The sequence below is a fragment of the Bombus affinis genome, chromosome 9 (genome assembly GCF_024516045.1).
Source record: "Bombus affinis isolate iyBomAffi1 chromosome 9, iyBomAffi1.2, whole genome shotgun sequence".
Taxonomy (NCBI): Eukaryota; Metazoa; Arthropoda; class Insecta; order Hymenoptera; family Apidae; genus Bombus; species Bombus affinis.
Window position 1 is genome coordinate 2,663,985 of NC_066352.1, and position 121,896 is coordinate 2,785,880.

Sequence of the window (121,896 nt, forward strand, 5' to 3'; positions counted from 1 at the left end):
ACGTAATACTATATAACGTTATACGTTATAACGTAATACTATATAACGTTATACGTTATAACATAATACTATATAACGTTTTACGTTATATCGTAATACTATATACCTTTATGCGTTATAACGTAATAGTATATAACGCTATACGTTATAACGTAATACTTTATAACATTACACGTTGTATTGTAATAGTATATAACGCTATACGTTATAACGTAATACTATATAACGTTATACGTTATAACGTAATACTATATAACCTTATACGTTATAACGTAATACTATATAACGTTACACGTTGTATAGTTATAGTATATAACGATATAGCTTATATCCTAATAGTATATAACGTTACACGTTATAACGTAATACTATATAACGTTATACGTTATAACGTAATACTATATAACATTACACGTTGTATTGTAATAGTATATAACGTGGTAGGCTATAACGTAATACTGTTTAACGTTATACGTTATAACGTAATACTATACAACGTTATACGTTATAACGTAATTCTTTATAACGTTACACGTTATATCGTAATAGAATATAACGCTATACGTTATAACGTAATACTATATAACGTTTTACGTTGTATAGTAATACTATATAACGTTACACGTTATAACGTAATACTATATAGCGTTATACGTTATATCGTAATAGTATATAACGCTATACGTTATAACGTAATACTATATAACGTTTTACGTTGTATAGTAATACTATATAACGTTACACGTTATAACGTAATACTATATAACGTTATACGTTATAACGTAATACTATATAACGTTTTACGTTGTGTTGTAATACTATATAACGTTATACGTTATATCGTAATACTATATAACGTTATACGTTATAACGTAATACTATATAACGTTATACGTTATAACGTATTACTATATAACATTACACGTTGTATTGGAATACTATATAACGTTACACGTTATAACGTAATACTATATAACGTTTTACGCTATATCGTAATACTACATACCTTTATTCGTTATAACGTAATACTATGTAACGTTATACGTTATAACGTAATACTATATAACGTTTTATGTTATATCGTAATACTATATACCTTTATTCGTTATAACGCAATACTATATAAAGTTTTACGTTATATCGTAATACTACATAACGTTATACGTTATAACGTAATACTATATAACATTATGCGTTATAACGTAATACTATATAACATTGTACGTTATAGCGTAATACTATATAACGTTATACGTTATAACGTAATACTATATAACGTTACACGTTGTATAGTTATAGTATATAACGTTATACGTTTTATCGTAATAGTATATAACGCTATACGTTATAACGTAATACTACATAACGTTATACGTTATATCGTAATAGTATATAACGCTATACGTTATAACGTAATACTATATAACGTTATACGTTGTATAGTTATAATATATAACTATATAGCTTATATCGTAATAGTATATAACGTTACACGTTATAACGTAATACTATATAACGTTATACGTTATAACATATTACTATATAGCACTACACGTTGTATTGCAATACTATATAACGTTACAAGTTATAACGTAATACTATATAACGTTATACGTTATAACGTAATATTATATAACGTTATACGTTATAACGTAATACTATATAACGTTACACGTTGTATAGTTATAGTATATAACGTTATAGCTTGTATCGTAATAGTATATAACGTTGTACGTTATAACGTAATACTATATAACGTTATACGTTATAACGTAATACTATATAACGTTTTACGTTATATCGTAATACTATATATCTTTATTCGTTATAACGCAATACTATATAACGTTTTACGTTGTATAGTAATAGTATATAACGTTACACGTTATAACGTAATACTATATAACGTTATAAGTTATGGCGTAATACTATATAACGTTATACGTTATAACGTAATACTATATAACGTTATACGTTATAACATAATACTATATAACGTTGTACGTTATAACATAATACTATATAACGTTTTACGTTATATCGTAATACTATATAACGTTATACGTTATAACGTAATACTATATAACGTTATACGTTATAACATAATACTATATAACGTTGTACGTTATAACATAATACTATATAACGTTATACGTTATAACGTAATACTATATAACGTTACACGTTGTATAGTTATAGTATATAACGTTATACGTTATATCGTAATAGTATATAGCGCTATACGTTATAACGTAATACTACATAACGTTATACGTTATATCGTAATAGTATATAACGCTATACGTTATAACGTAATACTATATAACGTTATACGTTATAACATAATACTATATAGCACTACACGTTGTATTGCAATACTATATAACGTTACACGTTGTATAGTTATAGTATCTAACGTTATAGCTTATATCGTAATATTATATAACGTTGTACGTTATAACGTAATGCTATATAACTTTATACGTTGTGTTGTAATACTATATAACGTTATACGTTATAACGTATTACTATATAACGTTATACGTTATAACATATTACTATATAGCACTACACGTTGTATTGCAATACTATATAACGTTACACGTTGTATAGTTATAGTATCTAACGTTATAGCTTATATCGTAATATTATATAACGTTGTACGTTATAACGTAATGCTATATAACTTTATACGTTGTGTTGTAATACTATATAACGTTATACGTTATAACGTATTACTATTTAACATTACACGTTGTATTGCAATACTATATAACGTTACACGTTATAACGTAATACTATATAACGTTATACGTTATAACGTAATACTATATAACGTTACACGTTGTATAGTTATAGTATATAACGTTATAGCTTGTATCGTAATAGTATATAACGTTGTACGTTATAACGTAATACTATATAACGTTATACGTTATAACGTAATACTATATAACGTTTTACGTTATATCGTAATACTATATACCTTTATTCGTTATAACGCAATACTATATAACGTTTTACGTTGTATAGTAATAGTATATAACGTTACACGTTATAACGTAATACTATATAACGTTATACGTTATAACGTAATACTATATAACATTATGCGTTCTAACGTAATACTATATAACGTTGTACGTTATAGCGTAATACTATATAACGTTTTACGTTATATCGTATTACTATATAACTTTATTCGTTATAACGTAATACTATATAACGTTATACGTGTTATGGTAACAGTATATAACGTTACACGTTATTACGTAATACTATATAACGTTACACGTTGTATAGTAATAGTATATAACGCTAAACGTTATAACGTAATACTATATGACGTTATACGTTATAACGTTATACTATATAACGTTATACGTTGTGTTGTAATACTATATAACGTTATACGTTATAACGTAATACTAAATAACGTTACACGTTGTATAGTAATTGTATATAACGTTATACGTTATAGCGTAATACTATATATCGTTATACGTTATAACGTAATACTATATAACCTTATACGTTATAACGTAATACTATAAAACGTTACACGTTGTATAGTTATAGTATATAACGATATAGCTTATATCCTAGTAGCATATAACGTTACACGTTATAACGTAATACTATATAACGTTATACATTATAACATAATACTATATAACGTTACACGTTGTATAGTTATAGTATATAACGTTATACGTTATATCGTAAGAGTATATAACGCTATACGTTATAACGTAATACTACATAACGTATTACGTTATATCGTAATAGTATATAACGCTATACGTTATAACGTAATACTATATAACGTTATACGTTGTATAGTTATAATATATAACTATATAGCTTATATCGTAATAGTATATAACGTTACACGTTATAACGTAATACTATATAACGTTATACGTTATAACATATTACTATATAGCACTACACGTTGTATTGCAATACTATATAACGTTACAAGTTATAACGTAATACTATATAACGTTACACGTTGTATAGTTATAGTATCTAACGTTATAGCTTATATCGTAATAGTATATAACGTTGTACGTTATAACGTAATGCTATATAACTTTATACGTTGTGTTGTAATACTATATAACGTTATACGTTATAACGTATTACTATTTAACATTACACGTTGTATTGCAATACTATATAACGTTACACGTTATAACGTAATACTATATAACGTTATACGTTATAACGTAATACTATATAACGTTACACGTTGTATAGTTATAGTATATAACGTTATAGCTTGTATCGTAATAGTATATAACGTTGTACGTTATAACGTAATACTATATAACGTTATACGTTATAACGTAATACTATATAACGTTTTACGTTATATCGTAATACTATATACCTTTATTCGTTATAACGCAATACTATATAAAGTTTTACGTTGTATAGTAATAGTATATAACGTTACACGTTATAACGTAATACTATATAACGTTATACGTTATAACGTAATACTATATAACATTATGCGTTCTTACGTAATACTATATAACGTTGTACGTTATAGCGTAATACTATATAACGTTTTACGTTATATCGTAATACTATATAACTTTATTCGTTATAACGTAATACTATATAACGTTATACGTGTTATGGTAACAGTATATAACGTTACACGTTATTACGTAATACTATATAACGTTACACGTTGTATAGTAATAGTATATAACGCTATACGTTATAACGTAATACTATATGACGTTATACGTTATAACGTAATACTATATAACGTTATACGTTGTGTTGTAATACTATATAACGTTATACGTTATAACGTAATACTAAATAACGTTACACGTTGTATAGTAATTGTTTATAACGTTATACGTTATAGCGTAATACTATATATCGTTATACGTTATAACGTAATACTATATAACCTTATACGTTATAACGTAATACTATAAAACGTTACACGTTGTATAGTTATAGTATATAACGATATAGCTTATATCCTAGTAGCATATAACGTTACACGTTATAACGTAATACTATATAACGTTATACATTATAACATAATACTATATAACGTTTTACGTTATATCGTAATACTATATACCTTTATTCGTTATAACGTAATACTATATAACGTTATACGTTGTATGGTAACAGTATATAACGTTACACGTTATAACGTAATACTATATAACGTTATACGTTGTATAGTAATAGTATATCACGTTACACGTTGTATAGTTATAGTATATAACGATATAGCTTATATCCTAGTAGCATATAACGTTACACGTTATAACGTAATACTATATAACGTTATACATTATAACATAATACTATATAACGTTTTACGTTATATCGTAATACTATATACCTTTATTCGTTATAACGTAATACTATATAACGTTATACGTTGTATGGTAATAGTATATAACGTTACACGTTATAACGTAATACTATATAACGTTATACGTTATAACATATTACTATATAGCACTACACGTTGTATTGCAATACTATATAACGTTACAAGTTATAACGTAATACTATATAACGTTACACGTTGTATAGTTATAGTATCTAACGTTATAGCTTATATCGTAATAGTATATAACGTTGTACGTTATAACGTAATGCTATATAACTTTATACGTTGTGTTGTAATACTATATAACGTTATACGTTATAACATAATACTATATAACGTTACACGTTGTATAGTAATAGTATATAACGCTATACGTTATAATGTAATACTATATAACGTTATACGTTATATCGTAATAGTATATAACCCTATACGTTATAACGTAATAGTATATAACGCTATACGTTATAACGTGATACTATATAACGTTATACGTTATATCGTAATAGTATATAACGATATACGTTATAACGTAATACTATATAACGTTATACGTTATAACGTAATACTATATAACGTTATACGTTATAACGTAATACTATATAACGTTATACGTTATAACGTAATACTATATAACATTATGCGTTATAACGTAATACTATATAACGTTGTACGTTATAGCGTAATACTATATAACATTATGCGTTCTAACGTAATACTATATAACGTTGTACGTTATAGCGTAATACTATATAACGTTATACGTTATAACGTAATACTATATAACGTTACACGTTGTATAGTTATAGTATATAACGTTATACGTTATATCGTAAGAGTATATAACGCTATACGTTATAACGTAATACTACATAACGTTATACGTTATATCGTAATAGTATATAACGCTATACGTTATAACGTAATACTATATAACGTTATACGTTGTATAGTTATAATATATAACTATATAGCTTATATCGTAATAGTATATAACGTTACACGTTATAACGTAATACTATATAACGTTATACGTTATAACATATTACTATATAGCACTACACGTTGTATTGCAATACTATATAACGTTACAAGTTATAACGTAATACTATATAACGTTACACGTTGTATAGTTATAGTATCTAACGTTATAGCTTATATCGTAATAGTATATAACGTTGTACGTTATAACGTAATGCTATATAACTTTATACGTTGTGTTGTAATACTATATAACGTTATACGTTATAACGTATTACTATTTAACATTACACGTTGTATTGCAATACTATATAACGTTACACGTTATAACGTAATACTATATAACGTTATACGTTATAACGTAATACTATATAACGTTACACGTTGTATAGTTATAGTATATAACGTTATAGCTTGTATCGTAATAGTATATAACGTTGTACGTTATAACGTAATACTATATAACGTTATACGTTATAACGTAATACTATATAACGTTTTACGTTATATCGTAATACTATATACCTTTATTCGTTATAACGCAATACTATATAACGTTTTACGTTGTATAGTAATAGTATATAACGTTACACGTTATAACGTAATACTATATAACGTTATACGTTATAACGTAATACTATATAACATTATGCGTTCTTACGTAATACTATATAACGTTGTACGTTATAGCGCAATACTATATAACGTTTTACGTTGTATAGTAATAGTATATAACGTTACACGTTATAACGTAATACTATATAACGTTATAAGTTATGGCGTAATACTATATAACGTTATACGTTATAACGTAATACTATATAACGTTATACGTTATAACATAATACTATATAACGTTGTACGTTATAACATAATACTATATAACGTTTTACGTTATATCGTAATACTATATAACGTTATACGTTATAACGTAATACTATATAACGTTATACGTTATAACATAATACTATATAACGTTGTACGTTATAACATAATACTATATAACGTTATACGTTATAACGTAATACTATATAACGTTACACGTTGTATAGTTATAGTATATAACGTTATACGTTATATCGTAATAGTATATAGCGCTATACGTTATAACGTAATACTACATAACGTTATACGTTATATCGTAATAGTATATAACGCTATACGTTATAACGTAATACTATATAACGTTATACGTTATAACATAATACTATATAGCACTACACGTTGTATTGCAATACTATATAACGTTACACGTTGTATAGTTATAGTATCTAACGTTATAGCTTATATCGTAATATTATATAACGTTGTACGTTATAACGTAATGCTATATAACTTTATACGTTGTGTTGTAATACTATATAACGTTATACGTTATAACGTATTACTATATAACGTTATACGTTATAACATATTACTATATAGCACTACACGTTGTATTGCAATACTATATAACGTTACACGTTGTATAGTTATAGTATCTAACGTTATAGCTTATATCGTAATATTATATAACGTTGTACGTTATAACGTAATGCTATATAACTTTATACGTTGTGTTGTAATACTATATAACGTTATACGTTATAACGTATTACTATTTAACATTACACGTTGTATTGCAATACTATATAACGTTACACGTTATAACGTAATACTATATAACGTTATACGTTATAACGTAATACTATATAACGTTACACGTTGTATAGTTATAGTATATAACGTTATAGCTTGTATCGTAATAGTATATAACGTTGTACGTTATAACGTAATACTATATAACGTTATACGTTATAACGTAATACTATATAACGTTTTACGTTATATCGTAATACTATATACCTTTATTCGTTATAACGCAATACTATATAACGTTTTACGTTGTATAGTAATAGTATATAACGTTACACGTTATAACGTAATACTATATAACGTTATACGTTATAACGTAATACTATATAACATTATGCGTTCTAACGTAATACTATATAACGTTGTACGTTATAGCGTAATACTATATAACGTTTTACGTTATATCGTAATACTATATAACTTTATTCGTTATAACGTAATACTATATAACGTTATACGTGTTATGGTAACAGTATATAACGTTACACGTTATTACGTAATACTATATAACGTTACACGTTGTATAGTAATAGTATATAACGCTAAACGTTATAACGTAATACTATATGACGTTATACGTTATAACGTTATACTATATAACGTTATACGTTGTGTTGTAATACTATATAACGTTATACGTTATAACGTAATACTAAATAACGTTACACGTTGTATAGTAATTGTATATAACGTTATACGTTATAGCGTAATACTATATATCGTTATACGTTATAACGTAATACTATATAACCTTATACGTTATAACGTAATACTATAAAACGTTACACGTTGTATAGTTATAGTATATAACGATATAGCTTATATCCTAGTAGCATATAACGTTACACGTTATAACGTAATACTATATAACGTTATACATTATAACATAATACTATATAACGTTACACGTTGTATAGTTATAGTATATAACGTTATACGTTATATCGTAAGAGTATATAACGCTATACGTTATAACGTAATACTACATAACGTATTACGTTATATCGTAATAGTATATAACGCTATACGTTATAACGTAATACTATATAACGTTATACGTTGTATAGTTATAATATATAACTATATAGCTTATATCGTAATAGTATATAACGTTACACGTTATAACGTAATACTATATAACGTTATACGTTATAACATATTACTATATAGCACTACACGTTGTATTGCAATACTATATAACGTTACAAGTTATAACGTAATACTATATAACGTTACACGTTGTATAGTTATAGTATCTAACGTTATAGCTTATATCGTAATAGTATATAACGTTGTACGTTATAACGTAATGCTATATAACTTTATACGTTGTGTTGTAATACTATATAACGTTATACGTTATAACGTATTACTATTTAACATTACACGTTGTATTGCAATACTATATAACGTTACACGTTATAACGTAATACTATATAACGTTATACGTTATAACGTAATACTATATAACGTTACACGTTGTATAGTTATAGTATATAACGTTATAGCTTGTATCGTAATAGTATATAACGTTGTACGTTATAACGTAATACTATATAACGTTATACGTTATAACGTAATACTATATAACGTTTTACGTTATATCGTAATACTATATACCTTTATTCGTTATAACGCAATACTATATAAAGTTTTACGTTGTATAGTAATAGTATATAACGTTACACGTTATAACGTAATACTATATAACGTTATACGTTATAACGTAATACTATATAACATTATGCGTTCTTACGTAATACTATATAACGTTGTACGTTATAGCGTAATACTATATAACGTTTTACGTTATATCGTAATACTATATAACTTTATTCGTTATAACGTAATACTATATAACGTTATACGTGTTATGGTAACAGTATATAACGTTACACGTTATTACGTAATACTATATAACGTTACACGTTGTATAGTAATAGTATATAACGCTATACGTTATAACGTAATACTATATGACGTTATACGTTATAACGTAATACTATATAACGTTATACGTTGTGTTGTAATACTATATAACGTTATACGTTATAACGTAATACTAAATAACGTTACACGTTGTATAGTAATTGTTTATAACGTTATACGTTATAGCGTAATACTATATATCGTTATACGTTATAACGTAATACTATATAACCTTATACGTTATAACGTAATACTATAAAACGTTACACGTTGTATAGTTATAGTATATAACGATATAGCTTATATCCTAGTAGCATATAACGTTACACGTTATAACGTAATACTATATAACGTTATACATTATAACATAATACTATATAACGTTTTACGTTATATCGTAATACTATATACCTTTATTCGTTATAACGTAATACTATATAACGTTATACGTTGTATGGTAACAGTATATAACGTTACACGTTATAACGTAATACTATATAACGTTATACGTTGTATAGTAATAGTATATCACGTTACACGTTGTATAGTTATAGTATATAACGATATAGCTTATATCCTAGTAGCATATAACGTTACACGTTATAACGTAATACTATATAACGTTATACATTATAACATAATACTATATAACGTTTTACGTTATATCGTAATACTATATACCTTTATTCGTTATAACGTAATACTATATAACGTTATACGTTGTATGGTAATAGTATATAACGTTACACGTTATAACGTAATACTATATAACGTTATACGTTATAACATATTACTATATAGCACTACACGTTGTATTGCAATACTATATAACGTTACAAGTTATAACGTAATACTATATAACGTTACACGTTGTATAGTTATAGTATCTAACGTTATAGCTTATATCGTAATAGTATATAACGTTGTACGTTATAACGTAATGCTATATAACTTTATACGTTGTGTTGTAATACTATATAACGTTATACGTTATAACATAATACTATATAACGTTACACGTTGTATAGTAATAGTATATAACGCTATACGTTATAATGTAATACTATATAACGTTATACGTTATATCGTAATAGTATATAACCCTATACGTTATAACGTAATAGTATATAACGCTATACGTTATAACGTGATACTATATAACGTTATACGTTATATCGTAATAGTATATAACGATATACGTTATAACGTAATACTATATAACGTTATACGTTATAACGTAATACTATATAACGTTATACGTTATAACGTAATACTATATAACGTTATACGTTATAACGTAATACTATATAACATTATGCGTTATAACGTAATACTATATAACGTTGTACGTTATAGCGTAATACTATATAACATTATGCGTTCTAACGTAATACTATATAACGTTGTACGTTATAGCGTAATACTATATAACGTTATACGTTATAACGTAATACTATATAACGTTACACGTTGTATAGTTATAGTATATAACGTTATACGTTATATCGTAAGAGTATATAACGCTATACGTTATAACGTAATACTACATAACGTTATACGTTATATCGTAATAGTATATAACGCTATACGTTATAACGTAATACTATATAACGTTATACGTTGTATAGTTATAATATATAACTATATAGCTTATATCGTAATAGTATATAACGTTACACGTTATAACGTAATACTATATAACGTTATACGTTATAACATATTACTATATAGCACTACACGTTGTATTGCAATACTATATAACGTTACAAGTTATAACGTAATACTATATAACGTTACACGTTGTATAGTTATAGTATCTAACGTTATAGCTTATATCGTAATAGTATATAACGTTGTACGTTATAACGTAATGCTATATAACTTTATACGTTGTGTTGTAATACTATATAACGTTATACGTTATAACGTATTACTATTTAACATTACACGTTGTATTGCAATACTATATAACGTTACACGTTATAACGTAATACTATATAACGTTATACGTTATAACGTAATACTATATAACGTTACACGTTGTATAGTTATAGTATATAACGTTATAGCTTGTATCGTAATAGTATATAACGTTGTACGTTATAACGTAATACTATATAACGTTATACGTTATAACGTAATACTATATAACGTTTTACGTTATATCGTAATACTATATACCTTTATTCGTTATAACGCAATACTATATAACGTTTTACGTTGTATAGTAATAGTATATAACGTTACACGTTATAACGTAATACTATATAACGTTATACGTTATAACGTAATACTATATAACATTATGCGTTCTTACGTAATACTATATAACGTTGTACGTTATAGCGTAATACTATATAACGTTTTACGTTATATCGTAATACTATATAACTTTATTCGTTACAACGTAATACTATATAACGTTATACGTGTTATGGTAACAGTATATAACGTTACACGTTATTACGTAATACTATATAACGTTACACGTTGTATAGTAATAGTATATAACGCTATACGTTATAACGTAATACTATATGACGTTATACGTTATAACGTAATACTATATAACGTTATACGTTGTGTTGTAATACTATATAACGTTATACGTTATAACGTAATACTAAATAACGTTACACGTTGTATAGTAATTGTATATAACGTTATACGTTATAGCGTAATACTATATATCGTTATACGTTATAACGTAATACTATATAACCTTATACGTTATAACGTAATACTATAAAACGTTACACGTTGTATAGTTATAGTATATAACGATATAGCTTATATCCTAGTAGCATATAACGTTACACGTTATAACGTAATACTATATAACGTTATACATTATAACATAATACTATATAACGTTTTACGTTATATCGTAATACTATATACCTTTATTCGTTATAACGTAATACTATATAACGTTATACGTTGTATGGTAACAGTATATAACGTTACACGTTATAACGTAATACTATATAACGTTATACGTTGTATAGTAATAGTATATAACGTTACACGTTCTAACGTAACACTATATAACGTTATACGTTATAACATAATACTATATAACGTTACACGTTGTATAGTAATAGTATATAACGCTATACGTTATAATGTAATACTATATAACGTTATACGTTATATCGTAATAGTATATAACCCTATACGTTATAACGTAATAGTATATAACGCTATACGTTATAACGTAATACTATATAACGTTATACGTTATATCGTAATAGTATATAACGATATACGTTATAACGTAATACTATATAACGTTATACGTTATAACGTAATACTATATAACATTATGCGTTATAACGTAATACTATATAACGTTGTACGTTATAGCGTAATACTATATAACATTATGCGTTATAACGTAATACTATATAACGTTGTACGTTATAGCGTAATACTATATAACATTATGCGTTCTAACGTAATACTATATAACGTTGTACGTTATAGCGTAATACTATATAACGTTATACGTTATAACGTAATACTATATAACGTTACACGTTGTATAGTTATAGTATATAACGTTATACGTTATATCGTAATAGTATATAACGCTATACGTTATAACGTAATACTACATAACGTTATACGTTATATCGTAATAGTATATAACGCTATACGTTATAACGTAATACTATATAACGTTATACATTGTATAGTTATAGTATATAACTATATAGCTTATATCGTCATAGTATATAACGATACACGTTATAACGTAATACTATATAACGTTATACGTTTTAACCTAATTCTTTATAACGTTACACGTTATAACGTAATACTATATAACGTTATACGTTATAACATATTACTATATAGCACTACACGTTGTATTGCAATACTATATAACGTTACAAGTTATAACGTAATACTATATAACGTTACACGTTGTATAGTTATAGTATCTAACGTTATAGCTTATATCGTAATAGTATATAACGTTGTACGTTATAACGTAATGCTATATAACTTTATACGTTGTGTTGTAATACTATATAACGTTATACGTTATAACATAATACTATATAACGTTACACGTTGTATAGTAATAGTATATAACGCTATACGTTATAATGTAATACTATATAACGTTATACGTTATATCGTAATAGTATATAACCCTATACGTTATAACGTAATAGTATATAACGCTATACGTTATAACGTAATACTATATAACGTTATACGTTATATCGTAATAGTATATAACGATATACGTTATAACGTAATACTATATAACGTTATACGTTATAACGTAATACTATATAACGTTATACGTTATAACGTAATACTATGTAACGTTATACGTTATAACGTAATACTATATAACATTATGCGTTATAACGTAATACTATATAACGTTGTACGTTATAGCGTAATACTATATAACATTATGCGTTCTAACGTAATACTATATAACGTTGTACGTTATAGCGTAATACTATATAACGTTATACGTTATAACGTAATACTATATAACGTTACACGTTGTATAGTTATAGTATATAACGTTATACGTTATATCGTAATAGTATATAACGCTATACGTTATAACGTAATACTACATAACGTTATACGTTATATCGTAATAGTATATAACGCTATACGTTATAACGTAATACTATATAACGTTATACATTGTATAGTTATAGTATATAACTATATAGCTTACATCGTCATAGTATATAACGATACACGTTATAACGTAATACTATATAACGTTATACGTTTTAACCTAATTCTTTAGAACGTTACACGTTATAACGTAATACTATATAACGTTATACGTTATAACGTAATACTATATAACGTTATACGTTATAACGTATTACTATATAACATTACACGTTGTATTGGAATACTGTATAACGTTACACGTTATAACGTAATACTATATAACGTTTTACGCTATATCGTAATACTACATAGCTTTATTCGTTATAACGTAATACTATATAACGTTTTATAGTATTACTATATAGTTATAGTATATAACGTTATAGCTTATATCGTAATAGTATATAACGTTGTACGTTATAACGTAATACCATATAACGTTATACGTTATAACGTAATACTATATAACGTTTTACGTTATATCGTAATACTATATTCCTTTATTCGTTATAACGCAATACTATATAACGTTTTACGTTGTATAGTAATAGTATATAACGTTACACGCTATAACGTAATACTATATAACGTTATAAGTTATGGCGTAATACTATATAACGTTATACGTTGTATAGTAATTGTATATAACGTTACACGTTCTAACGTAACACTATATAACGTTATACGTTATAACATAATACTATATAACGTTACACGTTGTATAGTAATAGTATATAACGCTATACGTTATAATGTAATACTATATAACGTTATACGTTATATCGTAATAGTATATAACCCTATACGTTATAACGTAATAGTATATAACGCTATACGTTATAACGTAATACTATATAACGTTATACGTTATATCGTAATAGTACATAACGATATACGTTATAACGTAATACTATATAACGTTATACGTTATAACGTAATACTATATAACGTTATACGTTATAACGTAATACTATATAACGTTATACGTTATAACGTAATACTATATAACATTATGCGTTATAACGTAATACTATATAACGTTGTACGTTATAGCGTAATACTATATAACATTATGCGTTCTAACGTAATACTATATAACGTTGTACGTTATAGCGTAATACTATATAACGTTATACGTTATAACGTAATACTATATAACGTTACACGTTGTATAGTTATAGTATATAACGTTATACGTTATATCGTAAGAGTATATAACGCTATACGTTATAACGTAATACTACATAACGTTATACGTTATATCGTAATAGTATATAACGCTATACGTTATAACGTAATACTATATAACGTTATACGATGTATAGTTATAATATATAACTATATAGCTTATATCGTAATAGTATATAACGTTACACGTTATAACGTAATACTATATAACGTTATACGTTATAACATATTACTATATAGCACTACACGTTGTATTGCAATACTATATAACGTTACAAGTTATAACGTAATACTATATAACGTTATACGTTATAACGTAATACTATATAACGTTTTACGTTATATCGTAATACTATATACCTTTATTCGTTATAACGCAATACTATATAACGTTTTACGTTGTATAGTAATAGTATATAACGTTACACGTTATAACGTAATACTATATAACATTATGCGTTCTTACGTAATACTATATAACGTTGTACGTTATAGCGTAATACTATATAACGTTTTACGTTATAACGTAATACTAAATAACGTTACACGTTGTATAGTAATTGTATATAACGTTATACGTTATAGCGTAATACTATATATCGTTATACGTTATAACGTAATACTATATAACCTTATACGTTATAACGTAATACTATATAACGTTATACGTTGTGTTGTAATACTTTATAACGTTATACGTTATAACGTAATACTAAATAACGTTACACGTTGTATAGTAATTGTATATAACGTTATACGTTATAGCGTAATACTATATATCGTTATACGTTATAACGTAATACTATATAACCTTATACGTTATAACGTAATACTATAAAACGTTACACGTTGTATAGTTATAGTATATAACGATATAGCTTATATCCTAGTAGCATATAACGTTACACGTTATAACGTAATACTATATAACGTTATACATTATAACATAATACTATATAACGTTTTACGTTATATCGTAATACTATATACCTTTATTCGTTATAACGTAATACTATATAACGTTATACGTTGTATGGTAACAGTATATAACGTTACACGTTATAACGTAATACTATATAACGTTATACGTTGTATAGTAATAGTATATAACGTTACACGTTCTAACGTAACACTATATAACGTTATACGTAATAACATAATACTATATAACGTTACACGTTGTATAGTAATAGTATATAACGCTATACGTTATAATGTAATACTATATAACGTTATACGTTATATCGTAATAGTATATAACCCTATACGTTATAACGTAATAGTATATAACGCTATACGTTATAACGTAATACTATATAACGTTATACGTTATATCGTAATAGTATATAACGATATACGTTATAACGTAATACTATATAACGTTATACGTTATATCGTAATACTATATAACGTTATACGTTATAACGTAATACTATATAACGTTATACGTTATAACGTAATACTATATAACATTATGCGTTATAACGTAATACTATATAACGTTGTACGTTATAGCGTAATACTATATAACATTATGCGTTCTAACGTAATACTATATAACGTTGTACGTTATAGCGTAATACTATATAACGTTATACGTTATAACGTAATACTATATAACGTTACACGTTGTATAGTTATAGTATATAACGTTATACGTTATATCGTAATAGTATATAACGCTATACGTTATAACGTAATACTACATAACGTTATACGTTATATCGTAATAGTATATAACGCTATACGTTATAACGTAATACTATATAACGTTATACATTGTATAGTTATAGTATATAACTATATAGCTTATATCGTCATAGTATATAACGATACACGTTATAACGTAATACTATATAACGTTATACGTTTTAACCTAATTCTTTATAACGTTACACGTTATAACGTAATACTATATAACGTTATACGTTATAACGTAATACTATATAACGTTATACGTTATAACGTATTACTATATAACATTACACGTTGTATTGGAATACTGTATAACGTTACACGTTATAACGTAATACTATATAACGTTTTACGCTATATCGTAATACTACATAGCTTTATTCGTTATAACGTAATACTATATAACGTTTTATAGTATTACTATATAGTTATAGTATATAACGTTATAGCTTATATCGTAATAGTATATAACGTTGTACGTTATAACGTAATACCATATAACGTTATACGTTATAACGTAATACTATATAACGTTTTACGTTATATCGTAATACTATATTCCTTTATTCGTTATAACGCAATACTATATAACGTTTTACGTTGTATAGTAATAGTATATAACGTTACACGTTATAACGTAATACTATATAACGTTATAAGTTATGGCGTAATACTATATAACGTTATACGTTATAACGTAATACTATATAACGTTATACGTTATAACATAATACTATATAACGTTTTACGTTATATCGTAATACTATATAACTTTATTCGTTATAACGTAATACTATATAACGTTATACGTGGTATGGTAACAGTATATAACGTTACACGTTATTACGTAATACTATATAACGTTACACGTTGTATAGTAATAGTATATAACGCTATACGTTATAACGTAATACTATATAACGTTATACGTTATAACGTAATACTATATAACGTTATACGTTGTGTTGTAATACTATATAACGTTATACGTTATAACACAATACTATATAACGTTACACGTTGTATAGTAATTGTATATAACGTTATACGTTATAGCGTAATACTATATATCGTTATACGTTATAACGTAATACTATATAACCTTATACGTTATAACGTAATACTATATAACGTTACACGTTGTATAGTTATAGTATATAACGATATAGCTTATATCCTAGTAGCATATAACGTTACACGTTATAACGTAACACTATATAACGTTATACATTATAACATAATACTATATAACGTTTTACGTTATATCGTAATACTATATACCTTTATTCGTTATAACGTAATACTATATAACGTTACACGTTGTATGGTAACAGTATATAACGCTACACGTTATAACGTAATACTATATAACGTTATACGTTGTATAGTAATAGTATATAACGTTACAAGTTCTAACGTAACACTATATAACGTTATACGTTATAACATAATACTATATAACGTTACACGTTGTATAGTAATAGTATATAACGCTATACGTTATAATGTAATACTATATAACGTTATACGGTATCGTAATAGTATATAACCCTATACGTTATAACGTAATAGTATATAACGCTATACGTTACAACGTAATACTATATAACGTTATACGTTATAACGTAATACTATATAACGTTACACGTTGTATAGTTATAGTATATAACGTTATAGCTTATATCGTAATAGTATATAACGTTGTACGTTATAACGTAATACTATATAACGTTATACGTTGTGTTGTAATACTATATAACGTTATACGTTATAACGTAATACTATATAACGTTACACGTTGTATAGTTATAGTATATAACGTTATACGTTACATCGTAACAGTATATAACGCTATACGTTATAACGTAATACTACATAACGTTATACGTTATATCGTAATAGTATATAACGCTATACGTTATAACGTAATACTATATAACGTTATACGTTGTATAGTTATAATATATAACTATATAGCTTATATCGTAATAGTATATAACGTTACACGTTATAACGTAATACTATATAACGTTATACGTTTTAACCTAATTCTTTATAACGTTACACGTTATAACGTAATACTATATAACGTTATACGTTATAACATATTACTATATAGCACTACACGTTGTATTGCAATACTATATAACGTTACAAGTTATAACGTAATACTATATAACGTTATACGTTATAACGTAATATTATATAACGTTATACGTTATAACGTAATATTATATAACGTTATACGTTATAACGTAATACTATATAACGTTACACGTTGTATAGTTATAGTATCTAACGTTATAACTTATATCGTAATAGTATATAACGTTGTACGTTATAACGTAATGCTATATAACGTTATACGTTGTGTTGTAATACTATATAACGTTATACGTTATAACGTATTACTATATAACATTACACGTTGTATTGCAATACTATATAACGTTACACGTTATAACGTAATACTATATAACGTTATACGTTATAACGTAATACTATATAACGTTACACGTTGTATAGTTATAGTATATAACGTTATAGCTTATATCGTAACAGTATATAACGTTGTACGTTATAACGTAATACTATATAACGTTATACGTTATAACGTAATACTATATAACGTTTTATGTTATATCGTAATACTATATACCTTTATTCGTTATAACGCAATACTATATAACGTTTTACGTTGTATAGTAATAGTATATAACGTTACACGTTATAACGTAATACTATATAACGTTATAAGTTATGGCGTAATACTATATAACGTTTTACGTTATATCGTAATACTATATAACTTTATTCGTTATAACGTAATACTATATAACGTTATACGTTGTATGGTAACAGTATATAACGTTACACGTTATTACGTAATACTATATAACGTTACACGTTGTATAGTAATAGTATATAACGTTATACGTTATATCGTAATAGTATATAACGCGATGCGTTATAACGTAATACTATATAACGTTATACGTTGTGTTGTAATACTATATAACGTTATACGTTATAACGTATTACTATATAACGTTACACGTTGTATAGTAATTGTATATAACGTTATACGTTATATCGTAATAGTATATAACGCTATACGTTATAACGTAATACTATATAACGTTATACGTTATATCGTAATAGAATATAACGCTATACGTTATAACGGAATACTATATAACGTTATACGTTATAACGTAATACTATATAACGTTATACGTTATAACGTAATACTATATAACGTTGTACGTTATAACGTAATACTATATAACGTTATACGTTATAACGTATTACTATATAACATTACACGTTGTATTGGAATACTGTATAACGTTACACGTTATAACGTAATACTATATAACATTACACGTTGTATTGTAATAGTATATAACGTGGTAGGCTATAACGTAATACTGTTTAACGTTATGCGTTATAACGTAATACTATACAACGTTATACGTTATAACGTAATTCTTTATAACGTTACACGTTATATCGTAATAGAATATAACGCTATACGTTATAACGTAATACTATATAACGTTATACGTTATAACGTAACACTATATAACGTTATACGTTATAACGTAATACTATATAACATTATGCGTTCTAACGTAATACTATATAACGTTGTACGTTATAGCGTAATACTATATAACATTATACGTTATAACGTAATACTATATAACGTTACACGTTGTATAGTTATAGTATATAACGTTATACGTTATATCGTAATAGTATATAACGCTATACGTTATAACGTAATACTACATAACGTTATACGTTATATCGTAATAGTATATAACGCTATACGTTATAACGTAATACTATATAACGTTATACGTTTTAACCTAATTCTTTATAACGTTGCACTTTATAACGTAATACTATATAACGTTATACGTTATAACGTATTACTATATAACATTACACGTTGTATTGGAATACTGTATAACGTTACACGTTATAACGTAATACTATATAACGTTTTACGCTATATCGTAATACCATATACCTTTATTCGTTATAACGTAATACTATATAACGTTTTACGTTGTATAGTAGTGGTATATAACGTTACACGTTATAACGTAATACTATATAACGTTATACGTTATAACGTAATACTATATAACGTTATAGGTTATAACGTAATACTATATAACGTTTTACGTTATATCGTAATACTATATACCTTTATTCGTTATAACGTTACACTATATAACGTTTTACGTTGTATAGTAGTAGTATATAACGTTACACGTTATAACGTAATACTATATAACGTTATACGTTATAACGTAATACTATATAACGTTATACGTTATAACGTAATACTATATAACGTTATACGTTATAACATAATACTATATAACGTTTTACGTTATATCGTAATACTATATACCTTTATACGTTATAACGTAATACTATATACCGTTTTACGTTATATCGTAATACTATATAACGTTTTACGTTGTATAGTAATAGTATATATCGTTACACGTTATAACGTAATACTATACAACGTTATACGTTATAACGTAATACTATATAACGTTACACGTTGTATAGTTATAGTATATAACGTTATAGCTTATATCGTAATAGTATATAACGTTGTACGTTATAACGTAATACTATATAACGTTATACGTTATAACGTAATACTATATACCGTTTTACGTTATATCGTAATACTATATAACGTTTTACGTTGTATAGTAATAGTATATATCGTTACACGTTATAACGTAATACTATATAACGTTATACGTTATAACGTAATACTATATAACGTTATACGTTATAACGTAATACTATATAACGTTATACGTTATAACGTAATACTATATAACGTTATACGTTGTGTTGTAATACTATATAACGTTATACGTTATAACGTATTACTATATAACATTACACGTTGTATTGCAATACTATATAACGTTACACGTTATAACGTAATACTATATAACTTTATACGTTATAACGTAATACTATATAACGTTATACGTTATAACGTAATACTATATAACGTTTTACGTTATATCGTAATACTATATACCTCTATTCGTTATAACGTAATACTATATACCTCTATTCGTTATAACGTAATACTATATAACGTTTTACGTTGTATGGTAATAGTATATAACGTTACACGTTATAACGTAATACAATATAACGTTATACGTTATAACGTAACACTATGTAACGTTATACGTTATAACGTAATACTATATACCTCTATTCGTTATAACGTAATACTATATACCTTTATTCGTTATAGCGTAATACTATATAACGTTATACGTTGTATGGTAACAGTATATAACTTTACACGTTATAACGTAATACTATATAACGTTACACGTTGTATAGTAATAGTATATAACGTTATACGTTATATCGTAATAGTATATAACGCTATGCGTTATAACGTAATACTATATAACGTTATACGTTATAACGTAATACTATATAACCTTATACGTTATAACGCAATACTATATAACGTTACACGTTGTATAGTTATAGTATATAACGATATAGCTTATATCCTAATAGTATATAACGTTACACGTTATAACGTAATACTATATAACATTATGCGTTATAACGTAATACCATATAACGTTGTACGTTATAGCGTAACACTATATAACGTTACACGTTATAACGTAATACTATGTAACGTTACACGTTGTATAGTTATAGTATATAACGTTTTACGTTATATAGTAATAGTATATAACGTTATACGTTATAACGTAATACTATATAACATTACACGTTGTATTGTAATAGTATATAACGTGGTAGGCTATAACGTAATACTGTTTAACGTTATACGTTATAACGTAATACTATACAACGTTATACGTTATAACGTAATTCTTTATAACGTTACACGTTATATCGTAATAGAATATAACGCTATACGTTATAACGTAATACTATATAACGTTATACGTTATGACGTAATACTATATAACGTTATACGTTATAACGTAATACTATATAACGTTATACGTTATAACGTAATACTATATAACGTTGTACGTTATAACGTAATACTATATAACATTATGCGTTATAACGTAATACCATATAACGTTGTACGTTATAGCGTAACACTATATAACGTTATACGTTATAACGTAATACTATGTAACGTTACACGTTGTATAGTTATAGTATATAACGTTTTACGTTATATCGTAATAGTATATAACGCTATACGTTATAACGTAATACTGCATAACGTTATACGTTATATCGTAATTGTATATAACGCTATACGTTATAACGTAATACTATACAACGTTATACGTTGTATGGTTATAGTATATAACTATATTGCTTATATCGTAATAGTATATAACGTTACACGTTATGACGTAATACTATATAACGTTTTACGTTATATCGTAATACTACATATCTTTATTCGTTATAATGTAATACTATATAACGTTTTACGTTGTATAGTAATAGCATATAACGTTACACGTTATAACGTAATACTATATAACGTTACACGTTGTATCGTTATAGTATATAACGTTATACGTTATATCGTAATAGTATATAACGCTATACGTTATAACGTAATACTATATAACTTTATACGTTATAACGTAATACTATATAACGTTATACGTTATAACGTAATACTATATAACGTTTTACGTTATATCGTAATACTATATACCTCTATTCGTTATAACGTAATACTATATAACGTTTTACGTTGTATAGTAATAGTATATAACGTTACACGTTATAACGTAATACTATATAACGTTACACGTTATAACGTAATACTATATAACGTTATACGTTATAACGTAATTCTATATAACATTATACGTTATAACGTAATACTATATAACGTTATACGTTATAACATAATACTGTATAACGTTTTACGTTTTATCGTAATACTATATACCTTTATTCGTTATAGCGTAATACTATATAACGTTATACGTTGTATGGTAACAGTATATAACGTTACACGTTATAACGTAATACTATATAACGTTACACATTGTATAGTTATAGTATATAACGTTACACGTTATAACGTAATACTATATAACGTTATACGTTATAACGTAATTCTATATAACATTATACGTTATAACGTAATACTATATAACGTTATACGTTATAACATAATACTATATAACGTTACACGTTCTATAGTTATAGTATATAACGATATAGCTTATATCCTAATAGTATATAACGTTACACGTTATAACGTAATACTATATAACATTATGCGTTATAACGTAATACCATATAACGTTGTACGTTATAGCGTAACACTATATAACGTTATACGTTATAACGTAATACTATGTAACGTTACACGTTGTATAGTTATAGTATATAACGTTTTACGTTATATAGTAATAGTATATAACGTTATACGTTATAACGTAATACTATATAACATTACACGTTGTATTGTAATAGTATATAACGTGGTAGGCTATAACGTAATACTGTTTAACGTTATACGTTATAACGTAATACTATACAACGTTATACGTTATAACATAATTCTTTATAACGTTACACGTTATATCGTAATAGAATATAACGCTATACGTTATAACGTAATACTATATAACGTTATACGTTATGACGTAATACTATATAACGTTATACGTTATAACGTAATACTATATAACGTTATACGTTATAACGTAATACTATATAACGTTGTACGTTATAACGTAATACTATATAACATTATGCGTTATAACGTAATACCATATAACGTTGTACGTTATAGCGTAACACTATATAACGTTATACGTTATAACGTAATACTATGTAACGTTACACGTTGTATAGTTATAGTATATAACGTTTTACGTTATATCGTAATAGTATATAACGCTATACGTTATAACGTAATACTACATAACGTTATACGTTATATCGTAATTGTATATAACGCTATACGTTATAACGTAATACTATATAACGTTATACGTTGTATGGTTATAGTATATAACTATATTGCTTATATCGTAATAGTATATAACGTTACACGTTATGACGTAATACTATATAACGTTTTACGTTATATCGTAATACTACATATCTTTATTCGTTATAATGTAATACTATATAACGTTTTACGTTGTATAGTAATAGTATATAACGTTACACGTTATAACGTAATACTATATAACGTTACACGTTGTATCGTTATAGTATATAACGTTATACGTTATATCGTAATAGTATATAACGCTATACGTTATAACGTAATACTATATAACTTTATACGTTATAACGTAATACTATATAACGTTATACGTTATAACGTAATACTATATAACGTTTTACGTTATATCGTAATACTATATACCTCTATTCGTTATAACGTAATACTATATAACGTTTTACGTTGTATGGTAACAGTATATAACGTTATACGTTATTACGTAATACTATATAACATTACACGTTGTATTGTAATAGTATATAACGTGGTAGGCTATAACGTAATACTGTTTAACGTTATGCGTTATAACGTAATACTATACAACGTTATACGTTATAACGTAATTCTTTATAACGTTACACGTTATATCGTAATAGAATATAACGCTATACGTTATAACGTAATACTATATAACGTTATACGTTATAACGTAATACTATATAACGTTATACGTTATAACGTAATACTATATAACATTATGCGTTCTAACGTAATACTATATAACGTTGTACGTTATAGCGTAATACTATATAACGTTACACGTTGTATAGTAATAGTATATAACGTTATACGTTATATCGTAATAGTATATAACGCTATGCGTTATAACGCAATACTATATAACGTTATACGTTGTGTTGTAATACTATATAACGCTATACGTTATAACGTAATTCTATATAACGTTATACATTGTATAGTTATAGTATATAACTATATAGCTTATATCGTAATAGTATATAACGTTACACGTTATAACGTAATACTATATAACGTTATACGTTTTAACCTAATTCTTTATAACGTTACACGTTATAACGTAATACTATATAACGTTGTACGTTATAACGTAATACTATATAACGTTATACGTTATAACGTATTACTATATAACATTACACGTTGTATTGGAATACTGTATAACGTTACACGTTATAACGTAATACTATATAACGTTTTACGCTATATCGTAATAATACATACCTTTATTCGTTATAACGTAATACTATATAACGTTATACGTTGTATGGTAACAGTATATAACGTTACACGTTATTACGTAATACTATATAACGTTACACGTTGTATAGTAATAGTACATAACGTTATACGTTATATCGTAATAGTATATAACGCTATGCGTTATAACGTAATACTATATAACTTTATTCGTTATAACGTAATACTATATAACGTTATACGTTATAACGTAATACTATATAACGTTATAGGTTATAACGTAATACTATATAACGTTTTACGTTATATCGTAATACTATATACCTTTAATCGTTATAACGTAACACTATATAATACCTATATATCGTAATACTATATATCGTTATACGTTATAACGTAATACTATATAACGTAACACGTTATAACGTAATACTATATAACTTTATACGTTATAACGTAATACTATATAACGTTTTACGTTATATCGTAATACTATATACCTTTAATCGTTATAACGTAACACTATATAATACCTATATATCGTAATACTATATATCGTTATACGTTATAACGTAATACTATATAACGTAACACGTTATAACGTAATACTATATAACTTTATACGTTATAACGTAATACTATATAACGTAACACGTTATAACGTAATACTATATAACTTTATACGTTATAACGTAATACTATATAACGTTATACGTTATAACGTAATACTATATAACGTTATAGGTTATAACGTAATACTATATAACGTTTTACGTTATATCGTAATACTATATACCTTTAATCGTTATAACGTAACACTATATAATACCTATATATCGTAATACTATATATCGTTATACGTTATAACGTAATACTATATAACGTAACACGTTATAACGTAATACTATATAACTTTATACGTTATAACGTAATACTATATAACGTTTTACGTTATATCGTAATACTATATACCTTTATTCGTTATAACGTAACACTATATAACGTTTTACGTTGTATAGTAGTAGTATATAACGTTACATGTTATAACGTAATACTATATAACGTTATTCGTTATAACGTAATACTATATAACGTTATACGTTATAACGTAATACTATATAACGTTATACGTTATAGCATAATACTATATAACGTTTTACGTTATATCGTAATACTATATACCTTTATACGTTATAACGTAATACTATATAACGTTATACGTTATAACGTAATACTATATACCGTGTTACGTTATATCGTAATACTATATAACGTTTTACGTTGTATAGTAATAGTATATATCGTTACACGTTATAACGTAATACTATATAACGTTATACGTTATAACGTAATACTATATAACGTTACACGTTGTATAGTTATAGTATATAACGTTATAGCTTATATCGTAATAGTATATAACGTTGTACGTTATAACGTAATACTATATAACGTTATACGTCATAACGTAATACTATATAACGTTTTACGTTATATCGTAATACTATATATCTTTATTCGTTATAACACAATACTATATAACGTTTTACGTTGTATGGTAATAGTATATAACGTTACACGTTATAACGTAATACTATATAACGTTATACGTTATAACGTAATACTATATAACGCTATACGTTATAACGTAATACTATCTAACGTTTTACGTTATATCGTAATACTATATACCTTTATTCGTTATAACGTAATACTATATAACGTTATACGTTGTATGGTAACAGTATATAACGTTACACGTTATTACGTAATACTATATAACGTTACACGTTGTATAGTAATAGTATATAACGTTATACGTTATATCGTAATAGTATATAACGGTATGCGTTATAACGTAATACTACATAACGTTATACGTTGTGTTGTAATACTATATAACGTTATACGTTATAACGTATTACTATATAACATTACACGTTGTATTGCAATACTATATAACATTACACGTTATAACGTAATACTATATAACGTTATACGTTATAGCATAATACTATATAACGTTTTACGTTATATCGTAATACTATATACCTTTATACGTTATAACGTAATTCTATATAACATTATACGTTATAACGTAATACTATATAACGTTATACGTTATAACGTAATACTATATAACGTTATACGTTATAACGTAATACTATATAACGTTATACGTTATAACGTAATGCTATATAACGTTGTACGTTATAACGTAATACTATATAACATTATGCGTTATAACGTAATACTATATAACGTTGTACGTTATAGCGTAACACTATATAACGTTATACGTTATAACGTAATACTATGTAACGTTACACGTTGTATAGTTATAGTATATAACGTTTTACGTTATATCGTAATAGTATATAACGCTATACGTTATAACGTAATACTATATAACTTTATACGTTATAACGTAATACTATATAACGTTATACGTTATAACGTAATACTATATAACGTTTTACGTTATATCGTAATACTATATACCTCTATTCGTTATAACGTAATACTATATAACGTTTTACGTTGTATGGTAACAGTATATAACGTTACACGTTATTACGTAATACTATATAACGTTACACGTTGTATAGTAATAGTATTTAACGTTATACGTTATAACGTATTACTATATAACATTACACGTTGTATTGGAATACTGTATAACGTTACACGTTATAACGTAATACTATATAACATTACACGTTGTATTGTAATAGTATATAACGTGGTAGGCTATAACGTAATACTGTTTAACGTTATGCGTTATAACGTAATACTATACAACGTTATACGTTATAACGTAATTCTTTATGACGTTACACGTTATATCGTAATAGAATATAACGCTATACGTTATAACGTAATACTATATAACGTTATACGTTATAACGTAACACTATATAACGTTATACGTTATAACGTAATACTATATAACATTATGCGTTCTAACGTAATACTATATAACGTTGTACGTTATAGCGTAATACTATATAACATTATACGTTATAACGTAATACTATATAACGTTACACGTTGTATAGTTATAGTATATAACGTTATACGTTATATCGTAATAGTATATAACATTACACGTTGTATTGTAATAGTATATAACGTGGTAGGCTATAACGTAATACTGTTTAACGTTATACGTTATAACGTAATACTATACAACGTTATACGTTATAACATAATTCTTTATAACGTTACACGTTATATCGTAATAGAATATAACGCTATACGTTATAACGTAATACTATATAACGTTATACGTTATGACGTAATACTATATAACGTTATACGTTATAACGTAATACTATATAACGTTATACGTTATAACGTAATACTATATAACGTTGTACGTTATAACGTAATACTATATAACATTATGCGTTATAACGTAATACCATATAACGTTGTACGTTATAGCGTAACACTATATAACGTTATACGTTATAACGTAATACTATGTAACGTTACACGTTGTATAGTTATAGTATATAACGTTTTACGTTATATCGTAATAGTATATAACGCTATACGTTATAACGTAATACTACATAACGTTATACGTTATATCGTAATTGTACATAACGCTATACGTTATAACGTAATACTATATAACGTTATACGTTGTATGGTTATAGTATATAACTATATTGCTTATATCGTAATAGTATATAACGTTACACGTTATGACGTAATACTATATAACGTTTTACGTTATATCGTAATACTACATATCTTTATTCGTTATAATGTAATACTATATAACGTTTTACGTTGTATAGTAATAGTATATAACGTTACACGTTATAACGTAATACTATATAACGTTACACGTTGTATCGTTATAGTATATAACGTTATACGTTATATCGTAATAGTATATAACGCTATACGTTATAACGTAATACTATATAACTTTATACGTTATAACGTAATACTATATAACGTTATACGTTATAACGTAATACTATATAACGTTTTACGTTATATCGTAATACTATATACCTCTATTCGTTATAACGTAATACTATATAACGTTTTACGTTGTATGGTAACAGTATATAACGTTACACGTTATTACGTAATACTATATAACGTTACACGTTGTATAGTAATAGTATATAACGTTATACGTTATATCGTAATAGTATATAACGGTATGCGTTATAACGTAATACTATATAACGTTATACGTTGTGTTGTAATACTATATAACGTTATACGTTATAACGTAATACTATATAACGTTACACGTTGTATAGTAATTGTATATAACGTTATACGTTATAACGTAATACTATATATCGTTATACGTTATAACGTAATACTATATAACCTTATACGTTATAACGTAATACTATATAACGTTACACGTTGTATAGTTATAGTATATAACGATATAGCTTATATCCTAGTAGCATATAACGTTACACGTTATAACGTAATACTATATAACATTACACGTTGTATTGTAATAGTATATAACGTGGTAGGCTATAACGTAATACTGTTTAACGTTATGCGTTATAACGTAATACTATACAACGTTATACGTTATAACGTAATTCTTTATAACGTTACACGTTATATCGTAATAGAATATAACTCTATACGTTATAACGTAATACTATATAACGTTATACGTTATAACGTAATACTATATAACGTTATACGTTATAACGTAATACTATATAACATTATGCGTTCTAACGTAATACTATATAACGTTGTACGTTATAGCGTAATACTATATAACGTTACACGTTGTATAGTAATAGTATATAACGTTATACGTTATATCGTAATAGTATATAACGCTATGCGTTATAACGTAATACTATATAACGTTATACGTTGTGTTGTAATACTATATAACGCTATACGTTATAACGTAATTCTATATAACGTTATACATTGTATAGTTATGGTATATAACTATATAGCTTATATCGTAATAGTATATAACGTTACACGTTATAACGTAATACTATATAACGTTATACGTTTTAACCTAATTCTTTATAACGTTACACGTTATAACGTAATACTATATAACGTTGTACGTTATAACGTAATACTATATAACGTTATACGTTATAACGTATTACTATATAACATTACACGTTGTATTGGAATACTGTATAACGTTACACGTTATAACGTAATACTACATAACGTTTTACGCTATATCGTAATAATACATACCTTTATTCGTTATAACGTAATACTATATAACGTTATACGTTGTATGGTAACAGTATATAACGTTACACGTTATTACGTAATACTATATAACGTTACACGTTGTATAGTAATAGTACATAACGTTATACGTTATATCGTAATAGTATATAACGCTATGCGTTATAACGTAATACTATATAACTTTATACGTTATAACGTAATACTATATAACGTTATACGTTATAACGTAATACTATATAACGTTATAGGTTATAACGTAATACTATATAACGTTTTACGTTATATCGTAATACTATATACCTTTAATCGTTATAACGTAACACTATATAATACCTATATATCGTAATACTATATATCGTTATACGTTATAACGTAATACTATATAACGTAACACGTTATAACGTAATACTATATAACTTTATACGTTATAACGTAATACTATATAACGTTTTACGTTATATCGTAATACTATATACCTTTAATCGTTATAACGTAACACTATATAATACCTATATATCGTAATACTATATATCGTTATACGTTATAACGTAATACTATATAACGTAACACGTTATAACGTAATACTATATAACTTTATACGTTATAACGTAATACTATATAACGTAACACGTTATAACGTAATACTATATAACTTTATACGTTATAACGTAATACTATATAACGTTATACGTTATAACGTAATACTATATAACGTTTTACGTTATATCGTAATACTATATACCTTTAATCGTTATAACGTAACACTATATAATACCTATATATCGTAATACTATATATCGTTATACGTTATAACGTAATACTATATAACGTAACACGTTATAACGTAATACTATATAACTTTATACGTTATAACGTAATACTATATAACGTTTTACGTTATATCGTAATACTATATACCTTTATTCGTTATAACGTAACACTATATAACGTTTTACGTTGTATAGTAGTAGTATATAACGTTACATGTTATAACGTAATACTATATAACGTTATTCGTTATAACGTAATACTATATAACGTTATACGTTATAACGTAATACTATATAACGTTATACGTTATAACATAATACTATATAACGTTTTACGTTATATCGTAATACTATATACCTTTATACGTTATAACGTAATACTATATAACGTTATACGTTATAACGTAATACTATATACCGTGTTACGTTATATCGTAATACTATATAACGCTTTACGTTGTATAGTAATAGTATATATCGTTACACGTTATAACGTAATACTATATAACGTTATACGTTATAACGTAATACTATATAACGTTACACGTTGTATAGTTATAGTATATAACGTTATAGCTTATATCGTAATAGTATATAACGTTGTACGTTATAACGTAATACTATATAACGTTATACGTTATAACGTAATACTATATAACGTTTTACGTTATATCGTAATACTATATACCTTTATTCGTTATAACACAATACTATATAACGTTTTACGTTGTATGGTAATAGTATATAACGTTACACGTTATAACGTAATACTATATAACGTTATACGTTATAACGTAATACTATATAACGCTATACGTTATAACGTAATACTATATAACGTTTTACGTTATATCGTAATACTATATACCTTTATTCGTTATAACGTAATACTATATAACGTTATACGTTGTATGGTAACAGTATATAACGTTACACGTTATTACGTAATACTATATAACGTTACACGTTGTATAGTAATAGTATATAACGTTATACGTTATATCGTAATAGTATATAACGGTATGCGTTATAACGTAATACTATATAACGTTATACGTTGTGTTGTAATACTATATAACGTTATACGTTATAACGTATTACTATATAACATTACACGTTGTATTGCAATACTATATAACATTACACGTTATAACGTAATACTATATAACTTTATACGTTATAACGTAATACTATATAACGTTATACGTTATAACGTAATACTATATAACGTTTTACGTTATATCGTAATACTATATACCTCTATTCGTTATAACGTAATACTATATAACGTTCTACGTTGTATGGTAATAGTATATAACGTTACACGTTATAACGTAATACAATATAACGTTACACGTTATAACGTAATACTATATAACGTTATACGTTATAACGTAATACTATATAACATTACACGTTGTATTGTAATAGTATATAACGTGGTAGGCTATAAGGTAATACTGTTTAACGTTATACGTTATAACGTAATACTATACAACGTTATAAGCTATAACGTAATTCTTTATAACGTTACACGTTATATCGTAATAGAATATATCGCTATACGTTATAACGTAATACTATATAACGTTATACGTTATAACGTAATACTATATAACGTTATACGTTATAACGTAATACTATATAACGTTATACGTTATAACGTAATGCTATATAACGTTGTACGTTATAACGTAATACTATATAACATTATGCGTTATAACGTAATACTATATAACGTTGTACGTTATAGCGTAACACTATATAACGTTATACGTTATAACGTAATACTATGTAACGTTACACGTTGTATAGTTATAGTATATAACGTTTTACGTTATATCGTAATGGTATATAACGCTATACGTTATAACGTAATACTACATAACGTTATACGTTATATCGTAATAGTATATAACGCTATACGTTATAACGTAATACTATATAACGTTATACGTTGTATGGTTATAGTATATAACTATATAGCTTATATCGTAATAGTATATAACGTTACACGTTATAACGTAATACTATATAACGTTTTACGTTATATCGTAACACTATATACCTCTATTCGTTATAACGTAATACTATATAACGTTTTACGTTGTATGGTTATAGTATATAACGTTACACGTTATAACGTAATACTATATGACGTTATACGTTATAACGTAATTCTATATAACATTATACGTTATAACGTAATACTATATAACGTTATACGTTATAACATAATACTATATAACGTTTTACGTTATATCGTAATACTATATACCTTTATTCGTTATAGCGTAATACTATATAACGTTATACGTTGTATGGTAACAGTATATAACGTTACACGTTATAACGTAATACTATATAACGTTATACATTGTATAATTATAGTATATAACGTTACACGTTATATCGTAATAGTATATAACGCTATACGTTATAACGTAATACTATATAACGTTGTACGTTATAACGTAATACTATATAACGTTATACGTTATAACGTAATACTATATAACATTATGCGTTCTAACGTAATACTATATAACGTTGTACGTTATAGCGTAATACTATATAACATTATACGTTATAACGTAATACTATATAACGTTACACGTTGTATAGTTATAGTATATAACGTTATACGTTATATCGTAATAGTATATAACGCTATACGTTATAACGTAATACTACATAACGTTATACGTTATATCGTAATAGTATATAACGCTATACGTTATAACGTAATACTATATAACGTTATACATTGTATAGTTATAGTATATAACTATATAGCTTATATCGTAATAGTATATAACGTTACACGTTATAACGTAATACTATATAACGTTATACGTTTCAACCTAATTCTTTATAACGTTACACGTTATAACGTAATACTATATAACGTTATACGTTATAACGTATTACTATATAACATTACACGTTGTATTGGAATACTGTATAACGTTACACGTTATAACGTAATACTATATAACGTTTTACGCTATATCGTAATACCATATACCTTTATTCGTTATAACGTAATACTATATAACGTTTTACGTTGTATAGTAGTAGTATATAACGTTACACGTTATAACGTAATACTATATAACGTTATACGTTATAACGTAATACTATATAACGTTATAGGTTATAACGTAATACTATATAACGTTTTACGTTATATCGTAATACTATATACCTTTATTCGTTATAACGTAACACTATATAACGTTTTACGTTGTATAGTAGTAGTATATAACGTTACACGTTATAACGTAATACTATATAACGTTATACGTTATAACGTAATACTATATAACGTTATACGTTATAACATAATACTATATAACGTTTTACGTTATATCGTAATACTATATACCTTTATACGTTATAACGTAATACTATATACCGTTTTACGTTATATCGTAATACTATATAACGTTTTACGTTGTATAGTAATAATATATATCGTTACACGTTATAACGTAATACTATATAACGTTATACGTTATAACGTAATACTATATAGCGTTACACGTTGTATAGTTATAGTATATAACGTTATAGCTTATATCGTAATAGTATATAACGTTGTACGTTATAACGTAATACTATATAACGTTATACGTTATAACGTAATACTATATACCGTTTTACGTTATATCGTAATACTATATAACGTTTTACGTTGTATAGTAATAGTATATATCGTTACACGTTATAACGTAATACTATATAACGTTATACGTTATAACGTAATACTATTGTTACGTTTCGCTATCCAAATTTTGAAATTTTAAACAATGTAGTAGTCGCTGCCACCAGAAACAGTCTAAGGACTGTTTCAATTAGATATTTCTTGTTAGATTATGTAGCGTTGATCGGAGTTTAGGCCACTGGTCAACAATCTCCACGTTTCGGCTAACCTGCTATGCGCAGGAATACTAGCACGGGAGAGGATTGTTTGGAATAAACAATTATATTATAAATAATTATTACAGGCGGAATTAATGACGAATTATACTAATCATTGATATTATTTATTATTTTAATTATTAATTATTAATAATAATTAAAGTTAACTCACCTGACGTTGGTCTCCGCTGATGAACGGGCAGGCCGCTGGGGTGATTCCGGTTTTACAAAGATCGACACTTCTATAATTTTTCGTTTTAATCTTTATTTAATTTGAACAGTGTAAACAACAGTGTGTCCGGACGTGTTTAACAATTCGAAATTCTAACACAAAAACTTGAGCCAACTATTGTTTTGATTCTAACTGACTAATAACAATTATTTTATAATTCGAACTGACTAATAACATTTATATCTCGTAATTCTTAAACTCGAACTGGAACGAACAATTATTCTCTAATCCTAACTTAAATTCTAATTAAATCAACTGAACGAACTGATATCAGACTCACTCAAATTCAATTGAACGACTAACAATTACTCTCCTTATTTTCGCTAAATTCTCCTGAACCAACTAATCACAATTGCTCTATCCTATTTCTTTATTCTAACTGAATTACTCTTCTTTAATTTCGTTAAATTCTCCCGAACGCTAACAATTTCTCTGACTATATTCTAACTGAACCAACTAATGGCAGTTACTCTCTTTTCACAATTACTCTGATTGTTCTAACTGAACCACTAACAATTAATCGTTAACGCTAACGCTAACAATTAATCTGACTCTTCTTTATTTTTCGCTAAATTCTCCCGAACGCTAACAATTACTCTCTTCTATTCCTTTATTCAACTGACCCGCTAACAATTACTCTCCTTATTTTCGCTAAATTCTCCTGAACCAACTAATCACAATTGCTCTATCCTATTTCTTTATTCTAACTGAATTACTCTTCTTTAATTTCGTTAAATTCTCCCGAACGCTAACAATTTCTCTGACTATATTCTAACTGAACCAACTAATGGCAGTTACTCTCTTTTCACAATCACTCTGATTGTTCTAACTGAACCACTAACAATTAATCGCTAACGCTAACGCTAACAATTAATCTGACTCTTCTTTATTTTTCGCTAAATTCTCCCGAACGCTAACAATTACTCTCTTCTATTCCTTTATTCAACTGACCCGCTAACAATTACTCTGATTTGAATTGTGTCGCTACGCTTTTTATAATGACATCCCCAATGGGATGACAGTCACGTGACAGTTCGTTCCGGTGGGAATCGCAATGCTGCAGGTTTTTAGAGTTTCCATGAGAGAACGTGGATTTTGATGATTACAGGTTATGTTGAGTGATGGACACAAAAGCGTCCGCGCCTGTGCGAACTGTATGAGTATGTGTTTTTAGTATTCTATCTCGTTTCGCATGTTGTTTGTTTCCTTAAACTTGTGAATTTGTTTTAGCGCAAGAGGAAGAAGATATGTGAATGGTACGAGATGACGTGATCGACGTGCGTGTGTGAATATGTGCGAGGGATGATGCTGAAGTGGCGGTTTTCCATCCAAATAGGCACAGTGGCACCTTCGTTGGCGTCGTGTCCTGATGATCTTTTGACAATTTGGTTTTATTTGACAATATGAGATATATTTTGCTCCTTGTAGATTTATATGTCCATATTTGCTATATATTAAATCGTGTATATTTTATATTACCTTCTTGTTATTAGGTTATTAGTTGTGTAACTCCAGTTTCTGATCTATGGAAAGTGGTGAAACGTCTTCACGAAATACAATTTCATTCGTTTTCCTCCCTTGCATTGGCACGCTGTGAGTGGTGTCGACTTCCAGATGAGGTTTGTGCATCTTGATTATTATGCATTTAATGATAGATACTTTGTCAGAGGTTCCCATGCGGATTGTCTCGGTGTGTATCTTGTTATGATTTCTTTTATTTAGTTCATCCTGCTTCTTTCGTGTTTTATTCACTGCATATGATATTTCAGTGCAAGAAGAAGAAGAATTGTAAAGAATCCGTAAGTGGCCCTAGAAGACGCAGTCATCGTGTGAGGTGTTGTCGGCAGGAACGAAGAGTCGAAGTTGTTGAAGAAGTCGTGTGACATTTGTATTGTTTCCGGTTATATACAACGCTATTTCACATATCTATGTATATATATATATTATTATATTATTATATATTATTATACTAAATCTTCAGTTGGTTTAGTTGAATGTTCAGTAATGTAATTTTTACAAGGTGGTTTTGTATATTAGATGAGTAGTTGTTCGATATAATAATATGTGTGTATATATATATACATTTCACAATGTAATTTTCCATTATGTAAAATATATATATGCATATGTATATGTGCGCGTATTGTTATTCTCATTGTTTCTCGGATCGTTAATTGGTTGAATATTCCATAATGTGGATTTCGTATATAATTCTCTAGGTTCGTAGAAATGTAAATCTATATATTTATTTCTTTGCGTTTTAATGGTTTAATAACGTATACATACATATATATATATATATATATATATATATTATGAATTTTTCCCAAAGATACGCGTACGCATGTGTATATCTATATATGTGTGTGTCGCAGAGTAATCTTGTATACAATTTTCACTTTTATTAGAATGCTGATGTAGTGTAGTATATTTTATTTCTTTTATATTTTATTAGATTACCAATTATTTAGATTCACGAAGTAGGTCACACACACAGATATGCATACACGTGTGTGTATATACATGTGTTTTCGCAGAGAAATCTCATACATTTGAATCGCGGCTTGTTTTATTTATTGGTTCATTTAATTATTTCATTTTATTTGTATTTTATATGTCATTGCTGATTGGTTGTAGTGTTTCTTCTTATTGATTCATTTATTTCATTTTGATTGTCTGTCGTATAATTCTTTTTATTTTGATTGGTTAGTTATTAGTTAATTTATTATTATTGGTCGTGTTTAATTATTCATAAGTTATTGGTTCGTGGCGTCACGTGCGGAACGCGGGACGTGACACCCCCGCCCTTGGTGTTCAAATTTCCGAAGGAAATTTGACTGATCGTAGCAGATGTAGTTGCGATTGGTTGTTGGTCCATCCTAACGGGCAACAGCGCGAACTACAATTCCTTACATCAAAAGATTTCTTTGGGGTTATTGTGTCGTGTTAAGATTGACATTTATGCATTGCAGACAAAATATCGCGGGTTGGAGTTTTGTTATTTGTATTTCACACAATCTACAACGCGCTCTTTGAATTTGTGTGCATAAAAACGTGTTGGAGGGTCTTCGTATGGGTCGCGATAGCCTAAGTCTAGATTATCGTACCCGTCTTTTTATCATTTTTTTATTAGAAATATAATTTATTTGTAAGGTATTAAAGTTACTACATACATGCGTTGATTGGTGGTGGATGTCCCTAATATGTGGTGACTTTTGCCAATATCGAATTAATTATCTATCTGTTAATTGTTTTTAACTTTATTTTAGTAGGTGAGGTGTAATTCAAATAAAATTAATATTATTTATGTATATGTGTTTCATTGCGCGTGCGTAAGGACTATTCCCTATTCGTGACAATCTAAGATGGCCGTTCATGAATGTCTCTAGTATATGGTGAATTTTATTCATGCGGTTTTGTTATTTATTTGTTAATTATTTGTGACTTTATTTTAGCAGTTGACGTATAATTGAAGTGGGAATAATATTATTCTGTATTTATTTTAGTGTGTATAATTATTGCATGTAGTTCATTGCGCATGCGTGAGAACTGCTTCACGCTCGCGACAGATTTCCAAAATGGATGTTTGTGTACGTCTTAAATAAGAGTGTGGTGTTTTGTAAATTTGTTTGATATTGTAATAATTGTTTTGTTACTTGGTTTCAACTCCGTTCTAGTGAAGTGTCAACGTCTAGTTTTGTGTTCGTCGTAATGTGTATGTTTAATTTAACATCGTTTTGTATTTGTTGTAATATGTGTATATATACTGTGTGTTATTTTAATGTAATAGCGTGTGGATTATATCGTTGTCGAAAATATTAATTACTAATAGAATCGTTTCACTGTTTAATTATAAGGTAGTTTATATTTATGTAGCTTTTGTTTAATTGGTTTAATCTAATGCGTGCATAGTGTCACCAGTCACCACTGTGTAATATAACCTTATTTCTTTATACGTAATTTAATATAGTAATGCTGTAATAGCTTAACACAATATGATAATTCCTAATTTTAATCATGTTTGATTATTAATGCTCGGCTAATCTATCTTGATTAATTTCTAGCCTATTTCTATTTTATTAGCTATTTCTATATCTTCCCTATTAATCTGTTGTTACTTAGTAATTATGTGATTTACTATTAGTGATTTATTATTATTTCATATTTGTATAGTATAATTTTTTGAGCTAATCTATGTATTATTGGTTAAAACTTGTTTATTGAATTATTACCATTTGTAGTTTCTCAAATCCTATTCCTTCGATGCTGCGTTACCGTGTGTAAGGCATCATCCGGTTTTCATTATATTCAAAATACTTACTACAGATACCTTTATTCATCCTATATTTGTGAGTATAAACATATCATTTAGTTAATTAATTCAATATGCACGTAGTGCATTGTGTGAGCGACCGCTATTGTGCATTACAAATCTGTTTCTATATGTGAGGTATAATAATAATCCTGTAATGTAAGTCGAGACTAATTCATGTATTATAGATTAGAACTTGCACACTATATTATTAATGTTCATAGTTACTTCGTCTTTATTCTCCAAGTCTACACGCTACGTCGCTCACGCAAGACACCTACCCGACGTAATTGGCAATCTTGTTGTAAGTTTTAATAGTATTATTTCTTTTCATATATGTCAAGGCAATTGAGGCCAGTTCTTGCATTCGTTTCAGCTGGCAGTCGTATTCTATGTTCTACGGAGTGGATCCATAATTTATCTCTGCGGAATTCCTGCATGTACACTTCCTTCTACAATGATTAGTTGTGGACTAGGTACTTTTTACTTTCACTGCCTTTAATTATGTTATTGAATTAACACGTTTTATAGAACGCAAATAGTAATCTTTCTTTTGTTTTAGGTTTCCACTATCTGCACTATTCGACAAGCAGTGTCGCACTTACTTTGGTTTAACCACGATATTGTTATAATCGTTTAGTACTATTATATTTTGTATTAAGGTAATTGAGGTTAATTCTTCCATTTGTTTCAGATGGCTGTCATACGTTATGTTTTACGAATATGGGCTTATGGCATGTCTTTACATATACACTTCCTTTTACAATAGTTAATTGTTCACAAGGTACTTTTCACTTTCACCGTTTTAATCACTTTATTGAATTAATACATTTTATATTTGAGTAATGTTTAGAAAGTACATAGTAATTTCCTTTTCTTTTTAGGTTTCCATTATCCGCATTATTCGACGAGCAGCACTGCACTACATACTACTGTACTCTGTTACCTTCTGAAAACGTTTCGTTTATTGTTTATTTCGGTTATGCGCTAATTTTAACTTATTTAAGTGCACTGTTCGCGGAATCCCTTTCACTTCAATCATGACGTTTTGGTTTTCTAAAATTTCTAACACTCTATGCGGTCCCGAATATTGGTCGGAAAATTTTCCTCTTCTGGGTTCCTTTAATAGATATACTAGATCTCCTATTTTGAAATTTTGCGGGTTGATTCGTCTGTCATAGTATTCTTTTGACTTTAATTTGGATTTTATCAGATTTTCTCTTGCCATTTGTTGAACGGTGACGATTTTATCGAACAGGTCTCTGAGATACTTTGCATATGTTGGTTCCATATTCTCCTCGGTTATCATCTCGCCAGTAGGTTCTCTGGCTAAGTGTCCAAAGACTAGTTCGTGTGGGGAGAATTTTGTTCCTTCGTGTACGGAGGTATTGTAGGAGAACATGGCTAATTCCACCCATTCGTCCCAGTTTCTGGAATTTTCGATGTACAGGTTGAGGTATTCAGTTAATACGTGGTGAGATCTTTCGATGGAGCCGTTGCTTTGTGGATGGTATGCTGACGTGGTATACCTTTTTATGCGAAATCTTTTTGCTACTTTTTTCATCAGCGAGGATGTAAAATTTGCTCCCCGATCAGTAAGGATAGCCCTCGGTGAACCGAATCGGCAAATGAATTGTTTTACGAAAACGTCAGCTATCTCGGCCGAAGAGATTCCTGCCATCGGGATCCCGATTGAATATTTTGTCAGTAAGTCTTGGATGGTTAATATGTATTTATTTCCCTTTTGTGTCTGTGGTAATGGACCGACGATATCCATACTAATTTTATCGAACGCTTTACCTGGTGTGTCTGTGAGCACCATGGGTTGCCTTGTTTTTATTCTGGTTAACTTTTTCAATTGGCATTCTTTGCATGTTCTCACGTATTCCTGGATCTCTTTCTTCATGGTTTTCCAATAGTAGTATTGTCGTACTCTTTGGTAAGTTTTTGTTACTCCCTTATGTCCTGCTACAGGTGATTCGTGCTTTTCTCGTATTATGTTGCTTCGCGCTTCCACCGGTGGGATAATTATTTCCCCGGTACAGATGGTAATAGCTATGGTTTCTCCCATGAATACTTCTTTCAGTTTCCTGATTGTATATCGCCAAGGTATTTCTTCCAGGTTTGTTTTGCTGATGCTAAAGGACGTTAATTGGTTTTCTTTTACCACATCCAGTAAAGATTTCAATGAGTTCGATATATTTTCTGGCGTTATTGGAGAGTTTCGATCTTCCTTTACGGGTAGGGACACGATGTATTTTCCGGAATCTTGATTCAATATTACTCTTCCCAACATTAAATCTCTATAATACGGCAGTTTTCCTGCTTCCTTCATTTCTAAGGCCCCTTTATCTATCGGAGTGCCATGTATATCGACGAATATTATTCTATGGTCGTTTACTCTCGTAATCGAGTCTCGCGTTTCCAAGATTCTTAGCTCTGAAAGTACCGCAGGCATTGCGTCCTTTCCTTGTTGCTGAATTGGTTCGGAAATTGTTATAGGGGGTTCTTCTTCATTCGTTTTATCGATGTCGGTTATCTCTTGAGTGATTGTTTCCTCGTCTGTGTTTACGTCGATTTCGGCTAATGCGTGGTCAAAATGTTTTGTGGGTGTTTCTTCTATGGTGACGTGTTTTCGAATGGAAATTTTTTCTTGTTTTCCTGGTCTATTGTGTTGCGATAGTTCGCGTGGTTTAACTTCAAACGTGGGGGAGTCTTCGGTTAGTGTGTCTAGTTCAAATCTCTTGGGTGCGGGATATCGACTCGGTGAATCTTCCTCTCTTTTCCTGATTGGCAAACAAACCTCAGGGGGGTTTCTAGATAAGGCGTCTGCATTCGCGTTTGCCTTACCTTCTTTGTGTATAATGTCGAATTCGAAATCCGCCAATTTTAGTTTCCACTTCCAAATTCTTGAAGTAGGATCTTTGATAGAATGCATCCACACCAGAGGTTTATGATCGGTTATAATGGTGAATTTTCTCCCGTACAAATACGGTCGGAAGTGCATTGCGCTGTAAACGATCGCTAGGCATTCCTTTTCTATCGTGGAATAATTTTGTTCGGCGGGGTTCAATAATCTTGAGGCGTATGCGATCGGTAGGTCTTTTCCGATAGGTCCTTGGCTTAGTACGCCGCCCACGACATATCCAGATGCGTCTGTCGTGAGATTGAATGGTTGAGAGAAGTCCGGGTATTGCAAAATGGGTTCTGTTATAAGGGCTGTTTTCAAGGTGTTGAATGCATCTTCTTGGTTTTCCGTCCACTTGAACGCAACGTCCTTTTTTAGTAATTGCGTCAATGATTTCGCAACCTTGGAGAAATTGGGTATGAACCTTCGGTAATATCCAGCTAATCCCAAAAATTGTTTGACATTTTTTGATTTCCTTGGCCGTGGAAAGTTTGAAACTGCCTCGATTTTCTTTGGGTCAGGTTTAACTCCATTCTCACTGATTACATGTCCCAAATATTTTACTTCGTGCCGTAAGAATTCGCACTTGTCCGGTTGCAGTTGCAATTTAGCTCTCCGTAATCTGTCCATAAGTCGATTAAATTTAATCTCATGTTCGTGAATGGATGTGGAATAAATTACTATATCATCCAGATAAACGAACAGCTCTATTCCTTGCAACCCTGACAGTATCGAATTCATCAACCGCTGGAACGTTGCTGGTGCATTTTTCAGTCCGAAAGGCATTCGTTTGAACTGAAAATGACCATATGGCGTCGAGAATGCAGTTTTGTGGGCATCTTTCGATGACATACGGATTTGGTGGAACCCAGATGCTAGATCGAACGTGGAAAAGTATTTCGCACTTCCCAATTGGTCCAATATTTCAGTGATATTGGGTAGTGGATAGGCATCGCCTATTGTTTTGTCATTTAGTTTCCTGTAATCAATAACCATTCTCCATCGTTTATTACCTTGAGAGTCCGGTTTCTTCGGCACGATCCATAATGGGGAGTTATACGGAGATGTCGATGATTCCACAACGTCCGTTTCTAGTAGTTCTTGAATCTGGCGGTTTATTTCTTCCCGATGTACGGGAGGATACCGGTATTGTTTAACATTGATCGGTATCTCATCTGTGGTAGCAATTTCGTGTTGTAAAACGTCTGTTCCTTCTAGTGTCTCCCCTGGGAGATGAAATCTATCTTGATTCTTCCGTATTAGCGCTTCGACGTTCCTCTTTTCTTCTTCATTTAAATGCTCTAGTCGCAATAATTCCATTATTTTGTCGAACCTATTTCCCTCAGATGCTGAAACGGCGTTGCACGTAGTATGAGAGGGCGGAGTAGGAGTTGCAAATTTTTTTATTACTATTGTGGGTACGGTAAATTCGTAATCCCTCGAGGTGGTATTAATTATTCTTAAATAACCACGTCCCTTATGGTTTTTCACGACCGCATTTCCGAAATAGACTCCCTTAATCGGTTCGATTTTGGGGATGAATCCCTCAATTTCCTCCGGATTTGCGATATTTATGGTACAGGGTACCGAACTTCGTTTCGGCACAATTATCTTTTCTTTTGTATCAAACGGGATGTAGATATCCCCCCATTTGATATGTTTTTGCCCGTAATCCAAACGGGCTCTGTATTTTGCAAAAAATTCGGAACCTAAGATTCCGTCTTGATTGATCAGCAGGGAATCATCAACTACATGGAAAGTAACGGGGTGGCCCGCAACCTGTATTATTGTCTGCCCTAGGGTGACCAGGCTCGTTGCCGTAATTCCTCGAACTTCAATTATCTCTTGCTCGTTGATGATCGCTGACTCGGGTAAGGCAGGTTTCTTGATAATATTAATTTCTGATCCGGAGTCTAGCAGTAGATTCGCCTTCGTTTTCAAATCCGGGGAGACTATTCTCGCGGTAGGAGTATTTGAGGTTTCTTTTATTTCTATTGAAACCATCCGGAAAGGTCGACGTCCGAATCTGAGTCCAACACCCGGTGATACTTGTATGGGACGTTTAGGAATATTTTCAGTAGATTTAGAATTATTCTTTGAATTTTTATTACAAACCTTTTTGCTTATAGATTCTGTTTTGGGTTTAGGGATGGCTATACTTTTATTCTCTATAGTCTGAGTTTTCTTAGAATTTAATGGCTTGACTTTGAGTTCGATAAAGTTACTTTCTGATGGTTTTATAGAAGTTTTTGAGGGTGATACGCTCGCTATCTCTTTTCGTATTATATTTGAAACGTTCACAAAATTCGTGGAACCTTGCTTTTGTATTCTTGCCGAGTCAACCGTGATATTAGGCAGGGGATAAACGTCGCCTTTCGTTTCGTCGTTCAATTTCCTAGTTTCTGCCTCTTCTGAAAGTTCTTTGATATTAGTGTTGTTTATTTTGGCTGGGGATTCGGGAGATTTTTCACTCATGATTTCGTCTGTGGTGCCGTGCGTCCTCTTGCTACTTAAAGTAACATCGTCTTTTATCGCAGCAACGGAACAGTGTTTGTATTGGAAGGTTGGTTGTTTCAAATAATCAGCATCCCTCCTTTGACTTGGATCTCCTTTGAGATGTTTATCTACGCATTTTTCTTTCCAGGTTATTGCTCTTGCTCTTTTCCTAATATCTTTCTCTATTCCCGGGTCGCTTAGACGATTCCACGACGGCGATACAAATCTCCAATCCTGGTGGTGGTTTCTGATGTTGTTACTATCGTATAGGGGACGAGTTTTGTTTCCATTATAATTATTCGGAGGTGTCGGACGATTCTGCGTCGGCGGCACGAATCTTCGATCCTGGCGGTTGTTTCTGATGTTGTTACTATCGTATAGGGGACGAGTGTTGTTTCCATTATAATTATTCGGAGGTGTCGGACGATTCTGCGTCGGCGGCACGAATCTTCGAGCTCGTTCGCATGCCCTTAAAAATTGAAATACCGGTGGTCGATGGCCGTCGAACACTGGCACTGACTTGATCGTGTCTTTTAGTTTAATTGGTTGAAAATTATCATTAATGGGTCTTATTCCTCGCGGAATTAACGGCGTCGATGTGGGAATTTCGGTATCTCTCGATTCCCTACTTGCACGCAGGTCTTCTTCCACTCTGCTTAGACATGCATTAATGTCGGTTAGTACGCGAAAATTCTCGTCCCACGCTTTCAATTTTTCCGACAACAACGTAATCGTGTCCTCGTTTAGTGAGTCTCGTGCGACCGCCATGTTTTTTTTTCCTTTCTTTTTGTATATGTTTATGTGTATGTTTCAGTTAATAAATTGAAAAAACTTTAAACCTATCAGCGTATGTTATTGTTTATACCAACTGTAATCCTCCGTGGAGCGTATCCCACCGCTGCCACCAAAATTTTTATCTATATATATATATTGTTACGTTTCGCTATCCAAATTTTGAAATTTTAAACAATGTAGTAGTCGCTGCCACCAGAAACAGTCTAAGGACTGTTTCAATTAGATATTTCTTGTTAGATTATGTAGCGTTGATCGGAGTTTAGGCCACTGGTCAACAATCTCCACGTTTCGGCTAACCTGCTATGCGCAGGAATACTAGCACGGGAGAGGATTGTTTGGAATAAACAATTATATTATAAATAATTATTACAGGCGGAATTAATGACGAATTATACTAATCATTGATATTATTTATTATTTTAATTATTAATTATTAATAATAATTAAAGTTAACTCACCTGACGTTGGTCTCCGCTGATGAACGGGCAGGCCGCTGGGGTGATTCCGGTTTTACAAAGATCGACACTTCTATAATTTTTCGTTTTAATCTTTATTTAATTTGAACAGTGTAAACAACAGTGTGTCCGGACGTGTTTAACAATTCGAAATTCTAACACAAAAACTTGAGCCAACTATTGTTTTGATTCTAACTGACTAATAACAATTATTTTATAATTCGAACTGACTAATAACATTTATATCTCGTAATTCTTAAACTCGAACTGGAACGAACAATTATTCTCTAATCCTAACTTAAATTCTAATTAAATCAACTGAACGAACTGATATCAGACTCACTCAAATTCAATTGAACGACTAACAATTACTCTCCTTATTTTCGCTAAATTCTCCTGAACCAACTAATCACAATTGCTCTATCCTATTTCTTTATTCTAACTGAATTACTCTTCTTTAATTTCGTTAAATTCTCCCGAACGCTAACAATTTCTCTGACTATATTCTAACTGAACCAACTAATGGCAGTTACTCTCTTTTCACAATTACTCTGATTGTTCTAACTGAACCACTAACAATTAATCGTTAACGCTAACGCTAACAATTAATCTGACTCTTCTTTATTTTTCGCTAAATTCTCCCGAACGCTAACAATTACTCTCTTCTATTCCTTTATTCAACTGACCCGCTAACAATTACTCTCCTTATTTTCGCTAAATTCTCCTGAACCAACTAATCACAATTGCTCTATCCTATTTCTTTATTCTAACTGAATTACTCTTCTTTAATTTCGTTAAATTCTCCCGAACGCTAACAATTTCTCTGACTATATTCTAACTGAACCAACTAATGGCAGTTACTCTCTTTTCACAATCACTCTGATTGTTCTAACTGAACCACTAACAATTAATCGCTAACGCTAACGCTAACAATTAATCTGACTCTTCTTTATTTTTCGCTAAATTCTCCCGAACGCTAACAATTACTCTCTTCTATTCCTTTATTCAACTGACCCGCTAACAATTACTCTCCTTATTTTCGCTAAATTCTCCTGAACCAACTAATCACAATTGCTCTATCCTATTTCTTTATTCTAACTGAATTACTCTTCTTTAATTTCGTTAAATTCTCCCGAACGCTAACAATTTCTCTGACTATATTCTAACTGAACCAACTAATGGCAGTTACTCTCTTTTCACAATCACTCTGATTGTTCTAACTGAACCACTAACAATTAATCGCTAACGCTAACGCTAACAATTAATCTGACTCTTCTTTATTTTTCGCTAAATTCTCCCGAACGCTAACAATTACTCTCTTCTATTCCTTTATTCAACTGACCCGCTAACAATTACTCTGATTTGAATTGTGTCGCTACGCTTTTTATAATGACATCCCCAATGGGATGACAGTCACGTGACAGTTCGTTCCGGTGGGAATCGCAATGCTGCAGGTTTTTAGAGTTTCCATGAGAGAACGTGGATTTTGATGATTACAGGTTATGTTGAGTGATGGACACAAAAGCGTCCGCGCCTGTGCGAACTGTATGAGTATGTGTTTTTAGTATTCTATCTCGTTTCGCATGTTGTTTGTTTCCTTAAACTTGTGAATTTGTTTTAGCGCAAGAGGAAGAAGATATGTGAATGGTACGAGATGACGTGATCGACGTGCGTGTGTGAATATGTGCGAGGGATGATGCTGAAGTGGCGGTTTTCCATCCAAATAGGCACAGTGGCACCTTCGTTGGCGTCGTGTCCTGATGATCTTTTGACAATTTGGTTTTATTTGACAATATGAGATATATTTTGCTCCTTGTAGATTTATATGTCCATATTTGCTATATATTAAATCGTGTATATTTTATATTACCTTCTTGTTATTAGGTTATTAGTTGTGTAACTCCAGTTTCTGATCTATGGAAAGTGGTGAAACGTCTTCACGAAATACAATTTCATTCGTTTTCCTCCCTTGCATTGGCACGCTGTGAGTGGTGTCGACTTCCAGATGAGGTTTGTGCATCTTGATTATTATGCATTTAATGATAGATACTTTGTCAGAGGTTCCCATGCGGATTGTCTCGGTGTGTATCTTGTTATGATTTCTTTTATTTAGTTCATCCTGCTTCTTTCGTGTTTTATTCACTGCATATGATATTTCAGTGCAAGAAGAAGAAGAATTGTAAAGAATCCGTAAGTGGCCCTAGAAGACGCAGTCATCGTGTGAGGTGTTGTCGGCAGGAACGAAGAGTCGAAGTTGTTGAAGAAGTCGTGTGACATTTGTATTGTTTCCGGTTATATACAACGCTATTTCACATATCTATGTATATATATATATTATTATATTATTATATATTATTATACTAAATCTTCAGTTGGTTTAGTTGAATGTTCAGTAATGTAATTTTTACAAGGTGGTTTTGTATATTAGATGAGTAGTTGTTCGATATAATAATATGTGTGTATATATATATACATTTCACAATGTAATTTTCCATTATGTAAAATATATATATGCATATGTATATGTGCGCGTATTGTTATTCTCATTGTTTCTCGGATCGTTAATTGGTTGAATATTCCATAATGTGGATTTCGTATATAATTCTCTAGGTTCGTAGAAATGTAAATCTATATATTTATTTCTTTGCGTTTTAATGGTTTAATAACGTATACATACATATATATATATATATATATATATATTATGAATTTTTCCCAAAGATACGCGTACGCATGTGTATATCTATATATGTGTGTGTCGCAGAGTAATCTTGTATACAATTTTCACTTTTATTAGAATGCTGATGTAGTGTAGTATATTTTATTTCTTTTATATTTTATTAGATTACCAATTATTTAGATTCACGAAGTAGGTCACACACACAGATATGCATACACGTGTGTGTATATACATGTGTTTTCGCAGAGAAATCTCATACATTTGAATCGCGGCTTGTTTTATTTATTGGTTCATTTAATTATTTCATTTTATTTGTATTTTATATGTCATTGCTGATTGGTTGTAGTGTTTCTTCTTATTGATTCATTTATTTCATTTTGATTGTCTGTCGTATAATTCTTTTTATTTTGATTGGTTAGTTATTAGTTAATTTATTATTATTGGTCGTGTTTAATTATTCATAAGTTATTGATTCGTGGCGTCACGTGCGGAACGCGGGACGTGACACTATATAACGTTATACGTTGTGTTGTAATACTATATAACGTTATACGTTATAACGTATTACTATATAACATTACACGTTGTATTGCAATACTATATAACGTTACACGTTATAACGTAATACTATATAACTTTATACGTTATAACGTAATACTATATAACGTTATACGTTATAACGTAATACTATATAACGTTTTACGTTATATCGTAATACTATATACCTCTATTCGTTATAACGTAATACTATATACCTCTATTCGTTATAACGTAATACTATATAACGTTTTACGTTGTATGGTAATAGTATATAACGTTACACGTTATAACGTAATACAATATAACGTTATACGTTATAACGTAATACTATATAACGTTATACGTTATAACGTAATACTATATACCTCTATTCGTTATAACGTAATACTATATACCTTTATTCGTTATAGCGTAATACTATATAACGTTATACGTTGTATGGTAACAGTATATAACTTTACACGTTATAACGTAATACTATATAACGTTACACGTTGTATAGTAATAGTATATAACGTTATACGTTATATCGTAATAGTATATAACGCTATGCGTTATAACGTAATACTATATAACGTTATACGTTATAACGTAATACTATATAACCTTATACGTTATAACGCAATACTATATAACGTTACACGTTGTATAGTAATAGTATATAACGTTATACGTTATATCGTAATAGTATATAACGCTATGCGTTATAACGTAATACTATATAACGTTATACGTTATAACGTAATACTATATAACCTTATACGTTATAACGCAATACTATATAACGTTACACGTTGTATAGTTATAGTATATAACGATATAGCTTATATCCTAATAGTATATAACGTTACACGTTATAACGTAATACTATATAACATTATGCGTTATAACGTAATACCATATAACGTTGTACGTTATAGCGTAACACTATATAACGTTATACGTTATAACGTAATACTATGTAACGTTACACGTTGTATAGTTATAGTATATAACGTTTTACGTTATATAGTAATAGTATATAACGTTATACGTTATAACGTAATACTATATAACATTACACGTTGTATTGTAATAGTATATAACGTGGTAGGCTATAACGTAATACTGTTTAACGTTATACGTTATAACGTAATACTATACAACGTTATACGTTATAACGTAATTCTTTATAACGTTACACGTTATATCGTAATAGAATATAACGCTATACGTTATAACGTAATACTATATAACGTTATACGTTATGACGTAATACTATATAACGTTATACGTTATAACGTAATACTATATAACGTTATACGTTATAACGTAATACTATATAACGTTGTACGTTATAACGTAATACTATATAACATTATGCGTTATAACGTAATACCATATAACGTTGTACGTTATAGCGTAACACTATATAACGTTATACGTTATAACGTAATACTATGTAACGTTACACGTTGTATAGTTATAGTATATAACGTTTTACGTTATATCGTAATGGTATATAACGCTATACGTTGTAACGTAATACTAAATAACGTTATACGTTATATCGTAATTGTATATAACGCTATACGTTATAACGTAATACTATACAACGTTATACGTTGTATGGTTATAGTATATAACTATATTGCTTATATCGTAATAGTATATAACGTTACACGTTATGACGTAATACTATATAACGTTTTACGTTATATCGTAATACTACATATCTTTATTCGTTATAATGTAATACTATATAACGTTTTACGTTGTATAGTAATAGTATATAACGTTACACGTTATAACGTAATACTATATAACGTTACACGTTGTATCGTTATAGTATATAACGTTATACGTTATATCGTAATAGTATATAACGCTATACGTTATAACGTAATACTATATAACTTTATACGTTATAACGTAATACTATATAACGTTATACGTTATAACGTAATACTATATAACGTTTTACGTTATATCGTAATACTATATACCTCTATTCGTTATAACGTAATACTATATAACGTTTTATGTTGTATAGTAATAGTATATAACGTTACACGTTATAACGTAATACTATATAACGTTACACGTTATAACGTAATACTATATAACGTTATACGTTATAACGTAATTCTATATAACATTATACGTTATAACGTAATACTATATAACGTTATACGTTATAACATAATACTGTATAACGTTTTACGTTTTATCGTAATACTATATACCTTTATTCGTTATAGCGTAATACTATATAACGTTATACGTTGTATGGTAACAGTATATAACGTTACACGTTATAACGTAATACTATATAACGTTACACATTGTATAGTTATAGTATATAACGTTACTCGTTATAACGTAATACTATATAACGTTATACGTTATAACGTAATTCTATATAACATTATACGTTATAACGTAATACTATATAACGTTATACGTTATAACATAATACTATATAACGTTACACGTTGTATAGTTATAGTATATAACGATATAGCTTATATCCTAATAGTATATAACGTTACACGTTATAACGTAATACTATATAACATTATGCGTTATAACGTAATACCATATAACGTTGTACGTTATAGCGTAACACTATATAACGTTATACGTTATAACGTAATACTATGTAACGTTACACGTTGTATAGTTATAGTATATAACGTTTTACGTTATATAGTAATAGTATATAACGTTATACGTTATAACGTAATACTATATAACATTACACGTTGTATTGTAATAGTATATAACGTGGTAGGCTATAACGTAATACTGTTTAACGTTATACGTTATAACGTAATACTATACAACGTTATACGTTATAACGTAATTCTTTATAACGTTACACGTTATATCGTAATAGAATATAACGCTATACGTTATAACGTAATACTATATAACGTTATACGTTATGACGTAATACTATATAACGTTATACGTTATAACGTAATACTATATAACGTTATACGTTATAACGTAATACTATATAACGTTGTACGTTATAACGTAATACTATATAACATTATGCGTTATAACGTAATACCATATAACGTTGTACGTTATAGCGTAACACTATATAACGTTATACGTTATAACGTAATACTATGTAACGTTACACGTTGTATAGTTATAGTATATAACGTTTTACGTTATATCGTAATAGTATATAACGCTATACGTTATAACGTAATACTACATAACGTTATACGTTATATCGTAATTGTATATAACGCTATACGTTATAACGTAATACTATATAACGTTATACGTTGTATGGTTATAGTATATAACTATATTGCTTATATCGTAATAGTATATAACGTTACACGTTATGACGTAATACTATATAACGTTTTACGTTATATCGTAATACTACATATCTTTATTCGTTATAATGTAATACTATATAACGTTTTAGGTTGTATAGTAATAGTATATAACGTTACACGTTATAACGTAATACTATATAACGTTACACGTTGTATCGTTATAGTATATAACGTTATACGTTATATCGTAATAGTATATAACGCTATACGTTATAACGTAATACTATATAACTTTATACGTTATAACGTAATACTATATAACGTTATACGTTATAACGTAATACTATATAACGTTTTACGTTATATCGTAATACTATATACCTCTATTCGTTATAACGTAATACTATATAACGTTTTACGTTGTATAGTAATAGTATATAACGTTACACGTTATAACGTAATACTATATAACGTTACACGTTATAACGTAATACTATATAACGTTATACGTTATAACGTAATTCTATATAACATTATACGTTATAACGTAATACTATATAACGTTATACGTTATAACATAATACTGTATAACGTTTTACGTTTTATCGTAATACTATATACCTTTATTCGTTATAGCGTAATACTATATAACGTTATACGTTGTATGGTAACAGTATATAACGTTACACGTTATAACGTAATACTATATAACGTTACACATTGTATAGTTATAGTATATAACGTTACACGTTATAACGTAATACTATATAACGTTATACGTTATAACGTAATTCTATATAACATTATACGTTATAACGTAATACTATATAACGTTATACGTTATAACATAATACTATATAACGTTACACGTTGTATAGTTATAGTATATAACGATATAGCTTATATCCTAATAGTATATAACGTTACACGTTATAACGTAATACTATATAACATTATGCGTTATAACGTAATACCATATAACGTTGTACGTTATAGCGTAACACTATATAACGTTATACGTTATAACGTAATACTATGTAACGTTACACGTTGTATAGTTATAGTATATAACGTTTTACGTTATATAGTAATAGTATATAACGTTATACGTTATAACGTAATACTATATAACATTACACGTTGTATTGTAATAGTATATAACGTGGTAGGCTATAACGTAATACTGTTTAACGTTATACGTTATAACGTAATACTATACAACGTTATACGTTATAACGTAATTCTTTATAACGTTACACGTTATATCGTAATAGAATATAACGCTATACGTTATAACGTAATACTATATAACGTTATACGTTATGACGTAATACTATATAACGTTATACGTTATAACGTAATACTATATAACGTTATACGTTATAACGTAATACTATATAACGTTGTACGTTATAACGTAATACTATATAACATTATGCGTTATAACGTAATACCATATAACGTTGTACGTTATAGCGTAACACTATATAACGTTATACGTTATAACGTAATACTATGTAACGTTACACGTTGTATAGTTATAGTATATAACGTTTTACGTTATATCGTAATAGTATATAACGCTATACGTTATAACGTAATACTACATAACGTTATACGTTATATCGTAATTGTATATAACGCTATACGTTATAACGTAATACTATATAACGTTATACGTTGTATGGTTATAGTATATAACTATATTGCTTATATCGTAATAGTATATAACGTTACACGTTATGACGTAATACTATATAACGTTTTACGTTATATCGTAATACTACATATCTTTATTCGTTATAATGTAATACTATATAACGTTTTAGGTTGTATAGTAATAGTATATAACGTTACACGTTATAACGTAATACTATATAACGTTACACGTTGTATCGTTATAGTATATAACGTTATACGTTATATCGTAATAGTATATAACGCTATACGTTATAACGTAATACTATATAACTTTATACATTATAACGTAATACTATATAACGTTATACGTTATAACGTAATACTATATAACGTTATAGGTTATAACGTAATACTATATAACGTTTTACGTTATATCGTAATACTATATACCTTTATTCGTTATAACGTATTACTATATAACGTTACACGTTGTATAGTAATTGTATATAACGTTATACGTTATATCGTAATAGTATATAACGCTATACGTTATAACGTAATACTATATAACGTTATACGTTATATCGTAATAGTATATAACGCTATACGTTATAACGTAATACTATATAACGTTATACGTTATAACGTAATACTATATACCGTTTTACGTTATATCGTAATACTATATAACGTTTTACGTTGTATAGTAATAGTATATAACGTTACACGTTATAACGTAATACTATATAACGTTATACGTTATAACGTAATACTATATAACGTTACACGTTGTATAGTTATAGTAAATAACGTTATAGCTTATATCGTAATAGTATATAACGTTGTACGTTATAACGTAATACTATATAACGTTATACGTTATAACGTAATACTATATAACGTTACACGTTGTATAGTTATAGTATATAACGTTATAGCTTATATCGTAATAGTATATAACGTTGTACGTTATAACGAAATACAATATAACGTTATACGTTATAACGTAATACTATATAACGTTTTACGTTATATCGTAATACTATATACCTTTATTCGTTATAACGCAATACTGTATAACGGTTTACGTTGTATAGTAATAGTATATAACGTTACACGTTGTATCGTTATAGTATATAACGTTATACGTTATATCGTAATAGTATATAACGCTATACGTTATAACGTAATACTATATAACTTTATACGTTATAACGTAATACTATATAACGTTATACGTTATAACGTAATACTATATAACGTTTTACGTTATATCGTAATACTATATACCTCTATTCGTTATAACGTAATACTATATACCTCTATTCGTTATAACGTAATACTATATAACGTTTTACGTTGTATGGTAATAGTATATAACGTTACACGTTATAACGTAATACAATATAACGTTATACGTTATAACGTAATACTATATAACGTTATACGTTATAACGTAATACTATATACCTCTATTCGTTATAACGTAATACTATATACCTTTATTCGTTATAGCGTAATACTATATAACGTTATACGTTGTATGGTAACAGTATATAACTTTACACGTTATAACGTAATACTATATAACGTTACACGTTGTATAGTAATAGTATATAACGTTATACGTTATATCGTAATAGTATATAACGCTATGCGTTATAACGTAATACTATATATCGTTATACGTTATAACGTAATACTATATAACCTTATACGTTATAACGCAATACTATATAACGTTACACGTTGTATAGTTATAGTATATAACGATATAGCTTATATCCTAATAGTATATAACGTTACACGTTATAACGTAATACTATATAACATTATGCGTTATAACGTAATACCATATAACGTTGTACGTTATAGCGTAACACTATATAACGTTATACGTTATAACGTAATACTATGTAACGTTACACGTTGTATAGTTATAGTATATAACGTTTTACGTTATATCGTAATAGTATATAACGCTATACGTTATAACGTAATACTACATAACGTTATACGTTATATCGTAATTGTATATAACGCTATACGTTATAACGTAATACTATACAACGTTATACGTTGTATGGTTATAGTATATAACTATATTGCTTATATCGTAATAGTATATAACGTTACACGTTATGACGTAATACTATATAACGTTTTACGTTATATCGTAATACTACATATCTTTATTCGTTATAATGTAATACTATATAACGTTTTACGTTGTATAGTAATAGTATATAACGTTACACGTTATAACGTAATACTATATAACGTTACACGTTGTATCGTTATAGTATATAACGTTATACGTTATATCGTAATAGTATATAACGCTATACGTTATAACGTAATACTATATAACTTTATACGTTATAACGTAATACTATATAACGTTATACGTTATAACGTAATACTATATAACGTTTTACGTTATATCGTAATACTATATACCTCTATTCGTTATAACGTAATACTATATAACGTTTTACGTTGTATAGTAATAGTATATAACGTTACACGTTATAACGTAATACTATATAACGTTACACGTTATAACGTAATACTATATAACGTTATACGTTATAACGTAATTCTATATAACATTATACGTTATAACGTAATACTATATAACGTTATACGTTATAACATAATACTGTATAACGTTTTACGTTTTATCGTAATACTATATACCTTTATTCGTTATAGCGTAATACTATATAACGTTATACGTTGTATGGTAACAGTATATAACGTTACACGTTATGACGTAATACTATATAACGTTTTACGTTATATCGTAATACTACATATCTTTATTCGTTATAATGTAATACTATATAACGTTTTACGTTGTATAGTAATAGTATATAACGTTACACGTTATAACGTAATACTATATAACGTTACACGTTGTATCGTTATAGTATATAACGTTATACGTTATATCGTAATAGTATATAACGCTATACGTTATAACGTAATACTATATAACTTTATACATTATAACGTAATACTATATAACGTTATACGTTATAACGTAATACTATATAACGTTATAGGTTATAACGTAATACTATATAACGTTTTACGTTATATCGTAATACTATATACCTTTATTCGTTATAACGTATTACTATATAACGTTACACGTTGTATAGTAATTGTATATAACGTTATACGTTATATCGTAATAGTATATAACGCTATACGTTATAACGTAATACTATATAACGTTATACGTTATATCGTAATAGTATATAACGCTATACGTTATAACGTAATACTATATAACGTTATACGTTATAACGTAATACTATATACCGTTTTACGTTATATCGTAATACTATATAACGTTTTACGTTGTATAGTAATAGTATATAACGTTACACGTTATAACGTAATACTATATAACGTTATACGTTATAACGTAATACTATATAACGTTACACGTTGTATAGTTATAGTAAATAACGTTATAGCTTATATCGTAATAGTATATAACGTTGTACGTTATAACGTAATACTATATAACGTTATACGTTATAACGTAATACTATATAACGTTATACGTTATAACGTAATACTATATAACGTTACACGTTGTATAGTTATAGTATATAACGTTATAGCTTATATCGTAATAGTATATAACGTTGTACGTTATAACGAAATACAATATAACGTTATACGTTATAACGTAATACTATATAACGTTTTACGTTATATCGTAATACTATATACCTTTATTCGTTATAACGCAATACTGTATAACGGTTTACGTTGTATAGTAATAGTATATAACGTTACACGTTGTATCGTTATAGTATATAACGTTATACGTTATATCGTAATAGTATATAACGCTATACGTTATAACGTAATACTATATAACTTTATACGTTATAACGTAATACTATATAACGTTATACGTTATAACGTAATACTATATAACGTTTTACGTTATATCGTAATACTATATACCTCTATTCGTTATAACGTAATACTATATACCTCTATTCGTTATAACGTAATACTATATAACGTTTTACGTTGTATGGTAATAGTATATAACGTTACACGTTATAACGTAATACAATATAACGTTATACGTTATAACGTAATACTATATAACGTTATACGTTATAACGTAATACTATATACCTCTATTCGTTATAACGTAATACTATATACCTTTATTCGTTATAGCGTAATACTATATAACGTTATACGTTGTATGGTAACAGTATATAACTTTACACGTTATAACGTAATACTATATAACGTTACACGTTGTATAGTAATAGTATATAACGTTATACGTTATATCGTAATAGTATATAACGCTATGCGTTATAACGTAATACTATAAAACGTTATACGTTATAACGTAATACTATATAACCTTATACGTTATAACGCAATACTATATAACGTTACACGTTGTATAGTTATAGTATATAACGATATAGCTTATATCCTAATAGTATATAACGTTACACGTTATAACGTAATACTATATAACATTATGCGTTATAACGTAATACCATATAACGTTGTACGTTATAGCGTAACACTATATAACGTTATACGTTATAACGTAATACTATGTAACGTTACACGTTGTATAGTTATAGTATATAACGTTTTACGTTATATAGTAATAGTATATAACGTTATACGTTATAACGTAATACTATATAACATTACACGTTGTATTGTAATAGTATATAACGTGGTAGGCTATAACGTAATACTGTTTAACGTTATACGTTATAACGTAATACTATACAACGTTATACGTTATAACGTAATTCTTTATAACGTTACACGTTATATCGTAATAGAATATAACGCTATACGTTATAACGTAATACTATATAACGTTATACGTTATGACGTAATACTATATAACGTTATACGTTATAAGGTAATACTATATAACGTTATACGTTATAACGTAATACTATATAACGTTGTACGTTATAACGTAATACTATATAACATTATGCGTTATAACGTAATACCATATAACGTTGTACGTTATAGCGTAACACTATATAACGTTATACGTTATAACGTAATACTATGTAACGTTACACGTTGTATAGTTATAGTATATAACGTTTTACGTTATATCGTAATAGTATATAACGCTATACGTTATAACGTAATACTACATAACGTTATACGTTATATCGTAATTGTATATAACGCTATACGTTATAACGTAATACTATACAACGTTATACGTTGTATGGTTATAGTATATAACTATATTGCTTATATCGTAATAGTATATAACGTTACACGTTATGACGTAATACTATATAACGTTTTACGTTATATCGTAATACTACATATCTTTATTCGTTATAATGTAATACTATATAACGTTTTACGTTGTATAGTAATAGTATATAACGTTACACGTTATAACGTAATACTATATAACGTTACACGTTGTATCGTTATAGTATATAACGTTATACGTTATATCGTAATAGTATATAACGCTATACGTTATAACGTAATACTATATAACTTTATACGTTATAACGTAATACTATATAACGTTATACGTTATAACGTAATACTATATAACGTTTTACGTTATATCGTAATACTATATACCTCTATTCGTTATAACGTAATACTATATAACGTTTTACGTTGTATAGTAATAGTATATAACGTTACACGTTATAACGTAATACTATATAACGTTACACGTTATAACGTAATACTATATAACGTTATACGTTATAACGTAATTCTATATAACATTATACGTTATAACGTAATACTATATAACGTTATACGTTATAACATAATACTGTATAACGTTTTACGTTTTATCGTAATACTATATACCTTTATTCGTTATAGCGTAATACTATATAACGTTATACGTTGTATGGTAACAGTATATAACGTTACACGTTATAACGTAATACTATATAACGTTACACATTGTATAGTTATAGTATATAACGTTACACGTTATAACGTAATACTATATAACGTTATACGTTATAACGTAATTCTATATAACATTATACGTTATAACGTAATACTATATAACGTTATACGTTATAACGTAATTCTATATAACATTATACATTATAACGTAATACTATATAACGTTATACGTTATAACATAATACTATATAACGTTACACGTTGTATAGTTATAGTATATAACGATATAGCTTATATCCTAATAGTATATAACGTTACACGTTATAACGTAATACTATATAACATTATGCGTTATAACGTAATACCATATAACGTTGTACGTTATAGCGTAACACTATATAACGTTATACGTTATAACGTAATACTATGTAACGTTACACGTTGTATAGTTATAGTATATAACGTTTTACGTTATATAGTAATAGTATATAACGTTATACGTTATAACGTAATACTATATAACATTACACGTTGTATTGTAATAGTATATAACGTGGTAGGCTATAACGTAATACTGTTTAACGTTATACGTTATAACGTAATACTATACAACGTTATACGTTATAACGTAATTCTTTATAACGTTACACGTTATATCGTAATAGAATATAACGCTATACGTTATAACGTAATACTATATAACGTTATACGTTATGACGTAATACTATATAACGTTATACGTTATAACGTAATACTATATAACGTTATACGTTATAACGTAATACTATATAACGTTGTACGTTATAACGTAATACTATATAACATTATGCGTTATAACGTAATACCATATAACGTTGTACGTTATAGCGTAACACTATATAACGTTATACGTTATAACGTAATACTATGTAACGTTACACGTTGTATAGTTATAGTATATAACGTTTTACGTTATATCGTAATAGTATATAACGCTATACGTTATAACGTAATACTACATAACGTTATACGTTATATCGTAATTGTATATAACGCTATACGTTATAACGTAATACTATACAACGTTATACGTTGTATGGTTATAGTATATAACTATATTGCTTATATCGTAATAGTATATAACGTTACACGTTATGACGTAATACTATATAACGTTTTACGTTATATCGTAATACTACATATCTTTATTCGTTATAATGTAATACTATATAACGTTTTACGTTGTATAGTAATAGTATATAACGTTACACGTTATAACGTAATACTATATAACGTTACACGTTGTATCGTTATAGTATATAACGTTATACGTTATATCGCAATAGTATATAACGCTATACGTTATAACGTAATACTATATAACTTTATACGTTATAACGTAATACTATATAACGTTATACGTTATAACGTAATACTATATAACGTTTTACGTTATATCGTAATACTATATACCTCTATTCGTTATAACGTAATACTATATAACGTTTTACGTTGTATAGTAATAGTATATAACGTTACACGTTATAACGTAATACTATATAACGTTACACGTTATAACGTAATACTATATAACGTTATACGTTATAACGTAATTCTATATAACATTATACGTTATAACGTAATACTATATAACGTTATACGTTATAACATAATACTGTATAACGTTTTACGTTTTATCGTAATACTATATACCTTTATTCGTTATAGCGTAATACTATATAACGTTATACGTTGTATGGTAACAGTATATAACGTTACACGTTATAACGTAATACTATATAACGTTACACATTGTATAGTTATAGTATATAACGTTACACGTTATAACGTAATACTATATAACGTTATACGTTATAACGTAATTCTATATAACATTATACGTTATAACGTAATACTATATAACGTTATACGTTATAACATAATACTATATAACGTTACACGTTGTATAGTTATAGTATATAACGATATAGCTTATATCCTAATAGTATATAACGTTACACGTTATAACGTAATACTATATAACATTATGCGTTATAACGTAATACCATATAACGTTGTACGTTATAGCGTAACACTATATAACGTTATACGTTATAACGTAATACTATGTAACGTTACACGTTGTATAGTTATAGTATATAACGTTTTACGTTATATAGTAATAGTATATAACGTTATACGTTATAACGTAATACTATATAACATTACACGTTGTATTGTAATAGTATATAACGTGGTAGGCTATAACGTAATACTGTTTAACGTTATACGTTATAACGTAATACTATACAACGTTATACGTTATAACGTAATTCTTTATAACGCTACACGTTATATCGTAATAGAATATAACGCTATACGTTATAACGTAATACTATATAACGTTATACGTTATGACGTAATACTATATAACGTTATACGTTATAACGTAATACTATATAACATTATGCGTTATAACGTAATACCATATAACGTTGTACGTTATAGCGTAACACTATATAACGTTATACGTTATAACGTAATACTATGTAACGTTACACGTTGTATAGTTATAGTATATAACGTTTTACGTTATATCGTAATAGTATATAACGCTATACGTTATAACGTAATACTACATAACGTTATACGTTATATCGTAATTGTATATAACGCTATACGTTATAACGTAATACTATACAACGTTATACGTTGTATGGTTATAGTATATAACTATATTGCTTATATCGTAATAGTATATAACGTTACACGTTATGACGTAATACTATATAACGTTTTACGTTATATCGTAATACTACATATCTTTATTCGTTATAATGTAATACTATATAACGTTTTAGGTTGTATTGTAATAGTATATAACGTTACACGTTATAACGTAATACTATATAACGTTACACGTTGTATCGTTATAGTATATAACGTTATACGTTATATCGTAATAGTATATAACGCTATACGTTATAACGTAATACTATATAACTTTATACGTTATAACGTAATACTATATAACGTTATACGTTATAACGTAATACTATATAACGTTTTACGTTATATCGTAATACTATATACCTCTATTCGTTATAACGTAATACTATATAACGTTTTACGTTGTATAGTAATAGTATATAACGTTACACGTTATAACGTAATACTATATAACGTTACACGTTATAACGTAATACTATATAACGTTATACGTTATAACGTAATTCTATATAACATTATACGTTATAACGTAATACTATATAACGTTATACGTTATAACATAATACTGTATAACGTTTTACGTTTTATCGTAATACTATATACCTTTATTCGTTATAGCGTAATACTATATAACGTTATACGTTGTATGGTAACAGTATATAACGTTACACGTTATAACGTAATACTATATAACGTTACACATTGTATAGTTATAGTATATAACGTTACACGTTATAACGTAATACTATATAACGTTATACGTTATAACGTAATTCTGTATAACATTATACGTTATAACGTAATACTATATAACGTTATACGTTATAACATAATACTATATAACGTTACACGTTGTATAGTTATAGTATATAACGATATAGCTTATATCCTAATAGTATATAACGTTACACGTTATAACGTAATACTATATAACATTATGCGTTATAACGTAATACCATATAACGTTGTACGTTATAGCGTAACACTATATAACGTTATACGTTATAACGTAATACTATGTAACGTTACACGTTGTATAGTTATAGTATATAACGTTTTACGTTATATAGTAATAGTATATAACGTTATACGTTATAACGTAATACTATATAACATTACACGTTGTATTGTAATAGTATATAACGTGGTAGGCTATAACGTAATACTGTTTAACGTTATACGTTATAACGTAATACTATACAACGTTATACGTTATAACGTAATTCTTTATAACGTTACACGTTATATCGTAATAGAATATAACGCTATACGTTATAACGTAATACTATATAACGTTATACGTTATGACGTAATACTATATAACGTTATACGTTATAACGTAATACTATATAACGTTATACGTTATAACGTAATACTATATAACGTTGTACGTTATAACGTAATACTATATAACATTATGCGTTATAACGTAATACCATATAACGTTGTACGTTATAGCGTAACACTATATAACGTTATACGTTATAACGTAATACTATGTAACGTTACACGTTGTATAGTTATAGTATATAACGTTTTACGTTATATCGTAATAGTATATAACGCTATACGTTATAACGTAATACTACATAACGTTATACGTTATAACGTAATACTATATAACGTTATACGTTATAACGTAATACTATGTAACGTTATACGTTATATCGTAATTGTATATAACGCTATACGTTATAACGTAATACTATACAACGTTATACGTTGTATGGTTATAGTATATAACTATATTGCTTATATCGTAATAGTATATAACGTTACACGTTATGACGTAATACTATATAACGTTTTACGTTATATCGTAATACTACATATCTTTATTCGTTATAATGTAATACTATATAACGTTTTACGTTGTATAGTAATAGTATATAACGTTACACGTTATAACGTAATACTATATAACGTTACACGTTGTATCGTTATAGTATATAACGTTATACGTTATATCGTAATAGTATATAACGCTATACGTTATAACGTAATACTATATAACTTTATACGTTATAACGTAATACTATATAACGTTATACGTTATAACGTAATACTATATAACGTTTTACGTTATATCGTAATACTATATACCTCTATTCGTTATAACGTAATACTATATAACGTTTTACGTTGTATAGTAATAGTATATAACGTTACACGTTATAACGTAATACTATATAACGTTACACGTTATAACGTAATACTATATAACGTTATACGTTATAACGTAATTCTATATAACATTATACGTTATAACGTAATACTATATAACGTTATACGTTATAACATAATACTGTATAACGTTTTACGTTTTATCGTAATACTATATACCTTTATTCGTTATAGCGTAATACTATATAACGTTATACGTTGTATGGTAACAGTATATAACGTTACACGTTATAACGTAATACTATATAACGTTACACATTGTATAGTTATAGTATATAACGTTACACGTTATAACGTAATACTATATAACGTTATACGTTATAACGTAATTCTATATAACATTATACGTTATAACGTAATACTATATAACGTTATACGTTATAACATAATACTATATAACGTTACACGTTGTATAGTTATAGTATATAACGATATAGCTTATATCCTAATAGTATATAACGTTACACGTTATAACGTAATACTATATAACATTATGCGTTATAACGTAATACCATATAACGTTGTACGTTATAGCGTAACACTATATAACGTTATACGTTATAACGTAATACTATGTAACGTTACACGTTGTATAGTTATAGTATATAACGTTTTACGTTATATAGTAATAGTATATAACGTTATACGTTATAACGTAATACTATATAACATTACACGTTGTATTGTAATAGTATATAACGTGGTAGGCTATAACGTAATACTGTTTAACGTTATACGTTATAACGTAATACTATACAACGTTATACGTTATAACGTAATTCTTTATAACGTTACACGTTATATCGTAATAGAATATAACGCTATACGTTATAACGTAATACTATATAACGTTATACGTTATGACGTAATACTATATAACGTTATACGTTATAACGTAATACTATATAACGTTATACGTTATAACGTAATACTATATAACGTTGTACGTTATAACGTAATACTATATAACATTATGCGTTATAACGTAATACCATATAACGTTGTACGTTATAGCGTAACACTATATAACGTTATACGTTATAACGTAATACTATGTAACGTTACACGTTGTATAGTTATAGTATATAACGTTTTACGTTATATCGTAATAGTATATAACGCTATACGTTATAACGTAATACTACATAACGTTATACGTTATATCGTAATTGTATATAACGCTATACGTTATAACGTAATACTATACAACGTTATACGTTGTATGGTTATAGTATATAACTATATTGCTTATATCGTAATAGTATATAACGTTACACGTTATGACGTAATACTATATAACGTTTTACGTTATATCGTAATACTACATATCTTTATTCGTTATAATGTAATACTATATAACGTTTTACGTTGTATAGTAATAGTATATAACGTTACACGTTATAACGTAATACTATATAACGTTACACGTTGTATCGTTATAGTATATAACGTTATACGTTATATCGTAATAGTATATAACGCTATACGTTATAACGTAATACTATATAACTTTATACGTTATAACGTAATACTATATAGCGTTATACGTTATAACGTAATACTATATAACGTTTTACGTTATATCGTAATACTATATACCTCTATTCGTTATAATGTAATACTATATAACGTTTTACGTTGTATAGTAATAGTATATAACGTTACACGTTATAACGTAATACTATATAACGTTACACGTTGTATCGTTATAGTATATAACGTTATACGTTATATCGTAATAGTATATAACGCTATACGTTATAACGTAATACTATATAACTTTATACGTTATAACGTAATACTATATAACGTTATACGTTATAACGTAATACTATATAACGTTTTACGTTATATCGTAATACTATATACCTCTATTCGTTATAACGTAATACTATATAACGTTTTACGTTGTATAGTAATAGTATATAACGTTACACGTTATAACGTAATACTATATAACGTTACACGTTATAACGTAATACTATATAACGTTATACGTTATAACGTAATTCTATATAACATTATACGTTATAACGTAATACTATATAACGTTATACGTTATAACATAATACTGTATAACGTTTTACGTTTTATCGTAATACTATATACCTTTATTCGTTATAGCGTAATACTATATAACGTTATACGTTGTATGGTAACAGTATATAACGTTACACGTTATAACGTAATACTATATAACGTTACACATTGTATAGTTATAGTATATAACGTTACACGTTATAACGTAATACTATATAACGTTATACGTTATAACGTAATACTATATAACGTTATACGTTATATCGTAATAGTATATAACGCTATACGTTATAACGTAATACTATATAACGTTATACGTTATAACGTAATACTATATACCGTTTTACGTTATATCGTAATACTATATAACGTTTTACGTTGTATAGTAATAGTATATAACGTTACACGTTATAACGTAATACTATATAACGTTATACGTTATAACGTAATACTATATAACGTTACACGTTGTATAGTTATAGTAAATAACGTTATAGCTTATATCGTAATAGTATATAACGTTGTACGTTATAACGTAATACTATATAACGTTATACGTTATAACGTAATACTATATAACGTTACACGTTGTATAGTTATAGTATATAACGTTATAGCTTATATCGTAATACTATATAACGTTACACGTTATAACGTAATACTATATAACGTTATACGTTATAACGTAATTCTATATAACATTATACGTTATAACGTAATACTATATAACGTTATACGTTATAACATAATACTATATAACGTTTTACGTTTTATCGTAATACTATATACCTTTATTCGTTATAGCGTAATACTATATAACGTTATACGTTGTATGGTAACAGTATATAACGTTACACGTTATAACGTAATACTATATAACGTTACACATTGTATAGTTATAGTATATAACGTTACACGTTATAACGTAATACTATATAACGTTATACGTTATAACGTAATTCTATATAACATTATACGTTATAACGTAATACTATATAACGTTATACGTTATAACATAATACTATATAACGTTTTACGTTATATCGTAATACTATATACCTTTATTCGTTATAACGTAATACTATATAACGTTTTACGTTGTATAGTAGTAGTATATAACGTTACACGTTATAACGTAATACTATATAACGTTATACGTTATAACGTAATACTATATAACGTTATAGGTTATAACGTAATACTATATAACGTTTTACGTTATATCGTAATACTATATACCTTTATTCGTTATAACGTATTACTATATAACGTTACACGTTGTATAGTAATTGTATATAACGTTATACGTTATATCGTAATAGTATATAACGCTATACGTTATAACGTAATACTATATAACGTTATACGTTATATCGTAATAGTATATAACGCTATACGTTATAACGTAATACTATATAACGTTATACGTTATAACGTAATACTATATACCGTTTTACGTTATATCGTAATACTATATAACGTTTTACGTTGTATAGTAATAGTATATAACGTTACACGTTATAACGTAATACCATATAACGTTATACGTTATAACGTAATACTATATAACGTTACACGTTGTATAGTTATAGTAAATAACGTTATAGCTTATATCGTAATAGTATATAACGTTGTACGTTATAACGTAATACTATATAACGTTATACGTTATAACGTAATACTATATAACGTTACACGTTGTATAGTTATAGTATATAACGTTATAGCTTATATCGTAATAGTATATAACGTTGTACGTTATAACGAAATACAATATAACGTTGTACGTTATAACGTAATACTATATAACGTTTTACGTTATATCGTAATACTATATACCTTTATTCGTTATAACGCAATACTGTATAACGGTTTACGTTGTATAGTAATAGTATATAACGTTACACGTTATGACGTAATACTATATAACGTTATAAGTTATGGCGTAATACTATATAACGTTGTACGTTATAACGAAATACAATATAACGTTATACGTTATAACGTAATACTATATAACGTTTTACGTTATATCGTAATACTATATACCTTTATTCGTTATAACGCAATACTGTATAACGGTTTACGTTGTATAGTAATAGTATATAACGTTATACTTTATATCGTAATAGTATATAACGCTATGCGTTATAACGTAATACTATACAACGTTATACGTTATAACGTAATTCTTTATAACGTTACACGTTATATCGTAATAGAATATAACGCTATACGTTATAACGTAATACTATATAACGTTATATGTTATAACGTAATACTATACAACGTTATACGTTATAACGTAATACTATATAACATTATGCGTTCTAACGTAATACTATATAACGTTGTACGTTATAGCGTAATACTATATAACGTTATACGTTATAACGTAATACTATATAACGTTACACGTTGTATAGTTATAGTATATAACGTTATACGTTATATCGTAATAGTATATAACGCTATACGTTATAACGTAATACTACATAACGTTATACGTTATATCGTAATAGTATATAACGCTATACGTTATAACGTAATACTATATAACGTTATACATTGTATAGTTATAGTATATAACTATATAGTTTATATCGTAATAGTATATAACGTTACACGTTATAACGTAATACTATATAACGTTATACGTTTTAACCTAATTCTTTATAACGTTACACGTTATAACGTAATACTATATAAGGTTATACGTTATAACGTAATACTATATAACGTTATACGTTATAACGTATTACTATATAACATTACCGGTTGTATTGGAATACTGTATAACGTTACACGTTATAACGTAATACTATATAACGTTTTACGCTATATCGTAATACTACATACCTTTATTCGTTATAACGTAATACTATATAACGTTACACGTTATAACGTAATACTATATAACATTATGCGTTATAACGTAATACCATATAACGTTGTACGTTATAGCGTAACACTATATAACGTTATACGTTATAACGTAATACTATGTAACGTTACACATTGTATAGTTATAGTATATAACGTTACACGTTATAACGTAATACTATATAACGTTATACGTTATAACGTAATACTATATAACGTTATACGTTATAACGTAATACTATATAACGTTATAGGTTATAACGTAATACTATATAACGTTTTACGTTATATCGTAATACTATATACCTTTATCCGTTATAACGTATTACTATATAACGTTACACGTTGTATAGTAATTGTATATAACGTTATACGTTATATCGTAATAGTATATAACGCTATACGTTATAACGTAATACTATATAACGTTATACGTTATATCGTAATAGTATATAACGCTATACGTTATAACGTAATACTATATAACGTTATACGTTATAACGTAATACTATATACCGTTTTACGTTATATCGTAATACTATATAACGTTACACGTTGTATAGTTATAGTAAATAACGTTATAGCTTATATCGTAATAGTATATAACGTTGTACGTTATAACGTAATACTATATAACGTTATACGTTATAACGTAATACTATATAACGTTACACGTTGTATAGTTATAGTATATAACGTTTTAGCTTATATCGTAATAGTATATAACGTTGTACGTTATAACGAAATACAATATAACGTTATACGTTATAATGTAATACTATTGTTACGTTTCGCTATCCAAATTTTGAAATTTTAAACAATGTAGTAGTCGCTGCCACCAGAAACAGTCTAAGGACTGTTTCAATTAGATATTTCTTGTTAGATTATGTAGCGTTGATCGGAGTTTAGGCCACTGGTCAACAATCTCCACGTTTCGGCTAACCTGCTATGCGCAGGAATACTAGCACGGGAGAGGATTGTTTGGAATAAACAATTATATTATAAATAATTATTACAGGCGGAATTAATGACGAATTATACTAATCATTGATATTATTTATTATTTTAATTATTAGTTATTAATAATAATTAAAGTTAACTCACCTGACGTTGGTCTCCGCTGATGAACGGGCAGGCCGCTGGGGTGATTCCGGTTTTACAAAGATCGACACTTCTATAATTTTTCGTTTTAATCTTTATTTAATTTGAACAGTGTAAACAACAGTGTGTCCGGACGTGTTTAACAATTCGAAATTCTAACACAAAAACTTGAGCCAACTATTGTTTTGATTCTAACTGACTAATAACAATTATTTTATAATTCGAACTGACTAATAACATTTATATCTCGTAATTCTTAAACTCAAACTGGAACGAACAATTATTCTCTAATCCTAACTTAAATTCTAATTAAATCAACTGAACGAATTCTCTTAAATCAACTCAACTTAAATCAGACTCACTCAAATTCAATTGAACGACTAACAATTACTCTCCTTATTTTCGCTAAATTCTCCTGAACCAACTAATCACAATTGCTCTATCCTATTTCTTTATTCTAACTGAATTACTCTTCTTTAATTTCGTTAAATTCTCCCGAACGCTAACAATTTCTCTGACTATATTCTAACTGAACCAACTAATGGCAGTTACTCTCTTTTCACAATCACTCTGATTGTTCTAACTGAACCACTAACAATTAATCGCTAACGCTAACGCTAACAATTAATCTGACTCTTCTTTATTTTTCGCTAAATTCTCCCGAACGCTAACAATTACTCTCTTCTATTCCTTTATTCAACTGACCCGCTAACAATTACTCTGATTTGAATTGTGTCGCTACGCTTTTTATAATGACATCCCCAATGGGATGACAGTCACGTGACAGTTCGTTCCGGTGGGAATCGCAATGCTGCAGGTTTTTAGAGTTTCCATGAGAGAACGTGGATTTTGATGATTACAGGTTATGTTGAGTGATGGACACAAAAGCGTCCGCGCCTGTGCGAACTGTGTGAGTATGTGTTTTTAGTATTCTATCTCGTTTCGCATGTTGTTTGTTTCCTTAAACTTGTGAATTTGTTTTAGCGCAAGTGGAAGAAGATATGTGAATGGTACGAGATGACGTGATCGACGTGCGTGTGTGAATATGTGCGAAGGATGATGCTGAAGTGGCGGTTTTCCATCCAAATAGGCACAGTGGCACCTTCGTTGGCGTCGTGTCCTGATGATCTTTTCACAATTTGGTTTTATTTGACAATATGGGATATATTTTGCTCCTTGTAGATTTATATGTCCATATTTGCTATATATTAAATCGTGTATATTTTATATTACTTCCTTGTTATTAGGTTATTAGTTGTGTAACTCCAGTTTCTGATCTATGGAAAGTGGTGAAACGTCTTCACGAAATACAATTTCATTCGTTTTCCTCCCTTGCATTGGCACGCTGTGAGTGGTGTCGACTTCCAGATGAGGTTTGTGCATCTTGATTATTATGCATTTAATGATAGATACTTTGTCAGAGGTTCCCATGCGGATTGTCTCGGTGTGTATCTTGTTATGATTTCTTTTATTTAGTTCATCCTGCTTCTTTCGTGTTTTATTCACTGCATATGATATTTCAGTGCAAGAAGAAGAAGAATTGTAAAGAATCCGTAAGTGGCCCTAGAAGACGCAGTCATCGTTTGAGGTGTTGTCGGCAGGAACGAAGAGTCGAAGTTGTTGAAGAAGTCGTATGACATTTGTATTGTTTCCGGTTATATACAACGCTATTTCACATATCTATGTATATATATATATTATTATATTATTATATATTATTATACTAAATCTTCAGTTGGTTTAGTTGAATGTACAGTAATGTAATTTTTACAAGGTGGTTTTGTATATTAGATGAGTAGTTGTTCGATATAATAATACGTGTATATATATATATACATTTCACAATGTAATTTTCCATTATGTAAAATATATATATGCATATGTATATGTGCGCGTATTGTTATTCTCATTGTTTCTCGGATCGTTAATTGGTTGAATATTCCATAATGTGGATTTCGTATATAATTCTCTAGGTTCGTAGAAATGTAAATCTATATATTTATTTCTTTGCGTTTTAATGGTTTAATAACGTATACATACATATATATATATATATATATATATTATGAATTTTTCCCAAAGATACGCGTACGCATGTGTATATCTATATATGTGTGTGTCGCAGAGTAATCTTGTATACAATTTTCACTTTTATTAGAATGCTGATGTAGTGTAGTATATTTTATTTCTTTTATATTTTATTAGATTACCAATTATTTAGATTCACGAAGTAGGTCACACACACAGATATGCATACACGTGTGTGTATATACATGTGTTTTCGCAGAGAAATCTCATACATTTGAATCGCGGCTTGTTTTATTTATTGGTTCATTTAATTATTTCATTTTATTTGTATTTTATATGTCATTGCTGATTGGTTGTAGTGTTTCTTCTTATTGATTCATTTATTTCATTTTGATTGTCTGTCGTATAATTCTTTTTATTTTGATTGGTTAGTTATTAGTTAATTTATTATTATTGGTCGTGTTTAATTATTCATAAGTTATTGGTTCGTGGCGTCACGTGCGGAACGCGGGACGTGACAATATAACGTTACACGTTATAACGTAATACTATATAACGTTACACGTTGTATCGTTATAGTATATAACGTTATACGTTATATCGTAATAGTATATAACGCTATACGTTATAACGTAATACTATATAACTTTATACGTTATAACGTAATACTATATAACGTTATACGTTATAACGTAATACTATATAACGTTATACGATATATCGTAATAGTATACAGCGCAATACGTTATATCGTAATACTATATAACGTTATACGTTATATCGTAATAGTATATAACGCTATACGTTATAACGTAATACTATATAACGTTATACGTTATATCGTAATAGTATAGAACGCTATACGTTATAACGTAATACTATATAACGTTATACGTTATAACGTAATACTATATACCTTTATTCGTTATAACGTAATACTATATAACGTTATACGTTGTATAGTAATAGTATATAACGTCACACGTTCTACCGTAATACTATATAACGTTATACGTTATAACGTAATACTATATAACGTTACACGTTGTATAGTAACAGTATATAACATTATACGTTATATCGTAATAGTATATAACGCTATACGTTATGTCGTAATACTATATAACGTTATACGTTATAACGTAATACTATATAACGTTACACGTTATAACGTAATACTATATAACGTTTTACGTTATATCGTAATACTATATAACGTTGCACGTTATAATGTAATGCTATATAACGTTTTGAGATATAACATAATACTATATAACGCTATACGTTATAACGTAATTCTTTATAACGTTACACGTTATAACGTAATACTATATAACGTTACACGTAGTATAGTTATAGTATCTAACGTTATACCTTATATCGTAATAGTATATAACGTTACAGGTTATATAGTAATAGTATATAACGATACACGTTATAACGTAATACTATATAACGTTATACGGTATAACGTATTACTATATAACATTACACGTTGTATTGCAATACTATATAACGTTACACGTTATAACGTAATACTATCTAACGTTATACGTTATATCGTAATAGTATACAACGCTATACGTTATATCGTAATACTATCTAACGTTAAACGTTATATCGTAATAGTATACAACGCTATACGTTATATCGTAATACTATATAACGTTATACGTTATATCGTAATACTATATAACGCTATTCGTTATAACGTAATACTATATAACGGTATACGTTGTATCGTAATAGTATAGAACGCTATACGTTATAACGTAGTAATATATAACGTTATACGTTATTACGTAATACTATATAACGTTATACGTTGTATGGTAATAGTATATAACGTTACAAGTTATAATGTAATACTATATAACGTTATACCTTATACCGTAATAGTATATAACGTTACAGGTTATATAGTAATAGTATATAACGTTACATGTTATAACGTAATACTATATAACGTTACACGTTGTATAGTAATAGTATATAACGTTACACGTTATAACGTAATACTATATAACTTTGCACGTTGTATAGTAATAGTACATAACGTTACACGTTATATCGTAATACTATATACCTTTATTCGTTATAACGTAATACTATATAACGTTATACGTTGTATAGTAATAGTACATAACGTTACACGTTATAACGTAATACTATATAACGTTATACGTTATAACGTAATACTATATATCGTTACACGTTGTATAGTAATAGTGTATAACGCTACAGGTTATGTCGTAATAGTATATACCGTTATACGTTAGAACGTAATACTATATAACGTTATACGCTATAACGTCATACTATATAACGTTGTACGCTATAACGTAATACTGTTTAACGTAATACGTTATAACGTAATACTATATAACGTTACACGTAGTATAGTTATAGTATCTAACGTTATACCTTATATCGTAATAGTATATAACGTTACAGGTTATATAGTAATAGTATATAACGATACACGTTATAACGTAATACTATATAACGTTATACGTTATAACGTATTACTATATAACGTTATACGTTATAACGTATTACTATATAACATTACACGTTGTATTGCAATACTATATAACGTTACACGTTATAACGTAATACTATCTAACGTTATACGTTATATCGTAATAGTATACAACGCTATACGTTATATCGTAATACTATATAACGTTATACGTTATATCGTAATACTATATGACGCTATACGTTATAACGTATTACTATATAACATGACACGTTGTATTGCAATACTATATAACGTTACACGTTATAACGTAATACTATCTAACGTTATACGTTATATCGTAATAGTATACAACGCTATACGTTATAACGTAATACTATATAACGTTATACGTTATAACGTAATACTATATAACGCTGTACGCTATAACGTAATACTATATAACGTTGTACGTTATAACGTAATACTATATAACTTTATACGTTATAACGTAATACTATATAACGTTTTACGTTATATCGTAATAGTATAGAACGCTATACGTTATAACGTAATACTATATAACGTTATACGTTATAACGTAATACTATATACCTTTATTCGTTATAACGTAATACTATATAACGTTATACGTTGTATAGTAATAGTATATAACGTTACACGTTATACCGTAATACTATATAACGTTATACGTTATAACGTAATACTATATAACGTTACACGTTGTATAGTAACAGTATATAACATTATACGTTATATCGTAATAGTATATAACGCTATACGTTATGTCGTAATACTATATAACGTTATACGTTATAACGTAATACTATATAACGTTACACGTTATAACGTAATACTATATAACGTTTTACGTTATATCGTAATACTATATAACGTTGCACGTTATAATGTAATGCTATATAACGTTTTGAGATATAACATAATACTATATAACGCTATACGTTATAACGTAATTCTTTATAACGTTACACGTTATAACGTAATACTATATAACGTTACACGTAGTATAGTTATAGTATCTAACGTTATACCTTATATCGTAATAGTATATAACGTTACAGGTTATATAGTAATAGTATATAACGATTCACGTTATAACGTAATACTATATAACGTTATACGTTATAACGTATTACTATATAACATTACACGTTGTATTGCAATACTATATAACGTTACACGTTATAACGTAATACTATCTAACGTTATACGTTATATCGTAATAGTATACAACGCTATACGTTACATCGTAAAACTATCTAACGTTAAACGTTATATCGTAATAGTATACAACGCTATACGTTATATCGTAATACTATATAACGTTATACGTTATATCGTAATACTATATAACGCTATTCGTTATAACGTAATACTATATAACGCTGTACGCTATAACGTAATACTATATAACGTTGTACGTTATAACGTAATACTATATAACTTTATACGTTATAACGTAATACTATATAACGTTTTACGTTATATCGTAATAGTATAGAACGCTATACGTTATAACGTAATACTATATAACGTTATACGTTATAACGTAATACTATATAACATTATACGTTGTATGGTAATAGTATATAACGTTACACGTTATAACGTAATACTATATAACGTTATACCTTATATCGTAATAGCATCGAACGCTATACGTTATAACGTAGTACTATATAACGTTATACGTTATAACGTAATACTATATAACGCTATACGTTATAACGTAATACTATATAACGTTACACGTTGTATAGTAATAGTATATAACGTTACACGTTATAACGTAATACTATATAACGTTGCACGTTGTATAGTAATAGTACATAACGTTACACGTTATATCGTAATACTATATACCTTTATTCGTTATAACGTAATACTATATAACGTTATACGTTGTATAGTAATAGTACATAACGTTACACGTTATAACGTAATACTATATAACGTTATACGCTATAACGTAATACTATATAACGTTGTACGCTATAACGTAATACTGTTTAACGTAATACGTTATAACGTAATACTATATAACGTTACACGTAGTATAGTTATAGTATCTAACGTTATACCTTATATCGTAATAGTATATAACGTTACAGGTTATATAGTAATAGTATATAACGATACACGTTATAACGTAATACTATATAACGTTATACGTTATAACGTATTACTATATAACGTTATACGTTATAACGTATTACTATATAACATTACACGTTGTATTGCAATACTATATAACGTTACACGTTATAACGTAATACTATCTAACGTTATACGTTATATCGTAATAGTATACAACGCTATACGTCATATCGTAATACTATATAACGTTATACGTTATATCGTAATACTATATGACGCTATACGTTATAACTTATTACTATATAACATGACACGTTGTATTGCAATACTATATAACGTTACACGTTATAACGTAATACTATCTAACGTTATACGTTATATCGTAATAGTATACAACGCTATACGTTATAACGTAATACTATATAACGTTATACGTTATAACGTAATACTATATAACGCTGTACGCTATAACGTAATACTGTTTAACGTAATACGTTATAACGTAATACTATATATCTTCACACGTTGTATAGTAATAGTGTATAATGTTACAGGTTATGTCGTAATAGTATATAACGTTATACGTTAGAACGTAATACTATATAACGTTATACGCTATAACGTAATACTATATAACGTTACACGTTGTATAGTAATAGTACATAACGTTACACGTTATAACGTAATACTATATAACGTTATACGTTATAACGTAATACTATATATCGTTACACGTTGTATAGTAATAGTGTATAACGCTACAGGTTATGTCGTAATAGTATATAACGTTATACGTTAGAACGTAATACTATATAACGTTATACGCTATAACGTAATACTATATAACGTTGTACGCTATAACGTAATACTGTTTAACGTAATACGTTATAACGTAATACTATATAACGTTACACGTAGTATAGTTATAGTATCTAACGTTATACCTTATATCGTAATAGTATATAACGTTACAGGTTATATAGTAATAGTATATAACGATACACGTTATAACGTAATACTATATAACGTTATACGTTATAACGTATTACTATATAACGTTATACGTTATAACGTAATACTATATAACGCTATACGTTATAACGTAATACTATATAACGTTATACGTTATATCGTAATAGTATAGAACGCTATACGTTATAACGTAATACTGTATAACGTTATACGTTATAACGTAATACTATATACTGTTATATGTTATAACATAATACTATATAACGTTGTACGTTATAACGTAATACTATATAACGTTATACGTTATAACGTAATACTATGTAACGTTACACGTTGTATAGTAACATTATATATCGTTACACGTTATAACGTAATACTATATAACGTTGTACGTTGTATAGTAATAGTACATAACGTTACACGTTATATCGTAATACTATGTACCTTTATTCGTTATAACGTAATACTATCTAACGTTATACGTTGTATAGTAATAGTACATAACGTTACACGTTATAACGCAATACTATATAACGTTATACGTTATAACGTAATACTATATATCTTCACACGTTGTATAGTAATAGTGTATAATGTTACAGGTTATGTCGTAATAGTATATAACGTTATACGTTAGAACGTAATACTATATAACGTTATACGCTATAACGTAATACTATATAACGTTACACGTTGTATAGTAATAGTACATAACGTTACACGTTATATCGTAATACTATGTACCTTTATTCGTTATAACGTAATACTATATAACGTTATACGTTGTATAGTAATAGTACATAACGTTACACGTTATAACGTAATACTATATAACGTTACACGTTATAACGTAATACTATATAACGTTATACGTTATAACGTAATACTATATATATTCACACGTTGTATAGTAATAGTGTATAATGTTACAGGTTATGTCGTAATAGTATATAACGTTATACGTTAGAACGTAATACTATATAACGTTATACGCTATAACGTAATACTATATAACGTTACACGTTGTATAGTAATAGTACATAACGTTACACGTTATATCGTAATACTATGTACCTTTATTCGTTATAACGTAATACTATATAACGTTATACGTTGTATAGTAATAGTACATAACGTTACACGTTATAACGTAATACTATATAACGTTATACGTTATAACGTAATACTATATAACTTTATACGTTATAACGTAATACTATATACTGTTATACGTTATAACTTAATACTATATTACATTATACGTTGTATTGTAATAGTATATAACGTTGTACGCTATAACGTAATACTGTTTAACGTTATACGTTATAACGTAATACTATATAACGTTACACGTAGTATAGTAATAGTATCTGACGTTATACCTTATATCGTAATAGTATAGCACGCTATACGTTATAACGTAATACTATATAACGTTATACGTTATAACGTAATACTATATACTGTTATACGTTATAACGTAATACTATATTACATTATACGTTGTATTGTAATAGTATATAACGTTGTACGCTTTAACGTAATACTGTTTAACGTTATACGTTATAACGTAATACTATATAACGTTACACGTAGTATAGTTATAGTATCTGACGTTATACCTTATAACGTAATAGTATATAACGTTACAGGTTATATAGTAATAGTATATAACGTTACACGTTATAACGTAATACTATATAACGTTATACGTTATAGCGTATTACTATATAACATTACACGTTGTATTGCAATACTATATAACGTTACACGTTACAACGTAATACTATATAACGTTATACGTTATAACGTAATAGTATATAACGTTACACGTTGTATAGTTTTAGTATATAGCGATATAGCTTATATCGTAATACTATATAACGTTACACGTTATAACGTAATTCTTTATAACGTTACACGTTGTATAGTAATAGTACATAACTTTACACGTTATATCGTAATACTATATATCTTTATTCGTTATAACGTAATACTATATAACGCTATACGTTGTATGGTAATAGTATATAACGTTACACGTTATAACGTAATTCTATATAACGTTATACGTTATATCGTAATAGTATACAGCGCTATACGTTATAACGTAATACTATATAACGTTATACGTTATATCGTAATAGTATAGAACGCTATACGTTATAACGTAATACTATATAACGTTATACGTTAAAACGTAATACTATATAACGTTATACGTTGTATGGTAATAGTATATAACGTTACACGTTATAACGTAATACTATATAACGTTATACCTTATATCGTAATAGCATAGAACGCTATACGTTATAACGTAGTACTATATAACGTTATACGTTATAACGTAATACTATATAACGCTATACGTTATAACGTAATACTGTATAACGTTATACGTTATAACGTAATACTATATACTGTTATACGTTATAACATAATACTATATAACGTTGTACGTTATAACGTAATACTATATAACGTTATACGTTATAACGTAATACTATATATCTTCACACGTTGTATAGTAATAGTGTATAATGTTACAGGTTATGTCGTAATAGTATATAACGTTATACGTTAGAACGTAATACTATATAACGTTATACGCTATAACGTAATACTATATAACGTTACACGTTGTATAGTAACATTATATAACGTTACACGTTATAACGTAATACTATATAACGTTGTACGTTGTATAGTAATAGTACATAACGTTACACGTTATATCGTAATACTATGTACCTTTATTCGTTATAACGTAATACTATATAACGTTATACGTTGTATAGTAATAGTACATAACTTTACACGTTATAACGTAATACTATATAACGTTATGCGTTATAACGTAATACTATATATCTTCACACGTTGTATAGTAATAGTGTATAATGTTACAGGTTATGTCGTAATAGTATATAACGTTATACGTTAGAACGTAATACTATATAACGTTATACGCTATAACGTAATACTATATAACGTTACACGTTGTATAGTAATAGTACATAACGTTACACGTTATATCGTAATACTATGTGCCTTTATTCGTTATAACGTAATACTATATAACGTTATACGTTGTATAGTAATAGTGCATAACGTTACACGTTATTACGTAATACTATATATATTCACACGTTGTATAGTAATAGTGTATAATGTTACAGGTTATGTCGTAATAGTATATAACGTTATACGTTAGAACGTAATACTATATAACGTTATACGCTATAACGTAATACTATATAGCGTTACACGTTGTATAGTAATAGTGTATAACGTTACACGTTATAACGTAATACTGTATATAGCTGTACGCTATAACGTAATACTATATAACGTTATACGTTATAACGTAATACTATATAACTTTATATGTTATAACGTAATACTATATACTGTTATACGTTATAACGTAATACTATATTACATTATACGTTGTATTGTAATAGTATATAACGTTGTACGCTATAACGTAATACTGTTTAACGTTATACGTTATAACGTAATACTATATAACGTTACACGTAGTATAGTTATAGTATCTGACGTTATACCTTATATCGTAATAGTATAGAACGCTATACGTTATAACGTAATACTATATAACGTTATACGTTATAACGTAATACTATATACTGTTATACGTTATAACGTAATACTATATTACATTATACGTTGTATTGTAATAGTATATAACGTTGTACGCTATAACGTAATACTGTTAAACGTTATACGTTATAACGTAATACTATATAACGTTACACGTAGTATAGTTATAGTATCTGACGTCATACCTTATATCGTAATAGTATATAACGTTACAGGTTATATAGTAATAGTATATAACGCTACACGTTATAACGTAATACTATATAACGTTATACGTTATAGCGTATTACTATATAACATTACACGTTGTATTGCAATACTATATAACGTTACACGTTACAACGTAATACTATATAACGTTATACGTTATAACGTAATAGTATATAACGTTACACGTTGTATAGTTATAGTATATAACGATATAGCTTATATCGTAATAGTATATAACGTTACACGTTATAACGTAATTCTTTATAACGTTACACGTTATAACGTAATACTATATAACGTTGTACGTTATAACGTAATACTATATAACGTTATACGTTATATCGCAATACTATATAACGCTATACGTTATAACGTAATACTATATAACGTTATACGTTATATCGTAATAGTGTAGAACGCTACACGTTATAACGTAATACTATATAACGTTATACGTTATAACGTAATACTATATAACGTTATACGTTATAACGTAATACTATATAACGTTATACGTTGTGTGGTAATAGTATATAACTTTACACGTTATAACGTAATACTATATAACGTTATACCTTATATCGTAATAGTATATAACGTTACAGGTTATATAGTAATAGTATATAACGTTACACGTTATAACGTAATACTATACAACGTTACACGTTGTATAGTAATAGTATAGAACGCTATACGTTATAACGTAATACTATATAACGTTATACGTTATAACGTAATACTATATACTGTTATACGTTGTAACGTAATACTATATTACATTATACGTTGTATTGTAATAGTATATAACGTTGTACGCTATAACGTAATACTGTTTAACGTTATACGTTATAACGTAATACTATATAACGTTACACGTAGTATAGTTATAGTATCTGACGTCATACCTTATATCGTAATAGTATATAACGTTACAGGTTATATAGTAATAGTATATAACGTTACACGTTATAACGTAATACTATATAACGTTATACGTTATAGCGTATTACTATATAACATTACACGTTGTATTGCAATACTATATAACGTTACACGTTACAACGTAATACTATATAACGTTATACGTTTCAACGTAATAGTATATAACGTTACACGTTGTATAGTTATAGTATATAACGATATAGCTTATATCGTAATAGTATATAACGTTACACGTTATAACGTAATTCTTTATAACGTTACACGTTATAACGTAATACTATATAACGTTGTACGTTATAACGTAATACTATATAACGTTATACGTTATATCGCAATACTATTTAACGCTATACGTTATAACGTAGTACTATATAACGTTATACGTTATATCGTAATAGTGTAGAACGCTATACGTTATAACGTAATACTATATAACGTTATACGTTATAACGTAATACTATATAACGTTATACGTTATAACGTAATACTATATAACGTTATACGTTGTGTGGTAATAGTATATAACTTTACACGTTATAACGTAATACTATATAACGTTATACCTTATATCGTAATAGTATATAACGTTACAGGTTATATAGTAATAGTATATAACGTTACACGTTATAACGTAATACTATACAACGTTACACGTTGTATAGTAATAGTATATAACGTTATACGTTATAATGTAATACTATATAACGTTATTCGTTATATCGTAATAGTATAGAACGCTATACGTTTTAACGTAATACTATATAACGTTATACGCTATAACGTAATACTATATAACGTTGTACGTTGTATAGTAATAGTACATAACGTTACACGCTATATCGTAATACTATATACCTTTATTCGTTATAACGTAATACTATATAGCGTTATACGTTGTATAGTAATAGTACATAACGTTACACGTTATAACGTAATACTATATAACGCTATACGTTATAACGTAATACTATATATCTTCACACGTTGTATAGTAATAGTGTATAATGTTACAGGTTATGTCGTAATAGTATATAACGTTATACGTTAGAACGTAATACTATATAACGTTATACGCTATAACGTAATACTATATAACGTTACACGTTGTATAGTAATAGTACATAACGTTACACGTTATATCGTAATACTATGTACCTTTATTCGTTATAACGTAATACTATATAACGTTATACGTTGTATAGTAATAGTACATAACGTTACACGTTATAACGTAATACTATATAACGTTACACGTTATAACGTAATACTATATAACGTTATACGTTATAGCGTATTACTATATAACATTACACGTTGTATTGCAATACTATATAACGTTACACGTTACAACGTAATACTATATAACGTTATACGTTATAACGTAATAGTATATAACGTTACACGTTGTATAGTTATAGTATATAACGATATAGCTTATATCGTAATAGTATATAACGTTACACGTTATAACGTAATTCTTTATAACGTTACACGTTGTATAGTAATAGTACATAACTTTACACGTTATATCGTAATACTATATATCTTTATTCGTTATAACGTAATACTATATAACGCTATACGTTGTATGGTAATAGTATATAACGTTACACGTTATAACGTAATTCTATATAACGATATACGTTATATCGTAATAGTATACAGCGCTATACGTTATAACGTAATACTATATAACGTTATACGTTATATCGTAATAGTATAGAACGCTATACGTTATAACGTAATACTATATAACGTTATACGTTATAACGTAATACTATATAACGTTATACGTTGTATGGTAATAGTATATAACATTACACGTTATAACGTAATACTATATAACGTTATACCTTATATCGTAATAGCATAGAACGCTATACGTTATAACGTAGTACTATATAACGTAATACGTTATAACGTAATACTATATAACGCTATACGTTATAACGTAATACTGTATAACGTTATACGTTATAACGTAATACTATATACTGTTATACGTTATAACATAATACTATATAACGTTGTACGTTATAATGTAATACTATATAACGTTACACGTTATAACGTAATACTATATAACGCTGTACGTTATAACGTAATACTATATAACGTTATACGTTATAACGTAGTACTATACAACTTTATACGTTATAACGTAATACTATATAACGTTTTACGTTATAACGTAATACTATATAACGGTTTACGTTATATCGTAATACTATATATCTTTATTCGTTATAACGTAATACTATATAACGTTATACGTTGTATCGTAATAGTATATAACGCTATACGTTATAACGTAATACTATATAACGTTATACGTTATATCGTAATAGCATAGAACGCTATACGTTATAACGCAATACTATATAACGTTATACGTTATAACGTAATACTATATACTGTTATACGTTATAACATAATACTATATAACGTTGTACGTTATAACGTAATACTATATAACGTTATACGTTATAACGTAATACTATGTAACGTTACACGTTGTATAGTAACATTATATAACGTTACACGTTATAACGTAATACTATATAACGTTGTACGTTGTATAGTAATAGTACATAACGTTACACGTTATATCGTAATACTATGTACCTTTATTCGTTATAACGTAATACTATATAACGTTATACGTTGTATAGTAATAGTACATAACGTTACACGTTATAACGTAATACTATATAACGTTATGCGTTATAACGTAATACTATATATCTTCACACGTTGTATAGTAATAGTGTATAATGTTACAGGTTATGTCGTAATAGTATATAACGTTATACGTTAGAACGTAATACTATATAACGTTATACGCTATAACGTAATACTATATAACGTTACACGTTGTATAGTAATAGTACATAACGTTACACGTTATATCGTAATACTATGTGCCTTTATTCGTTATAACGTAATACTATATAACGTTATACGTTGTATAGTAATAGTACATAACGTTACACGTTATTACGTAATACTATATATATTCACACGTTGTATAGTAATAGTGTATAATGTTACAGGTTATGTCGTAATAGTATATAACGTTATACGTTAGAACGTAATACTATATAACGTTATACGCTATAACGTAATACTATATAACGTTACACGTTGTATAGTAATAGTGTATAACGTTACACGTTATATCGTAATACTGTATATAGCTGTACGCTATAACGTAATACTATATAACGTTATACGTTATAACGTAATACTATATAACTTTATACGTTATAACGTAATACTATATACTGTTATACGTTATAACGTAATACTATATTACATTATACGTTGTATTGTAATAGTATATAACGTTGTACGCTATAACGTAATACTGTTTAACGTTATACGTTATAACGTAATACTATATAACGTTACACGTAGTATAGTTATAGTATCTGACGTTATACCTTATATCGTAATAGTATAGAACGCTATACGTTATAACGTAATACTATATAACGTTATACGTTATAGCGTATTACTATATAACATTACACGTTGTATTGCAATACTATATAACGTTACACGTTACAACGTAATACTATATAACGTTATACGGTATAACGTAATAGTACATAACGTTACACGTTGTATAGTTATAGTATATAACGATATAGCTTATATCGTAATAGTATATAACGTTACACGTTATAACGTAATTCTTTATAACGTTACACGTTATAACGTAATACTATATAACGTTGTACGTTATAACGTAATACTATATAACGTTATACGTTATATCGCAATACTATATAACGCTATACGTTATAACGTAATTCTATATAACGTTATACGTTATATCGTAATAGTGTAGAACGCTATACGTTATAACGTAATACTATATAACGTTATACGTTATAACGTAATACTATATAACGTTATACGTTGTGTGGTAATAGTATATAACGTTACACGTTATAACGTAATACTATATAACGTTATACGTTATAACGTAGTACTATATAAGTTTATACGTTATAACGTAATACTATATAACGTTTTACGTTATAACGTAATACTATATAACGTTTTACGTTATATCGTAATACTATATATCTTTATTCGTTATAACGTAATACTATATAACGTTATACGTTGTATCGTAATAGTATATAACGCTATACGTTATAACGTAATACTATATAACGTTATACGTTATATCGTAATAGCATAGAACGCTATACGTTATAACGTAATACTATATAACGTTATACGTAATAACGTAATACTATATACTGTTATACGTTATAACATAATACTATATAACGTTGTACGTTATAACGTAATACTATATAACGTTATACGTTATAACGTAATACTATGTAACGTTACACGTTGTATAGTAACATTATATAACGTTACACGTTATAACGTAATACTATATAACGTTGTACGTTGTATAGTAATAGTACATAACGTTACGCGTTATATCGTAATACTATGTACCTTTATTCGTTATAACGTAATACTATATAACGTTATACGTTATAACGTAATACTATATAACTTTATACGTTATAACGTAATACTATATACTGTTATACGTTATAACGTAATACTATATTACATTATACGTTGTATTGTAATAGTATATAACGTTGTACGCTATAACGTAATACTGTTTAACGTTATACGTTATAACGTAATACTATATAACGTTACACGTAGTATAGTTATAGTATCTGACGTTATACCTTATATCGTAATAGTATAGAACGCTATACGTTATAACGTAATACTATATAACGTTATACGTTATAGCGTATTACTATATAACATTACACGTTGTATTGCAATACTATATAACGTTACACGTTACAACGTAATACTATATAACGTTATACGGTATAACGTAATAGTACATAACGTTACACGTTGTATAGTTATAGTATATAACGATATAGCTTATATCGTAATAGTATATAACGTTACACGTTATAACGTAATTCTTTATAACGTTACACGTTATAACGTAATACTATATAACGTTGTACGTTATAACGTAATACTATATAACGTTATACGTTATATCGCAATACTATATAACGCTATACGTTATAACGTAATTCTATATAACGTTATACGTTATATCGTAATAGTGTAGAACGCTATACGTTATAACGTAATACTATATAACGTTATACGTTATAACGTAATACTATATAACGTTATACGTTGTGTGGTAATAGTATATAACGTTACACGTTATAACGTAATACTATATAACGTTATACGTTATAACGTAGTACTATATAAGTTTATACGTTATAACGTAATACTATATAACGTTTTACGTTATAACGTAATACTATATAACGTTTTACGTTATATCGTAATACTATATATCTTTATTCGTTATAACGTAATACTATATAACGTTATACGTTGTATCGTAATAGTATATAACGCTATACGTTATAACGTAATACTATATAACGTTATACGTTATATCGTAATAGCATAGAACGCTATACGTTATAACGTAATACTATATAACGTTATACGTAATAACGTAATACTATATACTGTTATACGTTATAACATAATACTATATAACGTTGTACGTTATAACGTAATACTATATAACGTTATACGTTATAACGTAATACTATGTAACGTTACACGTTGTATAGTAACATTATATAACGTTACACGTTATAACGTAATACTATATAACGTTGTACGTTGTATAGTAATAGTACATAACGTTACGCGTTATATCGTAATACTATGTACCTTTATTCGTTATAACGTAATAGTATATAACGTTATACGTTGTATAGTAATAGTACATAACGTTACACGTTATAACGTAATACTATATAACGTTATGCGTTATAACGTAATACTATATATCTTCACACGTTGTATAGTAATAGTGTATAATGTTACAGGTTATGTCGTAATAGTATATAACGTTATGCGTTAGAACGTAATACTATATAACGTTATACGCTATAACGTAATACTATATAACGTTACACGTTGTATAGTAATAGTGTATAACGTTACACGTTATATCGTAATACTGTATATAGCTGTACGCTATAACGTAATACTATATAACGTTATACGTTATAACGTAATAGTATATAACTTTATACGTTATAACGTAATACTACATACTGTTATACGTTATAACGTAATACTATATTACATTATACGTTGTATTGTAATAGTATATAACGTTGTACGCTATAACGTAATACTGTTTAACGTTATACGTTATAACGTAATACTATATAACGTTACACGTAGTATAGTTATAGTATCTGACGTTATACCTTATATCGTAATAGTATAGAACGCTATACGTTATAACGTAATACTATATAACGTTATACGTTATAGCGTATTACTATATAACATTACACGTTGTATTGCAATACTATATAACGTTACACGTTACAACGTAATACTATATAACGTTATACGTTATAACGTAATAGTACATAACGTTACACGTTGTATAGTTATACTATATAACGATATAGCTTATATCGTAATAGTATATAACGTTACACGTTATAACGTAATTCTTTATAACGTTACACGTTATAACGTAATACTATATAACGTTGTACGTTATAACGTAATACTATATAACGTTATACGTTATATCGCAATACTATATAACGCTATACGTTATAACGTAATACTATATAACGTTATACGTTATATCGTAATAGTGTAGAACGCTATACGTTATAACGTAATACTATATAACGTTATACGTTATAACGTAATACTATATAACGTTATACGTTGTGTGGTAATAGTATATAACGTTACACGTTATAACGTAATACTATATAACGTTATACCTTATATCGTAATAGTATATAACGTTACAGGTTATATAGTAATAGTATATAACGTTACACGTTATAACGTAATACTATACAACGTTACACGTTGTATAGTAATAGTATATAACGTTATACGTTATAATGTAATACTATCTAACTTTATTCGTTATATCGTAATAGCATAGAACGCTATACGTTTTAACGTAATACTATATAACGTTATACGCTATAACGTAATACTATATAACGTTGTACGTTGTATAGTAATAGTACATAACGTTACACGGTATATCGTAATACTATATACCATTATTCGTTATAACGTAATACTATATAGTGTTATACGTTGTATAGTAATAGTACATAACGTTACGCGTTATAACGTAATACTATATAACGCTATACGTTATAACGTAATACTATATATCTTCACACGTTGTATAGTAATAGTGTATAGCGTTACAGGTTATGTCGCAATAGTATATAACGTTATACGTTAGAACGTAATACTATATAACGTTATACGCTATAACGTAATACTATATAACGTTATACGCTATAACGTAATACTATATAACTTTATACGTTAGAACGTAATACTATATACTGTTATACGTTATAACGTAATACTATATTACAATATACGTTGTATTGTAATAGTATATAACGTTGTACGCTATAACGTAATACTGTTTAACGTTATACGTTATAACGTAATACTATATAACGTTACACGTAGTATAGTTATAGTATCTGACGTTATACCTTATATCGTAATAGTATAGAACGCTATACGTTATAACGTAATACTATATAACATTACGCGTTGTATTGCAATACTATATAACGTTACACGTTACAACGTAATACTATATAACGTTATACGTTATAACGTAATAGTACATAACGTTACACGTTGTATAGTTATAGTATATAACGATATAGCTTATATCGTAATAGTATATAACGTTACACGTTATAACGTAATTCTTTATAACGTTACACGTTATAACGTAATACTATATAACGTTGTACGTTATAACGTAATACTATATAACGTTATACGTTATATCGCAATACTATATAACGCTATACGCTATAACGTAATAGTATATAACGTTATACGTTATATCGTAATAGTGTAGAACGCTATACGTTATAACGTAATACTATATAACGTTATACGTTATAACGTAATACTATATAACGTTATACGTTGTGTGGTAATAGTATATAACGTTACACGTTATAACGTAATACTATATAACGTTATACGTTATAACGTAGTACTATATAACGTTATACGTTGTATCGTAATAGTATATAACGCTATACGTTATAACGTAATACTATATAACGTAATACGTTATATCGTAATAGCATAGAACGCTATACGTTATAACGTAATACTATATAACGTTATACGTAATAACGTAATACTATATAACGTTATACGTTGTATCGTAATAGTATATAACGCTATACGTTATAACGTAATACTATATAACGTAATACGTTATATCGTAATAGCATAGAACGCTATACGTTATAACGTAATACTATATAACGTTATACGTAATAACGTAATACTATATACTGTTATACGTTATAACATAATACTATATAACGTTGTACGTTATAAGGTAATACTATATAACGTTATACGTTATAACGTAATACTATGTAACGTTACACGTTGTATAGTAACATTATATAACGTTACACGTTATAACGTAATACTATATAACGTTATGCGTTATAACGTAATACTATATATCTTCACACGTTGTATAGTAATAGTGTATAATGTTACAGGTTATGTCGTAATAGTATATAACGTTATACGTTAGAACGTAATACTATATAACGTTATACGCTATAACGTAATACTATATAACGTTACACGTTGTATAGTAATAGTACATAACGTTACACGTTATATCGTAATACTATGTGCCTTTATTCGTTATAACGTAATACTATATAACGTTATACGTTGTATAGTAATAGTACATAACGTTACACGTTATTACGTAATACTATATATATTCACACGTTGTATAGTAATAGTGTATAATGTTACAGGTTATGTCGTAATAGTATATAACGTTATACGTTAGAACGTAATACTATATAACGTTATACGCTATAACGTAATACTATATAACGTTACACGTTGTATAGTAATACTATATAACGTTACACGTAGTATAGTTATAGTATCTGACGTTATACCTTATATCGTAATAGTATAGAACGCTATACGTTATAACGTAATACTATATAACGTTATACGTTATAGCGTATTACTATATAACATTACACGTTGTATTGCAATACTATATAACGTTACACGTTACAACGTAATACTATATAACGTTATACGTTATAACGTAATAGTACATAACGTTACACGTTGTATAGTTATACTATATAACGATATAGCTTATATCGTAATAGTATATAACGTTACACGTTATACCGTAATTCTTTATAACGTTACACGTTATAACGTAATACTATATAACGTTGTACGTTATAACGTAATACTATATAACGTTATACGTTATATCGCAATACTATATAACGCTATACGTTATAACGTAATACTATATAACGTTATACGTTATATCGTAATAGTGTAGAACGCTATACGTTATAACGTAATACTATATAACGTTATACGTTATAACGTAATACTATATAACGTTATACGTTGTGTGGTAATAGTATATAACGTTACACGTTATAACGTAATACTATATAACGTTATACCTTATATCGTAATAGTATATAACGATACAGGTTATATAGTAATAGTATATAACGTTACACGTTATAACGTAATACTATACAACGTTACACGTTGTATAGTAATAGTATATAACGTTATACGTTATAATGTAATACTATATAACGTTATTCGTTATATCGTAATAGTATAGAACGCTATACGTTTTAACGTAATACTATATAACGTTATACGCTATAACGTAATACTATATAACGTTGTACGTTGTATAGTAATAGTACATAACGTTACACGTTATATCGTAATATTATATACCTTTATTCGTTATAACGTAATACTATATAGCGTTATACGTTGTATAGTAATAGTACATAAGGTTACAGGTTATGTCGCAATAGTATATAACGTTATACGTTAGGACGTAATACTATATAACGTTATACGCTATAACGTAATACTATATAACGTTACACGTTGTATAGTAATAGTGTATAGCGTTACACGTTATAACGTAATTCTTTATAACGTTACACGTTATAACGTAATACTATATAACGTTATAGGTTATATCGTAATAGTATACAACGCTATACGTTATATCGTAATACTATATAACATTATACGTTGTATTGTAATAGTATATAACGTTGTACGCTATAACGTAATACTGTTTAACGTAATACGTTATAACGTAATACTTTATAACGTTACATGTAACATAGTTATAGTATCTAACGTTATACCTTATATCGTAATAGTATATAACGTTGCAGGTTATATAGTAGTAGTATATAACGATACACGTTATAACGTAATACTATATAACGTTATACGTTATAACGTATTACTATATAACATTTCACGTTGTATTGCAATACTATATAACGTTACACGTTATAACGTAATACTATATAACGTTATACGTTATAGCGTATTACTATATAACATTACACGTTGTATTGCAATACTATATAACGTTACACGTTACAACGTAATACTATATAACTTTGTACGTTATAACGTAATACTATATAACGCTATACGTTATAACGTATTACTATATAACATTTCACGTTGTATTGCAATACTATATAACGTTACACGTTATAACGTAATACCATATAACGTTATACGTTGTATGGTAATAGTATATAACGTTACACGTTATAACGTAATACTATATAACGTTACACGTTATATCGTAATACTATATACCTTTATTCGTTATAACGTAATACTATATAACGTTATACGTTATAACGTATTACTATATAACATTTCACGTTGTATTGCAATACTATATAACGTTACACGTTATAACGTAATACTATATAACGTTATACGTTATAGCGTATTACTATATAACATTACACGTTGTATTGCAATACTATATAACGTTACACGTTACAACGTAATACTATATAACGTTATACGTTATAACGTAATAGTACATAACGTTACACGTTGTATAGTTATAGTATATAACGATATAGCTTATATCGTAATAGTATATAACGTTACAGGTTATATAGTAATAGTATATAACGTTACACGTTATAACGTAATACTATACAACGTTACACGTTGTATAGTAATAGTGTATAGCGTTACACGTTATAACGTAATTCTTTATAACGTTACACGTTATAACGTAATACTATATAACGTTGTACGTTATAACGTAATACTATATAACGTTATACGTTATATCGCAATACTATATAACGCTATACGTTATAACGTAATACTATATAACGTTATACGTTATAACGTAATACTATATAACGTTATACGTTGTGTGGTAATAGTATATAACGTTACACGTTATAACGTAGTACTATATAACGTTATACCTTATATCGTAATAGTATATAACGTTACAGGTTATATAGTAATAGTATATAACGTTACACGTTATAACGTAATACTATACAACGTTACACGTTGTATAGTAATAGTATATAACGTTATACGTTACAATGTAATACTATATAACTTTATTCGTTATATCGTAATAGTATAGAGCGCTATACGTTTTAACGTAATACTATATAACGTTATACGCTATAACGTAATACTATATAACGTTGTACGTTCTATAGTAATAGTACATAACGTTACACGTTATATCGTAATACTATATACCTTTATTCGTTATAACGTAATACTATATAGCGTTATACGTTGTATAGTAATAGTACATAACGTTACACGTTATAACGTAATACTATATAACGCTATACGTTATAACGTAACACTATATATCTTCACACGTTGTATAGTAATAGTGTATAACGTTACAGGTTATGTCGCAATAGTATATAACGTTATACGTTAGAACGTAATACTATATAACGTTATACGCTATAACGTAATACTATATAACGTTACACGTTGTATAGTAATAGTGTATAACGTTACACGTTATAACGTAATTCTTTATAACGTTACACGTTATAACGTAATACTATATAACGTTGTACGTTATAACGTAATACTATATAACGTTATACGTTATATCGCAATACTATATAACGCTATACGTTATAACGTAATACTATATAACGTTATACGTTATATCGTAATAGTGTAGAACGCTATACGTTATAACGTAATACAATATAACGTTATACGTTATAACGTAATACTATATAACGTTATACGTTATAACGTAATACTATATAACGTTACACGTTATAACGTAATACTATATAACGTTATACGTTGTATGGTAATAGTATATAACGTTACACGTTATAACGTAATACTATATAACGTTACACGTTATATCGTAATACTGTATACCTTTATTCGTTACAACGTAATACTATATAACGTTATACTTTATAACGTAATAGTACATAACGTTACACGTTGTATAGTTATAGTATATAACGATATAGCTTATATCGTAATAGTATATAACGTTACACGTTATAACGTAATTCTTTATAACGTTACACGTTATAACGTAATACTATATAACGTTGTACGTTATAACGTAATACTATATAACGTTATACGTTATATCGCAATACTATATAACGCTATACGTTATAACGTAATACTATATAACGTTATACGTTATATCGTAATAGTGTAGAACGCTATACGTTATAACGTAATAAAATATAACGTTATACGTTATATCGTAATACTATATAACGTTATACGTTATAACGTAATACTATATAACGTTATACGTTGTGTGGTAATAGTATATAACTTTACACGTTATAACGTAATACTATATAACGTTATACCTTATATCGTAATAGTATATAACGTTACAGGTTATATACTAATAGTATATAACGTTACACGTTATAACGTAATACTATACAACGTTACACGTTGTATAGTAATAGTGTATAGCGTTACACGTTATAACGTAATTCTTTATAACGTTACACGTTATAACGTAATACTATATAACGTTATAGGTTATATCGTAATAGTATACAACGCTATACGTTATATCGTAATACTATATAACATTATACGTTGTATTGTAATAGTATATAACGTTGTACGCTATAACGTAATACTGTTTAACGTAATACGTTATAACGTAATACTTTATAACGTTACATGTAATATAGTTATAGTATCTAACGTTATACCTTATATCGTAATAGTATATAACGTTACAGGTTATATAGTAATAGTATATAACGATACACGTTATAACGTAATACTATATAACGTTATACGTTGTATGGTAATAGTATATAACGTTACACGTTATAACGTAATACTATATAACGTTACACGTTATATCGTAATACTATATACCTTTATTCGTTATAACGTAATACTATATAACGTTATACGTTATAACGTATTACTATATAACATTTCACGTTGTATTGCAATACTATATAACGTTACACGTTATAACGTAATACTATATAACGTTATACGTTATAGCGTATTACTATATAACATTACACGTTGTATTGCAATACTATATAACGTTACACGTTACAACGTAATACTATATAACGTTATACGTTATAACGTAATAGTACATAACGTTACACGTTGTATAGTTATAGTATATAACGATATAGCTTATATCGTAATAGTATATAACGTTACACGTTATAACGTAATTCTTTATAACGTTACACGTTATAACGTAATACTATATAACGTTGTACGTTATAACGTAATACTATATAACGTTATACGTTATATCGCAAAACTATATAACGCTATACGTTATAACGTAATACTATATAACGTTATACGTTATATCGTAATAGTGTAGAACGCTATACGTTATAACGTAATACTATATAAGGTTATACGTTATAACGTAATACTATATAACGTTATACGTTGTGTGGTAATAGTATATAACGTTACACGTTATAACGTAATACTATAAAACGTTATACCTTATATCGTAATAGTATATAACGTTACAGGTTATATAGTAATAGTATATAACGTTACACGTTATAACGTAATACTATACAACGTTACACGTCGTATAGAAATAGTATATAACGTTATACGTTATAATGTAATACTATATAACTTTATTCGTTATATCGTAATAGTATAGAACGCTATACGTTTTAACGTAATACTATATAACGTTATACGCTATAACGTAATACTATATAACGTTGTACGTTGTATAGTAATAGTACATAACGTTACACGTTATATCGTAATACTATATACCTTTATTCGTTATAACGTAATACTATATAGCGTTATACGTTGTATAGTAATAGTACATAACGTTACACGTTATAACGTAATACTATATAACGCTATACGTTATAACGTAATACTATATATCTTCACACGTTGTATAGTAATAGTGTATAACGTTACAGGTTATGTCGCAATAGTATATAACGTTATACGTTATAACGTAATACTATATAACGTTATACGTTGTGTGGTAATAGTATATAACGTTACACGTTATAACGTAATACTATAAAACGTTATACCTTATATCGTAATAGTATATAACGTTACAGGTTATATAGTAATAGTATATAACGTTACACGTTATAACGTAATACTATACAACGTTACACGTTGTATAGTAATAGTATATAACGTTATACGTTATAATGTAATACTATATAACTTTGTTCGTTATATCGTAATAGTATAGAACGCTATACGTTTTAACGTAATACTATATAACGCTATACGTTATAACGTAATACTATATAACGTTATACGTTATATCGTAATAGTGTAGAACGCTATACGTTATAACGTAATACTATAAAACGTTATACGTTATAACGTAATACTATATAACGTTATACGTTATAACGTAATACTATATAACGTTATACGTTGTGTGGTAATAGTATATAACTTTACACGTTATAACGTAATACTATATAACGTTATACCTTATATCGTAATAGTATATAACGTTACAGGTTATATAGTAATAGTATATAACGTTACACGTTATAACGTAATACTATACAACGTTACACGTTATATAATAATAGTATATAACGTTATACGTTATAATGTAATACTATTTAACGTTATTCGTTATATCGTAATAGTATAGAACGCTATACGTTTTAACGTAATACTATATAACGTTATACGCTATAACGTAATACTATATAACGTTGTACGTTGTATAGTAATAGTACATAACGTTACACGTTATATCGTAATATTATATACCTTTATTCGTTATAACGTAATACTATATAGCGTTATACGTTGTATAGTAATAGTACATAACGTTACACGTTATAACGTAATACTATATAACGCTATACGTTATAACGTAATACTATATATCTTCACACGTTGTATAGTAATAGTGTATAACGTTACAGGTTATGTCGCAATAGTATATAACGTTATACGTTAGGACGTAATACTATATAACGTTATACGCTATAACGTAATACTATATAACGTTACACGTTGTATAGTAATAGTGTATAGCGTTACACGTTATAACGTAATTCTTTATAACGTTACACGTTATAACGTAATACTATATAACGTTATAGGTTATATCGTAATAGTATACAACGCTATACGTTATATCGTAATACTATATAACATTATACGTTGTATTGTAATAGTATATAACGTTGTACGCTATAACGTAATACTGTTTAACGTAATACGTTATAACGTAATACTTTATAACGTTACATGTAATATAGTTATAGTATCTAACGTTATACCTTATATCGTAATAGTATATAACGTTGCAGGTTATATAGTAATAGTATATAACGATACACGTTATAACGTAATACTATATAACGTTATACGTTATAACGTATTACTATATAACATTTCACGTTGTATTGCAATACTATATAACGTTACAGGTTATAACGTAATACTATATAACGTTATACGTTGTATGGTAATAGTATATAACGTTACACGTTATAACGTAATACTATATAACGTTACACGTTATATCGTAATACTATATACCTTTATTCGCTATAACGTAATACTATATAACGTTATACGTTATAACGTATTACTATATAACATTTCACGTTGTATTGCAATACTATATAACGTTACACGTTATAACGTAATACTATATAACGTTATACGTTATAGCGTATTACTATATAACATTACACGTTGTATTGCAATACTATATAACGTTACACGTTACAACGTAATACTATATAACTTTGTACGTTATAACGTAATACTATATAACGCTATACGTTATAACGTATTACTATATAACATTTCACGTTGTATTGCAATACTATATAACGTTACACGTTATAACGTAATACCATATAACGTTATACGATGTATGGTAATAGTATATAACGTTACACGTTATAACGTAATACTATATAACGTTACACGTTATATCGTAATACTATATACCTTTATTCGCTATAACGTAATACTATATAACGTTATACGTTATAACGTATTACTATATAACATTTCACGTTGTATTGCAATACTATATAACGTTACACGTTATAACGTAATACTATATAACGTTATACGTTATAGCGTATTACTATATAACATTACACGTTGTATTGCAATACTATATAACGTTACACGTTACAACGTAATACTATATAACGTTATACGTTATAACGTAATAGTACATAACGTTACACGTTGTATAGTTATAGTATATAACGATATAGCTTATATCGTAATAGTATATAACGTTACAGGTTATATAGTAATAGTATATAACGTTACACGTTATAACGTAATACTATACAACGTTACACGTTGTATAGTAATAGTGTATAGCGTTACACGTTATAACGTAATTCTTTATAACGTTACACGTTATAACGTAATACTATATAACGTTGTACGTTATAACGTAATACTATATAACGTTATACGTTATATCGCAATACTATATAACGCTATACGTTATAACGTAATACTATATAACGTTATACGTTATAACGTAATACTATATAACGTTATACGTTGTGTGGTAATAGTATATAACGTTACACGTTATAACGTAATACTATATAACGTTATACCTTATATCGTAATAGTATATAACGTCACAGGTTATATAGTAATAGTATATAACGATACACGTTATAACGTAATACTATATAACGTTATACGTTGTATGGTAATAGTATATAACGTTACACGTTATAACGTAATACTATATAACGTTACACGTTATATCGTAATACTATATACCTTTATTCGTTATAACGTAATACTATATAACGTTGTACGTTATAACGTAATACTATATAACGTTATACGTTATATCGCAATACTATATAACGCTATACGTTATAACGTAATACTATATAACGTTATACGTTATAACGTAATACTATATAACGTTATACGTTGTATGGTAATAGTATATAACGTTACACGTTATAACGTAATACTATATAACGTTACACGTTATATCGTAATACTATATACCTTTATTCGTTATAACGTAATACTATATAACGTTATACGTTATAACGTATTACTATATAACATTTCACGTTGTATTGCAATACTATATAACGCTATACGTTATAACGTAATACTATATAACGTTATACGTTATAATGTAATACTATATAACTTTATTCGTTATATCGTAATAGTATAGAGCGCTATACGTTTTAACGTATTACTATATAACGTTATACGCTATAACGTAATACTATATAACGTTGTACGTTCTATAGTAATAGTACATAACGTTACACGTTATATCGTAATACTATATACCTTTATTCGTTATAACGTAATACTATATAGCGTTATACGTTGTATAGTAATAGTACATAACGTTACACGTTATAACGTAATACTATATAACGCTATACGTTATAACGTAATACTATATATCTTCACACGTTGTATAGTAATAGTGTATAACGTTACAGGTTATGTCGCAATAGTATATAACGTTATACGTTAGAACGTAATACTATATAACGTTATACGCTATAACGTAATACTATATAACGTTACACGTTGTATAGTAATAGTGTATAACGTTACACGTTATAACGTAATTCTTTATAACGTTACACGTTATAACGTAATACTATATAACGTTATACGCTATAACGTAATACTATATAACGTTGTACGTTGTATAGTAATAGTACATAACGTTACACGTTATATCGTAATACTATATACCTTTATTCGTAATAACGTAATACTATATAGCGTTATACGTTGTATAGTAATAGTACATAACGTTACACGTTATAACGTAATACTATATAACGCTATACGTTATAACGTAATACTATATATTTTCACACGTTGTATAGTAATAGTGTATAACGTTACAGGTTATGTCGCAATAGTATATAACGTTATACGTTAGAACGTAATACTATATAACGTTATACGCTATAACGTAATACTATATAACGTTGTACGTTTTATAGTAATAGTACATAACGTTACACGTTATATCGTAATACTATATACCTTTATTCGTTATAACGTAATACCATATAGCGTTATACGTTGTATAGTAATAGTACATAACGTTACACGTTATAACGTAATACTATATAACGCTATACGTTATAACGTAATACTATATATCTTCACACGTTGTATAGTAATAGTGTATAATGTTACAGGTTATGTCGTAATAGTATATAACGTTATACGTTAGAACGTAATACTATATAACGTTATACGCTATAACGTAATACTATATAACGTTACACGTTGTATAGTAATAGTACATAACGTTACACGTTATATCGTAATACTATGTACCTTTATTCGTTATAACGTAATACTATATAACGTTATACGTTGTATAGTAATAGTACATAACGTTACACGTTATAACGTAATACTATATAACGTTATACGTTATAACGTAATACTATATAACGTTATACGTTATAACGTAATACTATATATATTCACACGTTGTATAGTAATAGTGTATAATGTTACAGGTTATGTCGTAATAGTATATAACGTTATACGTTAGAACTTAATACCATATAACGTTATACGCTATAACGTAATACTATATAACGTTACACGTTGTATAGTAATAGTGTATAACGTTACACGTTATAACGTAATACTGTATATAGCTGTACGCTATAATGTAATACTATATAACGTTATACGTTATAACGTAATACTATATAACTTTATACGTTATAACGTAATACTATATACTGTTATACGTTATAACTTAATACTATATTACATTATACGTTGTATTGTAATAGTATATAACGTTGTACGCTATAACGTAATACTGTTTAACGTTATACGTTATAACGTAATACTATATAACGTTACACGTAGTATAGTAATAGTATCTGACGTTATACCTTATATCGTAATAGTATAGCACGCTATACGTTATAACGTAATACTATATAACGTTATACGTTATAACGTAATACTATATACTGTTATACGTTCTAACGTAATACTATATTACATTATACGTTGTATTGTAATAGTATATAACGTTGTACGCTATAACGTAATACTGTTTAACGTTATACGTTATAACGTAATACTATATAACGTTACACGTAGTATAGTTATAGTATCTGATGTTATACCTTATATCGTAATAGTATATAACGTTACAGGTTATATAGTAATAGTATATAACGTTACACGTTATAACGTAATACTATATAACGTTATACGTTATAGCGTATTACTATATAACATTACACGTTGTATTGCAATACTATATAACGTTGCACGTTACAACGTAATACTATATAACGTTATACGTTATAACGTAATAGTATATAACGTTACACGTTGTATAGTTATAGTATATAACGATATAGCTTATATCGTAATAGTATATAACGTTACACGTTATAACGTAATTCTTTATAACGTTACACGTTGTATAGTAATAGTACATAACTTTACACGTTATATCGTAATACTATATATCTTTATTCGTTATAACGTAATACTATATAACGCTATACGTTGTATGGTAATAGTATATAACGTTACACGTTATAACGTAATTCTATATAACGTTATACGTTATATCGTAATAGTATACAGCGCTATACGTTATAACGTAATACTATATAACGTTATACGTTATATCGTAATAGTATAGAACGCTGTACGTTATAACGTAATACTATATAACGTTATACGTTATAACGTAATACTATATAACGTTATACGTTGTATGGTAATAGTATATAACGTTACACGTTATAACGTAATACTATATAACGTTATACCTTATATCGTAATAGCATAGAACGCTATACGTTATAACGTAGTACTATATAACGTTATACGTTATAACGTAATACTATATAACGCTATACGTTATAACGTAATACTGTATAACGTTATACGTTATAACGTAATACTATATACCGTTATACGTTATAACATAATACTATATAACGTTGTACGTTATAACGTAATACTATATAACGTTATACGTTATAACGTAATACTATGTAACGTTACACGTTGTATAGTAACATTATATAACGTTACACGTTATAACGTAATACTATATAACGTTGTACGTTGTATAGTAATAGTACATAACGTTACACTTTATATCGTAATACTATGTACCTTTATTCGTTATAACGTAATACTATATAACGTTATACGTTGTATAGTAATAGTACATAACGTTACACGTTATAACGTAATACTATATAACGTTATGCGTTATAACGTAATACTATATATCTTCTCACGTTGTATAGTAATAGTGTATAATGTTACAGGTTATGTCGTAATAGTATATAACGTTATACGTTAGAACGTAATACTATATAACGTTATACGCAATAACGTAATACTATATAACGTTACACGTTGTATAGTAATAGTACATAACGTTACACGTTATATCGTAATACTATGTGCCTTTATTCGTTATAACGTAATACTATATAACGTTATACGTTGTATAGTAATAGTACATAACGTTACACGTTATTACGTAATACTATATATATTCACACGTTGTATAGTAATAGTGTATAATGTTACAGGTTATGTCGTAATAGTATATAACGTTATACGTTAGAACGTAATACTATATAACGTTATACGCTATAACGTAATACTATATAACGTTACACGTTGTATAGTAATAGTGTATAACGTTACACGTTATAACGTAATACTGTATATAGCTGTACGCTATAACGTAATACTATATAACGTTATACGTTATAACGTAATACTATATAACTTTATACGTTATAACGTAATACTATATACTGTTATACGTTATAACGTAATACTATATTACATTATACGTTGTATTGTAATAGTATATAACGTTGTACGCTATAACGTAATACTGTTTAACGTTATACGTTATAACGTAATACTATATAACGTTACACGTAGTATAGTTATAGTATCTGACGTTATACCTTATATCGTAATAGTATAGAACGCTATACGTTATAACGTAATACTATATAACGTTATACGTTATAACGTAATACTATATACTGTTATACGTTATAACGTAATACTATATTACATTATACGTTGTATTGTAATAGTATATAACGTTGTACGCTATAACGTAATACTGTTTAACGTTATACGTTATAACGTAATAGTACATAACGTTACACGTTGTATAGTTATAGTATATAACGATATAGCTTATATCGTAATAGTATATAACGTTACACGTTATAACGTAATACTATATATATTCACACGTTGTATAGTAATAGTGTATAACGTTACAGGTTATGTCGCAATAGTATATAACGTTATACGTTAGGACGTAATACTATATAACGTTATACGCTATAACGTAATACTATATAACGTTACACGTTGTATAGTAATAGTGTATAGCGTTACACGTTACAACGTAATACTATATAACGTTATACGTTATAACGTAATAGTACATAACGTTACACGTTGTATAGTTATAGTATATAACGATATAGCTTATATCGTAATAGTATATAACGTTACACGTTATAACGTAATTCTTTATAACGTTACACGTTATACCGTAATACTATATAACGTTGTACGTTATAACGTAATACTATATAACGTTATACGTTATATCGCAATACTATATAACTCTATACGTTATAACGTAATACTATATAACGTTATACGTTATAACGTAATACTATATAACGTTATACGTTGTGTGGTAATAGTATATAACGTTACACGTTATAACGTAATACTATATAACGTTATACCTTGTATCGTAATAGTATATAACGTTACAGGTTATATAGTAATAGTATATAACGTTACACGTTATAACGTAATACTATACAACGTTACACGTTGTATAGTAATAGTATATAACGTTATACGTTATAATGTAATACTATATAACTTTATTCGTTATATCGTAATAGTATAGAACGCTATACGTTTTAACGTAATACTATATAACGTTATACGCTATAACGTAATACTATATAACGTTGTACGTTCTATAGTAATAGTACATAACGTTACACGTTATATCGTAATACTATATACCTTTATTCGTTATAACGTAATACTATATAGCGTTATACGTTGTATAGTAATAGTACATAACGTTACACGTTATAACGTAATACTATATAACGCTATACGTTATAACGTAATACTATATATCTTCACACGTTGTATAGTAATAGTATATAACGTTACAGGTTATGTCGCAATAGTATATAACGTTATACGTTAGAACGTAATACTATATAACGTTATACGCTATAACGTAATACTATATAACGTTACACGTTGTATAGTAATAGTGTATAACGTTACACGTTATAACGTAATTCTTTATAACGTTACACGTTATAACGTAATACTATATAACGTTATAGGTTATATCGTAATAGTATTCAACGCTATACGTTATATCGTAATACTATATAACGTTATACGTTATATCGTAATAGTATATAACGCTATACGTTATAACGTAATACTATATAACGTTATACGTTATATCGTAATAGTATAGAATGCTATACGTTATAACGTAATACCATATAACGTTATACGTTATAACGTAATACTATATACTGTTATACGTTATAACGTAATACTATATAACAGTATACATTGTATTGTAATAGTATATAACGTTGTACGCTATAACGTAATACTGTTTAACGTTATACGTTATAACGTAATACTATATAACGTTATACGTTATAATGTAATACTATATAACGTTACACGTTATAACGTAATACTATATAACGCTGTACATTATAACGTAATACTATATAACGTTATACGTTATAACGTAGTACTATACAACTTTATACGTTATAACGTAATACTATATAACGTTTTACGTTATAACGTAATACTATATAACGTTTTACGTTATATCGTAATACTATATATCTTTATTCGTTATAACGTAATACTATATAACGTTATACGTTGTATCGTAATAGTATATAACGCTATACGTTATAACGTAATACTATATAACGTTATACGTTATATCGTAATAGCATAGAACGCTATACGTTATAACGCAATACTATATAACGTTATACGTTATAACGTAATACTATATACTGTTATACGTTATAACATAATACTATATAACGTTGTACGTTATAACGTAATACTATATAACGTTATACGTTATAACGTAATACTATGTAACGTTACACGTTGTATAGTAACATTATATAACGTTACACGTTATAACGTAATACTATATAACGTTGTACGTTGTATAGTAATAGTACATAACGTTACACGTTATATCGTAATACTATGTACCTTTATTCGTTATAACGTAATACTATATAACGTTATACGTTGTATAGTAATAGTACATAACGTTACACGTTATAACGTAATACTATATAACGTTATGCGTTATAACGTAATACTATATATCTTCACACGCTGTATAGTAATAGTGTATAATGTTACAGGTTATGTCGTAATAGTATATAACGTTATACGTTAGAACGTAATACTATATAACGTTATACGCTATAACGTAATACTATATAACGTTACACGTTGTATAGTAATAGTACATAACGTTACACGTTATATCGTAATACTATGTGCCTTTATTCGTTATAACGTAATACTATATAACGTTATACGTTGTATAGTAATAGTACATAACGTTACTCGTTATTACGTAATACTATATATATTCACACGTTGTATAGTAATAGTGTATAATGTTACAGGTTATGTCGTAATAGTATATAACGTTATACGTTAGAACGTAATACTATATAACGTTATACGCTATAACGTAATACTATATAACGTTACACGTTGTATAGTAATAGTGTATAACGTTACACGTTATATCGTAATACTGTATATAGCTGTACGCTATAACGTAATACTATATAACGTTATACGTTATAACGTAATACTATATAACTTTATACGTTATAACGTAATACTATATACTGTTATACGTTATAACGTAATACTATATTACATTATACGTTGTATTGTAATAGTATATAACGTTGTACGCTATAACGTAATACTGTTTAACGTTATACGTTATAACGTAATACTATATAACGTTACACGTAGTATAGATATAGTATCTGACGTTATACCTTATATCGTAATAGTATAGAACGCTATACGTTATAACGTAATACTATATAACGTTATACGTTATAGCGTATTACTATATAACATTACACGTTGTATTGCAATACTATATAACGTTACACGTTACAACGTAATACTATATAACGTTATACGTTATAACGTAATAGTACATAACGTTACACGTTGTATAGTTATAGTATATAACGATATAGCTTATATCGTAATAGTATATAACGTTACACGTTATAACGTAATTCTTTATAACGTTACACGTTATAACGTAATACTATATAACGTTGTACGTTATAACGTAATACTATATAACGTTATACGTTATAACGTAATAGTACATAACGTTACACGTTGTATAGTTATAGTATATAACGATATAGCTTATATCGTAATAGTATATAACGTTATACGTTAGAACGTAATACTATATAACGTTATACGCTATAACGTAATACTATATAACGTTACACGTTGTATAGTAATAGTGTATAACGTTACACGTTATAACGTAATTCTTTATAACGTTACACGTTATAACGTAATACTATATAACGTTATAGGTTATATCGTAATAGTATTCAACGCTATACGTTATATCGTAATACTATATAACGTTATACGTTATATCGTAATAGTATATAACGCTATACGTTATAACGTAATACTATATAACGTTATACGTTATATCGTAATAGTATAGAATGCTATACGTTATAACGTAATACCATATAACGTTATACGTTATAACGTAATACTATATACTGTTATACGTTATAACGTAATACTATATAACAGTATACATTGTATTGTAATAGTATATAACGTTGTACGCTATAACGTAATACTGTTTAACGTTATACGTTATAACGTAATACTATATAACGTTATACGTTATAATGTAATACTATATAACGTTACACGTTATAACGTAATACTATATAACGCTGTACATTATAACGTAATACTATATAACGTTATACGTTATAACGTAGTACTATACAACTTTATACGTTATAACGTAATACTATATAACGTTTTACGTTATAACGTAATACTATATAACGTTTTACGTTATATCGTAATACTATATATCTTTATTCGTTATAACGTAATACTATATAACGTTATACGTTGTATCGTAATAGTATATAACGCTATACGTTATAACGTAATACTATATAACGTTATACGTTATATCGTAATAGCATAGAACGCTATACGTTATAACGCAATACTATATAACGTTATACGTTATAACGTAATACTATATACTGTTATACGTTATAACATAATACTATATAACGTTGTACGTTATAACGTAATACTATATAACGTTATACGTTATAACGTAATACTATGTAACGTTACACGTTGTATAGTAACATTATATAACGTTACACGTTATAACGTAATACTATATAACGTTGTACGTTGTATAGTAATAGTACATAACGTTACACGTTATATCGTAATACTATGTACCTTTATTCGTTATAACGTAATACTATATAACGTTATACGTTGTATAGTAATAGTACATAACGTTACACGTTATAACGTAATACTATATAACGTTATGCGTTATAACGTAATACTATATATCTTCACACGCTGTATAGTAATAGTGTATAATGTTACAGGTTATGTCGTAATAGTATATAACGTTATACGTTAGAACGTAATACTATATAACGTTATACGCTATAACGTAATACTATATAACGTTACACGTTGTATAGTAATAGTACATAACGTTACACGTTATATCGTAATACTATGTGCCTTTATTCGTTATAACGTAATACTATATAACGTTATACGTTGTATAGTAATAGTACATAACGTTACTCGTTATTACGTAATACTATATATATTCACACGTTGTATAGTAATAGTGTATAATGTTACAGGTTATGTCGTAATAGTATATAACGTTATACGTTAGAACGTAATACTATATAACGTTATACGTTATAACGTAATACTATATAACTTTATACGTTATAACGTAATACTATATACTGTTATACGTTATAACGTAATACTATATTACATTATACGTTGTATTGTAATAGTATATAACGTTGTACGCTATAACGTAATACTGTTTAACGTTATACGTTATAACGTAATACTATATAACGTTACACGTTGTATTGCAATACTATATAACGTTACACGTTACAACGTAATACTATATAACGTTATACGTTATAACGTAATAGTACATAACGTTACACGTTGTATAGTTATAGTATATAACGATATAGCTTATATCGTAATAGTATATAACGTTACACGTTATAACGTAATTCTTTATAACGTTACACGTTATAACGTAATACTATATAACGTTGTACGTTATAACGTAATACTATATAACGTTATACGTTATATCGCAATACTATATAACGCTATACGTTATAACGTAATACTATATAACGTTATACGTTATATCGTAATAGTGTAGAACGCTATACGTTATAACGTAATACTATATAACGTTATACGTTATAGCGTATTACTATATAACATTACACGTTGTATTGCAATACTATATAACGTTACACGTTACAACGTAATACTATATAACGTTATACGTTATAACGTAATAGTACATAACGTTACACGTTGTATAGTTATAGTATATAACGATATAGCTTATATCGTAATAGTATATAACGTTACACGTTATAACGTAATTCTTTATAACGTTACACGTTATAACGTAATACTATATAACGTTGTACGTTATAACGTAATACTATATAACGTTATACGTTATATCGCAATACTATATAACGCTATACGTTATAACGTAATACTATATAACGTTATACGTTATATCGTAATAGTGTAGAACGCTATACGTTATAACGTAATACTATATAACGTTATACGTTATAACGTAATACTATATAACGTTATACGTTGTGTGGTAATAGTATATAACGTTACACGTTATAACGTAATACTATATAACGCTATACCTTATATCGTAATAGTATATAACGTTACAGGTTATATAGTAATAGTATATAACGTTACACGTTATAGCGTAATACTATACAACGTTACATGTTGTATAGTAATAGTATATAACGTTATACGTTATAATGTAATACTATATAACTTTATTCGTTATATCGTAATAGTATAGAACGCTATACGTTTTAACGTAATACTATATAACGTTATACGCTATAACGTAATACTATATAACGTTGTACGTTGTATAGTAATAGTACATAACGTTACACGTTATATCGTAATACTATATACCTTTATTCGTTATAACGTAATACTATATAGCGTTATACGTTGTATAGTAATAGTACATAACGTTACACGTTATAACGTAATACTATATAACGCTATACGTTATAACGTAATACTATATATCTTCACACGTTGTATAGTAATAGTGTATAACGTTACAGGTTATGTCGCAATAGTATATAACGTTATACGTTAGAACGTAATACTATATAACGTTATACGCTATAACGTAATACTATATAACGTTATACGCTATAACGTAATACTATATAACGTTACACGTTGTATAGTAATAGTGTATAACGTTACACGTTATAACGTAATTCTTTATAACGTTACACGTTATAACGTAATACTATATAACGTTATAGGTTATATCGTAATAGTATTCAACGCTATACGTTATATCGTAATACTATATAACGTTATACGTTATATCGTAATAGTATATAACGCTATACGTTATAACGTAATACTATATAACGTTATACGTTATATCGTAATAGTATAGAACGCTATACGTTATAACGTAATACCATATAACGTTATACGTTATAACGTAATACTATATACTGTTATACGTTATAACGTAATACTATAATAACAGTATACATTGTATTGTAATAGTATATAACGTTGTACGCTATAACGTAATACTCTTTAACGTTATACGTTATAACGTAATACTATATAACGTTATACGTTATAATGTAATACTATATAACGTTTTACGTTATATCGTAATACTATATATCTTTATTCGTTATAACGTAATACTATATAACGTTATACGTTGTATCGTAATAGTATATAACGCTATACGTTATAACGTAATACTATATAACGTTATACGTTATATCGTAATAGCATAGAACGCTATACGTTATAACGTAATACTATATAACGTTATACGTTATAACGTAATACTATATACTGTTATACGTTATAACATAATACTATATAACGTTGTACGTTATAACGTAATACTATATAACGTTATACGTTATAACGTAATACTATGTAACGTTACACGTTGTATAGTAACATTATATAACGTTACACGTTATAACGTAATACTATATAACGTTGTACGTTGTATAGTAATAGTACATAACGTTACACGTTATATCGTAATACTATGTACCTTTATTCGTTATAACGTAATACTATATAACGTTATACGTTGTATAGTAATAGTACATAACGTTACACGTTATAACGTAATACTATATAACGTTATGCGTTATAACGTAATACTATATATCTTCACACGTTGTATAGTAATAGTGTATAATGTTACAGGTTATGTCGTAATAGTATATAACGTTATACGTTAGAACGTAATACTATATAACGTTATACGCTATAACGTAATACTATATAACGTTACACGTTGTATAGTAATAGTACATAACGTTACACGTTATATCGTAATACTATGTGCCTTTATTCGTTATAACGTAATACTAAATAACGTTATACGTTGTATAGTAATAGTACATAACGTTACACGTTATTACGTAATACTATATATATTCACACGTTGTATAGTAATAGTGTATAATGTTACAGGTTATGTCGTAATAGTATATAACGTTATACGTTAGAACGTAATACTATATAACGTTATACGCTATAACGTAATACTATATAACGTTACACGTTGTATAGTAATAGTGTATAACGTTACACGTTATAACGTAATACTGTATATAGCTGTACGCTATAACGTAATACTATATAACGTTATACGTTATAACGTAATACTATATAACTTTATAAGTTATAACGTAATACTATATACTGTTATACGTTATAACGTAATACTATATTACATTATACGTTGTATTGTAATAGTATATAACGTTGTACGCTATAACGTAATACTGTTTAACGTTATACGTTATAACGTAATACTATATAACGTTACACGTAGTATAGTTATAGTATCTGACGTTATACCTTATATCGTAATAGTATAGAACGCTATACGTTATAACGTAATACTATATAACGTTATACGTTATAACGTAATACTATATAACTTTATACGTTATAACGTAATACTATATACTGTTATACGTTATAACGTAATACTATATTACATTATACGTTGTATTGTAATAGTATATAACGTTGTACGCTATAACGTAATACTGTTTAACGTTATACGTTATAACGTAATACTATATATCGTTACACGTAGTATAGTTATAGTATCTGACGTCATACCTTATATCGTAATAGTATATAACGTTACAGGTTATATAGTAATAGTATATAACGTTACACGTTAGAACGTAATACTATATAACGTTATACGCTATAACGTAATACTATATAACGTTACACGTTGTATAGTAATAGTGTATAACGTTACACGTTATATCGTAATACTGTATATAGCTGTACGCTATAACGTAATTCTTTATAACGTTACACGTTATAACGTAATACTATATAACGTTGTACGTTATAACGTAATACTATATAACGTTATACGTTATATCGCAATACTATATAACGCTATACGTTATAACGTAATACTATATAACGTTATACGTTATATCGTAATAGTGTAGAACGCTATACGTTATAACGTAATACTATATAACGTTATACGTTATAACGTAATACTATATAACGTTATACGTTATAACGTAATACTATATAACGTTATACGTTGTGTGGTAATAGTATATAACTTTACACGTTATAACGCAATACTATATAACGTTATACCTTATATCGTAATAGCATAGAACGCTATACGTTATAACGTAATACTATATAACGTTATACGTAATAACGTAATACTATATACTGTTATACGTTATAACATAATACTATATAACGTTGTACGTTATAACGTAATACTATATAACGTTATACGTTATAACGTAATACTATGTAACGTTACACGTTGTATAGTAACATTATATAACGTTACACGTTATAACGTAATACTATATAACGTTGTACGTTGTATAGTAATAGTACATAACGTTACACGTTATATCGTAATACTATGTACCTTTATTCGTTATAACGTAATACTATATAACGTTATACGTTGTATAGTAATAGTACATAACGTTACACGTTATAACGTAATACTATATAACGTTATGCGTTATAACGTAATACTATATATCTTCACACGTTGTATAGTAATAGTGTATAATGTTACAGGTTATGTCGTAATAGTATATAACGTTATACGTTAGAACGTAATACTATATAACGTTATACGCTATAACGTAATACTATATAACGTTACACGTTGTATAGTAATAGTACATAACGTTACACGTTATATCGTAATACTATGTGCCTTTATTCGTTATAAGGTAATACTATATAACGTTATACGTTGTATAGTAATAGTACATAACGTTACACGTTATTACGTAATACTATATATATTCACACGTTGTATAGTAATAGTGTATAATGTTACAGGTTATGTCGTAATAGTATATAACGTTATACGTTAGAACGTAATACTATATAACGTTATACGCTATAACGTAATACTATATAACGTTACAAGTTGTATAGTAATAGTGTATAACGTTACACGTTATATCGTAATACTGTATATAGCTGTACGCTATAACGTAATACTATATAACGTTATACGTTATAACGTAATACTATATAACGTTATACGTTATAACGTAATACTATATAACTTTATACGTTATAACGTAATACTATATACTGTTATACGTTATAACGTAATACTATATTACATTATACGTTGTATTGTAATAGTATATAACGTTGTACGCTATAACGTAATACTGTTTAACGTTATACGTTATAACGTAATACTATATAACGTTACACGTTGTATTGCAATACTATATAACGTTACACGTTACAACGTAATACTATATAACGTTATACGTTATAACGTAATAGTAGATAACGTTACACGTTGTATAGTTATAGTATATAACGATATAGCTTATATCGTAATAGTATATAACGTTACACGTTATAACGTAATTCTTTATAACGTTACACGTTATAACGTAATACTATATAACGTTGTACGTTATAACGTAATACTATATAACGTTATACGTTATATCGCAATACTATATAACGCTATACGTTATAACGTAATACTATATAACGTTATACGTTATATCGTAATAGTGTAGAACGCTATACGTTATAGCGTAATACTATATAACGTTATACGTTATAGCGTATTACTATATAACATTACACGTTGTATTGCAATACTATATAACGTTACACGTTACAACGTAATACTATATAACGTTATACGTTATAACGTAATAGTACATAACGTTACACATTGTATAGTTATAGTATATAACGATATAGCTTATATCGTAATAGTATATAACGTTACACGTTATAACGTAATTCTTTATAACGTTACACGTTATAACGTAATACTATATAACGTTGTACGTTATAACGTAATACTATATAACGTTATACGTTATATCGCAATACTATATAACGCTATACGTTATAACGTAATACTATATAACGTTATACGTTATATCGTAATAGTGTAGAACGCTATACGTTATAACGTAATACTATATAACGTTACACGTTATAGCGTAATACTATACAACGTTACACGTTGTATAGTAATAGTATATAACGTTATACGTTATAACGTAATACTATATAACGTTATACGTTATATCGTAATAGTGTAGAACGCTATACGTTATAACGTAATACTATATAACGTTACACGTTATAGCGTAATACTATACAACGTTACACGTTATATCGTAATACTATATACCTTTATTCGTTATAACGTAATACTATATAGCGTTATACTTTGTATAGTAATAGTACATAACGTTACACGTTATAACGTAATACTATATAACGCTATACGTTATAACGTAATACTATATATCTTCACACGTTGTATAGTAATAGTGTATAACGTTACAGGTTATGTCGCAATAGTATATAACGTTATACGTTAGAACGTAATACTATATAACGTTATACGCTATAACGTAATACTATATAACGTTATACGCTATAACGTAATACTATATAACGTTACACGTTGTATAGTAATAGTGTATAACGTTACACGTTATAACGTAATTCTTCATAACGTTACACGTTATAACGTAATACTATATAACGTTATAGGTTATATCGTAATAGTATTCAACGCTATACGTTATATCGTAATACTATATAACGTTATACGTTATATCGTAATAGTATATAACGCTATACGTTATAACGTAATACTATATAACGTTATACGTTATATCGTAATAGTATAGAACGCTATACGTTATAACGTAATACCATATAACGTTATACGTTATAACGTAATACTATATACTGTTATACGTTATAACGTAATACTATAATAACAGTATACATTGTATTGTAATAGTATATAACGTTGTACGCTATAACGTAATACTCTTTAACGTTATACGTTATAACGTAATACTATATAACGTTATACGTTATAATGTAATACTATATAACGTTACACGTTATAACGTAATACTATATAACGCTGTACGTTATAACGTAATACTATATAACGTTATACGTTATAACGTAATACTATATAACTTTATACGTTATAACGTAATACTATATAACGTTATACGTTATAACGTAATACTATATAACGTTTTACGTTATATCGTAATACTATATATCTTTATTCGTTATAACGTAATACTATATAACGTTATACGTTGTATCGTAATAGTATATAACGCTATACGTTATAACGTAATACTATATAACGTTATACGTTATATCGTAATAGCATAGAACGCTATACGTTATAACGTAATACTATATAACGTTATACGTTATAACGTAATACTATATACTGTTATACGTTATAACATAATACTATATAACGTTGTACGTTATAACGTAATACTATATAACGTTATACGTTATAACGTAATACTATGTAACGTTACACGTTGTATAGTAACATTATATAACGTTACACGTTATAACGTAATACTATATAACGTTGTACGTTGTATAGTAATAGTACATAACGTTACACGTTATATCGTAATACTATGTACCTTTATTCGTTATAACGTAATACTATATAACGTTATACGTTGTATAGTAATAGTACATAACGTTACACGTTATAACGTAATACTATATAACGTTATGCGTTATAACGTAATACTATATATCTTCACACGTTGTATAGTAATAGTGTATAATGTTACAGGTTATGTCGTAATAGTATATAACGTTATACGTTAGAACGTAATACTATATAACGTTATAAGCTATAACGTAATACTATATAACGTTACACGTTGTATAGTAATAGTACATAACGTTACACGTTATATCGTAATACTATGTGCCTTTATTCGTTATAACGTAATACTAAATAACGTTATACGTTGTATAGTAATAGTACATAACGTTACACGTTATTACGTAATACTATATATATTCACACGTTGTATAGTAATAGTGTATAATGTTACAGGTTATGTCGTAATAGTATATAACGTTATACGTTATAACGTAATACTATATAACGTTATACGTTATAACGTAATACTATATAACTTTATACGTTATAACGTAATACTATATACTGTTATACGTTATAACGTAATACTATATTACATTATACGTTGTATTGTAATAGTATATAACGTTGTACGCTATAACGTAATACTGTTTAACGTTATACGTTATAACGTAATACTATATAACGTTACACGTAGTATAGTTATAGTATCTGACGTTATACCTTATATCGTAATAGTATAGAACGCTATACGTTATAACGTAATACTATATAACGTTATACGTTATAACGTAATACTATATAACTTTATACGTTATAACGTAATACTATATACTGTTATACGTTATAACGTAATACTATATTACATTATACGTTGTATTGTAATAGTATATAACGTTGTACGCTATAACGTAATACTGTTTAACGTTATACGTTATAACGTAATACTATATATCGTTACACGTAGTATAGTTATAGTATCTGACGTCATACCTTATATCGTAATAGTATATAACGTTACAGGTTATATAGTAATAGTATATAACGTTACACGTTAGAACGTAATACTATATAACGTTATACGCTATAACGTAATACTATATAACGTTACACGTTGTATAGTAATAGTGTATAACGTTACACGTTATATCGTAATACTGTATATAGCTGTACGCTATAACGTAATTCTTTATAACGTTACACGTTATAACGTAATACTATATAACGTTGTACGTTATAACGTAATACTATATAACGTTATACGTTATATCGCAATACTATATAACGCTATACGTTATAACGTAATACTATATAACGTTATACGTTGTATGGTACTAGTATATAACGTTACACGTTATAACGTAATACTATATAACGTCATACGTTATATCGTAATAGTATATAACGCTATACGTTATAACGTAATACTATATAACGTTATGCGTTATATCGTAATAGCATAGAACGCTATACGTTATAACGTAGTACTATATAACGTTATACGTTATAACGTAATACTATATAACGCTATACGTTATAACGTAATACTATATAACGTTATACGTTATAACGTAATACTATATAACGTTATACGTTGTATGGTACTAGTATATAACGTTACACGTTATAACGTATTACTATCTAACGTTATACGTTATATCGTAATAGTATACAACGCTATACGTTATATCGTAATACTATATAACGTTATACGTTATATCGTAATACTATATAACGTTATACGTTATATCGTTATACTATATAACGCTATACGTTATAACGTAATACTATATAACGTTATACGTTATATCGTAATAGTATAGAACGCTATACGTTATAACGTAATACTATATAACGTTATACGTTATAGCGTATTACTGTATAACGTTATACGTTATAACGTAATACTATATACTGTTATACGTTACAACGTAATACTATATAACATTATACGTTGTATTGTAAGAGTATATAACGTTGTACGCTATAACGTAATACTGTTTAACGTTATACGTTATAACGTAATACTATATACTGTTATACGTTATAACGTAATACTATATAACATTATACGTTGTATTGTAAGAGTATATAACGTTGTACGCTATAACGTAATACTGTTTAACGTTATACGTTATAACGTAATACTATATAACGTTACACGTAGTATAGTTATAGTATCTGACGTTATACCTTATATCGTAATAGTATATAACGTGACAGGTTATATAGTAATACTATCTAACGTTATACGTTATATCGTAATAGTATACAACGCTATACGTTATATCGTAATACTATATAACGCTATACGTTATAACGTAATACTATATAACGTTATACGTTGTATGGTATTAGTATATAACGTTACACGTTATAACGTAATACTATCTAACGTTATACGTTATATCGTAATAGTATAGAACGCTATACGTTATAACGTAATACTATATAAGGTTATACGTTATAACGTAATACTATATAACGTTATACGTTATAACGTAATACTATATAACGTTACACGTTATAACGTAATACTATATAACGCTGTACGCTATAACGTAATAGTATATAACGTTATACGTTATATCTTAATAGTATAGAACGCTATACGTTATAACGTAATACTGTATAACGTTATACGTTATAACGTAATACT

General features: G+C 27.3%; 2 long non-coding RNA genes across 6 annotated transcripts; both read left to right on the forward strand.

The window, feature by feature from the left end:
* The first annotated feature begins 40,430 nt into the window (after window positions 1–40,430).
* LOC126920562 (uncharacterized) lies at window positions 40,431–41,718 on the forward strand. 2 transcript variants are annotated; one of them, XR_007712004.1, is made up of 3 exons: window positions 40,431–40,450; window positions 41,397–41,476; window positions 41,549–41,718. It is a non-coding gene; the product is annotated as an uncharacterized LOC126920562 (long non-coding RNA). The 2 variants fall into 2 exon arrangements; XR_007712003.1 differs by lacking the exon at window positions 40,431–40,450 and adding an exon at window positions 40,586–40,717 and having other exon boundaries at window positions 41,549–41,716.
* Window positions 41,719–51,515: 9,797 nt separating this feature from the next.
* LOC126920561 (uncharacterized) lies at window positions 51,516–121,605 on the forward strand. Of its 4 annotated transcripts, none has more exons than XR_007711999.1 (3): window positions 51,516–51,719; window positions 80,419–80,628; window positions 121,461–121,605. It is a non-coding gene; the product is annotated as an uncharacterized LOC126920561 (long non-coding RNA). The 4 variants fall into 4 exon arrangements; XR_007712000.1 differs by having other exon boundaries at window positions 51,521–51,569; XR_007712001.1 differs by lacking the exon at window positions 51,516–51,719 and adding an exon at window positions 57,551–57,599.
* The last annotated feature ends 291 nt before the right edge of the window (window positions 121,606–121,896 follow it).